The 140,601-nt window shown below is 47.0% G+C and overlaps 5 protein-coding genes and 1 pseudogene across 14 annotated transcripts; 3 read left to right on the top strand and 3 right to left on the bottom strand.

The window, feature by feature from the left end:
• Positions 1 to 6,176: 6,176 nt before the first annotated feature.
• On the bottom strand, positions 6,177 to 15,208 carry VSIG4 (V-set and immunoglobulin domain containing 4). Of its 3 annotated transcripts, none has more exons than XM_072335516.1 (8): positions 15,025 to 15,208; positions 12,929 to 13,285; positions 12,056 to 12,337; positions 11,662 to 11,700; positions 10,928 to 10,996; positions 10,191 to 10,298; positions 9,616 to 9,637; positions 6,177 to 8,951 (listed from the first exon to the last, which is right to left on the bottom strand). In XM_072335516.1, exons 1-8 carry the CDS (start codon positions 15,077 to 15,079, stop codon positions 8,714 to 8,716), a joined length of 1,170 nt encoding a protein of 389 aa, XP_072191617.1. In that variant the 5' UTR covers positions 15,080 to 15,208; the 3' UTR covers positions 6,177 to 8,713. The 3 variants fall into 3 exon arrangements, with proteins under 3 accessions (XP_072191617.1, XP_072191616.1, XP_072191618.1); XM_072335515.1 differs by having other exon boundaries at positions 11,635 to 11,700; positions 15,025 to 15,181; XM_072335517.1 differs by lacking the exon at positions 12,929 to 13,285 and having other exon boundaries at positions 11,635 to 11,700; positions 15,025 to 15,181.
• A 5,577-nt stretch (positions 15,209 to 20,785) lies between these two features.
• Positions 20,786 to 36,088, bottom strand: LOC140250890 (heat shock factor protein 3). Of its 2 annotated transcripts, XM_072333937.1 has the most exons (14): positions 35,908 to 36,085; positions 34,855 to 34,963; positions 33,599 to 33,726; positions 30,223 to 30,347; positions 29,303 to 29,378; positions 28,555 to 28,616; positions 28,003 to 28,084; positions 27,577 to 27,710; positions 26,155 to 26,210; positions 25,965 to 26,070; positions 25,579 to 25,684; positions 25,126 to 25,191; positions 23,791 to 23,857; positions 20,786 to 23,210 (listed from the first exon to the last, which is right to left on the bottom strand). In XM_072333937.1, the coding sequence occupies exons 1-14, from the start codon at positions 36,025 to 36,027 to the stop codon at positions 22,876 to 22,878; spliced, it is 1,572 nt and encodes a 523-aa protein (XP_072190038.1). In that variant the 5' UTR covers positions 36,028 to 36,085; the 3' UTR covers positions 20,786 to 22,875. The 2 variants fall into 2 exon arrangements, with proteins under 2 accessions (XP_072190038.1, XP_072190037.1); XM_072333936.1 differs by having other exon boundaries at positions 25,965 to 26,210; positions 35,908 to 36,088.
• A 181-nt stretch (positions 36,089 to 36,269) lies between these two features.
• On the top strand, positions 36,270 to 67,112 carry HEPH (hephaestin). Of its 3 annotated transcripts, none has more exons than XM_072333934.1 (21): positions 36,270 to 36,367; positions 38,489 to 38,685; positions 40,816 to 41,060; positions 41,722 to 41,934; positions 42,671 to 42,850; positions 43,282 to 43,536; positions 44,117 to 44,285; positions 45,381 to 45,520; positions 53,003 to 53,134; positions 53,705 to 53,916; positions 55,557 to 55,707; positions 56,020 to 56,232; positions 56,999 to 57,209; positions 57,481 to 57,620; positions 58,503 to 58,634; positions 59,541 to 59,647; positions 60,366 to 60,591; positions 61,992 to 62,131; positions 62,503 to 62,665; positions 63,043 to 63,075; positions 64,601 to 67,112. In XM_072333934.1, exons 2-21 carry the CDS (start codon positions 38,489 to 38,491, stop codon positions 64,843 to 64,845), a joined length of 3,504 nt encoding a protein of 1,167 aa, XP_072190035.1. In that variant the 5' UTR covers positions 36,270 to 36,367; the 3' UTR covers positions 64,846 to 67,112. The 3 variants fall into 3 exon arrangements, with proteins under 3 accessions (XP_072190035.1, XP_072190034.1, XP_072190036.1); XM_072333933.1 differs by lacking the exon at positions 36,270 to 36,367 and adding an exon at positions 36,620 to 36,777 and having other exon boundaries at positions 64,601 to 64,996; XM_072333935.1 differs by lacking the exons at positions 36,270 to 36,367; positions 38,489 to 38,685 and having other exon boundaries at positions 40,936 to 41,060; positions 41,751 to 41,934; positions 64,601 to 64,996.
• Positions 67,113 to 85,820: 18,708 nt separating this feature from the next.
• Positions 85,821 to 92,475, top strand: LOC140251583 (G-protein coupled receptor 83-like). The gene is made up of 4 exons (XM_072335536.1): positions 85,821 to 86,724; positions 88,614 to 88,739; positions 90,354 to 90,487; positions 91,010 to 92,475. The coding sequence occupies exons 1-4, from the start codon at positions 86,347 to 86,349 to the stop codon at positions 91,629 to 91,631; spliced, it is 1,260 nt and encodes a 419-aa protein (XP_072191637.1). The 5' UTR covers positions 85,821 to 86,346; the 3' UTR covers positions 91,632 to 92,475.
• A 20,110-nt stretch (positions 92,476 to 112,585) lies between these two features.
• Positions 112,586 to 118,680, top strand: LOC140251761 (G-protein coupled receptor 83-like; annotated as a pseudogene).
• A 6,955-nt stretch (positions 118,681 to 125,635) lies between these two features.
• EDA2R (ectodysplasin A2 receptor) lies at positions 125,636 to 139,379 on the bottom strand. Of its 5 annotated transcripts, none has more exons than XM_072336603.1 (9): positions 139,161 to 139,379; positions 135,138 to 135,246; positions 134,314 to 134,492; positions 133,435 to 133,520; positions 133,021 to 133,185; positions 132,392 to 132,538; positions 131,533 to 132,023; positions 130,963 to 131,011; positions 125,636 to 130,576 (listed from the first exon to the last, which is right to left on the bottom strand). In XM_072336603.1, the coding sequence occupies exons 2-9, from the start codon at positions 135,222 to 135,224 to the stop codon at positions 130,281 to 130,283; spliced, it is 1,500 nt and encodes a 499-aa protein (XP_072192704.1). In that variant the 5' UTR covers positions 135,225 to 135,246; positions 139,161 to 139,379; the 3' UTR covers positions 125,636 to 130,280. The 5 variants fall into 5 exon arrangements, with proteins under 5 accessions (XP_072192704.1, XP_072192703.1, XP_072192702.1 ...); XM_072336602.1 differs by having other exon boundaries at positions 139,076 to 139,233; XM_072336601.1 differs by lacking the exon at positions 139,161 to 139,379 and adding an exon at positions 136,389 to 136,515.
• Between the last annotated feature and the right edge of the window lie 1,222 nt (positions 139,380 to 140,601).

The following is a 140,601-nucleotide window of genomic DNA, read 5'->3' on the forward strand; positions in this document are numbered from 1 at the left end:
TTGGAAGTGGGGCTATGTTTTATGCAGGGAAGAAGTGCTGAATTATGTTTTTCACTTTTGGAATAAGTCCAGAGAGGGAAAGTTAGACTTATAGGACAAGATGGAGGAGCAGAGCCTGTCAGGGGGATGTCCAGCCTGGGCTGCTCTCAGCCTCTCTACAAAAGCAGGAACAAACCCAGCATGTGTGGGGCTGTATGGCTGAGGTAATGGCAGTGTGGCTGGTAGGTGCCTGCAGCCCTCAGAGAGCACTGCAGGCTCTCAGCTAGGTGCTCCCCAATGCTGTGGTGCAACTGCTGAGTCTCAGCTTCTACAAGCTTTCTTTAGGTCACAGCAGTGGCTCAGCAATAACCTGCAGCCCACAGGCTCCTGGCAGCCTGGTGTGAGAGGCAAGGGCCCTTCTAATTGCTGCAGAGCCAGAGGGGTAGAGGCTGCCTTCTGGTCCAGCCAGGCAGGAATGGGCCATCCCTTAAACCACCCTGCACTGCTGCTTCACAGTATTCCTGGGCCCTGATGGGCTCAGCCTGGAGCTACTCTGTATGACAAAGGAGGCAGCTCAGAGCTGCTCTGGCACCTTCCAGCTGAGGAGCAGAAGTTATTAACTGACTGGATGCTGCATTTGGCCTCTTGCTCCATTTTTAAATTGCTAGCTGTTTCATTCAAGCCAGCAGATGTGCTGCAGGGAGCTATAATAGATATACAGCCCAACTTGTCTGCAGTGAAGCAAACCCTTTGGGCTGCAGCTCCAGGCTTCAATGGAGCCTGCCTGATAGATGAGACTGAACTGTGCCAAATATTCCAACATTTTTCAGGCAAAGCTCTCAACAGTGCCAGTTGCAGGGCTGGGAGCATGAGAAGATCCTAAATGGATCAGGACAGCACCTAGGGGAAGTCTGTCAGCAGCAAATGCTTATTTAAGTTTGACTTGGTTCTAACAAAGGCTTCCAGTTCCTGGGGAAGCATGTCCCAAGGTTTACTGAAAGTCACGGTACAGCAGACCCAATTCCCCACACATCTATGGGAATTCTTGCTTTCAGTTCAGGCTGCTATTTCGGTTTCACTGAGCAGAAAGCAGAGATGGCCTGGATTCCAGTACTAATCCCGCATAATAAATTCATGTTCTGAAATGGCTGTAGCCTTCAACTTAGGGTGCTGCCACTCGGTGTGTGAGAAACACACGGTTGCATATTTGTGCACGCTGTTATCAGCCTTAAAGAAAAAAGGTATGCAATAATTTTACTTTTCATTTATTTTTATCACAGGCTGCAGATCTGTCTGGTTGCCATGTTAAATCCCCCCAAGAGTGAGTGACTTAGGGAGGGAACCAAAACTTTTCTAACTTCAATAAGGAACTTAATAGGATATTGCAGGCAGCTCTTTCTGTTTCTCCCCTAGAGTATGAAGTTGATTGCTTGGTCTGTTTTACAGCACTAAGCTTTGAGTTGGAAATATCCTTTTCAGCTGGAAACCAGAAGCTCTGACAATGACAGATCTATTCAGAAGAGATACCATCATTACAGGGTGGGGTAGCAAGTTCCATTCCCATCTGCTGATAGAATTATCTCCACTGTGTGACCCTTCTCTTATCCGTTGCTGACAAAAACGTGTTGTGGCTGTTTCCCCCCCAGCTGCAGTGAGGGGTTAATTTCAGCTGCAGAAGCAGAAACAATGCCATCTTTCTGACTTTTTTTCCTCTCAAGGCCAGATCTTCCAGTTAGCAACCAGTAGTGAAGATGCGTAGGTCTGTGGCAGATTCCTACTCAGTCTCTGTACAACCCCTCCGTTGCACTTTGATATTCAGAGTCAATGAGGGAAGTTTATTTTTTTTTTATGCTGTGCTGTCCTCAGTATGCAGTGTTGAATTCTTACTGACAAAACATTTTCAGGCAGAGGGATCTCATCCTGCCTTTAAGACTGACAGCAGCTATGTAAACCCTCTGGGGTTTATTATTATTTTTCATTTCCTGCAGTACAGCAGAGTGTGATTTGGAAGGAGAGCCATTTGGCCCACCATGTACCTGTTTTAATTGCACTTAAACCAGTACATCTTTTGCTAGAGTGATCTAAAATCAGCTTAGTAGCACTGACACAGGTTGTCTAGTATGAAATGCACGTAATTCTTTTATCCATTGCAACATGGTACTTTTATCTGTGGCTGAAACTCACCCTAAATTAGGAGGCAGAACAAAGAGCTGTTCACTATCTACACCTCCCTGAAGGCCTGATGCAGAGGGCAGGGGAATGTAAGACTTGCAAAACCTTTGTAGTAACCTTGCCTGGAAATTGATTTTATCTTTAAGGCCGTCACTGTTTCTTTGCTGTAAAATCTTTTTTCACTTGACTGGTTTTGGAGTTCATATGAAATACGTAATTTTTTGGCTCATTTTTTAATTTGTACTGTAATTTTTGGAAAAGCACAAAGATGCCCTCTTCAGTTTATTTCTGTTTGTAATACTGATGGATTCCTACGATCATCCTTGTAAAACAGATTCCTAGAGGGATGGAAAAGGTTTCACATTGCTTGCTGCAGGATGCTGTTAACACACATCAGCTGAATTCTACCTTTGTGTCTTTAATGATTGGCCTTCCAAAATATAATTAGAATAATCACTTTAGATTTTCATTTTGATTCAAGATAGCCCGGCTTCTTTCTCCAAAATGTATGCTGCAAGTCATGTGAGATGAAGATGAGGGGGAGCAGCAAGGCAGCAAAAAGCACCATGACTCAAAGCAGGCCACGGCTGAGCATGGCCTGCAGAGCTCTGAGGGGTGCTGGACCTCAATGTTATGAAGAATGAGTACAGCTCAGGAATCATGATGAATTTCTGAGAGAGTTGTGCATGTCAGAATTCTGAACTGTCAACATTCCATCTCAGTAATAGTTAGCAATATCATCTCGTGTCTAGTTTGGTTAATATTCTTCAGGTGCTTTTTGGAATTTAATTCCCATTTTTTGTCAAAGGAACAAGGGAGCTGGCAGCATCTTCTGGCCTTTGTGCAAAGGAATGATGGGAGAAAGAGGGTCATGTCCACTCCTAAAGGAACACGGAGAATGTATGCAGTGGAGAGCTCTGTTTATTGCAGGAGAGATTTTTCTTTGTGCTGGAAATGAAGCAGAAGGGGATTAATTTGGCAGCAGAAGAGAAAGTTTCACTTAATTCCCAGGGAAGTTCACTGTTTCTCTGCAAAGCGGCTCAGCTTTTAACATCACAGTCTTTATAATGAGCAGTGCAGCTTCCTGCTGGCAGGCAGACTTTGGGAGCAGAGTTGTGAGGCAGAGTTGAGCCTTTTTCCAGATAGGCTTGAAGGATTCCCTCTTCAAATCTTTAGGTTTAGGTAGAAAGATCCATTTTAACTATTAGTGTACAACAAGAAGTAAAACATGCATCCTGCTCCTGTCAATAGGAACTTTGGAGTGCATGAAGCCAGGATTTCACCCTGTGTTCCTTGGGATCTGTCAGACTGATTACAGCAAAAACACATATCTAGAATTGGGCACTGGACAGCATGTGACCACTTGATTGCAAAATTAACAGAGAGACGCAGATAAAAGAAATGAAATATGAGAAGCCCCCAAAAACTCATTTCAGTTTAGGAGAACAGAAATGAAAGTGGTGAGAATCTGCTGGAAAATTATGCTCTTATCTCTGCCCTGTGAAGAATTGTTTCTCTGCAATATGTTCTCAAGGTCTTTGTCTAGACATTGTGCATCTAGAGAGATGTTTGTCTTCATGATGTACCCAAACAGCATGTCTGAGCGCTCAGATGGATATTTTGTCAATATTTCAAGCTACCAAAGTTGATCTATAACTAAGGGTGAGTTTAGAACTCAGCATTATTTCCAGTCCCACAGAGCTTCAGTATTTCAACAAATATAGCATTTTCCTCAGCAGAAGGCAATGTCTGTCCCAACCCCCCAACTCCACCCCCTTCCCCCTGATGTGTTAGAATAGGGAAGTATGGGAGGGATGACAGTGGTTTGCTAAATGGAATACACCTCTGGAGTTAACAGCGGCTTCAGCCCTCTTTTCCTTCTCTGTTAGCCCAGGACAGCTACCCAGTGAGGACAGTGACAGCCTGGTGAGAGCTGCAGTGCAGCACTGCGTGTATTTGACAAGCTGAGTTCGACACTCAGTCTGGCAGAGTGTCAGTTTGTCAAATACCCCAAGTGAGGCACTTGCTGAGCAACACAGCCACGCAACGAGGGGATGGACTCCTTCACACCCATATTCTGCTCCTCTCTAAAAGCCTAACAAGGTATGGAACAAACTACCCCACTGTCACTGGATGCCCCACTGATTTCATGCTGTCAGATTTCCTTTCCACTCTGATCTCCGAGGTGCCTGTTGAAGTGATATTCCTAGTGGCAAACTGCTACAGGAGTGTTGGTACAGCTTCTCTGCACTGTGAGAACAGAACTGGGCTGTTCTTAAGAAAGACCATGGAGTCCATTACTTTTCCTTGCAGCTTTGTTGTTTGGCTTTGGCTGGGTCTTCCTAGCCAGCACTTGTAGCAAGGCTGCTTCTTGTTTTTGCTGTATCTCTATTTTGTTAAAATAATCACCTCTAAGTAATCTCACTTGAAGATCTAACAGCCTCTCAGCATTTTTAAGGATGGCCTTGAAGCATATCAGATGCACAGCTTGAGATGGTGTCTGGTGAGTAAGGGGTGGAGCTGACAGAGCACAAGTGCCCAGCCCAGTTTGACAAACCACTTTGCTCAGAAGCTAAGAGAAAAATCCCAACGCTCTACTGACCTTTCTTTTAGGACGGCACCACCAGCACATTTTGCAGTACTTGAGAGTATTGATAAATTTTAATACTAACCTGTTTTTTGGGTGTTTTATTTTTTCCCCCCCCAAATATTTTGAAGGAGTTTGAGTTTGTACAAAGCTGGGACCAATCCTTCCCGCTGTGACTCACACTTCCATGGTCTCCTTCCATCACCTACGCATGACTCACAGACACCACTCTGATCAGTATCACTGAGGTCAGCTTCAAAAGAGAACAAAGTCTATTATTGCAGGGTTTGTTTTGTCCTCTGTGGATCTTTAATGCAGCAGGCAGATATATCAGCCCCAACCCTTGTCTCCCCCACACACCTCCAGGTTGCAACAGGCCTGAAGTGTTGTGCAGTGCAGCACAGCACAGCTAGCCCAGTGCTCATTTTAAGCACTTTGCAGTTGCTTCCTCATGCATTTACAGCTTTTGCTTTCAGAAAAGTTTGCCCCTCTGCCTTTCAGGGGAAGAAAGTTAATGCATTCTTATTCTACAAGAAATACTGGAGTAGAGAGGGACAAACTTTTCCATCAGAGACTTCCACTCTGTTGAGAGCAGCAGGTTCAGGGGGGCTCTGAGAGTGGGTACACATGGCAGTTTAGAAGCCAGCAGGTCTGCACAGCTGTCAAGAAGCAAGGGGAGCTTCAAGTCTCATGACACTGTGTTAGAAATAGTGTACTTTTCTGGAGACCCTATAGTTTCAGAACGGAAGCTGAGGTTTCCCTTTCTGTGCTGGTGTGGAGCTGGGCTCTGTCAGATGAGTCACGTCACTGGGTGAATGACCAGCACAAGGAAAGGAGAAGTTCTCCTGTTTGATGTAGATGCGACACATTGGAGCCCTCTGCGGCTTTCAGAAGGAAAGTTCTGTTCCCAACAGCTTTTACTACCAAGCACTCAAAAAATATAAAAATAACCATGTGGTGCACTGAGGGAACAACAACCTGGGCACTGGAGAAGCTGTGTTTCCACTGATCTTTTCCCGGTGTAGGCCATTTTACTGCCTACACTGGAGGCATTGCCAGCAGCTGGGGTACATAAGATGTGCTCCAGCTGGGGCATTTGCTACCTCTTTATTTGTTCCTGTTGCTTTCTTTCCTCTGCAACCTCTCCTAGAATTCTGGGCTATTGAGGAAACTGTCTGGAGTTCCTCAGAGAAAACTGGTGCTGGAAGGAATCAAAGTTTGGAGATACCAGAGTTACATAGTCAGTAAGGGGACTTGAAGTCATGAGCTTATAATGGAAGTAAATATTACATAGAACATTGGGCTAGCTGTAAGTGAATATGATTGAGACTTGGAACGGAAGAAAAGAGAGCCATGTTCTACATTTTGTCTGCTGTGATGACAGTAGGAAAGCTGAGATTCTTTCAGTTCCTTCACACACAGCTTCTGCTCCATGTGCAAAGGGCTGCAGCTCCCCATTTTCCCCATTTATTTTGTCCTGCTTCACCCAAGATTGCCAGCACCAACACTGCTGTTTCAACCCTGTGCCTTCAAGGGCTTCTATCAGGTGCAGTCTGCAGTGAGTGCATGAGCTACAAAGAAGCACACAGTCCTTTGAGGGTGAATTACCCCAGAGACAAAGAAGAAGAGCCCCTCACACATATTTCTAGCAATCCCAACACTTCTCATCCTCAGCCACCCTCCTCCCCAGCAGGGAAGAGCACAGAGCAGGCAAGGTGGGAGCACGGCACCAGTGCACAAGCGCAGATCAGTGCTCAGCATGGGGCTGAGACTCACACAGCCCCTGGGGACACAGTCCTGCCTGGTGCCACCTTTGGTTTGGGAAGCTCAGCATCCTGCTGCTACACATCCATCCTGTAGCAATTGCAGCTGTGGTTGAAATGTGAGGAGTCTGGTTTGGGATGACTTGATGCCTACCACCTGCCCTCTCTAAAAAGAAAACCCAAGTCAAACTTCCAAGTCACAGAGTCATAGAATTCTTAGAGTTGGAAAGGACCTTTAGAGGCCATCTAGTCAGACTCCCCTGCAATGAACATGGACATCTACAGCTCAATCAGATTGCCCAGGGCCTGATCTAGACTCACCTTGAAAGTCTCCAGGGTTGGGGCATCCACCACATCTCTGGGCAATCTGTTCACCTCCCTCACTGGGAAAGACATTTTCCATATATCTAACCTAAATTTTCCGTCTCTAAACTTGAAGCCATTTCCCCTTGTTCCATCACCACAGACCCCGCTAAAGAGTCCATCCCCTTCTTTCCTGTAGCCTTTAGATACTGACAGGCTGCTATCAGGTCACCATAGAGCCTTCTCTTCTCCAGGCTGAACAGCCCCATCTCTCAGCCTGTCATTGTAGAACAGGTGTTCCATCCCTGGGATCATTTTTTGTGGCCCTCGTTTGGATGCTTTCCATCATGTCTCTCCTGTACTGAGGAGTCCATATCTGTATGCAGCACTCCAGGTGAGGCCTCACCTGCACAGAGCAGAGGTGCAGGATCATCTCCCTCCCCCTGCTGGCCACAATGCTTTTGATGCAGCTCAGGATATGGTTCACCCCCAAGACTTTTTCAGGAGTGCTGCGGTCAACCCTTTCATCCCCCAGTTTGTATTGGTAGTGAGGGTTGTCTCAACCCAGGTGCAAGACCCCAGGTGCATTTGGATTTGCTGAACCTCATGAGGTTCACCTGGGCTTGCTGCTCAAGCCTGTCTAGGTCCCTCTGGATGGCATCCCACCCCTTTGGTGCGTCAGCTACTCCCCACAGCTTGGGGTGATCAGCAAATCTGCTGACGGTGCACTCAGTCCCGCTGTTGATGTAACTAAGTGTCAGTCCCAGCACTGACCCCTGGGGGACACCACACATCACTCCAGACATTAAACAATTGACAAACACTCTCTGGACTCTATTCTGCATCCAGTTCTTTGTCCACTGAACAATCCACCCATCAAATCCATCTTTTCTTGGAGAGAAGGATGTTGTGGGGTACTGAAACACCAAGAAAGCCAGGATGCATATACCACAGATGCTTTTGAAACATTTCATATTTGCCCAGGAAATTAATGACATTGCAATAATCAAGCACTTTTCATGGCATTTTACAAATAAAAGCTCACAGCACCCTCATTAGATGGACAAGCATGAACATCACAGTTGTAACCAGACAGATTTAGTCACATCCCATACAGTGTTCAGTCAATGTCAGTCTGCTGGATTCAGGGAGATCCCTAACTCAGTCACTATTCCAAATGCCTCACATTTCTCTCTGCAGTGCATCTTTTTTATCATGCTTCCAGCTTCCACACTGTAAAATGAAGTGCTAGCAACCCCTTCATTGCCAGCTGTGCCTTGCCAGGAGAAAAACACAGAGTGCCAGTTAAGAGGCACATTACCTACAGGTTTATTCCCACTTGTGATGAACTCCAGTTTGATTGCTAAATGATATTCCTGGATATCAGCCCCCTATGTAGCCTCTTTACTATCCTTTAACAAGATAACTCAAGAACAAACAAGCTGTACAACCGGTATTTGCTGGACTGTAAAAGCCAGAGGCCACCCATGTCCAGAACAATTCTTAGCTTCTCACATTCTTGCATGCCCTAACAGGGGAACTCCTAACAGGAGTACACCTTGCCTGCATTAATGGCTAGCAGTGTTGCACCCAGCTGCACCTTGGCCTGGAGGTAAAGGACCTTTACCTTTCAGATCCTTTCTTTCTCACTTTGCTCCTTCAGGCTGCTCAGAAATCATTTGCTATATAAAATGTATAAACAATCACTTGGCTGAAGGTTTCTACACCAATGGGCAGGAACTCAATTGCCAGGTTATGCAGTTCTCCTGAGTTAAAAAAAAGCAGTAAAACCGGTATATTTATCAGAGGAGAAAGCAGACAGGAAGAATAGTTTCCCTTGGTAAAGTTTACTGCTTAGCATCTGTAGCCCCATCTTCTGAGCAGTTGCTCATGTGGAAATGCTGGTACTCTACTGAAAGTTCTGTATTTCATATTCTGATTCCATCGCATTCACAAGGGTCTCACTCTCAGCATTTTTACTCAGGCATACACTCTCATAGCTGTTGCCTGTCATGCTCGCATAGTTGTTACATGTCATAGTAACATTTTCATAGGATTCTTCAGTCTCAGAATTTATCTTCTCTTTTCTGCACTTAACAGGGACTTCCACATCAGTGTCTGGTCTAATGACATCTGCAGTGCTGTGGCTGAAACAAAGAGACATTCATAAGAATGAGGACTAAGTCCCCCTTAACAGCTGCTACCTCACTCCACCTCCTCAACATAACGGGGAGAATATAAGAGGGACAAGTTCTTGAATTAAGATAGAGTCACTTTAATGACAATAGCAAAGGCCATATGTGGAAGTGATCAAAAAGAAGTAGGGAGATTAATTCCCTACTTCCCATCAGCAGGCAAAGCCCAGCCACTGCGTGGGAATCAGAGCCTCAGTACATGAGGTAGTTGCTTCCAGAGGCAACAGATGTAACCAGAAACACCTCTCCCAACTCCTCCCGCATCTCTCAGCCTTATTGCTGAGCTGGGTGCTACATGGTGTGGAAAATCCTTGTGGTCAGGATAGGTCAGCCATCCTGGCTGTGTCCCACCCTGACCTGCTGGCCCCCATGGGTTGGAAAGAGAGCCTTGGTGCTGCACAAGTGCTCAGCAATAGCCAAATCCCTGGGAGTTACTGACACTGTTTTAGGCACAAATGTAAAGCAATGTTAGGGCTGTTACGAGGAACGTTAACTCTGTCCCACCCAGATAAAAGAAATTTGACTTTTCACTGAGCAAAAAGGCTTTTCTGATACAAATAGCAGTATGATGACCTCAAAAATCTTCTCAACATAATAGGTGAAAAATTGTACTTACAAAGTAACTTCATAGATGTGTTCTGGAAAAAAAGGAAGAATTAAAATGTACTGATGCCTATGTTAATGACTAATGTGCCCCAGGAATAAAAGTAAAAAGAGAAGAAAGCAAGCAAAACCAACAAAGAAACCACAACTGCTCCCAGGTATTCCCATTTTCAGGAATCACTATCTACTCTTTTGCTCCCTGGGGGACACCGGCTAGGGCAGAGCAATGGGACTGTGGGGATAGGAATGGGGCTGGGGAGAGCACAGTGCTGCCCTACCCTGCCTGCCCACCCCTGTTAGAAAGATGCTATTCCAAAAGTCTTTAACAAATAATAATAATAAAGTTTGCATGCTCTTATGTGTTCAAGCATTCAATAAACATATTCTGTGTTTGTTAATTAAAAAGGAAATGCCTTTCTCAGTCTTTCACCACCTATTGTGATTTGTGTGTGCTTTGGTCAAGTATCTTCACAATTCAGCTACCAGGGCTGTCAAACATAGCTGTGAGGACAGTACCAACCCCAGCCCACAAAGCCCTCAGAGCTAAACCAGGGCAGGCATTCAAGCTCCCCACAACAACTTACTTACCATTTTTGGACTTTCTAGCACAAGCAATAGCAAAAATGACAAGGAAAACCACAGCACCACCCAACACAGCAATCAGGATGACCAGGTACCGGTGAGTCCTCCGGGAACCTAGAGCAATATGGCATGAGACTTTCAAACAGAGAATCCCTCCCAGGCTGCAACAGCACTTACGTGGTGCTGACCATGTCCTGTAGGCCCAGCTAGCCCCTGAGCTCTGCATGCAGTTTTGTCCATGTTCCTGCAACTCCCCCTGTAACATCATCTTGCCCTTTTGGCCCCACATGGGTGTGTTTGTGTAAGCCGGAGCCTCCTGCTGAGTGCTGGGGCTGTAGCTGTGAGCTGGGCAGAAGTGTACAGTGCATGTCATGGAAGAAAGGCTGGTGCCCTCACCACTTTTAGTTCAAGTATGCAATCCAATTGATATCTGGAGCATGTTCAAACCTGCCATGGCACTGCAAACCTAGATAAGGTACGGAAAGTCAGCTTGAGTTGCACACAGTCCTTTTTGTTGCTCCAGCCTTGAGACCAGAATGAACTACTGGTCACGAACACCAGAAGAAGCCTGGATGTTCTGGTTATGGAACTTGTTTCTTTTTTTCCTTACAAGTACCTGGTTTATTTTAAGAGTTCCTATAGAACAGCTGGTAATACCACTTATAGCCAACATACAGTACATGAACCTTGGAATGGAAGATACTGAGCAGTCAGTTCCAAGTTACACTGATGTCTCTACTTACTCTGAGTTGTTTCATCTGTTTCTGGGTATCCCACTGCATTCTCAGAAGTCACTGCTGCTTCAGGCAGATCTGCAAAGCAAACAAGAATGAAAAGCATGCAGTGCAATTCCTATCTGCCTTTTCTAGGCCATGAAAATAGATAAGCTCTGGAAACAAGCAACCCCTTCCCTTAACTTCTATCTGCTGAAGCTGATTTACATGACCTGCTATGGTGGGGCACAATCAATTCAGATGAAATGACCTCAGTGTTAAAGTTTCTACAAGAGGATCTACTCTAGCCCAGGTCTGAGTTCCCACAACCCACAAAGATGAACAGGCAACTGCGAGTCCTTCCTCAGAGGAGATAGCAAAAAAAGCAACTGCTTTACAGCGGCTATTGTCTCATTTGTATCTACTGTTTCTGTTCAGTCCTTTCTAAGGGGAGTCTGAGGTGGCTTGCCTAATAGTAGATATCAATATAAGCTTCCCCCTCCACTGGGCTGGTTTTATATGGGCATCATTGAGTTTGTGTTCCCGTGGATGGCTGCCAAGAGATTGCTGTAAGGAACTGAAGTGGCAGTACACAGTCTGCTTGGGCTCTTGGGAAAGATTTCAAGCATTACACCACCTTGTTGTCTTAGTGACTTTTGGACTGACTTAAGCATCCTCCCAAGAGCACTGTTATCACTGTGAAGCACTGGATCAGCTCCCTCCCCCCAGCCCCTCACCCTGGCCACATATTGCTCCCTGCTGACCTGTGACTGGGCAGTGTGCCTCCGTTGTGACAGACGGATCTGCAAGTGAAATAGGGCAGGAAGGCTCAGTGTGTGCCAGCAGGACCACAGCACTCCTTTAGCCACTCCTAGCAGCCTGGCATGCTTCTCCATAGGCACTACAGCATTGGCTTCACTCTGCCAGCATAGCCTGCCAGGCAACACAAGGTGTGCTGAGGGCTGAGCCAGGCTCCCCTCCTGCTCAGCCACGCCATCAGGGGCTGGATGCCATCTCCTGGGCCCTGCCTGACCTGCTGTGCTCTGAAGCAGGCAGGATGTGATCCACATTTGACATTATGCACCCAAACCCTGCATGGAAGGAAATCTTTTACCCCACTGTGGCTGCCTTGAGGAAGGGCTGAGGGCTGGGACTCACCTCTCACTGTCAGCTCAACAGTGTCACTGCGACGCACCAGCCCTGTGTTGACCCTGTTCTGCACCTCGCAGTAGTACATCCCCGCATCGGAGGGCTGCAGGCTGTTCCACACCAGCTCAGCCTCACTGCCGAGGATCTGCCCATTCCTGCCCGGTGCCACCCGGAACCAGCGGTAGCTGATGGGGGGGGAGCCTTGGGCCACACAGGTCAGGCTGGCCTTGGCTCCCGCTGGCACCACCAGCCCCAGCTCTCCAGCCACAATAATGGGCTTGGTCACATCCACTGCAAGACAAAGCAGGTGAGCCCAGGTCACGGTGGCTCTAGTAGGGGAAGGTTTCCCTCGCACTGCAGCAACTTCCATCCTCACAGTCCTTTCCCAGGACATCATCTCCCTGCTGTGTTGTGCTCTGTGCAGCTGTGCCTATGGATAGACCTGCACCAGCTGTGTCACCCCTATTGCCACTGCCGCACCACAACAGTCTGCTCTGCTGAGTCATTGCCTTTCCCAATTCTGCCATAAGGCCCCTCTGAGGAAATAATGGTTTTTTTTAAATACATACTGAGGGTTCCTGGAGAGGGGTGAAGACACATCTGGCCAGCATGACTCCCATGTACTACAAGAGCCAGGGACACTGGGTATCTTCACAGAACCAGTCCTGGGCACTAGATCTGCCACCTGGATCTGTAGCCCACTGGCAGATCCAGACCAGGTGCAGATTCACTTCCTGAATCCATAGAACTGAACACAAAGCTCTTCCCATCTGGGTACCTCAACACCTGGCTTGGATGTGGGCAGGCAGAATAGGGTGAACTGCCTCTTCTCCAAATTGTTCTGCAGTTTATACAACAGCAAGGCTTTATTCCTGGATTTACCTTTGGCAACTTTAACTATAGTGGTCACCTCCTTTGTTATCAAGCTGTAGTTTTCAGACCTCCAGATGACTTGACAGGTGTAGTGTCCGCTGTCAGGAATTTCAAGGTCTGTGATATGGAGTGAAGCATCCCCCGGGCTGCCCTTTGGGACACTAACTCGGTTTCGGAACCGAGACAACAGGATGTGATCACCAGAACTGTCCCTCCGAAAGATGGTGGAGGTGCTGAGGTCTCTCTCCAAGCTCCAGGTAAGTGTCTGCTGTGTGAAACCTTGTGAGGGTGTGTAGGTACATGGTAAAGTAGTGGATCCCATCCATACCCCTTTGACCTGTGTGGTGCCAGACAGATCCAGGAGGGCTGCAAAGAAACAACAATTGAAGGGAAGAAACAATAGCACAGCAGAAGAGGGGAACGTCCCTTAGGACCAAGAGAAACCACTAGAGACAGTGGAAGACAGCATGTGGTAAAATCTTAAATACACTGTAGACCACAGCCAACTAAATCTCGGCCTGTCCCCATCTCACTGAGCATAGGGAAGTGAACAGTTACGTCAGAACTCATGGCTATTCTGGCCAGTTCTCAATTCCTTCTCACTACTGAGAGACACAAATCCTGCTCCTAGTAACTGCATCACAGCTGCAGCCTCCACGAGAACTTCAGGAGCAGCCCTTATTCCTACTCCCTTGCCACAGCCTTCATGCACTACTTCTGCTGCTTGGCTTTCTGCTTATACTCACAGGATGACTCAAACAGCAGTGGCCTCTCCCTCCACTGCTGACACTGCTTGTTCTGACAGCACCACTTGCAGTATTGTCCTGTACCCCCTGAACAAGAGGAAGGGTGAACAAATCACATTTACTGAGTCACTGCAATAAGAGTGTGCGTAAGACTCAGTGTTTGCACTCCTTAGCATCATTAGCTTCTTATGAAACTTCCCTGTTGCTCACAAAGGCAGCAGTATAGGTGGCATGGAAGCACCGTGCAGGCGGGTATCTGCCTCTACTGGTCTGAACTACTGGATTTGGAACAGCAGATCAAACCCAGTCTCCTGCATTAGCCTTCGAGAACTTCAGCTCTGACATAGATTCCTTGGTTGGTATTTGTCTCAGCCAAGTAAATATGTTGCCAGGACCCAAACGGGCACAGGAGGAGGGGGTATGGACTTTGTGATGCCTCATTTATTCTCCCACTCTTTCCAGCTCTCTGTCCAGTGAGGCCATTGATACTCTGGGAAATGTCTCACATCAGCAGCATGTTACCTGAATTTAGCTAGACATGTCTCACCTCTATCTGTGCTCCTTTTTCTCATTCTGCCTTCTCTCTCTTTCCCCAGAAAGACACTGCATTAACCCACAATAAATGTGAAATGTGGAACATAGTTCAGTGTATTTGCATCAGGAACAATTCCATGCTTCTGTAAGTAACTTGTCTGAGCACCTTTCTGTTTCCTGAGACCTTCCTCTGCCAATCTCAGCTGTTCCAAGAGCAGCACTAATGCCTCATGGGCATATGAATTGAAGCCAGGATTCCACTGTCACCTCTCCTAATGCACCTACAGAGTGAGGACATCAGGAGTAACTGAGGGGAATTGTGTGTGCCTGCACGTACCCTCACAGTTACAGCTGTATCTCTTCTTCCCAGGACCACAGTAGCAGAGCAATGGAGATGCATTATTAAATTGGGATCATAGAATTGCTCAGGTTGGAAAAGACCCCAAGATCATCCAGCCCAACCACCCACCTGCCAAATTCTAGAAGAATGTGCACATTCCAGCTTCACAAAGACAGTTTTGGGAGGTAACACCACATCGGACTTGTCCTCTACATGGATCCTGAAAGGTCCTGCTTTGTTCAGCTGTGGCACATGGAACCAACCTGCCTAACTCTGCCCCATCTGCAGCACTCTCAGAAGCAGCTGGGTGTCCCTGATAAGAACCTCCCCAATGAAGACTTGTGACCTCTCAGGCTCTATTTTTTAAGTAGAAACAAATAGCTTTCCACACTGCACAACTTTCAAAAAGCAGGACATAGCTGAAAACAATTCTCCTACCCTCTTAGTTCTGATTTTCTTTCTCATACAAAGAAGCAGTTACTCACCCCTGCAGCCAACGAAAGCCATCACCACCACCACCAGCAGCAGCACTGCTCCCATCTTCCCTGGGCTGGGGCTCCACTCTCTTCCTCCCGAGCTTGGTGAGAGACCTCCACACTTAGACCAGAAGACAAGTCAAGAACACTTCCCTTTCTTCTGTCCTGTGTCATCTGGGATCCAGGCTGATCTGCTGTCCTTTTTCCTTCCTTCTTTTTGAAATATCACGAGTCCACTCACTGAGGTGAAGGATGACCAAAGACTGCAAGGATCTGTCTCTTCCCATTTCAAATTCCCCACCCTCTTCTTTTGCCTTTTTCCAACTAACACTCTGTTTTTATACTTTATTTTTTTCCCTCTCATGGTTTCATATTTATTTATTTTTTCCTTTTAATTTTCTTCCAGTTATTCCATGTTTGCATTCACTCCATAATGAAATTGCTTTGTGATGGCAACATAATCAAGTACTCAGTAACAAGGGAAAGCAAACTGGAAAATGCTTGAAAAGCAAGACTTTCAGCTACCTCTGACTTGAGTGCGATGATATGGCTCAGCGTCTCCTCCCTTCACACTCAAGGGCCCAAAACCAGGCATCCAGAAATGGCAAAACACAGCACCCTTCCCACAGGAGGTGTGAGCGCACCAACTCACCACATATCAGGCAGGAGCACAAGGCACAGATCAACCTGCTGGGGCTCCATTTGTTTCTTTGGTGCCTTCTTTGCTGATGATACTGTGCTCTTCCACCACGCACGTGCAGTACTTCAACAGCACATTACCTGCAGGTCAGTCTGTGGCCCCAGGGAGGAAAAGGAACAGCTATAGTTCCTTTGCCTAACAGAGCCTTCTAGACCAGAAAAACTTTTTTTGTTTGTTTGCTTTTCTTTTTCTCCTGTTTCAACAGAGAAGTGTTTTGTTTGTTTTTTTTTTTTTAAAAAAAAGTACACATCCACATTCTGCTCTTTACTATGAAAGGAATTTCCCTGCAAAAGCTGCATTTTTCTCCACCTGCGCAGAAACCGTGCACTGTTATGATGCAGCTGCAGACGTACTTCCCAAAGCAGCATGAGAAGGCGCACAGCAAAGATCAGCAACCTGGAGTCATCCACACTTAATGCTACAGCAGATTTTAGCACTCAGAGGTGAGCATCACTGCCTGCTGCTCCCATTTTCAGAGCATCACGGGTTACCTTGGCACACTTTTCTGCTGTGGTCATCTGGCTCATGAGCAAAAGCCACTGTGTTTGTCCCACCTTGTGCTATGCAAACACTCTACAGTGTCTTGTGGGGAAATGATTTGTGGCTGCTGGCAGCAGGACTTCAGTCTAGGAGGTGTTCTGGGCACACACTGTGAGGGTACCTTTAACAGTAGATCAAAATGTTACCAGTAGGCATCATGCTCATTATTATCCTGTGTTCAGTGTATCATTAATATTAACAGAAGAAGGAGTTACAGAAAGCAAGAAATGTACATGTGAAAGCAAGCCTACCAAGTGAATTATGTTATAGGCAGTCAATTATTCATTAAAGCTACTGCTTAATATTTTTTTCCAATAGTCATACTTTTAACATCCAGTTAGCATTTAATTTTAACAGCTGCATCATTCAACACAACCCACTGAAGTACTTCCAAGAAATAATTTCCTCTCCACTCCTCATTCTTGTGTCTGTGGTCTATATACTTCTATGCTGCATAGACTTCTCAGCCAGAAAGAAAAGACTGATGGAAGGAAAAAAGCAGCAGAGCGCCTGGAACACTTCTCTCACCAAGATGTCAATCACATCAATATGGAAGGTCTAAAGGCTGCAAGAAATACTGAATGGCATCTCTGAACTGAAGGCAGATGTGTCTGAAATATGGGGACCATTTTCTCTTGGAGCTTGAAGGGCAATTCGTCTCATTTTGCCACAGCCGAGAATGTCAAACCATTCTCTGGAAGCACTGCAGTTGGGTGATGTTGGGCAGCTCTCCCTTTCTGTGAAGGGCAATGAAATCCAGTGACCACCTTCTTCATTTCTCCAAAGTCAGTAATTTGATGGAAACAGTGCAGGTTTCATTTCGCTCTTTGGGCAGAGGCACATCTACAGTAGGATGATTTGAACAACGTGATTTCAGCTGAGCTCTGCTTATTGCTGTCATAGAACATACAACAGTAAAATCCACCGAAAAACTATATTAAGCATGGCCAGCCTGTAGGAAAGAGCTGAGAGCAGCGTGGCTAAAAACCCAAGCTAAAATTGCTGATTTGGCCATTTTTTGAACCGGACATGCAAGACTTCCTGAAGCTGTAATTGTTCAGGATAAAAGTTGACTACATAGCTAAACCAAACATGAAGAACGTAGTTCCTCAAATATGATCAACACTGCATCTTTCTCTCCTTGTGGCAGAGATATAGCAGCCAGTGTTCCTCCTGAGTCATGCAGACAGCCCATGTCTTTCTTACGAGAAGACTTCTTGTGGTTTCACATCTGAACACATGAAGAAAAAGCCTTTCATGTCCTCATGTTTCAGTGCTTCTGCTTTGGATTGAATCCGCTGCTTTCTCCCTTTGCAGTGCCAACTGTGCCCTTCACAGGAACCCTGAGCCTTCCTGCCTTATGCTGGGCACGATGCTCCCCAGCATCATTTCCTCAGCTCAGATGAAGTGACCAAAATTGCTGTTTGTTCTGGAATTTCTGCTCCTACATCTCTGGCTGCTAAGAAGTAGCACAGCAAAAGTCCATGTTTCACAAAAGCCAATCACAGATGGGACCTCCCACCCCACCAGTAGTGCCCACACCTACAGAGCTTGGGGCTTACCCTTGGGTTTTGAAATAGCCTGCCAAGGGCTAGAAAAGTTTGCTGCAATTTTCCTGATGAAGCAAATCATTTCTTAGCCTGCAAAGTGGTGAGAAGCAGCGCTGAGCTTTGTGCAAACCACCAAAGGTAACAGGACAAGACAGAAAGCTCTCAATGTGCTTTAGCATGTGCACCTGGAGCGGGTGGTGGTAGGGAAATAAATAAATAGCAAATTTTTCTGCAAGATGCTCTTATTTGGCATGGCCAAAGCCAACTGCCTAAACAGAGTGGAAATACTTCCTGCATGTCCTACAGAAGCTAACTGCACAAGACTTCACAGCTTTGTCTATCGCATCAGTTTTCCCACACTTAACAGAGAACCATAACAGTCAAGAAAACATGGCCTTTATTCTACTTGACAAAACAGAACTTTAGTGTTCAAGAGCATTCCCTCCAAGGCTGAAGTCATGCAACACAAGAGTGATGTACAAATGATCTTCCTGAAAATTAACTTCCCTTCCCAGAAATTCCCAGGTCATTGACATCGGTTCTGGGTTACCCATGAGCTCAGCCAAACTCTAACAAAGGGTTCCTACCACTAAGAATGAAACTTGTATGTGTGAAACCACCTGTGTTCATTTCCTGCTTTGTGCCACCTAAGGGTTCACAAATGCAGGTATTAAATCCTCCCTGTACCCACAGGTTTCACATTCACTGGTTACCAATGCTTTTGGTAGCCCCATTGCTATTCAGTACTTGCTCCTTCCATGTTCCTGCTTCAGTGACTCCTCAGAGGTTGTCTGAACTCTGATTTCAGAAAACACAAATGCTTCTGTGGGATGATCTGCCTTAACCTCAGCTTGTCTCCCTGCAGGCTCACTGCATGCCATCAGCTGTGCTGCACAAGATGCACAACAGCTGCTCTCTTCTCCAGAGGTATCCCAGACTGGGTTAGGATCCAGTCTTTATTTTGCATTGCCAGCTGCCTCAAATCCCCAAGGAGGGTTTCACCACACAGAGCAAATTCACAGTTTTGCTTCAAAAACAAAGATGAAAGACGGGAAAGCAAATTAACCCCCAAAAGCAAGGGTTATGCTGCAGGTACAGCACAGATGGTCTTTCCCAGCTAGGTTAAGACCAGCAATAGTGGAGGCACAGGCAGGGAGAGAAGAGTGAGCAGCATGGGGTGCATTATTGCTCCTATGTTCATACAGAAGTACCACATCTCAGAGTTTGGTTGGTTTCTGCCCACTACCTCACCTGCAGGAAGGATGAGACCTTTTTCCTTCATTCTCCAACAGCACGAATCATACCCATCTCTTTGCTCAGATGTTTACCTGGCCACCTGACTTTGGAGTACCTCTGCTTCCCAATACCTCCATGTAAAGCTATAATGCAATGGAAAGCCCAGCAGTAATAGCAGGGTGGCAAAGTCCTAAGCTACAGCAAATGAGGATAAGTCCAAATGCAACAACCATAGATGCAGAAACAAGGGGAAAAAGCTGCTTACCTTTGGAAGGCCTCAGGTACACATGAATCGCCAAAAAACATTCTTGCCTTCACTGCCATGAGGAGTGGAAAGAGGTAGATCCTGGCTCCCTTCCTTCCATCACTCAGGTAACACTGCATGCCCTGAGCTCCCCTGGGCTGACTCTGCCTTCCCACCAGGTGCTCCATCACTGCTTCAGGCCATGACTGAGCATTTTCACTACACTCCATATAGCACCACAGCCCCAGAGTCCCACATTCTCACTGCAACAAGTTCTGAGATGGATCTGAGACAGGTGGGCTGCTTTTCAGTAACAAGAATGCTCCCTTCCCAGCTCCTGTCCACCAAACACACACACACACAGTTTAAAATTACCTTTTAAAAAATAAAAACACAACATTACTGCATGGCTCCAAATCTGCAAGTTCACCTGGAGTTAAAACATGAAGAAAACAACCATTTCATAGTATCATAGTATTGTGCGAGTTGGAAGGGACCTTAGAGATCATCGAGTCCAACTCCCGGGATTCGAGCCCTCTGTGTAGCAGAGCGGCACTTCTACCCCCTGCTCCACAGGGGGGATTCGAACCCGGGCCCCCTGGTGTTGCAGACGGGAATTCTACCGCTGCGCCACCGGGGCACACAACATTTCAATGCTGTTGATATATGTTGCTGCTTTAACACACAGTTTAGTCATGATTTTTCTGTTGCCCTCTGTAGAACCCTTTTGGTGACAGTTGCATGTCCTGCAGTATTACTGCAGCAATCTTTCTCTCCTACTCAGCTTCCACACTGGGTATAGAAAGCTAGTAAGACTTCACTGGCATTTTACACTCTCCATAATAAAACTCAATTTTATTCACACGTTCAGTGTCTCATTTCACTAATTCTTATTCTCACATTGGATTAGCAACAATTCTTGCATCTTTGATTCCCCAAAGTGGGGCTGGCAAATATCATTTAACAGAACATCCAAAACAGATTCCAACTCAGAGATTCACCATAATTCCTGTACTTATAGGAGCACTGGGCACACACATTCACACACAATCATCTGTATGGGCAAAACAAAGATAACAATGTACAAAATAAATATAACAAAACAACGCTAACCTTAAGTTTAATGATTTCCATTTGCTTCCCCATATTTGCAATAAGCTGCATGCATTTGTTGGTCATATGCAGCCATGTTAGCATTAAAGCTCAAGAGGCTCTTGAGCTGCTCACTGTTTATAGAGTGAGATCACAGTCATTGGATCATCAATGCTGGAAAAGTCCCATCCAATCATCAACTCTAATAATCAATTGGCAAAGCTGTAATTAGCAGGACAGCATTATCAGTCCTGAGTGAAGCCTTATCGCATCAGCTGTGCAGTGGCATAACGAGACCTAGTGAAATTTAAAGCTCTTCCTTCTGGAAAGTTCAGTGAACTGCTCGGGAAATGTATCAGCACACACAGAGGAACACAGAAAGAACTTAAAAGAATCACAGTTTGGGTTTTGCAATTCCATAGTTTAATTAGTTCAGCATGTATTATTTCTTTTCCTTGATAATCAGCCTTGTATTGCAATCCTTTTTAGGAAAGTAGCAAGTATACCCATTTCCTAGGCCAGAACACACAAACCACAGATTCACAAATTGTTCCTAAGCCTCAGTTTCTTAAATTCTTAAGAGACAGAATGTTTAAAAAAAAACAAAAAACAAAAAAAAAAAAAAAAAACAGTTCTGCAATTCAAATACCTGATGGTGAGACACAGTGAGAGCAGACTCCATCGTGGAAGAATATGACACTGCTCCATTACAGGACTGCACTTCAAGTCTCACCTGCTCAGGAAATGGAGGTTACAGATCAGCCCCTCACAGAACTCTGACCTGCACTGTGCTGCCACAACAGCACTGAGGAAAAGGTTGGTCTTTATGGTCTCACTCTTGGCAAAAATCAAGGTTTTTGGGAGGAAATAATTTAAAAAATATATAGGGGATCACAGACATGAGGAACGGTTATAAGCAGGGGAATAAAATGACACTGTGAAGGTGTTTGAGGTGTACACATACTCAGTAGCAAGATCCTCCTTCACAACAGGGAAGATCTGACAATGAAGCACAAGTCTACCTTAGCGATGTCAGCATAGATAATGTGCATTACCCAGCAGGCTTCAGCGTATCAAAACAACTTGGATTCTGGAACATAAAAAGAACCCAAATCTTACTAGTTTGGAAACTTCAGAGAGAATAAAGCCTGTAAGTGGACTGACTTTCTAAAACTCAGAAATGTTTCCTACCACTGCAGTTACTTGAAAATATCAGGTAGTGTTGTACAGCTGTTCTTCTGCCTTCCCCCGGGGCTCTCCCAGCTCCAGCAGCTGTGTTATGGCTGTGGCAAATTTCAGATTCCTGTGAGCTACAGATAGGCTCTTCCCAGCCTGTGCTGGTGAAGGAGCACCTCTATTGGTAAGGGGGGAATAAGGGTTGATTCCTTCACTCCTTTGAACAGCTGTGAAAGACAACAGTGCAGGAGGGAATTTTGGGGAAAAATTTCCGATGAAGCTGATAGTAGCTTTTGTAATTTGCTGTCAATCCATTCAGTTGATTGAGCTTTAAGATCCAACAGGCAGAATATCCAGGAAAAAGTCCACTGTCTACAGAGGGTCAGATAAACAAGCAGCTATTGCAAGCAGAAGAGAAATCTTATTGTGATGTCCCATCACTGCAAATTACCTGTGACTTTTTTGTGTACTTGTTTTAAGGACAGCTGCTGGACTTTGCTGGACACCTCTTGACTCCATGCTACTCACAGCTCCTGAGGACAGGTGACCTGTGTGCTGGGTGCAGGTCACTCTGGAAAAGCCGCCACACACTGTGCATGAGACCAGCACTACGCACTGTGGCAAAGCACTTCTACCAACACCTCCAACCCGTGGCAATGGATGTGTGTCAGCACGTTAAAAAGTAACACTCCAGAGTTAAAATGTAATTTTCCATAGGAAAAAAAGTTCACTGTACCTAGAAGCAAATCTAGGAATAGGAAAGTAGTTTAAGCTGATGCAAACATCTGTAGCCACAAACTATTACAAAAAAAAAAAACTAAAAAAAAAACTCAAAAAAAAAACCAACCAAACAAAAAAAACCCCCAAAACTCCAAACCAACAGCAACAACAACAAAAATCCGAATTCCAATCAGAAGACACTTCTTGACACATCTCAGAAAGAATAAAACCCATGTGGAAAACATTACACACCATATTACTATATAGCTAATAAAAACAAAAAAACAGCCAAACTTTACAAACAGGATACAAACAGCTCTCCTTTTGCAATAAGGATATCAGATAAAAACAGTTATTAAATACACTGAATACATGTGTACAGGGAGGCTGCCCTTCCCTCCTCCCAGTGCCTTCAATCCTATTAGCTCTTCTTTTGAGGCTTTTTTCAGCATACGCACTCTTTGTTCACAGAAAGAGAACTTTTAGTTGATATAGAGTATGACGCTCAGGAAGCAGGAGAGGAGAGAGGAGATCAAACTTCTTGTTGATCCATTTATCTTTGCTGTCTACTTCACACCACTAGGCCAGTTACAGATGCGGGTTCAGGAAGTTTCTATCTCAGAGGCTTCTTCTATGAAGTTAGCAACAGGACTGAGGAGCAGGAGTGGGAACAGCTTATACTCTCCATTTCCGTCTTCTGAGAGGAGAGGCGGATCACCCACTCCCAGAGTGTCCACTGGGGGCTCAGCCTGGTTTGCTGAAACTGCCAGTGGCAAGACTGTTTCACTACCTGAAGTAGGATGGAGAGCGGGTTTGTCCTCCAGGGGAGCCATGAGGAGGTCTTTTGGATCCTCTGTCTTCCCACCAGCTTCACCAGAAGGCAGTTCTTCAAACAACGAAAGCAGAGGATTGGCCCTGTACTGTATCAGCTGCATATCTGAGAGAAAACAAACATTTTAAACTCCAGGCTCCTACAATAAATAAGTGAAGTCTCTTACTCAAGGCAAGGAAAATTGGAGAGGCTGCTTCAAAACTTGGTTCACTAAAGAAAAGCACACAGCTGAGCTCTGACAGATTACACCAGCAGCTGCAGGAGACTAAGGCCTGCAGCTAAGGCTCCTGTGTCTTTTAAAATCAATGTCTGAAACACACTTCAAGTCCCTACACTCTCTGCATGCACTGGCATCACTGAAGTAGTGAGTTGCACTGCATTTATGTGGGTTGTAGCCCGCATAGGAGATATTTCCACAATGGCATTTGCATTTCTTCTCCTTATTGTGGCACTCTGTCACACATAAGAAAAGAGGAACAGTTAACACCAACATGGGAAACAGAACAGGGTTTGTAAAACTGAGGTACAGCTTCATTAAGATCAAGGAAATCCCAGTTGTCGTAAACATTTTAAGCCCAGGCCAAAGAAGGAAATAAGCCATATTACAGGCTAGAAAAATTCCATTTCAATACACAGTTTTGGAAGAGTATGGAACTGTCACAGCTCTCTGCTCCTTCCAGCCCACCTTTGCTTCCTGCTGTTTCTCTCTCACTTGCTCCCACATCTTCAGTGCTGTCTCCCATGTTTGCAATCTGAAACAAAAAGGACAGAGAATAAGACAGAATGCTTAACCAAAAAATCCAGTTTACTGACTGGTTAGCAACATCAATGGCGAAAGGAGGAGGGAAGAGGAATGAAACAGCTGACCAATGTAAACTGAGCTCACAAACCCATTAATGGAGATAAAGGCTAGCGAAGAAACTGTGAAGTACAGACAAACTTATCTTACCAAAATCAAACAATCTTCTGATTAGCAAATATTTATTTTTCCAAACCAGAAATTTGCCTTGTTGGAATAACACAGTTAAACATGGTTTCATCATGTTTTCATCAAGTTTTGCAAACACAGCTTGAACACAGCAGCATTTTACCTCAGCTGTGGTATAAACACTTATGACAGGGAGTTTTAATTTAAAAACTATTTCTAGGCTACAAAATAAACAACAATGCAAGAGTCCTTCTGTAATATGAAATAATCTTAGGAACAGGGCCCAGAGAAAGAAAATTACATCGAGCTTCTACACATCCTCTCAGGAAGTTCTATACTGCCATGCTCAGAATAAATACAGCATACTGTGTTCTCTTTTTGTTTTTCCATTATATCATCATAGTATCATAGTATCATAGTATCGTGCGAGTTGGAAGGGACCTTAGAGATCATCGAGTCCAACTCCCGGGTTTCGAGCCCCCTGTGTAGCGAAGCGGCACTTCTACCCCTGCGCCACAGGGGGGATTCGAACCCGGGCCCTCCAGTGCCGCAGGCAGCAGCTTAAACCACTGCGCCACTGGGGGCACACTAATATTTTTCTTTAAATATTTTCCTTCAGCCTTCTGACAGATTGCGTTGAACTACAATTGCAGATCTCGTTATTATGTGGCTAAAAGACAGCAAGCCAAGAAACTCACACATACAAGAAAAGGCCAAGATTTTCTAACCTCCTCTTCCTAAACAGAAGTTACAGAAGTGACAGGACTAAAAAAAGTTCCTCAACATAGACAGCTGATTCAGCAAACAGTTTTTCTTCTTCCTTACGGTCTCAGATGCCCTTATTATAAAGTAATGAATACCTTATTTTAAGCCAAATGGCACACCGTAAGAGATGAAATTCTTTTGAGAATCCTCTTAAATTCCTGTATACCAACAGCAGTAACAGAAAGCATTAAATCACCTAGATTAGACAAAATGGTAGTTTCATCCCATGCTGTCAATCCAACCCCTATCCTCACATTATGTCAGTCAAAATTTAACTTCCAACAGCATTTTTGCCCTCCCCGTCATAGAAGCAAATCTTCCTCTTACATTTTCCATACCAGGGGAAGTTTCCATCAAGTTCATATCCAGGGCTGGCAGTTCAGGATTAAACACCTGAAAGCAGAACCAGGTCATACATACATAGGAGAGTATACCACATAATAAAGTTATTAAAGCAAAACTTCAGAGCAATTCCACTCCATTCACCCATGGGATGGTGGCTCACTTGCAGGTCTACTGCAATATACTTTAACCCTGTGGCAGTTAACTGAGCTCACAGGAGCTGTACATGAAGAAAACACTATTTGAACTGAGAATGGCTCTCCATGCTAGTTTGTACTTTGTTACACTCCTTGGATGACTATGCACCACTCTAACCACAACTATTTGCCTTTCAGGATTTTTTTCTCACTTAATCATTACAGCAAGGAATAAATCCGTAAAATCTCATAAGGCAACCTAACCAGTATCAGACACCAGAATAAATGAAAAGACACTTACATCGCTGAAAGCTTCAGAACCAAAGCTATACTGCTTCCCAGATAACATTGTTTGAAGCTCTTCAAGGCTGGCATCGATGCAATTAAGAAAATCCTGAATTTCTTCTCTAAAAAAAAAAAAAAAAGACAAAATTATACAGTACAGTGTAAGAAACAGTCAGCACTCAGGGCCCTTTTTTGCACCACAGGGCAGGAAAAACCTTTTAGAAGTGATAAGTGTAGATTTCTGAGTTATTACAGCTGTTGGGTAAGCAGAGTACCAGACTGTATTATTCATAATCCAGAACAGTTTATTACCAGATGTACAAAACCACAGTCCTGTATCACTTTCAGTGGTCCAACTCTTTACCCAGCAGGTACAGGACACCTGAAGAAGGGAGTTAATACCTGTCCAGTAAAGGATCATTTTGGTTTCCAGAGCTATTCTCGTTCAAGATGGAGTCAATCACTGACACAGGGTCTTCTGGTGCATTAGCTTGTGCAGCGTGCAGTTCTACAGCAACATTTCCCATTTCACTGGATTTGCTGACATCATTTATATGAAGTGGAGGGATAGGTTCTGCACAGTTTAACTCACTGGGCTGTGATACTTGACAAACAGGCAAGCCAGGATCCAGAGCTGTCTGTGTCTCTCTAGAATGTGACCCAAAGAGAAAGAAAACAGGAAAATTCATCTACCATGTTACTGCTCATTGCACATTTAATGTTTTAATGCCTAGTGAGGTCAAATTCACCAAGGGCTCAAATAAGCAACCATTTCATAAATAAAATAAGCTAAAGGGAAATGAAAAATCACTTGTTAAGGTTTATTCAGTCTGCACAGAACACTCTGTTTACACCAATTCATAGAACTGTTTGGGTTGGAAGACATCTTTAAAGACCCCCAGCCCAAACACCCTGCCACTGGCAGGCACACCTTGCACTGCAGCACACTGCACAGCAGCCCTGCCAAGCCTGACCTTAAACTCTTTCCATCACCAATCACCCACAACTTCTCTGGGCAACCTGCTCCATCATTGCACCACCCTAATCACAGAATGAACTCTTCTTTCTATCCAATTTAAATCTACCCTCCTTTAATTCAAAACTATTGCCTCTTATCCTGTCACTAGAGCTCCTGACAAAAATCTCTCTTCTTACCCCCCTTTATATATTAAAAGTCAAGCTTTCTCAGTATCTAGAAATAAGAGCTCCACCTTTAAGCCTTTAATAATTTCTACATAAGATAAACCCAAAGAAAATCTGTGAATTTTTAAAAGGTTCCATTTTCATTGTAATTTTTTTTAATTTAACAGAAAAAATCTAATAGCTTTCTTGTCCAGCATGGTGACCAAATGTCGGCTCTGGAACTCTTTAGATGATTGATAATAAGTTCCTATAAATAGAACACAGGGAATGTTCTTGACTTCAAGATTCTGACAGACCGAAGAAGGCAGAAGACCACATGGACATGTGGTGGTAGGGAAACTTATAACACCTTGTCTCTGGAAATAAAAGATTCCAAACTGGTCTATTTACTACTCTGAAGGTTAATAACTGAGTGAATTTTTCCACAATAATCTGAGATGACAAGAAGAGTGCCTTTCCTCCAGCTGCACTTAATGTAATATTAGCGAGAACAGTACTGAAATCAGAAATAATATTACAAATTTTGCATTACCAGTAAACAATGAACACATTCAGTTCCTTGTTTGGTCCAAAAGTGACATGTTTATTTGTTGAACAGACAAAAGCAAGTTCCCAGAAATAATACCACAGAATCACACCACGGTTTGGTTGGAAGGGACTTTAAAGCCCAACCATACCCACCCTATGCCATAGGCTAGCTACCCCCCAGCTCAGGCTGCCCAGGGCTCACCCATGGCTTCGGAAACCTCCAAGGATCGGGCACCCAAAGCTCTGAACAGCAGTGCCAGGGCCTTCTGTCCTCTGAGTAGAATGTTTAACTTTCACTAACGTAACTACTTAACAAGTTAAGACTTCACATCCTTACACGTACCTGTCTCTGCCACTTGTGTGTGCTACAGCAAGGAGACCATTGGTGGCATTTTCCAGGGTATCAGTGATGTCTCGGATGATGAGACCTGTACGATTCCCATCCTCATCATCTGCATTATGTTCAGAAAAAGCCATCTGTAGGATAGGATATATCAAACAGAAGGAATAAACCAAAAAAGATTCTGCCATTTTTAAAATGTTTACTCTCTTCTCTTCTTGCAGCTTGCATGTCTCACTCAGATTTCATCTACACCAAGCTGTACTGATTTGCATAACTTTACAGACAGGGCAATGATTTAAATTGGTCTATTTCAAAATAGAGTGCATTTAATTATAGCATTAGGACACCAACAGCTGTAAGGAAGACTTCAAGATCACTGTACAGCACCTTGTCTAACTCAGGGTCTTTTTCCCTGCACAGACTTACTGCTTGGCCATTCTCCACAGGTATGCGGACATACTGACGGCTGTACTTGGAAGGTGAAGCACCTGCAGCATCTGTCAGAGACCTGAGACAAAGTACAATGTTAGTGGATCCTGCTGCAGTAAACAGCTGTAGTAATGCTCGATGTGCGCAGGAGCAGTAAGAACTATTACTCATCCACTTCTAAAGCCAGCTTTTTGATATTACTTTTAATAAACACACAGATCAAACTCCAAGTACACCTTTTGTTTTGTAGCATATCAGTAACACTGGCACTCCTTTAAAAAAAAAAAAAAAAAAAGTTACCATTTCCAGCAACTGTTTCCTTCAAAACACAGAACATATACTTTACTGTCTTCTCATCCTATTCAGTTTTGATTATAAAAAAATTCATGCATTTTTCAACTTCTACCACTTTTCTCAAGCATGAATAAAAGAATACAACAGTGGTTGTGGTTCTCTATACAGCCTAAGAAAAAAGCATCTTGCTTCTAGAAGTTGATTCATCTCCATAATGCACATCAGATACTGCTTTCTGACCTATCCAGTAATTACCTTTTCCTTTTGACCCCAACAATATAATTTCCTCGCATCAAACTTAGTATAAACTGAAGAATCTAAAAAGGAAAAACAAAAAGCCAAAAACAAATGATCAGCTTGGAAACATGAATACTACAACATTAACTCAGACTTAGCTTTTATGATTTAAATTAGCAGGTAAATTAAATATCCACTCATGCTCTTATCTTAAAAAGCAAAACGATAGTTACAAAAGGCACTGAAAAACAATCTCATTTGGACAGATTTTATTTATTTATTTATTAAGTGTAATAATATAGCACAGGTCACTGCGGAAGATTCCAGACCAGAAACAGATGAGTGATAAACCAGAGAAAACCTGATCCAGTGCAGAAACTCCTATAGTTTCCACACCAACTTCTTGGCAGGTCTGTCTGGCCCTTCACAGGCTCCATTCTGTGTGCCTGCAGTCTCTCCCTTCAGGTTCCCATTACACTGACTCCAGCCCCACATTTACCCCCAATTAACTTGACTTTCTGCTTTCTCTACAAATAAGATTCACTGAATTGGAATTCTTCTCATCAATATTTTCTTTAGTTTTTGCCTGTGATTCTTTGCTGTGCTGCTTCTTGGACACTCAGGAACTGTGAACATTTTCGTTATGCTGTATCAATTTAGCCTGTTCAGCTCTGTGTCATTTATCATTCTACATAAGCAAAGAATGCCATCAGGTATCACAGAGGCAGGAATAAGGATGGTAGCACTGAAGATGCTGCAATGGTACCTTAGACAGCAGCTTCTGTTGTTGACTGTGCTTCTGCCTTAGAACTGCCACTTCTTTCCACAGGGCCTTATTTTCTCTGCAATGCAGAATAAATCAGAAGACAGAGGATGAACAGAGTTTACTTTATATGATTTAGCTTTCAAACTTTCACAGTACCTTGCAGGACCAATGGCAACATTTTTTCCATGGGTAACTAACAATTGGTTCATCAAATTCACTGCTGTAAGCTCTGGGTTAAACTAACTCCTTATTCCTTCCAGCAGGACCAAAAGCTCACTAACAGCATGTTCTAATCTTCCACTGTTCCATCAATAATACTGATTTGAGGGTACTCCTTCTTTCAAAGCCTCCAAATCTTAGAACAAGGACACGGTGTTTGGAAACAGGCTAAGTGCAATACAGACAACCTCAGAATGGTTTCAAACAATTTATAAAACATAAAACTAAGTGGGAGGTGCAGTGCATGCATCTCCTGAGCTCTGGTTGATACCCACTTGCATGCCAGTGATCTGGGTATATTATCATTGCCCATGCAAAAAGCACACGAGGGAACAGAGACAAGGAAGCACGAACTCCATTTCTGATCAGGAAGAAAACCAAACATTAATTCTAGTTGCATCTAGCCCTGTTTTTAGCCCTGTGTTTAGAAGAGGAAACGCTTTGATACCCCTTAAAAGCTGCTACAGATGATGGCAACCAAAAGCAAATCTGAAGATAGCTAAGAAACTCACACTTGGAATCTCCGGTCTGCTACTGCATTATGGAAACAAACCAGATTCAGATTGCTGTATGGCATGGAATGAGGATTCTTAGGAAAAACAGTTTCACCTGTTTGCAGTTCAACTGAAACACGTCTTTAGCCAAGCTCCATTACATGTAAACTCTACTCAGTGCCTAAGTGCTCCTGCAACAGGTGGTACCTCTTCATGTTAGCCAGTCTGATATCCATGTTGTTCTGCTGCTCTCTCATTTCCTGGACTTCAGAGAGTACTTTGTGTAAGTCCTCTGCGCAGACCTTGAGATCCTCAGTTCTCACTGCAGACACCTAAAATAGGACCAAGTTATACACGCTTCACTAAGAACAGTGCCTCTTACACGCTGTTCTAAGTGAGTAGTGTAGTTAGACTGTGGAAGGGACATAAATTTCATTAAAACATTAGGTAGGATTACTAGCTCTTACACATGACAAAAGACCACAACTGATAACGATGACAGACCTTATGACAATCTCAACTGAAAATAAACAAGATGTGAATGAAAACACCAACACAATTCAAGCTAAAATCCAAAGCACTGACTGAAAATGGCCTTCAGTGAGGGGTTCTCTCTGCCAGCTCTGGTGAACGCTTGCCCCCTAGTGTCAAAAGGTAAGGCAAAACCAAAAGGACTGATGGAGGAGTAAGGAAGGGATGGTCACATTCCCTTTAGGCGTGGGAATACCCACCTGCACAGGAACAGCAAATTGCCATTAAGTTACTAAGGAAAAAATACAGGACTCTAATCACAGGACTGAAAAATTTGTCCCACACCAGGTGAAGTGCAGATTCCTAAAGCACTGCTTCATATTTTATCTCTCAGTGACATATCAAGACTTTGCAGATGTCCTCACAGAGTCAGAGCCCAAGCTGCTTCTCTACCCACAGCAAAACGTATAAATGCCACCGCTTCAATGAAGATCAGCAAAGTTTCTCCTCCCCACAGTTCCATAATTAAAATATTCCAGTTCCTTTGGTAACTCTGTGGTGGTGCCACTGGTGGCTTACATACAGTTCTAGTTTTAAAATAATAGATATAAGTTTTATATACAAGTTATAAAATAACAGGTCTCATCATGTATGAGCCATACGTACAGGCTTTGTAGGTGTAATTTTAAACAATTATTTAGCCAAATACAGACTGCAATGAAATCAAACAAAGTTGTAGCAGGTAACCGCCAGACCTCCCTTCCAACCTAACAGCATGCTGTCACTTTACTTATTTTGTTAAAACCTAACAGATGTGGGAGCATCTGAGACAAACATATTGTTTCCATGCAGGTTGGCTCACAGATCTCCACATTTATTTAATTAAAAGTGGTATTAATTGGTCAAAATAGACCCACAATACTGTAAAGTAACGTTCCATCACTGTGTGACAACACAATGGCATTATGGAATTCTGTGCTAGAACTGCTCCTGCTTCTAACACCTAACTCTTACATTACCTCTCTCATGCCAGTTTGAGGAATAGACTTGCAATTTGATACAGATTTCCCAAAAACTGTCACTGCAGGATCACTGTAGGACAGTCTATCCAATCCAGCTCAACTAGTTAACTGTCACTTCTCATGCTTTTTCCCCAACATTTTGAATTCTGTTTTGGAGTCAAACATCCTTCATCAAGCTAAAAGGCAGCTGAGCAATTGCCAAAGACAGCTCACAGCCCCCTGACGGTGGTTGGCAGACAAGCAGCAAATATTTTCCAAAGCACACAAATCAGCCGGGTATAATATGTGGTCACTGCATCTTGATGTTAGAGCACCCATTTGGTTTTTGATCTTAACTACAACTACAAGGCTCTGGAGAGACCTGGCAGCAGCCTTTCTGTATCTGATGGGGGCTATAAGAATGAAGGGGATAGATTCTTTAGCAGGGTCTGTTGTGACAGAACAAAAAGAAATGGTTTCAAACTGAAAGAGGGGAGATTTAGATTGGGTAAAAGGAAGGAGTTTTTGTTTTTTTTTTACAGTCAGGGTGGTGAGGCACTGGCACAGGCTGCTCAGGGAGGAGTGGGTGCCCCATCCCTGGAGACCCAAGGTCAGGCTGCACAAGGCTCTGAGCGCTGATGGAGCTGTGCCCATCCCTGTGCACTGCAGGGGAGTTGGACAGTTCTTCCTGTCTACAGTTTCAGAAGCTTTTATATTTGTTGTAGATAATACCATATGCTAATATACTTTATGCACCCCAAATTAAATTCCTCTTCAGCACGCCATCCCTTCATGGGAAGGATACCCAAGGGATGCAGACAGTAGGTGCAAGTTTCAAATGCAGTCTGCATACCTCTTGGAAGGAAAGCCAAACTAAAACATTCTGCCAAGTACAAGAAGCAGCTTTCTTCCAAGTTTATGACTATACAATAAAGGTGTCAAGACTGAGGCACACCAACAGAGATCCTAGCCCTAACAATGAAATGGAGTAAAGAAAGGAAGTCCAGCATTCAGACGCATTCTTGTTTGAGACTGAAATACATTTCCATTCCAGACAATAAACAGCAAGAAAAGCTAACATGCTTTATCTGTTGCAAAAATCACATTTCCTGTGCAACAAGGAATAATATGTTTCACCAGAATCTACATGAATGTCTTTGGCACTAAGTAGAGCTTTTGTCTTTTCAACTAGAGCACTCCACCCAGTGCAACACCCATGGGATACACAGTGTCATACATAATGTCAGCTGCTAACTGTCCCTGCATACCAGAAGGGAAGGTGTGCAAGCTAAGACAAGTTAGCAGTTACAGCATCTGCAAAGAGCACAAGTCTGTGTCAGAGAAGCAGCTGCTACTGTACCAACCTTCTTGATCAACCGTCATTCTGAGCAAAAAGCTCAGCAAAGAATCAATCAAAACACAATTATGACTCTAGCTAATCCTCAAGCCTACTCTCTGCTTTTATTAACTTGGACAATGCAACCATCACATTATGACACTCTAAAGAAAGAACTCCAAAGTTCAAATGTCAACAAGATGTATCATGATAGTGTCTTTCTCTGGCGACCACCACATTATGGCTGTAATGTGCAAACAGAGAAAATGTATATTTGCAGATATAGTTAAGACAAGGCCCAAATACACAAAAGAAAACTATACAGTGCTTACAAAAAAACACAGCTTATTAGCAAAACCGGTATAGGAGGAGAAACAATTTATATGAGCTGATTACTGCTGCCTGTGCTGTACCCACACCACCTTTATCATTAATGAAACTGCTGAACACAGCTGGACCCAATATTGACCCTTGAGGTACAACACTTGTTACGGACCTCCAGCTAAAGACTCTGTGCCACTGATAAAAGCTGTAGACCTTCTTCTGTGTGTTGCTAGAGAACAACAGGGTGCATTTTGTTTAAGAGCTGACAGGAGGAGGCCAAGCCAAGCACTAGTGTGGCATTCAGGAGGGAGCGCTGCTAAGGCTTGCCAATGCACAGCCTTGGTTCTCCAAGAATTTGTTGGCTGTAAAATGTTTGAAACACTCAGAATTGCTCTAGATAAGCCTCTTTTCATAACAAAAACAGTGAAGTAAATAAATGCTTAGACTGTACCTTGCGTTTGATGTTTTCCAATAAATGTGCATTTCCTTGCTTGAAGAAAGGGTGCTGGAACTCAATGACTGAGTTTTTCTCTGCTGTAATCATACCATTCTCCAAAGCAACCACCTTCCTGAAACCATCTGTGGAGAGGGATTGAAATAAAGTCATTTCTTTTAACTTAAGCTTACTGTTACAAAACAGAGGTAAAGAAAACCGCAAAGCTACTGAAATACCTACAAGCTACCTACAGCTATTGGAAGCAGGAGCTTCCCCTTCAGTGCTCAACCATTTCACTGCTCTGATCACCCCAGACATGGAACACACCTACCACACTGACAAATGATCTTGCAGGCTCTACAAACAGCATGCATGGCACTGGCCTGCTAGTCCTGGAAGGAAAGACAGTCCAAATAATAATAGAAGCAAGTCAGCAGAGATTTCTTAAGACACCTCACATAAAATATCATCCCAAAGAAACAGACAGTATGTCCCACCTTCCCTTTCATCCCCATAAACTCAGGTGACTGCGTACCAAAACAAATGCTGTTGTATCCCACCAGAGTCTATAGAATAATAAAAGGAAGAGAAATTAGTCCTCAGACTATGGCAACACAGGCACATACAGCACTTCTTCTATCCCAGACCGCCTGCATGAAATAACGCACTGCCAGCTCTATTTTCACTACTGCTTTAAATACCAAAGGGAAGATGCAAATTAGTTGCCAGACCAATGTGTATTCAAGTTTTTAACACAGCTGATACATTCCAGCCTCACTGCACCCACGTGAGGAAACTGTCATCCTTTATGGCATCCTTTATAGGAATATTTGTATTTTATCATTTAACACTGTTGTGACACAATTGACAATTTTTTCTTCACACAACAGGCAAACAGAGCATCCATCATATCCTCTCCTTTCCTGGGAAGAATTCACTTAATCACTTAACCCCCTTGCTCAAAGGCAAACTCTAAACAAGGCAGCCAATTTCTGTTCAGTCTGTACCTTCACATAGCCCCAAATGGACCAACTCCCAATCAGCTCTTTCTTCTCTGCACACTGTACTGACTTGGGTTTGCCATCTCGTTCTGACTTCACTGCCTGCACACACTGTATGTGTTACAGAACAGGCAATATGTGATGCTCATGAGTAGAGCACAAAAAACATGAACAGGAGACTCAGTCCAGCTCGAGCCGTTGGTGCGATTAACGCTGCTTCAACAGAGAAAGCAACACGTATACATGCATGCACAGCAGCTGATTGCTTACACATGTTAAGCTGTCGGATGAAGCTGGAGATGTTGTTGTGTTTGAAGTACTTGGGGAGCAGCTCCTTGGCAAACCGCTGCTCATCCAGGATGCAGAAGTTCTCACCATTCTGGGAAACAAGAGACAGTAACAGTAAGAACAGAGTTTCTGAGGCACTGCTCTGATGTCAGGAGCATTGCTATGGCACCATGGGCAAAATACAGAAAAGGGCATCGCCTGAGTGAGCTTACTGAGTTTTCAAGACCGTAGCAAATAAAGCTTGGGGGAAAAAAAAAAAAAAGCCTTACACGGAACTGGGGTTTGGTTGTGGCTTTGAGGTTTTTGTTGTTGTTTTTAACTAAAGTCTGAAGTTTTGGCCTCGAGCCAAAGAAAAACCGTTCTAAAAACACTCCCGGCACACGAAGGGCAAACGGCTCTCAAGCCGTGCGCTGCACCGCCCGGGGCTGCCGCTGTGCGCGGTGTCAGCGCTAAAAATACCCTGGGGGCAGCGCGGGGCGGCGGAGGTACGGGGCGAACGGAGCGCCCAGGAAGCACCGCGCGGAGCCGGATGGAGCGCGTGCGTCCGTATGAGCGAGAGGAGGACCGAACGGATCACTCTTCACCTTCGCCTTTTGAAGGCTGACACCGGGAGAAACGGACGGAAAAACACGCGTTAGAAAAGGACACGGAACGAAAGTCAGCGCCGCCGGCGTTTGTATCTGAGTGAGGCTGCGGTGTCCCCGCCTGGAGGCCGTCGGCGCCATGAGAGGAAAACAATTAAAGTTAACGGATCCTCGGAACGCCGTCGGGGTCTGTCGCTCAGATGCAGCGCCCGCGGCATGCCGTTCCGCTCCGATCGCCGCGCGGCGCGGCCGGGACGCGGCACAGAACCTCTCCGGGCTCGGCTCGTGCCACGCGCCAGCGCTCCCGGCCCGACGCGCCCTCCCTCCCCCCCCCGCAGCCCCCACGCGGCCCCGCGCCTCCTCCTCCGCCGCCGCCGCCTCCCCCGGGCCTCGCTCCCCGCGGGGCCTCCTGGACCGCCGCCGCCTTCCGCCGCCCCGAGGCCGCCCTCACCCGGCTCCAGCAAATGACGTCATCGCTCTGCGGATCCTCCACCAGGGCCCACAGCTTGGCCAGGAAACCGGGCACCGTGGCGGCGCCGGGGGCGCCGGGCAGCGCCGACCCTTCCCTCATTCTCAGGTCGGGCCGAGCTCTCGCGCAGCGGCCGCGCGGGCGGATCCCCACCGGAGACCGTGACGCCACGCGGGGCGGGACCCGCGAGCCAGAGCGGCTCGCTCATTGGCGGGCGGGGTCTGCGGCCCGTTGCGGCCCGCTCATTGGTGCAAGCAGCCAGACCCCGCCCCGCGCGCCTCGCCCCAGCCCCTGCCGGCGCGTGCCTCTTGTTTTGCTCTCCGGGGAGCGCGGCGCGCAGCCCCGTGACTTCACCGCGTGCCTTTAAAGGGACCGCGCGGCGGCAGCGGCGAACTCAGCGCGTCCCGCGGGAGGGAAGCGGCGGGCGGAGCCGCATCCTCGGGTACGTTCCGCCGCGCTCCGGCTCTACCTGCTGGGGGCGGGTATGGGCCCGGGGGCGGATACGGGTGGGAATGCGCTGGGGCAGGTGCGGACGACACGGTGCGCTGGCCGCGAGTCGAACTGCCTCCGCTGGGCTGTCGCTGTGCCGCGGGTGGCTTCACTCCTCCTGGAGAACGTATGAGCGCCTGCACGTAGAGTCGGTGTCAGAAGGCGACGTTGGGAGGGCTCGCTCCCGTCGGGCGGTGCGGGGGGATCCCGGGGCCCCGCCCCCACCTGCACACGAAGGGCGGCGCCCCCCTCCCGGGCAGACTTTGCCCCTGTGGTGCGGGGATCGCTGCTTGCTGTGCCGCTCCCTTAGCGCTGCTGTCACGGACGGAGATGTTCCTTTGCTGGCGGCCGACCCTCCTCACAGTAAGGGACGAAGCGGCTCTGCTCCGCGCGTGCTCCCCCTCCCTTTCCCGTTGGGCGCTGTTTTATACCTACTGAAAAGTCTTGGGAGAGCCCTCGTTCCGTCGGGTTAATTCGTCTGATATGCGGCAGTTAATTAGCGAGCCGATTAACTTGAATTATTCGTTTACAATTCCTGATTTATTAATTAAGAATATTAAGACTCGGGAGTAGAAAGAATTCTGCTATCGAGGTTCAGGGATGACCCACGCAAAAAAACAAAACAAACAAAAAAAAAAAGCTTGCGTTTTTTTTTTTTCTTGCTCGAGTCTTTTTTTCAACAAAGGAGGAACTCTGGGAAGCGCAGTTCGATGGCCGCAGGCAGCGCGGTTGGGGGCTGAGCGGGGCCGGGGACTGCGTGTTGTGTTGGTGCTCCCAGTGGAGGGTGGCTGAACGATAGCAGCCATCCCTGTATCGCATACAAAACCAGTCTGTGTTTGCGTGGCATTTTGCCACCATCCCCCTCTTGAAGTTTAAGAAAACCGATGGCGTTGCCCCTTTGTTGCATTTTTCTTTACTTGTGTCTTCTGTTTTTCTCTTCGAACTTGTTCAAAGTTATCTTTGTGTTTCAAGAGCTGCATGAGTCTTTTGGCCGCCAATTTCTTTATAGGCTGCACTTAACCTTGTTACATTTCTGCATGAGATCTTGAACGTTATTCACGTGAGTTTGTGTTTAGTTTCTCATCCACTTTATTCCTTTTCTTTTTTTCCTTATTCCTTTTTTTTTTTTTTCTTTTATATCCTTTGTGTAATTCTGCACTCCTACTCCATCAGTTTCTCCTTTGGACAGGTGATTCTTCAGCAAGATAGAATACTGGAAGTGCTTTCATTTAATTCCTGCAGCTCTCCTTGAGTCCCCCAGAGTGTTCCTGGTTCCTCACAGTGAACTTGATGCTGAGTGCAGTGTTTTATGAGCAAGCACCTTGCTTCATGATATAGATCATGGAAAGCATTACTGGAACCAGTAGAAGAGAACAGTTTTATGTTGAAAATCCAGGCATACCCCTGGGTGGCAGGGAACCATTCTTTAAGGGCATCCTTGAAAGCAGTTGGAATTTGAAATGCTTCATGATGTTGTATTTCTCAGGGGCTTAGTAGAGCAGAGAGGGATTGTGGTAGCAGCTAACAGTAGTTACTTGTTCAGGACTGTTTTCCATTGCCATTTATGTGGTCCTTCATGATGATTTGGGACCTTGGTCCCAAATGTCTCTTGACATTTTTCTGGTGCCTGTGGTAGGTTCAGCTCGTGGCCCATCTGCTTTATGTCACACAGCTATAAGCATTGTGGGTGCCTCTGCTGCAAACAGTTCTATTCACTTCATCCCCTCTGGGTGAAGGATTACCAATTATAGCAGCATTTTGTCAGCACTATTAAGCAAAATATTTGGAATTGCTGCTGACAAAGCAGTGAGTTAAACTGTGATGAGAGAAGCATGGTGTGGAGTTGCATACTGATTATCAAGGCAAATTTGCCCTCCCTGTGCATTATGAGGATGATTTTCTTTATTTTTCACCCCGATGGGTGTTCAGGTAATGATTCCCCACAGGACTTCTATCTGATTTCTAACTCTCAAAAGCTGTCAGCTTGATGTGTGGTACCATCAAACCAACTTATTTAGGATAAAATTTCATGGCCAGATTCTGCTTCCTTTTCCTTTGTTTTTCTTCCCTGCAGATGTATCCTCCAGAAGAACATTCTGCTCACACCACGATGTGGATGTTCTGGCTATTGCTGCTTTGCATCCATTGCCCATCACCCATGTTTGCTGGAGGCATCACCCGAGTCTATTACCTGGGGATCTGTGAGGTGGACTGGAATTATGCTCCAACAGGAATGAATGTGTTCAGCAACCAAAGCATTGCACGTAGCCTGTATGTTTAGTTCCATAAGAACTGAGTCTTGTGCTGCCTGAACATTTTCTGAGCAATTCTGTGCAAGCATTCTGGGTCATCTAAGCAAGCAGGAGGCAGGATCAGCTGTGTGGTCTTTATGAGCTTAATGGTTAACTTGTCTTATCATAAGAATATAGAAACTGTACCAGCGGGGAAGCAAATGGTCAATTTAATGGAGCATCCAGTGACCAATGCCAGTTATGCTAGAGGGAAGTGAAAGCACTATAATAGAGCAGATTGTGCAGTGCTCTGCCCTGAGGGTTGGCATTTCCTACTTTCAGCTGATGCTGTAGGTATCCTGAAGTATGACGACTTTTCACCTCCATGTAAATGACTCCATGGGGCTGACTTGTTTTTGTATAATTGAGATTTCAAGCCGTGGAGGCGATGGAACTTGCTTAGTGAAACCTTAAGGTTGTTTGGAAAATGTTCTGTTTTTGTGGTGGAAGTATATCTGGAAAGTGAAGCAATCCTTTGAGTCACTATAAAAACAGTTTGTTCTCAGTTTTCAGAATAACAAGCTTTTTTTTTGTAGCTTTCCACAAATTTCTAAAAGCATTTGTTTTAGCCTTCTCACTATGACAAGCTATTTGCTGGCCTGCCCAGTCATTCAGCTCTATGTGCCATAATAAATAGTGCCCAGGGGTTTCTACATCTTTCAGAAACACAGCAGGAATAGGAGGAGGAAAAATGAGGGCTGTCAGTTCAGCGTGAGTCCCTTCTCTCTGGAGATGCCAGATGGGCTCAGTTTGTTTGCAGGAAAAGCAGCTCCTCAGGGTCAGGCTGAATCAAGGTGATGCATGTGTTTTCATTGGTACCTGCAGTGATAACAAATACAGTATTTATAACTTACTTTCTCTTGGAGTACATGAAAAGAAGAAATTAAATGAGAAGCTGTTAAACTCTTTTAAAGCTGTCACTACAGTTAGCTAATAGCACTCCTATGTGCAATGATTGCAGAAGTGAAACTGCTAGCAATAAGAGAATTGGTAGGAGAATGGTAGAAGAATAGTTTGAAAGGGATAGGCTATGTGGAGAAAGATTGTAGAAAAGTATGAATTACCCATATGCCTTGATACTAGCAAAAAGGATGACTTCACTAACATGAGCTTTAGACTGTATAGCTAAAGCCCAGTCCTTCACAGTTCTCAGTGTGAAAGGCAGTGTTTATTCTTTTGGCCTCTGTTGTCTGTCTTCTGGAGATGAGCACTGGCTTAGCCCATTTTGAAACAGTGAGCACTGCTACAGTCCTAAGGGGGTGGGGGAAGAAACCTGAGCTCTCATCTCCGCCTGTCTCGTTCATATCTGGGCTGTGACTCATCTCTTTATCTACTAAGAAATAGTCATAAAGAGCAAATATACTCATGTCTTGAACTTTAGCACCTCTGGAAGCTGTAATGTGCTGGGTGTATACCTGCCATACTTGCCTGTCATCCTGCAAGTAGATGACAATCTAAGTAGAAAAGCGCCTTTCAGGCTGCTGGTCTTGGCTAGAGAGCTGTGACATTATTATTATTATTATTATTATTATTGTTGTTGTTGTTGTTGTTATTATTGTTATTATTATTATTTTAACCTTGTGAGCCAGCAACAAAGCCTACAAAGGCATTGAGATGTGTTTCCAAAACACAATGAAGGGTGAAGCAGGGGAGGGAAGGGCTTTGTCCTTTCCTGTATCCCTTGCATGTGACTGCTGGAGAAGCGCCATCCTTCCCACCCCATGGTTTGTATATCTCAGGGATGCATACTGTGTCCTTCCATAATGAGGCGATGGCTGTGTGTCAGCAGGAGACTGCACCTCTGTGTACCTGTGGCTGTTTCCAGCTGTTAGCTGCCCAGCATCCTCTGCTGAATTGTGTAGCAGACAAAGCTGTTGGCTGTGCTGCCCATTTTGTTTATGGGCTGTGTTCCCCTTACAGCATTCAGAGTTGGAAAGCAGAGGTTTGCTGATGGGTGTGGATGTTAGGGTAGAGCATGGGAGGTTTCTGTGATGCTGAAAGCTTTGGGGCTTACCTGCGAAGAGCAATGACACACAGCTTTCTCCAGTATTACATTCTGATTTGTGTAATGTGTGATTCACTGTGCCGCCTTTTCTTCTGAATTTAACAGAAAGGCCTCAGTGTTCCTCCAGCCTGGCAAGGACAGGATAGGAGGTACATACAAGAAATCTGTCTACAAGCAGTACACAGACTCCACCTATACCTCTGAGATTCCCAAACCAGCGTGGCTGGGGTTCCTTGGGCCCATCATCCGAGCAGAAGTGGGAGATACCATTAAAGTACACTTGAAAAACTTTGCTAGTCGGCCGTATACAATCCATCCTCACGGTGTCTTCTATGAGAAGGACTCTGAAGGTAAATGAACCACTGCCATCAAGGAGATGGGTTTTTCTGGCTGGGAACTGAGGAATATGCACTGAGAAGTGTCTGTAAGACAGGGACTTGGTTAGGCTAGAGCTGTGTTACTGGAAAGCAGCTGCACTTTGGTCTGTACTAATCCAGCATTATGACTTGACTTAGCTTCATGGATCTGGAAGCAGTCTTCTGACCTGGACATTGCAGTACATGGTCCAGATTTCTTGATTTGCATAGAACCTCTAAAATTTGCTGGTGGGGAAAATGGCGCAGGAGAAGAGTTACAGTAATTATTTGAAGTGATTCTAAGAATGAAGTATGAGGCCAAAGAGCTGCTATTTTAAGCAACCCCAGAGGCTTATAGGGAGGCTGGCTGGCACATGGCATTGTTGAAGGCAAAGCAGTGGTAGGCAGAATGAGAATAACCTTTCTGACTCTGCTAACCTGTTGGGCAAGTTGCCTTACAGTGGTTCTTTGCCTTGGTTTATTTTTGAGAGGGTGATATTTAATTCCTGTTTCAACATTGGGATGCTGAGTCTTGCTTTAAAAGATGCTACCCAACAACTTGTGTGCAGCTATCTAAGTGTGAGAGGCTCATTATAAGGCTAGGTGTATGAATATTTCTGCTCTCGAATGGATATTGATTGCTCAATTTTTCTAGGATCCCTGTATCCCGATATGTCCCCCCAGGATCAGAAGAAGGATGATGCTGTCTTCCCAGGAGGGAGTTACACCTACATTTGGACTGTCCCTGAAGATCACAGCCCAACAGCTGATGATCCGAACTGCTTGACATGGATTTATCACTCTCACATTGATGCGCCAAAGGACATTGCATCTGGGTTAATTGGGCCATTGGTAACATGCAAAGAAGGTATGAAGGGAAAGCAGCTGAGAGTTGCGGTTTCTGGTGGTGAAGATTTTGTGGTGACTTGAACAGGGGCAGAATCAAAGACTGCTCCCAACTCTGTAGGGAGAATGTGATGTGTCTGGAGATGACAACACCTGTGTTCTGGTTGGGTTCCAGTCATTAAGTTGCCTTGATCCTGTTGTGGCCAGATAGATGAGCTCGTAGGTTTACTGATTGAGGGAGCTATCTGAATCCATTTTAAGAGAAGGAATTTTGTATGAGACTTAGCTTGTATATTTTAAAAATAGAGGTACTGATTGATTTCAGCACTCAGAACACTGAAAGTGTTCTAGGTCAGCCATGCAGAGCTAGAGCTGTATGGGACTGAGCTAGGAGGATTATATCAGAAGAGAATGAGATTGTTGGAACTCTTCAGTGTGCCAGAATGGTGGAGTAAGCATCCATCTCTAATTTGTGTGGTAAGCTGTTATTCTTCTGTTGCTGCTTTAAGCCTTTAAAATCAATTACGTGTGCCTCCGGTGGCGCAGCGGTAGAATTCCCGTCTGCAACACCAGGGGGCCCGGGTTCGAATCCCCCCCTGTGGAGCAGGGGGTAGAAGTGCCGCTCTGCTACACAGAGGGCTCGAATCCCGGGAGTTGGACTCGATGATCTCTAAGGTCCCTTCCAACTCGCACAATACTATGATACTATGATACTATGATGTCTGCACAAATGGGTGTTCATTCTTCTTTCACTCTAGGAATACTGACAGGAACTTCTCAAAGGCGCCAGGATATGGATGTTGATTTCTTCCTGATGTTCAGTGTAGTGGATGAGAACCTAAGCTGGTACTTGGATGAGAACATTGCATCATTCTGCACAGATCCAGGATCTGTAGACAAAGATGATGAGGAATTCCAAGAGAGCAACAAAATGCATGGTCAGTGTCAATTCTGTGAAGCCACTGCCTTTGCCCAGATGCTCTGGATGTGTCAGCCCTCTGATATCTTGAAATGCACTTTCTGGTACTGTATGCCAGGCTGTTGGTAGAGAGGAAAAGATATAGAAAGCTCTGAGATCATGTGCTAAGCAAACCATCACAGAAACTGTGCAGCAGCTTGGGGGGTGGGGGGGGGGGGGAGTGAGTTGGAAGTATTTTGTTTTATTCTTTGGCTTGAGAGAGTCTGTTGTTTGGAGATTCTGAAAAATGGTTTGTTATGAAATGAGTTGTAGAGCCAAGCTCCCCTGAACAAGAAGAGGAAGGTTGGTTCTGGCTAGGTTCCTCCTTCAAACATGTCTGTGCTGTGACCTGCAGGCAGAAGCTCTGGCCCTTTTTGTAACCTCTGATTTTTATCTTGCTTGCATTTTCAGCTATCAATGGTTATGTGTTTGGGAATCTCCCTGCCCTGACAATGTGTGCTGGGGATCACGTAGCATGGCACCTCTTTGGTATGGGCAATGAAATTGACATTCATACAGCCTACTTCCATGGAGAAACACTCAGCATTCGAGGTCATAGGACAGATGTGGCCAGCCTCTTCCCAGCCACTTTTGTTACAGCAGACATGATCCCTAGAAACCCTGGGAGATGGCTACTGAGCTGTCAGCTCAATGATCACATACAAGGTAAGACAGAGGCTGGAATCTGTTCTGTACTTTGCAGCTTCCCTTTTTTCTCCCAGTGTCCATCATGGTCCCCATCACAGGTCTTGTGATGCCCAGTTTGACTGGGGGGGCAGCTGTGCCTTGGGCAGCATTCCCACTAGAAATGTCCATAGTTAAATAGGTGATTCCTTGTCATGCATAAAGTAGGGTCAGTTGGCTACTAATACGTAGGTCAAACTTACTGGGGGTGGTGTGATGTTCTACGTGTGTTGCTGGTGAGTGATAAATTTGACACAGCTGAAAGTGAAGATGAGACAGTGCCCTAAAAATACTAGTTCCTTCAAGAATCCCAGGTGTGATACATTGGAAGGCTGCTCTGCTCTTTGTCCATACTTATGAAGCATCCAGAATTTAAGTGTAAGGAGCTCTGCTCACTAGCAGAAAGAAGATTCTTTCTGTGGGAACAACCTAATCACCTCCCAGCCATGTACCTTATGGGACAGCAGGGGAGGAATGTCTGGTTTCTGGTAGGAAGGTTCTTTGTTCAGTGACTGAGAAGTGTAACGTTAAGCCCATGTGTCCTCCACCCTGTCGTGGGCAGCTGGGATGGCTGCCATCTATGAAGTCCGGCCATGTTCTCTGCAAGCTCCAGAGCCCACCCTGCAGGGCAGAACTCGGAAGTACTACATAGCTGCAAAGGAGGTGCAATGGGACTATGGACCGTCAGGACATGACCGCAGCAGTGGGAAACAGCTGAGTGAGGAGGGCAGGTAAGCTGATGGTCTTGCAGCTGTGGTTGGGGGATCTTTAGTCTGCCAGGGGAAGGCTGGTAAAGATAATGTGGGGTTTATTTCTTAGCACGCTATGTGCCTGCAGTTTACATGGAGTGGCCCATCTAGAAATGACATCTGCTTTAGCTGGGCTGTACCAGTCTCAGGGGACTTCATGTGAAAATGTGCTGTTGTGTTTCATAGCCTTACTTACAAACTCCAAGAGTTCCAATTTGTGTAGAATGTGAGCTGCTGCTTTTGTCTCTGGGCTTCATTGCCGCTTTTTGTGTCTGACCTAGGAAGAAATGTGGAGATCTGATGAGCTGTTAAGCAAACAAGTCTTGCAGCAGACACAGGGTGGCAGAGCTAGCCTGCAGAATATACTTCAGTGTAGCCCTGCTACAGCAAGCAATTTCTCAGAAATCAAATGTAGCAATCTCAGTGACATCCTTCCATCCCGTATGTCAGATTGTTTTGATAGTGGTTGGTTGAGTGGTTTCCCTTTCAGACTTTAGCAAACTGAAATAAAGGCATGCCCCTCACTCCATTCCCTTCCCTAGGAAGCTGCTGGAGAGAGAAGTGCAGAGAGGTCAATGATTTACCTGAAGACCTGTAGTGACTCTTGCAGACCTTAAAACTGAAAGCTGTGACTGGTCCCTACAGGTTACATCTGCGTGTTACTGAGGATGGTGACAAGAGAGAGAAGTCTTTGCAGCTGTTATATATTTTTGGTTATGATTGCAGCTGTCCCCTGTACTGTGTCCTGTCTTCCCATTTACTGTGCTGCCCGCATTTGAGTATTTTGTAGGAAACTGTTGTGCCTTTGAACCTGGCAGTCTCACTGGGAGAGGGCCCTGAATGGGCATAACTGGTAGATGAGTACAGAGGGTGGAAATGCTTCACAGAGATGTTGCTAAACCTGGAGATACCACTGGCTTTGCAAAAGGCGTGTGTTGGAGGCAGGGGGTGTCTGCTTAGGGTCCTGGTGGGAAGGAAGTAGAAGGAAAAGTTGATGTTGTTGTTTGTTTGTTTTTAATTTTATATATATACATATATTTCATAAAAATGACCTGTTATCATTTTGTGTGTGTTTAGCCCTGCTGAGCAGTTTTTCAAGCGTAGCCTCTACCGAATTGGGGGAGTCTATTGGAAGGTGAAGTATGTGGAGTATACTGATGAGAGCTTCCGTGAGGAAAAGCAGCAGTCTGAAGAAGAGAGACACCTTGGGATACTTGGTAAGAATCATCCAGCAATGCAAACTCTCTTTTGGTGCCAGTAAGAGTGATAGACAGATGTAAGGAGTGCCCTTGTTTCTTAGTATGGTGAGGTGTTTTAATGTGGTTTTACTTAAGAGTGAGGCAGATGGGCCAAAGATATCTGATGGTAGAGCATAAGGAATTGCCTTTCTGCCAGAGAATACTTCAGAGATCAGCAGTAAGGACTGGAGAAGCACATTATAGTTTTTATGACAGTATAGTGTTTGTGACTGGAGTGAGCCTACAGTTCTGGTGAGTATCACCAGGGTGTGGTACAGATTCCCTGCTCACACAAAGCTTCCACTTCAGTGCTCTCTGTGGTAGCCCCAGGTATCAGTGGCAAAGCAAAATAAGGATATAGGGAGCCTGCAAGGGCAAATGAGTCATGTGAAGGCTGTGACGTATGCAGCAGGAGCATGTATATGTGTGGTCCAATTTCCTGCATCAGTGGAGAGTAATGACAGCAGAAATTAGTGATAGCAATACTGGGAGAGGCCATGGGAGGAAAGAGCACAAGGAATAAAACATAAATCGGTGGGAAGAGAAAAAAGGTTGTAATTACCAGCAATAGCCACTGGGAGACAAGTGACTGAGGGTAATCTCCTGTATGACTTCTTAGAAATTGTGGATATTTGCTGCTGAAATAAACAGGAAAGAAACAAAGAAAATTAAGGTCAGATGAGCAGCATCCACTGAGGGACCTGCACAGGCTCATTCAAACTCATCCCCCATCCACCTCTGTTCCTAATCTGTTCTTATCTGCCTTAGATAAAAGGTGGACCTGCCTTGCTTGGTTCACCTGCTTGTGTAATCGGGTTATCTAGATTTACCTGTGATAGAGGCTGCTGCCCCTGGAAGGAGGGGAATGAACAAAAACAGTGGCAGCAATCTAAGGAGAAAACTTATTTTACTAAATACAAATAATATTGGAATACAAGATGACACAATATGATACAATATAATTGCAACTACTAAATCAAACAAGACAGAGAGAGAGAGAGTCCCCGAGAACTGGGGGGCCTACTGTGATCTCTAGGCGACAGGCTGGAACGTTGCTGATAGAGGGAGACGGCAGGGATGGAGCACTCCAAAGCGATGGATAGAGCGAAAAGAAGAACGTTCCAGCCTGGGAGCGAGATTATACATGTGTCCTCCTCCGGTGATTTGTCTCTGGCCGCATCGTCCCCTGGGATATGTAGTTTTCCTCCAAGAGCTGAATACTCGGGATGCTGCCATTCCACAGAACTGGAGCATGAACCTTCCACACTTCCGCGTACCCTCTGGTTACACTTCCGCATGCCATTAACAACTACACTTTCTTATACCTCCAAAACAGTTTGCCACTATTTGTACCGTCAGTTAATGATTCATACTGCACATGATGTCATGATGTAGAATATTGATAGCAACAGCACAAAACCATGACATTTACCCCTTATTCTACATTATTACATCATGGTTACACGGATACATAGAATTACTAACTGCACTCCCCAGCATTAATTTACCTTGTGGCACACATTGAACATCCCCATCCTTCTGCATCATCCACCAAGTGCACCCAGGTCCATGGGCAAAAACAGTTCCACGGACAGGTTTGCCATTTCCAGAGGCTGGAAGGACCCAAACAGCTTTTCCCAACATGCTCTTCACATGCACAACAGGGACTTTATCTCCTTCTATAGTGTGTAGGGGACTAGATTGGCTTGGACTGTTGTGATTGACAGATCCTCTAGTATTGACCAACCAAGTGGCTTCTGCCAGGTGCTTCTCCCAGTGCTTAAATGTTCCACCACCCATTGCTTTCAACATCATTTTTAATAACCCATTATATCGTTCAATTTTACCAGAGGCTGGTGCATAGTAGGGAATATGATAAATCCATTCAATGCCATGATCTTTGGCCCAAGTATTTATAAGGGAATTTTTGAAATGAGTCCCATTATCTGTTTCTATTCTTTCTGGAGTGCCATGCCACCACAGGACTTGTTTCTCAAGACCCAATATGGTGTTTTGAGCGGTGGCTTGGGGTACTGGATATGTTTCAAGCCACCCAGTTGTTGCCTCTACCATAGTAAGTACATAGCATTTACCACTGTGAGATCGTGGCAAGGTGATATAATCAACCTGCCATGCCTCCCCATATTTATACTTTTGCCATCGCCCTTCTTCCCAGAGAGGTTTCATCCTCTTGGCTTGTTTAATTATGGCACATGTTTCACAATCATGAATAATTTGCGCAATAGCATCCATAGTTAAGTCCACCCCTCGGTCTCTGGCCCACTTATATGTTGCGTCTCTTCCTTGATGGCCCGAGGTCTCATGGGCCCATTGAGCTAGAAATAGTTCACCCTTATTCTGCCAGTCCAAGTCAATTTGAGCCACCTCAATTCTGGCAGCTTGATCTACTTGGTGGTTATTTTGTTGTTCCTCTGTTGCTCGACTCTTGGGCACGTGGGCATCTACATGACGCACCTTTGGGGCCATATTCTTTGTTCGGGCAGCGATGTCCTTCCATAGTTCAGCGGCCCAAACAGGTTTACCCTTCCGCTGCCAGTTGTTTTGTTCCCATTGCTGCAGCCATCCCCATAAGGCATTGGCCACCATCCATGAGTCAGTATAGGGGTAAAGCACTGGCCATCTCTCCCACTCAGCAATGTCTAGGGCCAGCTGGACAGCCTTTACCTCTGCAAATTGGCTCGATTCTCCTCTTCCTTCCGTGGCCTCTGCAACTTGTCATGTGGGGCTCCACACAGCAGCCTTCCATCTGCGATGTTTCCCAACAATGTGGCATGATCCATCAGTGAACAGGGCAAAATTCTTTTCGTTTCCCAGAAGTTCATTGTATGGTGGGGCCTCTTTGGCGCGTGTCACCTCTTCTGCTGGTGATGTTCCAAACCTTTTACCTTCAGGCCAGTCCATGATCACCTCTAAAATTCCTGGATGATTGAGGTTCCCCATTCTCGCTCGATGTGTAATCAAGGTAATCCACTTGCTCCAGGTGACATCGGTAGCATGATGGGTGGAGGGAACCTCCCCTTTGAACATCCAGTTCAGCACTGGCAGTCATGCCAGGAGGAGTTGTGTTTCAGTTCCAACTACCTCGGAAGCAGCCCTAACCCCCTCATATGCGGCTAAGATCTCCTTCTCAGTTGGAGTGTAGCACTCTTCAGACCCCTTATACGCTCGACTCCAAAATCCCAGGGGTCGGCCTCGGGTCTCTCCTGAGGCTCTTTGCCACAAACTCCAAGTAGGACCTTTCTCTCCAGCAGCAGTGTAGAGGATGTTCTTTACATCCTGTCCCGTCCGTACTGGCCCTAAGGCCACGGCACGGGCTATCTCTTGTTTTATCTGCACAAAAGCCTGCTGCTATTCAGGGCCCCATGTGAAATTGTTCTTTTTCCGTGTTATGTGATAAAGGGGGCTTACAATGAGGCTGTAGTTTGGAACGTGCATCCTCCAAAAGCCCACTACACCCAGGAAAGACTGTGTCTCTTTCTTGTTAGATGGTGGAGACATGGCAGTGATTTTGTCGATCACATCTGCTGGGATGTGACGACGTCCATTGAATTTCCTGGGCAGGCTCTTTTACTTTGCTTCGCTTAATAGCAAAGCCGGCTTGTAGAAGAATGTGGATTATCTGCTTTCCTTTTGTGAAAACTTCCTCTGCTGTATTGCCCCACACAATAATGTCATCAATGTACTGCAGGTGTTTGGGAGCACCACCTTGTTCCAGTACAGTTTGGACCAGTCCATGGCAAATGGTAGGACTGTGTTTCCACCCCTGGGGCAAACAGTTCCAAGTATACTGAATACCCCTCCAGGTGAAGGCAAACTGTGGCCTACATTCTGCGGCCAAAGGAATGGAGAAGAAGGCATTAGCAGTGTCAGTGGTGGCATACCATTTGGCTGCTTTTGACTCCAGCTCGTATTGGAGTTCCAACATGTCTGGCACAGCAGCACTCAGTGGGGGTGTTACCTCATTCAGGCCACGGTAGTCTACAGTTAGCCTCCATTCTCCACTGGCTTTACGCACTGGCCATATGGGGCTGTTAAAAGGGGAATGAGTTTTACTGATCACTCCCTGATTCTCCAGCTGACGAATCAAATCATGAATGGGGAGCAAGGAATCCCTGTTAGTGCGGTACTGCCGTCTGTGTACTGTCTTTGTAGCAATTGGTACCTGCTGTTCTTTCACTCGTAGCAGCCCCACAACAGACGGGTCCTCTGACAGGCCAAGCAAAACAGACAGCTGCTTAATATTGTCTGTATCTACAGTAGCTATTCCAAAGGCCCATCGATAGCCCTTAGGATCCTTGAAATGCCCCCTTTTGAGGTAATCAATACCCAGTATGCATGGAGCCCCTGGACCAGTCACAATAGGATGTTTTTGCCAGTCTTTACCTGTGAGGCTTATTTTGGCCTCTAATACAGTCAACTCTTGAGAGCCCCCAGTCACTCCAGAAATATGGATTGATTCTGTCCCTTCATGACTGGAGGGCATTAGAGTGCACTGTGCGCCAGTATCCACCAGTGTCTTATATTCCTGTGGTTCTGATGTGCCAGGCCATCAAATCCACACAGTCCAATAAACTCTATTATCCCTGTCCCTCCCCTGACTGAGGGTAGGGCCCCGCTATTGGTTACCTGTGATAACTGGAGCAGCTCTACTGGTGGTTGGTCTGTTCTGCAGTTCTCTCACCCGTGCTCGCAGTACAGAAGTAGGCTGGTTATGCCACTTCCTCATGTCTTCTCCACAGTCATGTAGGTAGTGCCACATGGAAACACGCGGTGTGATTATACTGTTATTCCTTGCTCGAGCTGGGAAGCCGAGACTTCTGATCTTACAGGTGGGGAGTAGTGTTCATCACCTTTAATTAGTTTGATCAGTTCCTTTAGTAGACTTCCTTGATCGTTCTGATCTTCATTGGACACTGCTGATACCTGTATGGGTTTGTCACGATTGGTCAATGGAAACAGTTTCTCATGCATTTCATCCAGCCGGTCTTTACTTGTGAGATGGCAGAAATTGTGGCGGTGTACAGTGGGGAGAACTGATGTTCGAAGTATTGAAGTATCTTAATCAGTTCACTAACTTCAGGCCTTCTGTTGTGGTCCACATATTCTTTACACGTTGTTGCCAGTGACGATGTGTATTTCTCTGGTGCTGTACTTGTAAGTTTCTGCCATATGTCAGGATCGGTCTTCACCTTCTCAGGATCACGTTCGTTTGAATTCACAGGGTTGTACAACAGTTCCACCATGGCCATTTCCCTCAGGTACTGGATACCATTTTGGATTGTATCCCATTTAATAATGTTAAGCTTCAAAGCTGCCTTGTAGGGGTGCCTTACTTTCACAGCTGCTAACAGTCGCTCCCAGAGGGTGGCATCTCCATCCGAACATCTGCTAATCTCTCTGTCGTTAGCTGTGTCTCCGGAAATGTTTCCTAGCTGGCGTGCCTCGTTACCATCTAGAGACAGGCTGTGGGCCCCGTTGTCCCAGCAGCGAAGCAACCAGGCAAGGACACCTTCGTTTTGACACCGTATGAACTCCTTTCTTGAGCCTTGGATTTCAGTCAGCTTTAGAGATCGACGATAAGTAATTTCCTCCTCCTCATCAGTCTCTTCTTCACACCTCTTAGTTTTTCTTTTTGCCTTTCTCGGTGCCAATCCAGACAAGGTGCCTGGATCTTCTGCTTCCTCCTCTTCTGCTCCTCCTTCTCTTCGTTCTAGACGCGTGGACACCCGTCTCCATTTCTTGCCTTCCACAGGGGCAACTGATATTGCTACTGATGCCTCCCGTGACTGATCAGAATCGACCTGGATATTATCTTTGTTGGCCTGAATCTCAGATCGGAAACTCTCACTCTCCAGAATAGTATTATACAGAGCACGGTATGCATAAGCCAAGCCCCAAATAAGGTGTACTTCCTTGGGTCTCTGACTCAAATGCTCACTTAATTTCTCAGGGTCCCTCAGGTGTTCAAGAGTGAAATCCCACGACACTGCGGGTCCCCATGCTTCTAAGATTTTCCCTAAACCTTTCCATATTCCCTGCCAGTCAGCATTCTCTGGTTTTGGAGGAGACTTCTGCATAGAACGAATGTATTGGAATACATATACATTCACTGATATTGATAACATGAACATGAGTATGAGACCAAGAATTAATATTACCTCGGCTGTTGAAAAGCGTACGATAATCTGAGAGTACAGCCTGTACACTGGATTGAACATCGTGGTGTCTGTTAAATTAGCTATTCCATCTGGAATGTAAGTGCCGACAATTAAATTATACCACATTGCATATAAGTATCAGGCGGGTGTCTCCATCACTGTCCTTATTAGGTTATATAGATACAGAATTACACAAAAAGAAAGCACGTATGGATAATATGTTGAAAAGATCATGATTGCTTTCAATCCCCTAAACAGAGCAACTAGAATGAAGAGTGGGTTCATAGCTGGTAGTAGCTAGCAGGCCCTGTGAAAGTCAGAGCTAACTAGCTGTGCTCTGAGAGAGCAAGAAATCCCTTTGTTTTCTTTACAAAAGCAAGATAGTAATGCTCAGAGTGAACAGCTAGCTCAGACTGTTGACAGTTCATCTGGAATTTCAAGGTCACGCTCTCAGTGAGCAGCTATGAACAGATAACACTCCTGTAACAAAGCTTTTTAGAGAGCAAAAAGAGAGTTGTTCTGAAAGCTAAAAAAGCAGCAGATCTAATCTAATCACTATGCCCGCATTCTCCACCAAGATAATGTAATTGGGTTATCTAGATTTACCTGTGATAGAGGCTGCTGCCCCTGGAAGGAGGGAAATGAACAAAAACAGTGGCAGCAATCTAAGGAGAAAACTTATTTTACTAAATACAAATAATATTGGAATACAAGATGACACAATATGATACAATATAATTGCAACTACTAAATCAAACAAGACAGAGAGAGAGAGGGAGAGAGTCCCCGAGAACTGGGGGGCCTACTGTGATCTCTAGGTGACAGGCTGGAACATTGCTGATAGAGGGAGACGGCAGGGATGGAGCGCTCCAAAGCAATGGATAGAGCGAAAAGAAGAACGTTCCAGCCTGGGAGCGAGATTATACATGTGTCCTCCTCCGGTGATTCGTCTCTGGCCGCATCGTCCCCTGGGATATGTAGTTCTCCTCCAAGAGCTGAGTACTCAGGATGCTGCTCCACAGAACTGGAGCATGAACCTTCCACACTTCCGCATACCCTCTGGTTACACTTCCACATACCCTCTGTTATACTTCTGTATGCCATTAACAACTACACTTTCTTATACCACCAAAACAGTTTGCCACTATTTGTACCGTCAGTTAATGATTCATACTGCACATGATGTCATGATGTAGAATATTGACAGCAACAGCACAAAACCATGACAGCTTGTCCTGGGATTTGCTCCTTTGTTCATGTGTTTTCTCTGTTCTTCATGTAGGTCCTGTAATAAAAGCTGAAGTTGGTGACACCATCATGGTGACATTTGCTAACAAAGCCTCCTGGCCATTCAGCATCCAACCTCATGGAGTGTCCTATGGGAAGACATGGGAAGGGATGCGGTATCATGATGGTTTGTGGCTCATTTATTCTATTAGTTCAGTGTTCTTCATGGTGGTAGAGCTCCATATCCCATGCCTCTTCTGTGTTGGAAGTTCCTGCAGCCAGGAAGAACTGGATGTGCTCAGAAGCTGGGTGGAACTCTGCCCAGTCCTCTGGGTCTGTCTGAGGAAGAAGTGAAGGAGTCTTTCTGTGGAGCTTATGCCCAGGGAGGGTGCCTGAGGTAGTGTGGTTCCAGAGGTACCATTTTCACTTGAGAAATGGTAAAACTAAACTTCAGACTATTTCTAACTATTTGAGACCTACTGAGCAGAGGAATGTGCCCAATGCTTTCAAGCTTAAGTAGCCTATGTACTTCCAACATGTGTCCTAGATGCAGTGATATCAGCTTACTTGCTGTCAGCGTGTCCATCTCTGCCTTGATACCAGGAAGGGGATTGCGAGAGCAGCTGTGTGTGCTTTCTGAACACTTTACATCGTACCGCAGTTGTCTAGTGACATGCATGAAACTGTAACTGGTGAGAAGATGCAACTGGGTATGTACAGAGACCTTGAGAATAACCTTGCCCATCTGTTTTTGAAGGTGTGTCTCAAAATGGGGTGTCTGTTCCACCTCTGCACAACTTTACATACATTTGGACTGTACCGAAGCAAGCTGGGCCAACATCCAGTGACCCTCCCTGCCTGACCTGGATGTACAGCTCTGCTGTGGACCCTGTCAGAGACACCAGCTCAGGCTTGGTAGGCCCTCTGATCATCTGCAAGCCGGGCACTTTGGATGACACCAACAAACAGGTAAAAAGGATTTTTCCTGCCATGCTCTTAGCAGATTCTTTGTATCCTTGAAGAGAAAGGAAACAGCCTCAAAACACTGAAAATAAAACACATGATGGTATGAGTCCAGGAGAGTCTAATCCAAGTCAGAAGGCAGGTTAGCATCAATGCACTTGAGTGCTGCAGGTTTGGTGGGAAAGACCAGCATTCAGAACATCCAAGGACTGTCCTTGAAATAGTTTCTGGGCTTTGTTTTAAAATTCAAATGTGAATGTACCTTGAGGGTGACTTCATAGGTAACTTTGGTCCTTGAGAGTTGTAGTGGACTTCATGAAAATACTCTTTTCAGAGCAAGAAGAATATTCATTGCAGACTTAGGAACACTGAGGAGCCATCTTGACACGCAGGAGGAAATCTGCCTCATGTGCTCAAATGATTGTGATGCTTTGAGGTTTGGGGGAGCTTCACTTGTTCTGCAATTTCAGCTCATTTTCAATCAGAGCTTACTACAACTATTGAAAGTCTGTGTCAGTCTTTGGTTGTGATGAAAGAAGTGAAATCTGGAAGATGACCAGAACTTGCTATTGGAATTTCACTCAGGGGTAACTCTACGCAATGCAGTAAGTTTGGGGGAGTCAGTAAACCAACCTGGGGAAGTGCAAGACATTAACAAACTTGTGTTGTGAGAGATGGTAGGCAGCAGAAAAGCAGCTAGTGTCATTCTGCCTATCAGGCAGTTTAGATCAGGGAGTGGCTGAAAGATCTGAACGCAGCTGCTGCTAAGCCTCCCTGGGGGAGTCTGCTTTCACTGGTGACGTGGTGTAGCTAAACTGAGAGTTCTGAATAGGTTGGAAGATTCACATTTCTGCACTAGTGAGCTAGCTGAGCAGAGGATGTGAGGGTATGAGTTCACTATGCGAAGGAGTTGTGGTAATGATAAAACCTTTTTCAGTATTGTGAGGGAATAAACAGAACAGGTGGACTTATCTGGAAGTGTATGATGGAAAAAACCATCTGGGGCAGAAATTCTAGCCCCATGATATTGGGCAATCCTTTAATGGTTAATTGGGAAAGATACAAAGCCATTCCTCACACACCTATGTGCCACAGACTGCAAAATGCTTAGCCCTGTCTACAGGGTTTTTCTGGGTACAGCTAAGGAAAAGGATACCAAAATGAACATCTGGATGGTACTGGCAATGTTCTCTTAGTGGGGAAACACCATCCTGTGCTATGCCTCTCTTAGGAGAGTTAACATTTTTAAGGCTTTGGGAATTTTGTATTGCCCTAAACTAAGGCCTGTGGTAGGAGAAGGGAGGAATGGGTTGTGATTATAAGCCTGCCCCATTGGCTGGGTTCTCAGGTCTGATGAAACCTACATGTAAATGTAAGCATGGTGGGGAAGGAGGTGATGTTGTCGTGCTCCTCACCTGATTTTTGATCTCTTCACTCATTTGGCATACCAGGGCAAGCCTGAGAGGCACCAGAGAGTAGAGCAGAACTGAAATACTCAAAATGAGCGAAGGACAGAGCCCTGCCCTCAGTGAGCCAAGTTGCAAGAGAAGGGGGAAAATAAGAGCCAAACAAAACAGTCTGATCTTTAAGGGTAGTTAATGGGTACACTTTAAAAATTAACAGCCATCATTGTGATTGTATCTTAGAAAGGTATCGACAAAGAATTTTACCTTCTCTTCAGTGTGTTTGATGAGAACCTCAGCTGGTATTTAAGTGCAAACATAAAGTACTATTTGAGGATGGAAGAGACTTCTCTGAAAAAGGATGATGGCTTTGAGGAATCTAACAGGATGCATGGTATGGCCTGATGCTGTTCTGTGGGCAGCAGGAATGAACCTGCCAAACATGGCTCAGTTCTCACCTGAAGTCTGAGCTGGGAAGCTGGAGTGGCTGTGTGTTGTGCTGGGCTGAAATTAAGCAAGGCCAGACAGTGGGTGGGGTATGGGACGAGAAGCACTGCTGTCTCGAAAAGTCTGTCCTGACTCTGTTCAGGGCTGAAATATGAGGAAGATGCTTTTCCAGTGGTATAATCACTTTATCCAGGTAGATGCACAGAATAAACATTCTGGCAGATATATACCAGAGAGTCAATTGTTTTCTCCTTTGCAGCCATCAATGGATTTATGTTTGGTAACTTGCCTGGGCTGGATATATGTGAAGGAGACAACGTGTCCTGGCACCTTCTGGGATTGGGTAGTGAAGCAGACGTACATGGAGCTGTGTTTCAGGGAAATACTATACAGATGAATGGTATGCGGAAGGATTCAGCCAACCTATTTCCCCACACATTTGCTACTGCCTTTATGCAACCTGACAACAAGGGTAAGAGTCTGCACATTTAACTCAGCATCAGGAAAGGTCTCTGGTTGTAATAGTTGTTACTGTGGCTGGTTCATCAGCACAGTGTGAATTCATGCGTATTACAGACTGAGCTGTGCATTACATCTTGTTTGGCCCGATTTACAAGCCCAAAGCTCTTGTCTTTGCATCTGATTCTGGAGAAGAACGGGAGGAATGCAGGATCTTGTTCCATTATCCCAGATTGATACTCTAAGCTTCTGCTTCCTAATTAGTATTTGTCATTATAGTTCTGATGGATGCTGCTGCCTGTGATCCATAGAAACATGCAGCTAAACAATTCAGAAGGAAATAGTGGAGTTGTCATGACGTGTAGAGGTTCACAATGACAGGCCCATGTCTTCCCAGTCTGGGAGTTGAGCACACAGTGCTACCTCTCCATCACACTGTGATGGCCTCAGCTGCTGCTTGTCTCCTCCCCTTCAGCTTTTAAGGGCTAGATCTCTTGCTTAACCAGCATGGTAGCATATTTGTCATCTCCTTGTTTTTTTCACATCTAATAAGCTGCTTGTTGCAAGATGGCCTCCTGGGATAACTTTTATGTGGAACTTTGTGTCATTCCTTATTGGTTTCTCTGTCAACCCCTTTTAATCTCAGCCTATGGCAACCCTAAACACTCAGATAAGCACAACACACATACCACTGTCAGCTATGTCACACACTGTGCAGAAAGCACTGCTTCCTGGGGTCCTTGAAGTAACTGATGTCCTGTTCATGCTGCCTCCTGCAGGGACTTTTGAGATCTACTGCCAGACGAGCAATCATTACCAAGACGGAATGAGGGAGCAGTACTCAGTTTCCAATTGCAACAGTAGGGCTCTATCTCCTGCTCTTCCATACAGAGCAGTGCGCACATACTATGTAGTGGCAGAGGAGGTGGAATGGGACTACGCACCGGACCGGAGCTGGGAGAGGGAGCGGCACAACCACTCTGCAGTGAGGTACAGCCCTGAGCTGGGGAACCCTGGGCAAGGTTTTTCAATAGACCTCAGTCAGATCTGTTAGTGTCTTGGCCACATGTGATATTGTGCTATGCTATGGCATGTACCCAGTGCTGCAGGGGCTGGTGGCATAGCCCAGGTGTCACTGCCAGCCTTTGCAGATGAAGCAGATCTCTGGGAAACCTGTTAGCTGTTGAGCCCTGTACCACAGGCTCACTGCCTGTGCCTTGTGAGCATTTGAGTAACAAAGCGCTTGTTTTGCACTTCTCAGCTACGCCAATATATTTTTGAGCAATAAAGATGGACTGATTGGCTCCAGGTATAAGAAAGCTGTTTACAGAGAATACACAGATGGGACTTTCCAGACCCCTAAGGCCAGGATAAATGGTGACGAACACTTGGGTATACTAGGTAAGGAAATGTGCGGAGGGTCTTCCATTCACACAGATGGTGCTTGGCTAAGGGCTGTAACATGAAGGCCTCTTGTATGCTCAGGTGTCTGCTGTGTGTGGCAGCAAAGAGAAATCCAGAGCATCTCTGTCCAGGTCTGCCATGTTTGGAGAAAGCAATAAAGAGGGTCCTGAGAACAGCTTGTAGTAGAGGGCTGGGTTCTTGTGCCTGCGTTTGCTGCCAGTTTTCTTCCATGCATTTTTCACATCTGCATTTCTCTATGGAACAACTTATTTTCTGTGGACCAGTCAGAGAAGATGTAGGTGAAAATCTGTAGGTATGAAAGGTTTCTGAATGAGGGATAAAAGCATACAGGACTTGGGAAATGGAGAAACACACTTCAGTGTTGATAGATGTCTGTGGAGACATTTCTTTTATGAACCCAGGACTGCAGGTGGTGGCAGGGAAGAAAAGCTGAGGTAGTGTGTGCCATTTGAAATAGACTGCAGATCTGATCTGTGATGCTGTCAGGTCATATTGAGGATTACCTGTTTATTGTTTTTTCTTTTTCTTTTTGAAACCAAAGCATCGGATGATAAAAATGTTGTGAAATTTAGTATAGCAGTAGTCAGAAATTAGGACCTATTTGGATGGGGTACAGCTAAAACATGTAACTGCCTTCATTTCCCTCGCTGTGAAACTCACTTTTTGTTGAATTGGGACTTTCCTCCAGTTCTCTCTTCCGGTGGTAGAGCTGTGGTAGTGAGGAGTGATAGAGTGAAAGAGCATCATATGCATTATAAGGGAATATTTCTGGGGAGAAGACAATGAGAAAAGCGGAGAATAATCTTAGCATGAACTATCATACCTCCTGGTCTTAGAGTGCATTACTACAATTTTCAGGTCCTTTTCTGTGGGCAGAAGTGGGAGAGATTCTCAATGTTGTATTCAAGAATAATGCTTCACGACCCTATTCCATTCATGCCCATGGGGTGCTGGAAAGGCAAACAGGACAGCCACAAGTAGCACGTCCTGGTAAGTCACAGTGTTCTCCAGCCTTATTCCTGGACAAAGTTAGGAAGCAATTTTAGCCTACAGCTAGATTGTTTCTTTAATAGGCTTAGATGTTCTTGTTTTCTTCTCGTAGAGGACTGGAACAGAGCAATGACTGATCTTTCAGGTTCACAGTGTTTTTTGTGACTGTCACTTATGTGGGCAGCCCGGGGGAGTTTTTGTGTTTCTGCTCAGACTTTGGGATAAATGCAGCATACATTTTCTGTATGGCCTTGTCCCCAACACTGAGCATGATCTGTCTGCAAGAAGGTGGCTGATCACGATTCTCAGCTCAGTTGCTGACCTGGCAGCCCCAGTCTGATGGCCTGTGATGGGGGGAGGCCTGCCCTTCTTCATGATCTGTCTTTGTTGTAATGTGCACAGCTGCTTTCCAGGATGCGTCTGAGATTTGGTTCATGGTCCAGGTGTCCATTTATGTAATTTTTTGTCCCCTTCAAGTAGAATGTTCATCAGAGAAGGTTGTCTCTGCAACAAACAGGCTTCCAAGTTGGGCCCCATCTTTCTGAGATACACTACTAGTAAGCAAAATGTTAACCTTAAAAAGGTATGTGAGTATCATAAACAAACTTCAAAGAGGTGAAAGATTATTTCAAACGTCACTGGTACTGAAGAAGGACAGAGTCTTAAACATGGCAGATAAGTCTGAGTTGTGCCAATTCTAGTTAGTGTGTACCTTGTCACCCCTCTGCTTCCTTTTTAAGGGAGCTTCCATCCTTCCTTTCAGCACCTGTGAGTGATGCAACATCCAACAGAATGGGTTGTAATTCTGACACAAAGTGGTCTTTTGTTCTTGTTCTGCTGTGCTGCTATTCACAAAGTTGATGACTGCATTTATCACAGTGGTGCTAATGCTGCTTCTGTCTTCAGGTGACATAGTGACATACCAATGGGAAATTCCTGAGAGGTCTGGTCCAGGGCCAGATGATTCAGCCTGTGTCCCTTGGATCTACTACTCTGCAGTAGACCCAGTGAAGGTAAAATGCAAGAAGCTAGAACTAGAAAAGCATGGTTAGACCAGTTTTTGTCCCATCTAGGAAACAATGCAGTTTGAGTACATTTTAGGAATTGGCCAGGTAAAGGACAGAAAAACCATCTAGTTGGCATATCTATCATTCTCTTGGGAGACAGGATCCTCTAAATCTACCCCGCTATTTGAGACTGTTTTCCTAATGCAAACCTACATAAAAGAAATTTGTGTCATGCTGAAATTAACCTTCCACTGGTTATTTGCAGGATGTGAAAACATCTCCCAGTGAGTTCTCTCTTCTGTTGGTGAGAAGCTTAAATCAGAAAGGCAGAAATTGTCCACATTTAGGCTGGGTGGATAAGATAAGGAAATTTTGAGCTTTGATGAGATCTGCTGTTGTAGCACTGATTTCAGGGGAAACAACCTGAGTGATACTGCAGTATGGCATTGTATTCAAGCTAGAGATAATAGGTTTTTCCTTTCAAGTTATGGATGTCTTTGCAGCCTTAGAATAAGGATTATTTTGATACCATTCACATTTGACTTTTTGATTTGCACTCATAAGAGTATGTGTAGTCTCTGTTGTTGTGCTCAGCTAGTTGATTGTTACCAATGAGAGCACATACACAGCAGCCCAGTGTAAGTGGGGTATGATGCAGGGAGCAGTTGCTGAAGGGTGAAGAGCTCAGATTTTTTTTTTTTTTTTTTCCCTTCCTTTGGATTAGGATATGTACAGCGGTCTGATTGGACCCCTGAAGGTCTGCAGGAAAGGGGCACTGCAAGCTGGTGGGATCAGGAAGGATGTAAAGAGAGAGTTTGCTCTCCTGTTCCTGGTTTTTGATGAAAATCAGTCCTGGTACTTAGAAGAGAACGTGCAACGTTACAGCAGTGGAAGTCACAAGGATATTGACCTGCTGGATGAGAAGTTTGTGGAAAGCAACAAAATGCATGGTAATGCTGGCGGCGCTCCTAGGCACCCAGCTGTCACTGTCTGTGTGGGGTTGGTATTGACTCTCTGACCTCTATAAGCAGTCAGGCCCAGGAAAATAGCCTGACTTCTGGTGAATTCCCTCACCCTTTTTGTGGTGGCACAAATGATGTAAAACTGTTGTTCCCAGTATTGTAGGACATATGCCACAGATCTGATCTCCAATGAAGTCTCATCATTATGGCTGTCATTCTCAGGAGAAATAGCAAGATATTAGCCAGAGAGGCTAATAGCTAATGTGTCTTGGTGACTCTGGAGAGGTAACATTAAATGTTAAATGAATGTGTCAGGTCGATTTCATTCAATTCATCCTGGGACCATTAGAATATGTCAAATGAATTGGCCAGGCTGTGTGACTGCAATCACAGATTGGTTCTCTTAGCTGATTATGAAAAGCTATCCCTACTATAGCAGAAATAACAGATTTCCTCTAAAACTGTGTTACCTATGATTCCCTACTGTATCTGTTTCTCCACCTAAAGTATTCTCAGTAAAACCAGCCCCTAGACAATTGCAGAGATGAGAACAGCAGAGTTGTGTTGTGTGCTATTATTACTACTTATTTTATATAGGCAATATAAAGCATCTCCATATAGTAGTGTCTGTTAGGTTACAATTGTCAGCCCAATACTGTAGCTAGTAAAGCAACACACTGAAGCTGAATGCTTGCTTTGGGCTGCAGAAAGTGCCCATGGCAGATCTGGGAGTAAATCATGGGAGGTTCTGTTTTCAGATCAGATCTCTTCCAGTGTTTTTCCCTCCACTGTCATATGAGCATGGCAGTTGCCCTACGTCCCTCATTCAGCTCACTTGCTGTTTGGTTTCTTTCCTGCATTTGCAGTTAACACATGATTCCTTCTTGCTATGCCAATTATGAAATTAGATCCCACCAAGTAGTGATTTATTTTTTTTTTCTCCAGATGATTAGTACATATTGTGTGCAGGCAGTAGAACACATACAGAATAACAGGGTCCCTGCTGGCAGAAATTACCTGTTGTCATTCAGCAAGTAAATGTTTCTGAGTTGTATTTGTGTGTGTGTGTCCCTTGTTTTGAGCCAAGCTCTGGGTTTTCAGCAAGTAATTTTTTATAGATTTATTTGGGATGGATTACAGTATGGCTTTAGATGCAGGCTGTATCTTCTGTATCTGTTAACAGAATGAATATGTCGTTTGTCTGTGGAGAGACTGCCAAACTTTTTGGACAGTGTTGTATGGAAGATGTGAAATGCTGATACTCTGGTTCCTAGATTAGCTTTGAAGCATCTCACCTGTCCTGCATTTTCTTCCTCTGAGGTGGTTCGCTGTCTTTACCATTCCGATAATAAGTCTTTTCTGCTTTCCATGTGTTGTTCACTGCCCAGCAATCAATGGGAGACTCTATGCAAACCTGCCTGGGCTAACTATGTTTGAAGGAGAGTGGGTGAATTGGTACCTGTTGGGAATGGGGCAGGAGATTGATGTCCACACAGTCCATTTTCATGCTGAGACCTTCATATACAGGGTAAGAAGATCCTGCTGATAATAAAATGACCACTGATATGCTGCATTTGCATAACTGACTTGAACTTCTTGAATGGTTCACAGGAACTGTGCACAACTAGGAGAGGAATGTGGTGTTACATGCCTAGACTTGACAGGCTGAGCCTCTGTTTTTTAGCTGACATGTCTAACTACTGCTTCTTTGGCTTAGGCATTACTGTATTGTATTTACTTTCTCAGCTACAGCCCTGGAGCTGTTCTTTGGAATGTTCTGTAGAGCTTTAATAAAGTGTAGTAGTACTGAAGTGGTCTCTAGTGAAGCTGACAGAATTCTAGAGATGTTTTCCCAGAGGTGCATGGAGTTGCATGCTTAGACTCCTTTCTCTTTCACAGAATGGCAAAAGCTACAGAGCAGATGTTGTGGATCTCTTTCCTGGGACCTTTGAAATGGTGGAGATGCTGGCTGGGAACCCTGGGACGTGGCTGCTTCACTGCCATGTGTCTGATCATATTCATGCTGGCATGGAGATACTCTTCCAAGTTTTGCCCAGACAAGGTAAGAAATAATCACTACTTAATACCATCAAACATGTAACAGCATTTTCTATTAATGGTGCTAAATTCTGTTTGAATCACATTTAGCAGCTCTTTTGTACCACAAGCAGCTAGTTAATTGAGCAGATAAATGTCATTAAGACATTCCCTTTGAATATGGTAATACATGCAGCTGGAGGTAATAACAAATTGGTTTTTGGAGTTTACTTTGCAGAGAGTATTATAAGATTTATTTTAGCTTGAGTTTGGGAAGCAGGGTTCAGCCATCAGCTAGCCATTGTTCTTGATAAGAATACTACTAGTCAGAAGTCAGACCTGCCTTCTGGACTCATTTTGTTCAGCCCAATGCTTTGTCACCCACTTTTTGTTTCCTTTCAGAGCCAGTGCCTGCAGTTCTGAACTATGATGAAGGTAATGTGTGGGTTGCACTGCCAAGTAGTGTCTGTGTGTGAGGCAAAGGATTAGAGATCTCTTGTCAGTATGGAGACCTAGATCTGTGCTAGCATGAGGGGAGAAGGGGGGAGCACAAACACCATATCAGCCAGACTGGGCAGCGTTAGCCTAACATTTGGCTACTTATGACTAATAGGGACATTCCAGGTAAGTTAATTTAACTGTTTCTTAAGTATCTGTGCTCTGATGATAAAAATAAAGTGCTTGGGCTTGTTTGACCATGTTAGGTCAAAAACTCAGTGGCCTCATACCCTGCTTTGCTTCCACATGAATTTATCATACAAGCAGAGATTCAAAGGAATTGTAAGAGATGATGCTGTGAAGGAGGTGATTTTTCTTATTCCTTTCAATTGAAACTCATGGTGATCTTTTCCTTTCTTGGACTGTCAGTGGCTGTATGGTTGAGGGAGTGTTCACATGAAATCTCTCCAACTAGTCACAATGGGTGCACCAACAGACTCAACTTCCTTCTTTTCTGTTTTACTCCCAAGGAAAGAGTTTAAGCACATGCTGTCAGTCTTTAAGGTGTTTTAAAAAGTGTATGGTTGAGCAGAATGAGGGAAAAGGAAAGTAGTAGACAACTCTTCCCCTCCGCCTCCCAATTTTCTGGAGGTAACATTTGGAAGAGTTCATGGTGGTGTTTTTGGTTTTTTTTCTTTTTTTCCCCATCTCTTTACAACTACTCCTGTATTTCTCAGCTGCTTTTAATAAATCCAGTTCACATGGTTTCAGGGACAGCTTCAATTGGCTGAAAATACAACCATCTATCTACAAAGCTTCAGTCTGTGTACTGATAATTCTGCTTTCTCAACAATGTTTTCCTCAGTCAGAATGGGTGTAAAGAAGAGAAGTAGGAAATGCAGTTTTGACAGCAGTAGTGTAATGATATTTAAGTAACTTGTTTTTGTTTTTATTTGAGCATCAGCTTATGTATGCTCATGAAATGAGAACCTTGCCTGAGGGTTGCTGTCTGTGCCAATAGCTGCCTTTCTCAAGGGGTTTCTGCTGTTTCACCATAGAAGCATAAGAGCTCAGGATGCGAAGTGATTCACTGCTGGCATGGCTGAGAAGTGGGCAGTTGCGCAGCAGCAGAAGCCACTTGCAGGGGCAGCCTGGAGCAGAGTGGGGGACCTCGCAGGAGCCCCAGTCCAGATGTGTGTTCTCATCTCAGTTCTTTTCCTAGCTCAGTCACTGCTGTTTTGCACAACTTCTGACTGCCTTCCTCATGAGTGGCTTAGCAGTGATTAGCTGATAGGGCTGGAAGAGCAGTGAGACATGCTGGCATGGAGTGGATTAGGAAAGGAACCATTTTTTCTCAAATTTCTGACCTGAGTGATGTAGGTCTGTTGGGTTGATGGTGACTGGGTCTGCTTTAGCTTGCTTTGTGTTGGGTCATACTTTTGTTCTTTTTCCATATTTCTCAGAACCTTTCAGTGCCAAAGAGAGTGGGAAATAATATGGCTTCTTTTTTTTCCCTTCTCAGGGGCACAACCTGAGGATGAGGATGACTCCCAGAAGGTCAGGCTTTTTGGATCTAAGTTGCCTCTTGGGCAAGTAGAAGCTGCAGTCATTATTCTAGCCATTGCAGGATTGGTCCTCCTCCTAATTGCTGCCATCCTCCTGGGGTTCATCATCTACCTCCAGAGGCAAAGGAAGCTGAGACGCAACCGCAGGTCTATTCTGGATGATGGGTTCAAACTCATGCCGAAAAAGAACTCAGGGCTATAACAGCTCTGTGAACTCTGTGAACTCTGTGAACTCTGGCTGTGTCTACATTGTGAGCATTGTCTGCAGCAAAGACTTCAGGGCATCACTTCCATTGCACAATGGGCTTCTAGGAGCCAAGAAGGGGGACCTTTTCAACTGAATGAAGGCAAACAATGGGAGTAAAAGGTCCTTTTAAAATACTTCTCTTCCATAAGAAAGAATTTCCCTATTCTGTCTGGAACAGATTTGGTCTTCAGCTGAAGCTCTCGGACCACACTCAGTCTTACTCCATTGCCAGAGCTGAGTTGGGCATTGTCTCATAACCAAACTGTGAGCCTTTATTTCCTCCTCCTCCTCCCCCTGCCCCCAGGTTAACTTAAAACCACAGATTAAGTGTGGATTTTTTTTTCCTGATGAATCAAGTAAGAATGCAGTAGACAAAATGTTAATCTAGAGTTGGATTGCTGTCTTTTGATGAATAATTGGACAGATGTAAATTCAGGGCAAAGCATGTCACAGTGTCTGAGAGCTGCATCAGTGAGCATGACAACAGCTGTGCCTCACAATCAGCCTTGCTGATGCATCCTTGTGCAGCATCCTGTGCAGTGTGTTCTGAGCATAGGTGTCTTGTTCTGGGAAGTAAAGCTTCCCTGTGCTGCGCAGCATCTGGTGATTCCCCTGTGCCACAGTTCTGCTGGTGAAGTGCTGCACCCCAGCATCTGTACAGCTTCTCTGCAGCTGGATCGAGGCTGCTGTGGTGTTCTGTGTTGTGGTTTGCTCTCATACATTTCCCTGAAGTTCTCTCAGCTCAGCTGCTGCCACAAGCTGAGCCAGGGGCTCAGTTCAGTGTGACCTGAGGTTTGTGCCTGGGACAGAAGTGTGGGAGTGCTCTCACCCACAGAGAGTCAGCAGCATGCTGCTGTGACAGCTCTGGGAGGGGCTGCGGCTTCAGTGCCTGCACTCACCCAAGGTGATGCGTGCCATGGGACTGCCAGGAGCAAACACTCCTGGCATGTGGGTTGGCACAGCCCTGGCAGTCCCCAGGCCCTGTGTCTGCCATCAGGCAATTCCTGTCCTCCCATGGTCACGCTGCCCTGTGTGGCACTGAGCTGCTCTGTGTGCATGCCTGTCTGCCTGCTCTGCTGAGTGCCCGTGTGCGTCTGTACTTACGTAATTCTGTCCCTGGTCTTAAATTGGAAAAGGGAGAAAAATCCTTTCTGGGTATCTTTCAGTGGCAATTAAAGCAGAAATAGCTGAGTAGCTCTAATGACAAGGAACTGCTATGGGCTGTTTAGGTGTATCAGTCTTTTATTTAGAGTGGTGGTTATGATGTTCTTAATCATGCTCAATTCATATTTGGTCCAGCTGCTCTTTCTTTTGGTAAATGTGGAGAAAGTTCATTAATTTCCTTTCATTATAGTTCATTAAGCCTGGTTAGGAGCTGGAGGGCTGTTGAGTGCTCTGAACATGAGCACTCTGCTCATTGTCAGCCCCAGTTCAGCTGCTGCTGCTACAGGCTTCCCACTCCTGTGCAAATTTTAGCTCTGTCATCAGGAGTGAGAATTGGGCAGGAAACTTTCATTTTCACCCCCACTTCGTTGGAAAAAGATAATATTATCCCCTTGCACTGAGAGAAAAAGTTGTTTTAAATGTATTCATCTAAAAACAGAAAGGAAGAAGTCACCTTCAGTTCTTCATCTAGGTTTCAGTGCTGGCTGTGAAGCAGGGGAATATGGAGGCTGGAGCAGCATGTTCACATCCTGTGTGTTCCATATCCAGCAGGCTGCCAGGGTTTCTCCAGTGTGATGCTGGGTTTGGGTTGATGGGATGCTGCTGGAGGTCTCCTCTCCAGCTCTGTCCTCAGCCCAGGCTGTGGGGGGAGCCTCACTGAGCGGCACTTCTGGCAAAGCTTTGGAGGGGGACAGCTGTGACAAACAGTTTATCAGTGACTTCACTACTGCCTCATATCAGGAGTTGGTCCTGCCAGCTGGTGTGAGTATGTGGAGGAAGAGATGTTTTGCTGTTCTGGTGTCTGTGAGCTACCTGCAGCCTGTGAACAAATGTTTGCATTGGCAGCATGACTTCTTATGAGCACCCAACAGCATCTTTCTGCTCATCCCTGATGCACAGATGGCCACCAAGGAGTCACCTCAGCTTGAAGAGAGCATGAGAGGCAGCACTGCTGCTCTGGGGCACACAGCGGGATGGGGATGGCACTCCTCTTTTCATTTTACTTCCAGTTTAGCAAAGTGTAACACTTAATGGTTTCTGAACTCTAAAAATATCTGAAAAGTGTCCTGTGTTTGTCTCTTTCTTTCTGTGATTGTCAGAGGAAGGTGTGGGTGACCCTTGTGCTTCGACCTGAAGCAGGATCTGGTGTGATGTGCATCTGTGACACCTCTGAAAGCAAGGACAGCTGTGAAGTGCAATTGCTCTGTGCTGAGCTGAGGCAATAAACCTAGGGGTGTGGGCATTCATGTGTTCAGGTAGCTTAATGCTAAAGGAAACTTTACCAAAACATCCTGCTTCACTCTGTAGTGCCATTGTAAGTACAGAACATTTTTATCTTTATAGAAGAGCTCATTTTTGATGGGTTTCTCTTGTGGGATGTGCATAAGGAGCTGCTAATACTTCCTATTGCATTTGCTTACAGCAGTACTTTGTCTGCAGCTCTTCCTGGGCTCCAGTCAGGTTTGGTAACCTTTTCAGATATTCATCTACAGGCCCACTCACCTATATAGTCACCAACTCCCTCCCAGGCTGTCATGGGTGACTGCAAAGCTGAGTTACTCATTTACATGGCAGCAGGTGGATGTTTGCAGCAAGGCTGAAATGAAAAGCCCTCTATTAGTGCTGCCATCATGCTCAGTAATGGGCATAATCAACCTGCAGCACTTAGTGGGAGCACCATTGCTGCTGTGTTCTACCCCACTTCCCTTTATGCTCCAACTCGTGCTGTAAATATGAGATGATATACACAAGTCAAAAAGCCTTCAGGATTTGCACATGGAAGCATAAGAGGTTGTCTTGTTTCTTGTTTTGTTTCCTCAAAACATAATGGTTAAAGTCAAATTAACCCAAGGCACACCGTAGAAATAGAATAACACTGGTAATTGCCTGAATCTTTCATGTGTAGCATAGTCTTGGGTCCTGAATTACATAATGCATGGTTTAATGTGCAATAGCTTTGTAATAGGTAACCACCGTATGCACTGTTTGCTGTGGATATAATTTTGTTGGCCCAGCAGATCACAGGAACAGTGTAAGCCCAGAGCTGTGTGCACATCCACTGTCTGGGGAAAGGAACTGAAGCACAAAGGCTGCCAAGTGATCTGCAGGAGCCTAGTTGGAGATGGATCTGAATGAGGGAAAAGGCTGGCATTCCTCTTATTCTTACCCTCTACTATCAGTAGGGTCATTTACTAAATCCTCCCAAATCTCCGTTTCTACAATGTTGTCATGTTGTTACCAGTTCTTACAGCTGTCCTGCCTGTCAGCTGCTCTCACTGGTAGGTACTTGTCCATGGAAATCGACAGGAGGAGGAGTTTAGAATGACAGTGCATTAGGATAAAAGGGGCATCACCAAGAAAAGTTGAGCTTGAAAAAGGGAAGAAAAATGCCAAGGGAGGATGGCAGCAAGGATTTTTGTTAAACAGTGGAAATAGGAGAAAGAAGTGTCCGAGATCTTTGCTCCCTCTTGCAATGTGTTGGAATCACCAGGATAATGATGGCAACCTCTTTGAGCTGTTGCTTCTGGAGATGTTGCTGGGCTGTCAGCACATGCAGAGCCCAGAGGATGCCTGGTGAGCAGTACCAGCTTAGTTCTAGGCTCAGCCCTGTAGCCTCCTGGGCAGCTCCCCTACCAGTAGCCCTCCCGCACCCATCTGCATCTCTGGAGAACAGTTCCACCCATTGCAGAGGTGCTCAGTGCCTGATGTGTGGATGTGGCTGGCAGAGTGCAGGCAGCAGTGCCTGGCACTGTGTGTCACTGAGTGCTGCCTTGCACAGCTTTTGTTCTGAGATGAGTCTGTGACTCTTGGTGTAGAGATGAACCATGATGCTGAAGTGAACATGAGTTTATGCAGCTTTTCAGACAGACAAAAGTAACTTTATACCATGTAAATAAAGCAAACCTGAACTCCTTGTTTGTTTGTTTGTTTCTTGTCATTTTTGGATTGCATACTGACTTCTTTTTCATCAGGGTCTGATTTCCTGCTGCTCCAGTGTCGCTCTGTCTGCTTTTGTGCCTGGTTTAGTGCAAATGAAGGCCCTATTATCACCAGGCTGGTTTGGGTACTCTATATGCTCTTCCTACAAGGAAAGCTTTTTTCTTGGGTATCAGCAGCAGGTAATGCACAGATTCCTCAAGCTGCCACCAGACTGCAGATGGAGATGTGTTTCTTACAGCTTTGATTTAAAGGAATTTCTTGCAGTCCCCCTCTGTGATCCAAGCTGTTGTTTGCAGAATGAAGCCTCCTGGGATCAGCAGCTGCAGAATGAGTGCAGAACTCTGTGGTGAAGCAGGGAGCTGCTTTGCCATCAAAACACATGCTGGGCTCCAGGGTCATTCTGCAGCGCTAATGGAGAAACTGCCTCTCTCTGAAGGGAAGAAAGGCAGCAGCGTGGGGATGGGCTGTGCAGAGCAGCCCAATGTCCTCAGTGAGCAAAAGTGTGCCTGAACTGTTTTCTTGTTAAATAAAGCTGTAGAGGGAAGAAAGGGAGAGAAGCTATGTGTGTAACCAAGGTACCACATTTGCTGAAATGCTGGTCTCAGAAACTGCTGTTGAAATTGGTTGCAGGCTATTCTGGCAATGGGAGAAAAGCAGGACTGGGTATGTGACTGATGGACAGCTTTTACAGGAAATTAGAATGTATGGTGTTAAAATTCAACTACCGCCTGTCTCCGAAATCAATTTGTTTGTTAATTTGTTCCTACTTGGGGGGAAAGTAAATCTGTTACTCAGTAGGCATTGCTCAAATCCTCTGGTGTTCTTGAAAGGCTTTTATTCTGCATTCTTAAACCTTGGGAAGGAGAGTTCCATTTCTTTTTTCTTTAATCTGCAGTTTGTCCTAAACATTGGTATAGTGTATATATATGTATGTACAGATGTTTGTGGACACACACCTAGCAGCAGCCAATTGATGTATGCACAGTGTATGTCATTGAAGTAGTGGTGTAACCATGGAGAGGGTCCTCTTTGCCCCCAGGTTCCTACAAGCATCCCACCCCATCAGAAGGATTTCATCTGCAAAGTTCCCAACTTCTGCCTTGCTGTGTTGTTACACAGCATCTGTGTACTGAGCAGAGAGGGGGTGGGGGTGTTCTGTGTCTTGGGGTACCCCACCATTTTCAAGATGTAACTTCTTCCCAACCCCCCTGAAAAAAGCCAACCTGAATTTCTGGACTGAAAGTTCTTGCTTTGATGCCTCAGTAGAACTGAAACATGCATTTCAGTTCTGATTTCTGAAAAAAACTGAGACAGTTTAATGTTAGAACTATGGCATCTCTTCCAAGAGCTGTTCACAGCGGGAAATGGAACCTGTATTTTAAGTCTCCAAAGATGTTCTGGTGCTACTGGAATGTTTCATTTCTTTTTACGAGTTACAACTGAACCTGATATAGCCATCAGTAAAATCTTCTGCAAGTTCTTCCCACCATTTCTTACTCCTATACATTCAGGAGACTTACCCAATTCCTCATCATCTGTAACTTACATTACTTCATATTTATTATAAAATGCTAGTGACTACAATAAGGCACAAGGCAGGAGAAGAGCAGCTGTCTGTCCTCTTAACCAAAGATTACCCGTGGAAGAAGGCCTGACTGACCTGTTGCAGCTCAAGGAGCAGTTACCTGGGCTGGGATTGCCACCACATGGCCAGGCTTGGAGCTGGTCCCTTCTCTTGCAGCTTAATCAAGGCACTTTCCAAAAAGTGCCACGGAGTGCTTGAAAGCAAAACTCTGCTTCAGCACAGCAGCTTCCACTTCTTCCTGAGCTCAAACCCCTCTGACTGTTCTGACTCCTTCTGTCTTTCTACACTCTGCACAAGTATTTGGCTGCAAGCTTTGTTTCATGGAACAGCTCATAGCTCTTGGCTCTCTCTGCAGTTGGTAGAGGGCCTCATCTTGCAGTCTGGCAGACCCAGCCAGGGCCCCTTGTGCTCATGGCCAACCTGCACAGCCACCTCTTGATGCTGCAATCACGACTCTCCTGCTTTCAGTGATGCTGTAGGTATGTGGCTCTGAAATGGCTTCCTCATGGGCACTCTTCTTTTCCAAGAACAAAAATGTTCCACAAGCTGAAGAGTTCTGTGTGAAATCTCAAATTGTAGATCTAATAAATATCAGGTTTAACTGTTGTTTTATAAGCAGCCCTCTGAGAACTCTGGTGCTGTCATGGCTGAGTTATGTGATTTCCTGAGGGTGAGGCTGTACAAAGGTTTGATAAAACCGATGGCCATATTTCATTAGCCAGTACATTCCCAGGAGGCCCTCATCCATCATAGCATCTAATCACTGTCAGCAAGGATTCTGGCTGCAGTCCGGGCACATAATGCACCTATTTGGGAAACTCGGATAAATCTCTGAAGGGAAGACATCATGCTGAGCTGTGTTAAAGCATCGAGGCAGGCTGGAATGCTCACAATAAAATAAGATGGGCTGTGAGGAAAGGAGTCTTGGATTATTCTGCTCAGCCAAGGTAATACAATGAGTGGAAACACCCCAAAGCACCAGCTGAGTTAAAATAATGGTTAGTTACTGCATGCTATAACCTAAGGGTCTGTAATGAAGCAAATTTTGAGTGATTACAACAAGGTTAGCTTTTTGATTTTCTAAGAATATAAATAAAAATAGGCAATGTTGCCTTTTCTTGACAGCACCTTTGCTCTTCATCCCAACATTTTCAAAATTCCAGTTTGCATACATAGAATCAGATCAAACTTTTTCTCATCTTTTGCACATCAATAATAATTACATTCCCAAATGCTCTGTGCAGCCCCTTTGGTTGGTCTGTGGCTTCTGTCCTCTCTCCAGCTCTGCAGGCACAGTGCAATACTGTCTGCCTTCCAGTGCTGCTGTGAAGACCGTTTCCCTCCAGGAATACTTTTGAGTACTCTGCCTCACTCTCAGATTTGGCCAACAGCAGCGCATGTGTTTACACACTCACGTGAGACCCACATTGCCAGGAATATCATCAGCCCCCCTGTGTTTCTGCAGAGCACTGTGGTAGCATTTGTGATAATCACTTGAAAACATTTAATTAAGTCATTTCTACCTGAAGATCTGCCAGTGCCCTACTGACGTTCCTTGGTTCCTGCACACCCAGGCAGGCTGTGCTTTGCTCTGAGCGGTGCCATCCCACTCTGCAGCAGAACTCTTCTACTGTAAGCGGGCATCAAGTTCCATTGTGGGTGTGGACAAAGAGGTGTGGAACAAAAGACCTTCACTGTAGGTGCTGAGAGCCTTTCATACCTGCACAAGAGTTTTCCTCCGCAACCAAGATTGGTTACACATAAGAGCCAGGCACCTTGTGGGTGTTTACATCTGGCTCAAGTCGTTGTTGAGCTTTACCACTCATTGGCGATACAATAACCTTTACCCCACATTCTACCAGCTGCCCAATGATTGCTGTTACAGATTCTCGTTCCCCTATCTGCGAAGCAGGCAGTTTGTTATCTCTTCATGGATAAGCACTGAGTCCATACCTAGCTACTAGCTGTCACTTAAATGGAATGTTTTAAACCTAGATTGAATTGCTGAAGCTGCAGGTTTATTCACTCACCCACTTTCATCTCTCTCCCACATTACAGTGTAGATAATTAGTCATTTTCCCCACATTTCTCACTGCCTTGCAGGCCTTGTGAGCCTTTACCAGCTCACCTGGAAGCCATACATATGTATTCTGGTGGTTGCTTTTACATCACTTTCCCTCCATGCAGAAACCACCATCATTTATAAATGCTCAGCAAAGCCTGGGAGCCTGCAGCTTGTTCTCAGTCCTTTCAGCCTAAGAGTGACACTGTAAAGAAGCACATCAAAAATAAATCATATTGCTAAGAGCTATGCAACAAGAGATGAGCTTTCTTTGCTGTTAAGAAGTCTTTTAGAAGTTCAGAAGGCTTCTGCCACCTGCTCAGCCCATGGCATCTCCAGGTACTGTGGCTGCGTAATTGGGCTGTGATTGCAAGGCACATCCTCTGACGAGCACTGAACAGTCTGATAGCAGCTGAGATTTCACGCTGCTTGTCTGTAAAACCAGAAGTATACAAAATGCTTGCCATAAAAAGGTAACCATGGAGTTGGAATTCTCTGTTCCATTGCATTAAAAATGATCATAATGCTAAACTCTATCTGGATGCATCTAACTTGCACAAAACAGCCTCTATGGACCCCCTGTGAGACCAGCTGTGGATATAAGTGCTCTACTCAAAATAAGTTAGTTGAAACAACACTCAGGAGATTATGTTTTAAAATACCATTCAAGGAAGGAAATAAGGCATTTTAAAGTCTGATGAAAGCCCGAGGGTTTGCATATGTTTGTTTGCACCTCTCTGAGGTCTTTCCTTAGACCACAAGATGAAGGTAATTACCTGGCTTTCTGCAGGCTAAAGATAAATTATTTAACTGGATGGGGATGGGAGGGATTTCATCATATCAGCAGTGATGGAGATCCTCCCTGTTAATTCTCTACTGAAGCATTACAGTACTGCTCAGTTGGTCACCACTAAACGTGGTTAGCTACGTTTGCAGAGCAGATTTTAGAAAGGCAGCAGAAAACACCTGAATGAAAGCCTAAAGGGCCCTGACAGGCAGGGAGGATCCACAGACACAGACCTGAATTGCAGTTCATCTGAGTTAACAATTAGGTATCTCTTAGGTAGTGATTTTAATTTATCTCACCCAAGACAAACCATGCATGCACAGAGTCAAGGATTCCCCCATCAAAACTACTGTAAGGCTCCTTGAAAGTGGTCAGACAGCAGTGAATGGATTGGGAAAGTCAAATTCCTCACCTACCATCATGGTTCAGTATTCAACCTGAGGAGTCCTACAGACCTGGCAAGTGGGGAGCATTCATTACGCTTATTAAGTGTAAACTACTTCTACTTAAGTGAGATTGTGCTTCGGGAAAGATGATCTTACAGATTCTTGCAGCTAGTCAAAACATGCCATTATGTGTATAATTCCCAGTTATCAAGGAAAAGGATAACATTTAGCATTGTATTAACTGGAATACTGAGGAATGTGCACTAGAGAAAAACTGCTTTATCCTATTTCTGAGCTCCAGGCAAACATGTCAGAGCAGAGATAATGGAGTCTACTGTATTCCCTGACTTGCTCTTCCTGTGGAACCAAGTGAAACTCAAGCACTGATCCCCCACATCACATTGAGTGGAATCATCTTGATAAAAAGAAGCAAAAAGTCTGATAAGCTGCAAAACTTATGTATTCTGTGATATCACAGATGGCCGTTTTATCCCCTTCCTTCATGTATTTTCTGTCTTCTTTAATATTTAAAAGAAAATCAAGTCTGGCAGAGAAAAGAGGTCTCATTCTCCCTCTCCACCAGCGTGGCCCTCTCACCATGCCTCTGGTGAGGTGCTGTTCTGAGTGCCTCATGTTTATAGCTACAGGCTGACATGATGAGCACTGAGCTGTGTATGCAGTGACATAGAAAAGCCTACAAGGCTGATAATGTCAGAGCTGGGATAGCACAAAGGAAATACTCTTTTTCATCTGAGCATCATCTAAAATCACTGATCAGGTATGTTCTTTCAGTATAACTTTTGTTTCATAAGTAAATAAATATTAAATACATTATTTTTCTTAAGCAGCCAGCACACACACACACACACACAAAAGCAAATTGCAGTTCACCCCACACACTCAAACAGATTGCATAATATTCACAAGTAGTTATTGACGCTCCAAATAACACTTAGGGAAAGTCATCCAATGGCATCTGTCACAGATGATTCTGGTTCATGCTGTGACTGCCAAGCAGAATCCATCCTGGACAGGAGGAGCCACCTCTTCTCTGTCCACCTGTCATCCACAAAATCCCTTCAGTCACATCTGCACCCAGCCTCCAAGCCAATGTCTGCTGCCCTGGAAGTGTCAACCTCCTCTCCTGATGTAGAAGTTTGTGGCAGATCACCTCAGCCTGGTGCTTCAGATCCAACCACTGCAATAACCCTGGATGACCTCCATCCAGCCCTTCCCAAAACACTATCAAAACATCTGGCTTTGCACCAGCACTCCTCACAAACACTCCAATGCATGTATTTCTTTAATGTCAAAATGTTCAGAACAGACATCTGCATTCTGTGTCCTATGTTTCAGCTCTGAGAAGTTGGTTCTGTAAAAAACAGAGGGAAAAAAAAAATCACTATTCCCTAAGCTGCTAATTAGTAACAGACTGGCCAAGCTGGAGCCTGGAAATTCAAGGCTGGTTTTGAAGCCACTTGGCCTGCTTACTCACTATAACAGAAATGGCACAAAAAACAAATAATTTTCCTAAGCCAAATGTTTGTGCAGAATTACTGCCCTTTATTATCTTTTTTCCATGCACTCAGGAAACTTCCAATCCTGAAACCGTGGCCAGCTGCTCAGGGTACCATTATTGCTGTTCTATCTCCCAGCAGCTGCAGTCAGCATTTGCTTTAGAGGTGCACCCTCCAACATATATCAGGGCACAACAAAAGGTCATGGGATGAAAAAGACATCCTTTGTTTGCAGGCTCCTGAGCCTTGTTGTTTTCTTTCAGGTTGACTCACAGCAAATGTTCTGAAGTGACTCAGAAAGAGCCGATATTTAATTACAGAAACATTCTGTGCAAGCATCTGAGGTTCAGCAGTTTAAGATGGTGCTGCTGATAACAACAACTGCATTTGTAGCCACTCTCATTCAAGAATCTCAGGGTAGTTTCAGCATTACTCTGTTCAGCTGTCTGAAGGGGCATCAGAAAAAAAGTATCAGAAGCAGAAACATCTGCCCAGCTTGGGAGACGTTTGGATGTGATCCAGGGCTACTTTGCTTCAGATTAAAAATTCCTAATACCTCCTGAAGGCAAGATTTATGTGCAACAGAGCAGCTCTGGCAGCGAGCTACATAATACCTTATTTGGCAGCATTAAGATTGCTGTTGTTTTGAACGTACAAAATGAGACATCCTGTTCCCAACAAAATTTTTATTGTTGATCTTTCATATTGCTAAACTCTGAGAAACTCCTGGAGTACACAGACAGGACGACTGCCATTCACTTCAAAGAGATCAGAAGTAGAACTAAAGACAGGAATAACCTTTTTCAGCTCAAGTTTCTTTTGAGAAATTAGGTGTATTTTCCTAAATTTCAGCTTAGTCTCTTCTCAGCATCTTCTGAGCTCCTGGGATACCACATAAGCTCTGCCTGTGCTTCCAACAAAGCCTTCATCTCAGCTGAGCTGAAGAAACGTGACATAGAACAGCACGTACATCAACCATGTACCTCCAGCAGATTGTTCCTCTTCCATTCACCATCTCCTTGGCGCCAGCATAGAGAATCAGCACAGCCTGCATTTTATTCCAATTTTGTTTTGTTATTTATTTATTTTCTTAGGGCTGCCTCTTGTGTTGTTGTCAGTATAATCATAGCTGTTCTTGTTCTGAAACATTCAACAAAGTCCCAGGTGCTTGTTATATGGAGATGATAATAAAGGTAATGTTTTGTGAAAGCAGTCTTGCTTTAAGATGGTGGCTCCTTGTGCATTTGGGCTGCAGTGGAGGCTGTCACAGTAAGTCATAGGGCTGCTCTTTGAAAGCAAACTCCTTTATTTCAGCAGCCTGAGGAACTCTAGAGGTGGTGCAAGGTGGGAGGAGTGCTTTGTGCAGTCAGTTCTGCTTTTTGGGAGGTTAGTGGCTGCTGCTGGTTCTGCTCTGCTTCTCCTTTTGAGTTTTCTCCTCCTTCTCTGGAGAGAAGAATCTCAAACTTTTCGGTTATCTTTGGCTCCTGGAAACTCTTCTTTTTCAGTGTGGGTTTCAGGACTCTTGCCAGGGCTGTGTGATCTGTTGATGAACAAAGAAACTGCAGGCTATCAAAAGAGAGCCTTGCATTTGTTTAATTATTGAGTCCTCCCAATCTGAAGAGAAGTTCCATAGTCCAAATAACCCATGGCAATACAGAGCAGAAGAGAGAAAATGTAGGAAGCTGTCATCTGTGTTGGAAACCTTCTATCCAGGAGCTTTCACAATGATCTTTTATCTCTACAAATTCTGAGAGCTGGGGAAGTGTAATGTAATATCAGGCTTAATTTCTTTCTCCTATCCTGCAGTTCCTTACTTTCAAGCTTCTCTTCCAAGCTGAGAGCATTCTAAATTTCTAGACACAATTGTAGCTCTTGTAGGAAATAACTTATCATGATGATTGCTGTCCTAGCAGCATCATTCCCATTTGAAATTCACCAATTTTAAAGAGATGAATTACACTATAATAACTCCATTCTCTTTCTAAAGGCACATGAGTTCTTGACAAGCTGCATTGTAAAGCTAAACCTTCAGGACAGTTTGACTCAGTAATTTCTTTCCTTAATATGTGCCTCCCTGCGCCAGTGGTCCCTGTTGTCTGGAATTCAAGCCTTAGTTTTTCAAACAGCCCAACCAAAAGAAAATCTGCATCTAATTTTTAGGAGCACTTTTATCTTTATTATCTTAGGTACTTCCAGGGCAACGTGCAATTCAGAGCTCAGAATGGCTCTTGCTGAGTGGTCTCCCTACTGATTCACAGCAGATTTTACATTAAGAAGTTCCTCAAGTCTCTCACTTTGGTTGAAGGAGGTATGGGACACTTTGCACTCCCACTTGTAAGTCATGCTGGAGGGTTATTTCTTCACGCTCTCACAAGCCACTGATCTCAAATACTGGCGTGCTGGGCAGAAAAACAAAGCTAAAATGTTTCTGCTTTGTTAATCAGCAGTAATTGACAGTACTGTTAAGAATGACCAAATAAATGTTACTAGGAATTTACAGAGAACTTCCAGAGAGGTTTTAGGGAGCAAAGTGACATCCTGGGGAAGGCTTGAACTGCAGGGAGGCGGAGGACAACAAGCACAAACTAGATGTGGTGGTTGATGGGTCCTTGCTACTCAACCCAATGACACTGGATCTGGAGGATTGCTCCCTATCAGTCCCAAGGCAAGTGTAAGATGTGTAACTTGTTTTTGTGAAGGTGTTGGGTAGTATAAAGCTATTGGCAATGCACCAGCTGAGTAGTGAGGAGAAAATCCATCCATGTAATGCCTTAGAAAAAGGGCAGTTTCCCAAGTGGGCTTGGAGGAAGGTGTGAAGCCAAGAGAAAGCTTCCATGGTTGTACAGCTGGCACAGTAGGATCTCATTTAAGCTGTCTGGCTTCCTTCTCCCCAGAAAGCAAAGGAGAAAGAAGCAGCAGGATCCCTGAAAGCAATAGGAAGTTTGGATGTTGGACAGAGGAGGCAGCAGCTGTGTAATAATGCATAACAAAGCAATTTTAGGAGGTTTTTGCTCATTCTTGTATAGTAGCACATCTTTTTGTGCTGCTGCAGCTATAATTTGGATGTACACTGAAATGGATCAGCAGGAGGTGGGAGTCATTAAAAAATCCTTAAACGGGCACAGCAGTGGCATTCACCCAGACCCCTCCATAAGGAGATGTATAGGTCCAGGCTGAGAGGTCAACAGCCTCCTGCAGCCACCTCCAATCACCAGCAGCCAGGTGTGCATGCACTTCTGCAGGGAGAGGTGTGAGGTGCAGGCATGCTGCTGGGCTGCTTCCAGCCAACAGACCCTTGCTGGTGCCTGGTTTCAGAGCACCAAAATGAATGATGCTGCTTGCCAGTTGTCATTTAGAGCACAGACAGCTATTTTGGGGTAGGACTCAGCCTGCTAATGTTGCCATTATCAACATTTTATACTTTTGCATTACAGAGCACGTAGTGTCTCTATCCCTGCTTTTGGAGATAAGGGCCTTATAGATCATTCAGGAACACAATTTGAGCATCTGAAACTGCAAGGAAGCGGTAGCGTGGGTTTTGTTCTTGAAATCTTGGAATGTTAGTGAGCACAATGGATGTGACAATGAAGTTGAGGAGAGAAAACAGTGCAATGGAAAATTCTGGGTTTATTGTGATTATTGTAGGAGAAATGAATGGAATGCAGATGAAAATGAGAAGACTTTGAAGGCAATGCTTTTTTTTTTTTTTTCTGTATTATGAATGCAAATGAATATCAGTGGGAACAGTCACTGATGTTTCAAAAACTAAAACCCAGAAAAACTAATATTTCAAGAAAGAAAGAAAATAAAAAATCTCAGAGTAAAAGCCAATGAAAGAGGCTGGGAATATTAGAAGGACTAAAGGATGCCAGTGGGAGATATTTAGGCTAGAAGAAATGTAGGATGATCTGTAAAATAGGTGAGCCCTAGTTGGATGAGGCTGAGCTGCCTCCCCGGAGCCCTCAGAAATGTCTCAGAGCTTCTCACTTCACACTTCCTTTCAATTTCTGCCTTGTGCATTGCTTAGTAAAAGAATTTGGAGGTTTTTGTTTTGTTTTGTTTTGTTTTCCCTTTTGAATATTTATAGCTGTTAGTAATATCAAGCAGGATTTCTGTCATTTCAGAAACTTCAAAGCAGTTTTAGTCTACTGTAGCTTCAGATCTACAGCAGGGCAGCAAACTGATGTATGTGGACTTGCAGTATGGATGAGGGGTCTCTGTCATATCCTTGGTCCTCAGGGCTGGTGACCACATTTCTCTGCACATCATAACAGGGTATGACCCTGGAGATGAACAAGAAAAATGTGCACTGAAAAATTCACTGAGCAGCCAGCTGGGACCTATGAGATGTATTTGGTGATTACAGCCCAGTGCCAGGGAGGTGGCAGTCAGCTGAACAGTGAGATGTTAGCAGTAACATTAGCAATCATGTAATTTTACTCCTACTCATCCACAGCAGTACCACCAAAGGACCTGAGGAATATCAAAATACTTTGTACAAGCAGTGGAAAAAAGCTTAAGTTGTGATAATTTGATATCAGTGGTGGGTTGTGATATTTAACATATTAAATATTTCTGGAGATTTATTTTTCTGGAAACAGTGCTGGCACATCTAGTGTGTCGACAGCCTTGTGAACAGGAGAGTAATTGGAGTGGATGAAAAGTCCCAGATCTCTCAGTCTGTCCCTGTAGGGGAGGTGCTCCAGCCCTCTGACCACCTCTGTGGCACTGCTCTGGATGCTCACCTGTCTGTGTGCCTTCACCAGGGCAGGGCTGATTCAACACAGCAAAATAAGTTGCACTTGTCTCCTTATGCATATGTGCAAGATAATGGCATCCATCCAGTCATCCCTTCTGCTCCCTCCACAAACTCACTCCTTCCTAGGATAGCTGTGAGAACAGAAGCTCAAACGTTACTTTGAGGAGATAGGCAGTCTTAGCATTTTCCTTTCCCATTGCTCCTCACAGAGAGGATTTTATTTTCTCTGTGAACAAAGACATCAAAACTGTGCAGCACCCATCCACCTCCAGGCAAGTTGTTCCTCTGAAAGGAAAGTAGAGCTTGAGGAGGAGGGCCTGAAACTGGTTAGTGATGTTTTCTTTGGAGCAACTGCTTGAACAAGCTGTACACCTCCCGCTCCATTTGCAGCCCAGCACATTTCCATTATACAATTCACTTCTCCCTTTGTTTGCTGATGCCATTTCTTCAGAGAAGTAAGCAGATAGAAATTACTGCATTCTCTACGGGTGTATGAGTTTGTAGGCACCTCTGTCCACAGTCCTGCCTCCTGTACCCTGGTGCAGCATCACCTGGGGCAAGGGCAGCCCCAGCCCACCCCAAATGCAGAGTAAGCTGCATTCTGTGCTCCCAGCAAGGCTCAGCTTTGGATGGAAAGAGAACAATGATCTCAGTAGCAGGGTTTTCTTTTTTTTTTTTTTTTTTTTTCCCTTCTGAATTTGGCCCTGGGGCACAATTATCAGCTCTGGAGGCATCAAGCATTGTAATTCTCAGCAATGTGAGGTAAAAGCAGGTGGGAGAACAGATGCAAAAGACCTGTTCTGATTGGTCATGATGAGCAGCTAGGTGTGAGGAGACCTGTGTCTGGCTCAGCTTTGCTTGTTGCTGTCAGAAGCAGAACTCTGCTTCAATTCAAAGTAATTTTCTGGAATACAGCTGTGCTTATCCTTCAGAGGTTGGTTCTTATGGTTGTTTTTCCTAATAATATACCTTTCCCCACTAAAATCATAGACAAACCTGGCAATAAGGGGAACTAGCAATTCCACATACATTTAAAAGCAGCACAAAGAAATGCCTCCATCTCCTCAGCTCTTTAAGCAGGGATGGAAGCGGACATGTGGTGACTGTGTGAGGAGCTGGGGCAGAGATGCTCTGAAGAGTCCCCATTGTGGAGGGTCATTTTTCTGAGCATTCTGCTGGGTGCCCCAGGAGGAGTGAAGTGGGTGTAAGGGCTTCAGGAAGGTGTTCAGAGCACCAGCAGGCAGAGCTGGAATTTGAATTCCCTGGACTGGAACAAGAATAGGAAGAATAGGCTATTGGGGGAGAGGGGCTTTGTTTCCTACTGTCTCCCTCAGAAGTGACAGCCCAAAGTACACAGTTGTTTTAAATAATTTTCCTTGGTTTTGCAGGCATCCAGACTTGGGGTAGTGAGCCAGCATTCAGACTGTCCCTTTATGTCAACTGCTTGGGCTGTGCTGGGATCTCACAGAACCCAGCAGTCACCCTGAGTGTGGGAGCATGAAAAGAGGGAGAACAGAACTGCACTTGATTTCATTGAAGTTTGGAGCTGACAGAAGCTGAAACAAAGCAGAAATAATGCAATCCATTGTCTGTGAAGTGCATGGAAAGCTGTTCTCCTTTACAGCAGACCTTAGTTCTGAGCTCAAAGCCATTCATAGTGTGACAGCTGAATCCTGGCAGGTCAGTGATAGCACTGGGTATGACACTGTGCTGGGTAATGGTATGTTACCACAGGCAACAGCAGCCACAGGAGCTCATGGCCTCTGTGTCTGATTTCTTTCCTTTCTGCAAAGCCCCCCTCTGCTGAGATCTGTGACTGTCCCCCACCTCTCCCTTCCGAGGGATGGGGCTCAGCTCCAGACTGACCTCAGTCCTGAAAGCCAAAGGCATCACCATCAGCTTCCTCAGCTGATGCTGAATGGCTGAAGAGCTTCAGTTTTGTGTCTTCATCATTGAAGGTGGCATTAATTGGATGCTGAGCTGAGTCAGCAGGCATTGGGGAAAGAATCATTTGTGGTCTCAGCAGTGGGGTCCTGTCTGGGTCGGAGATGAATCACTTTGACAAGGGTACAGAGTGCTGCATATGGAAGGGGCACACGTTTGGGTGCTGCACTGAGTCATGGCAGAGTTCGCAGTGCTGAGATCAGACTGCAGAATTATTGCTTCCTAAATAAGCACTGTCCACACTGAACACATCGATGTTATTACCATCAGCAGAAATAGAAGAAATTAGTTGTCAGGGAGTGTTTCCAATTTAAATGTTAGCAGCTGTTATTATTTCAGTGTGGCAAGTTTTGTGATTTTGCCTACAAGTCTGCTCTCAGTAAATTAGAAATAATTATGTAACAGCCAGACTGTGTCTGCAATGGATCTCAGTAGTTATCAGGAGAGGAACACAAGAGGAAGACTGCCAGATGTCAGTGGGGGTGAAGGGATATGCAGACCAGAACTGATGAGCCCAAGGTGCCTCCTGTAGTGCACAAAGCTTTGGTGCTGACCACCTCACATGGAATGGCTGTGCACTGCATGGCTGTGCACCGTGTGGCTTATGGCACTGCAGGCATTGTGTGAAGCTGTTCTGCACCTCTACATAAAAATAGTGGACGTTTTGTATTGTCAGCGTGTCTGAAATTAAGAGTTGTATTCTTTAACTCACAGTCACTCCATTATCACCAGTCCTGGGGGGGCTAAGAAATCCTTTATCACGTCTTTGTAGTGTCCTGCACAATATCTGTGCCTGCTAATCTTGCATTTCTCACCCACAGGAGCAGTACTGCTCACTGCAAATGAAGAGGAATACAACATCCTCAGGGCATTAAAACAAATATACAAGGTAAGAATCCTAGATCAGAGCTTTCAAAGACTGTTCAAACTTTTATTCATAGCACACCTGCTGTGTAAAGGGAAAAAAAGAAATGGGGGACTGGTATACAGATCTGGTTGCTTCAGCTCCTTCACCAAACCGTGTATTTAAAATGAAAGTACAAACTGCTGGCTTCTCTGGAGAACTTCAGTCTTCCAGTGCACTGTCTGATGCAATTGGCACATTGATGGGAAATTTTGTCATTTAGACTTAAGAAATGTAATGGCTGAATTTTCTCCCTCTTGTCCACACTAAAGCAATGAAACACTGCATCTTCCCTGGCTGCTTTCAGCTCCAAACTGCAGAGCTCAGACGTATACCCTTTCAAACCAGAAGTCCTCAATTGGCTTTTGTAGCCATGTGGGCTCACACCCAGCACTGCTGTGCCCTTAGGATGCTGTCCACTCCCCGTGGTTCTCTGCTGCTCTCCATTGTACAACCTGAGGTAGGGGAAAATGGTTCAGACTGTGGATGTGTGAGCAGCCTTACCTGGAGCAGCTCTCATGACCTCTCATGGGCTGCAGGAGGCCCATACCCAGCACATACAACTGTGCTTGTAGAGAAACATGTGGGTGCACTGCCAGGAAGCAGAGGAATGTACCTCTTAAGCATGGTAGGTACTTTGGAACTAGCAAACTGTCTAATGCAGTGGCCTTGTATATTTAGTATCACTCTCATATTGTCTTATAAAATATGTACGTACCTCATAAATATGGAATAAAGTAACTTGTAGGAACCTGTAGGGACAATCTTATTCAGCTTTTCAAGCTCATTATGCAGGTAATGAAAGCATTTTCCCTCTGCTAAGCTTGTTACATAATGGAGCTTTTGTCACTGAATTCTGACTTTGTCAGCCAAGCATGATCTAGACAGCTGATGCAAAAATCATAAATGGATTATGTATATTAAAATATTTCTCATGATATTGAGGAATAGATATATTGCTGTCTGGGACTTTGATTGCTCTGAACAATTCAGCTGCAGACCCCACATCTATGTAAATGATGTGACTACTCCCACTGGCATCATCCAAGCATAAAAGAATCCTCCTAGCTGAAGCACAAGATATTACAATCAATTCATTTCACTTTGGGCCCCCAGAACTGCTGACATCCTCGGCTGTGGTTCTGGTAGTGCTCTGCCAATGGAATGTACCTGCAGTACCATTAAGGAAGGGCAGTGTGATGGATCTGCCAGGTGATGTCCTGGCTATTTTTGGGCTTTCTTTAGACAAGTCTCAAAAATAGCTTTATAAGTTGTCTCTTGAACTGTCTACTCCTCTTTTTTAAACAGGCAGGGCTAATCACAAGGTGAAGCCCAGAATTATCTTCTAGAAGATGGATCGTTGTTAATGAAATCCATTGATAATGAAACTAATGATGTCCAGCACTCAGGGCCATCCATGATGATGGATAGTGCTGGTTTGTGAGTGCACAAAGTGAATGGCCTCTCCTCTCCCCAGCAGTTATTTGTGATCACTTTAATTTCACACAAGCACAACAGGGTAACGAAGTGAACTCTTTCACACTTCTGTTTACACCAGAATTACACCTAATTTACTCCTTTCTGAATTCAAGTATCTACATCCTTCTACTGAAAAAGATTTAGGGAAATGAAGGCGTCTTAATGTTTTTTTCCCTTTAAATATTCACAAGAGCAGACAGGAACAAGCACTTAAAAATGCACACTGCTAAGGCTGTGATAACAGGACCTAGGGAGAAAGGCTTCATAGCTATCAGTTTTTGGCATGTACTTCTGCAATGTCTGGTAATGAAGATGAATCATGTCTTTTGAAACCCTTTCTTTAAAATTAACTTAAATGAAGGTGCGGCAGTGATTGTTCTTGACCCTGGGCACTTCTAAAGAACGTACAGTGAAGGTGATTGCTGAATTATATGGCTTATGTTTGTGAGACAGGAAAAAGTGCCAACAGGCACATGGAAGGTATCCTGGGGCTAAGGCAGGCAGTGACAGCTGACCCCATCCTGGCTGGGTGGATTCTGTGCAAAAGCATAGAGGAAAAAGCTGCAGCAGCATTCTATGTGCTCGTGCCTTGAACTGGTTGTGTGCTGGGCTCAGTCCAAGTGATGGGACTTATGGCAAAAGGCATTCTGAATGCCCAAAGGTGTTATGAATTGCCAAGCCAGTGCTGGGATGCTGAGTCTGCCAGAAAGGTGAAGCTGCCTTCATCTCCAACACATCACGGAACCTGACTGTTGGTGCTTCAACAGTCCACCTGCTGGCCATAGGGCTCTGAGCTTGGGGATGGTGCTGCACTGCAGGTGGCTTTGTCTGGAGAGGGAGAGAAGAAGATAAGGGATTTCTGCCCTTGCTGTTTCTTCCTTTCTGCTCCTGCTCTCCCACCCTGCTTCAGTGTCCAGCTGGCCAAGCTGTGATCTAGTCACTGTGGACACCCAGCAGCATCCTGAACTTCTGCTCTCATTTCCATATAGCATTTCACCTTTTATGATATGCTCTGCATCACAGGGGGATTGCAAAGGGGGGCAGTGCCAGGTGGGGGAGCTCACTGGAGGCAGAACTCTTCAGATAGTCTCTGTCTGCAGAAACTCTAGAAGGCAGCAGAAGAAAGATGCTGACATTTAGTAAAGCAGCTGCACCCCACCAAGCTTTTGAGTGTACACAGAAAGGAGGGGGAGAAGACAGGAAAGAGGGAAGATAAGGGCACATCCATCTCTCTGTATTTTGCTGCTCTGCTAGAATCCGTGGATGACAGATACTCCAATCACTTGTCTGTGGGGCTGCAATCCATCTCAGGGTGAGCCAGGAGGAGATACACTATTGGCTATTACATATGCAGTGTGTCATCTCGCAGGCTGTATATATAGTAAGGAAATCAGGGACCATTCAGACTCTGAGCATAGCCTGCTTCCAGTGAATATCTCTGAGCTACTCTGAGGATGGAAAGAAACGGGAAAGGCTTCCTCTGCTTTTTTTGGTTCTGATAAGCTCTGAAAACTGTTGGGAAATGCAGTGCTGATTGGTGGAATAGCAATAAAGCACTTTTCCAAGGAGAAGTTGCAGGAGAAAAGAACAGTACCTGAAAGGAAATATTTTCTAGGATTTCTTCCTTCATACAGAGAGGAAGTGTTTGGGGATATTTCAGGATCTGAATCAGCTCCTGTGTACAGGACATATGGGACTGAAAAAGAAGAGCAGCACCTGGAGAGTCCTGGAGCACAGCCGATGCATGATCAGCACAGGAAGAAGGATCTGTTTATCAACTCCTTTATCTGGTTTGCAACTGCAGGGCATATTGTTATAATGCAAGCATGAATGTTTCTTCCTGCAACCACTGAATGTAGCACCTGAGCTCCCAGAAAGGAGGAGAGCAGGGAAAAGTGCTGCTGGCCCCGGAGCGGTGCTTCCTGAGCCATGAGCAGGCACACGTGGTTCCCTCTGCAGTACATCACCAAGCCTTTCTGGAGAGCAGAGAATCACACCAGAACCAGCTTTCTCTCCACACAGTACAGCTTCTCAAATCAGTCCTTATTCCATGGTGATTTGGACCTGGAGGACTTGGGAGACTTTGACAGTGGGACCAAATATGAGGGTGAATCTCAGAGCAGGACGGTGCAGGCGCTGCTGATCGTAGCTTACTCAGTGATCATCTGCATCTCTCTGTTTGGAAACACACTGGTGTGCCACGTGGTGATCAAGAACAAGAGAATGCACTCTGCCACCAGCCTCTTCATCGTCAACCTGGCTGTGGCAGATGTGATGATCACCATCCTCAACACCCCCTTCACACTGGTAAGATCTGGGCAAGACTCGGCGGGGTGGGGGACGTGGAGCAGAGGTGTGTGCATGCATACATACATCAGCACCTTGCTCATACACAGAACTTCGTATTGGCTCTTTCCCCCTGCTCTTATCTCCTGGTCAAGCTGTGTGCTGTGCCCCGCATTCCCCAGCTCCCCCCGTGCAGATATGGGCTTGGTGCAGAGCTGGGGCTGGGTGCCCCTGTGTCTCAGAGCCTGCCAGGAGGGCCCCCCTCCTGGTACTGTCCCCTCTTCAGGATGGGGATGATACTCGGGTGTCCTGCTTGTGCATTAGTGGAGAAGGGAGCTGGAATATGTTTAGCACTTGAAGGCACAATTAGCTGTGGAAACGATGCTATGGAAACGATGCAAACAGATACACTGCTTGTGAAGAGCGCTGCAGGGGAGCTGTGAGGTCTGCGCTGGGCTGTGCAGCTCGGTGTGCCTCTGACCAGAGCTGGGAGTTCTTTGTTTGCTCCCAGACACTAAATAATGGTTGCTATAAAGAGAAAAATAGAGTGAGGTGGGAAGAATAGGCTGCTGCATTGCCTACAAGCGATGCAGTGCAGGACTGTCTGTGTATCATAGTATCATAGTATCGTGCGAGTTGGAAGGGACCTTAGAGATCATCGAGTCCAACTCCCGGGTTTCGAGCCCTCTGTGTAGCGAAGTGGCACTTCTACTCCTGCGCCACAGGGGGGATTCGAACCCGGGCCCTCCAGTGCCGCAGGCAGCAGCTTAAACCACTGCGCCACTGGGGGCACAGTAGCTGAGTTTGTCAAAGTACTCTGGTTCTGAAGCATCCCAAGCGCTCCTTACTGTGTTCCCTGGCCGTAGCTGCCTACAGCTCTCTTCCACCTTCCAGAAGCACTCCCTGCATTGCTCACTTGAATTCCCCTTTTCTTCAACCAATCCTATTTCTTTGGTGGGGTTTCTCTGCTTTGCTCTGTTGGGATTGTTCAGAGAGAGGACAGTGTGAGTGTTGGCACAGTGGTTACATATTGGGCATAGATAATTAACTAAGTGCAATCCTTCTTAGAAAAGAGCTTTTCATCAACTTTAGAGAAAGAGAAAATTGCTGCAGTTTCATTGTCAGAGTAACTGAGTTGTCTCTATGGGAATATAATTAGTATTAAAATGGTAGATTAATTAAAGTTATTAGCTAGTCTTCACTAATTTTCTGTGTGGATGTATGTGCTGCAGAAAATGTGCCTTATTTCAAACTAGCATAATCTGCCTCCAGAATGAGTTATTTTAAACACTGTGCAGTAAGGAACAGCAAGGTGTGCTCAGGGAGCAAAACAACAGCAGGTACTTGGAATAATTGCTTCTGTAGGAAAGTCACAATGATCAGTGCCTTCCAGGAATCCATAAGGAATGGCACTGAGCCTTTTTGCTGAACTCTCAGGCTTCAGACTCCTCTCGCCCTCCCAAGCAGCAGTGGGATTTCATGCCTGGTGGAGATAACATGGGCACCAGAGGTCAGATTGACGAGGAGGGCTCATTTCCTAGTAAAGTGTTAGTTGCTTTCTCAACTGGAGGGGATAGTTTTCCTCCATTTGTCTAAGCTAGCTGTCACCTTTGAAATTGCTGTTGATGTATTTCAAACAATGTGATAAGAGGGAGCCAGCCTCAGAGATCAGTGTGGAGGGTAGCGCTGCCATCCCCACACACGCCTGAGCGGCTGTGAGCTGCTGGGGATGCTCCCAATGCAGAGCACCAGCTCCATCCCAACCCATCCACAGATTCTTCTTCCACAAATTTATCTCTGAGTTTTGAACCTGTGGGGACTTCATCGTGGCATTTCTTCCTTACAGTGCTCCTGGGAAGCCTATTTGCAACCCTTCAGACAATTCTAATCCCTTGTTGCCTGCTCTTCAGGTGCGGTTTGTAAGCAGTACTTGGGTCTTTGGAAAGCTGATGTGTCACGTCAGCCGGTTTGTGCAGTACTGTTCCGTCCATGTGTCTGTACTGACCCTCGCTGCCATCGCTCTGGATCGTCACCAGGTACATGGCACACCTAACAGCTGTGTTTGCTAGAAGGTAGGGAGCTACATGTGTAGCTTTCAAGTTCCAGTTCCTGAAAACCTGAGTTGTCTTGGGAATAAAGGAATTGGGCTCAGGGATTCTGGCTTTCATGTTGCTGGACAGAAACCTGCTTCTTCATGGTGATGGTAGTCAAACTAGAGAGGTTGTGGAGTTCCTACCCTTGGAGATATCCCTAACCCAACTGGAGGCAGCCCAGGGCAGCTTGCAAGTTCTGCTTTCTTGCAATGCTGGAGCCTGCAGTAATGGCTGTTACTGATAAGCACAACAAATGGCACAGAGAAATTAAGTTTAAACAGTAACTGATTCCACTCCAATTGCCTGGGTTGTGCTCCATCTGGTGTTGGAGCATAGATCATCCATTCCCATCCCAAATTGTCGAGCAGTCTGCTCATCCTACAGACACTGCAGCTCCTGAAAGAAAATTCTGGTAATGATGCATTTGAATTAGATTCTTTGTTGATGGCCAAGCATGGCTATACATTAAGAAGTGTTTGTTTAGCTACAAGCAAACACAAAGTGTGCTGTTAAATTCAGAGCAGTAAGTTCCTCAGAACTGGAGTTAGCCAGCAGGGGCCAAGGAGATATAAATAGAAGTAAGAAAACATTGCCAAGCAAAGAGAAAGCAGCACTTGCCTCTAGAGTTACTGCTAGTCCTGAGAGGTGGCAGAGCAGACGTGCTCCAGGGGAATTAGAGAGGCCTGGTTAAGCATGTATTTATAACAAGATTAAAAAAAGCATGCAAAAAATACCAAGGACTTTATCAGCCAAGACATTAAAGGGATGACATGACAGATCTGCTCTCAATTGTTATTTAATTGCATAATATAATCATTTGTAGTCCACCAGAGCTCAGTGCTCATTTGGCTTGTATGACTTCTCAAGTCAAACTGCTAGTAGTGCTGAGTGTGTTTCTCTGCTCAGGGCCCTGGGATGACAGCAGCAGGTCACACTTGCATTGCTCTTTGTGTATTCTGGCCTTTATCATCTCAGAAGTGCAATAAAACCAGATCCTTCTGTCCACCTTGTAACTCTGAGGGGGCAGAGCTGGCACAGCATTTCAAACTGCAGTGTGGGGCTGCTGAAAGAGTGACCAAAACATTGGAAAATGCCCCTCCTCAGCAGCAAACACTGCACTCCACTGCTCCGTACCCAGTACTGTGGGGACAAGCTGAACATGGAGACCAGGTTTCAAGCTTATTACTGCTGTGTTAGCCCAAGGTTACATTGAGCTGTAAAGTTCTCAAGCACCATGTCATATGGTTGCGCAAGTCCACCAAATGCCAAACGTGAATACCACAGCTGCCATCTGTATTTGAGGTCTGTAGTAAATGAGAGACATTTTGTGCTCCCCATGGTACAAACTAGAACAGACTCTTGGCTTTCAACTTCTACCATGCTTAATGTCCATGCTGAGCGTGCCTTCCTGTCGTGGAAAGCATGCATGCTGTCCAATATCAAATGATGTCAGTTGGATGCAGATAAAATAAAGGTTCATTTTCTTTTCTAAAATTTGAAGCTCATTTTTATCAGTTGAGGACACTTTAAATCCACTGGACTGGTTGTTCTTTGCAGGTTATCATGCATCCCCTCAAGCCACGTATGTCCATGGTAAAAGGAGGGATTTGCATCATTATCATCTGGGTTATGGCCAGCTGCTTCTCACTGCCTCATGCCATCTATCAGACCTTGGCAAGGTTTTATATTGGGTAAGACATTTACATAGTGCTTTTTTCTATGACACACCCAGTTTAGTCAAGGTCACACAGATTCAAATGCACGTTTCCCTGTCTGAGTTAGTGAAATAGGAGGTATGGGGAAGCAGAGAGGTTTCCCTTGGCTTTGAATGGGCGGTGACTTTCTCTAGGATGGATAATGAAAATCAGTGAAGTTGCTTTCAGGCTCATTGTTGGTTAATGTTGGCTCAGGGATACAGCACAGTTATCTGAGTCAGGCACAGACAGGAGATACTCTTCAGCATTAGAGGGCACAATTGCCAATATGGATAAATATTTCATTTATTTATTTATTTATTTATTCTGAGGATATGTTTAAAATATCTGTATTGAGGCCAAAGCTCAGGCTTAATGTAGAATTCTCCATCGAAAGAAGCCCTCGCCCATATAACTGAATGAGTTCCCTGCTTGCACCTTTACTGAGATGTCTAAGTGTGTCCTCCATGTGTTGTGTGTTGTGTGGTGGAACTGACAGCTCTTTTTCTTTGATCCCAGGAACAGAACAATACGAACAGTTTGCCTCCCCAGCTTCCCTCCTCCTGCTGATCTTTTCTGGAAGTATTTGGACCTGACTACATTTGTTCTCTTGTATGTTTTGCCCTTGCTTGTCATCTCCATTACCTATGCCATGGTGGCTAAGAAGCTCTGGCTGAGAAATGCCATTGGGGATGTCACCATGGAGCAGTACTATGCCCATCAGAGGAAGAAGAAGATGACACTGAAGATGCTGATGGTTGTGGTGATTGTGTTTGCAGTGTGCTGGTTCCCTCTGAACTGCTATGTGGTGCTGATCTCCTGCAGGGCCATCCACAGCAGCAATGCTCTGTACTTTGCTTTCCACTGGTTTGCCATGAGCAGCACTTGCTACAATCCCTTCATTTACTGTTGGCTGAATGAGAACTTCAGGTCTGAGCTGAAGTCCCTGCTGTGTGCATGTCGGCGGAGGAGTGCAGCCCAGAGCCATGCCCTGCAGTCCATCTCCCCTCCATTCAGGCCTGCCTGGTTTGAGAGCTGCCGGTACAAGAGAGGTAGCACCTGCCAGAAAACAGCACCATCCCAAAGGAATTCTACCAAGACAGACATATCCAGCGTTCAGCCAATTGTGGCAGAACAGTAACCCCCAGTAACCCCTCACAAACAGGAGCCTCACCAACCTCAGGCAGGGCTGTGTGGCTCCATGCCTGACCCTGAGAGCAGAGGTGCCCTCACCTCCAGGTGCTGGCTGAGCCACAAAGCAGAGTTATCCCATTGGGAGCTGCCAGATCTGGCCTGTTTATTTGCTTCATTTACAGTGCCGACACAGAGCCTGCATCCCAACATGGACCCCAGGCATTTATTTTAAGGAACAGAGGGATGCACAGAGAGGCATATGTAAGCATGAGGGGTGGGGAGAGGTGTTCACCCCTGCAGGGTGATTCTCACTTTAACTGTGACAAAAAGAGATCTGTAGGTTCACTGCAGAGGCTGTCAGCTTCTCCTGCATGCTGCTGTGAACCTGTTGGGCTGGTAACCTGATTGTAGACTCGGCTTTGGATGGCTGCAATTGTCAAGCGATCTAATGCTAATTGTGCAGGAGAGGAGTTTGCAAGTGGAGTAATGATTAGCTGGCCTGGTAACTGCTAAAATTAATGGTGTGACCTTCTTTCACTGTCAATTTTGTTCATTTTTTGAATTTTTGGTCACTGACTCAGACCTAAGAATTGCTCCCTGATCTTATCCTATTTTCTGTACAAAGAAAGCCGATCTGTCACAAAGCCATTATGTGCACAGATGTCAGTAAGGTAAGGTGAGAGTGAACCCAATGCTTTATGTGACAAAATGAGAACCCATTATTATTTTTTCCTGAGAAAAAGATTATTTGGCTTTATGGGATGGAAAATTGCCTTCCACAGCGTCTTTGCTGACTCTTAAACTTTCCCTTTTTCTCTTTCATTTTTAATATTTTCGTGTTGAAAAAGTGGTCCAGTGGTCAATGGGTTTTCTATGGACATCCACATCACAGAAATCTGGTGTAAAGCTGCCCCGTGGATGGCCTAAAATCTCCCAGATTGTGCACCGACAGCCTGGTGTGCAACCACAAAAGGGGATGGAAAAGGGTCTCCTCAGAGATGGAGACCAAATGAGCAGGGGTGGGATTGGGGGACCAGAATGCTTGGAGGCTCTGCAGGCCTGGAGGGTGGCACCCAGGGTGTGCTATGGCATGTCATCTCACACCCACTCTGAAATGTTTGCAAAATTGGAACCTATTTTTCAGCTGGAATGTTTCACACAGATGTCTCGGCATCACCAAATTCTTTGTAAGATCAGCACTGCCAGCAATGCTCACTTATCTGACTCACATTCCACTCACTCAGCTCACACCCCCCTTTCCATTTGCTAAAATGCTGAAACCTCTGTGGTTTCCTTTGATTTATCCCAGCATATTTTGATGAGGTATAGAGCAGACGTTTCAAGTGAGGAAAAACTGTTTCCCCAGTGTGGGTAGCTGCCAATTCAAACGTTACAGAATGGTCTGTGGCTTCAAGGAATGTCTGCATGTTTTGCTAATTCAGATCTCACTTTGCACCTTATTCCCCAAGGGAAGTACTACATTAAATAAGGATGAAAATTAAGCAGGTCTCATCCACACTAAAGTTTCCATAAAACCCAGAGCTGAGATACTAAGAATTAACGAGTGGTTCTGAATCAGCTACTGAGAAGCACAACAGCCAGTATCATTAAGCAGCACAACAAGACTCAAAGTGTTCCCAGAGACACTCATGTGCATTTACTGGAAGAACCTTGACACAAAGGAAATCACCTAATATCAGGTCAACATCTTTGTAAGTGTTTAAACAGGTCTGCAGTGATCGGAAGGACTTTTGTCTCCCATTCTAAAAGCATCTCAAGAAGAAATTTTCTCACCCTTCCGTTGAAGTAGAGTAGAGTGAGAATGGAGCTCTCCTCCTTTTTACAGTGCTTTTGTTTCATGCCAGCTTCCCCACCCCGGCTTTGATGGGCTGGCAGGAAATGACCCGGGTGGGGTCAGGAAGGCTCTTCTGTGTCTTCTGAATGAGGAACCCAGGAAGGATGAGCTGGGCTCAGCTCTCTGTGTAACTTGTCCTACCGAACTCACCTCAGTGCACGTTGGAACTACTTCCTCCACTATTATCCCATAATGCAAAATCCAAAAATGTGTGTGGTCCTGAGAACCAAAACCCAATTAGAGAGCAAACTGACAGTCAAACCCTTCACGCAGCACTGTGATAGTGACCTAAATGCTGTTTCCAGTTACCACTGGATGCTGTTAGCACAGCAATAGCTGCAAGCCCCGCAGACCAGAAAGCACTTCTGCAGGTGCTCTGCAGCACTCCCAGGCCTGGCAGTGACCAAAGCCTTTCCTTCAGGTCAGTGCCTCCTGTAAAGACTGTTTTCCCCCATCAGCATTTCAAATACCTCTTAATGAGTGCAAAAACTGTGGCTTAAGGCAGCAGCCAGGGCTTTACCCTGCATTATCCTTTCAGGTGATGAGGACAGGTGGTTGCTGCCTCCTGATGGGCTCTGAGCAGCCCAAGCACCCATCCTGGCCTGTGATCTGTCCAGCAGGTTATCAAAAGTCATGTAGACTTGAAAGCAGGGTGCCTGGCAGCAGGTGGAAGTAATGTGGTTTATCCCATTTCACACCTCTAAAAGAAGGTGCTGGTCTAGGCTATGTCATTTCCTGCCTTAGCCAGTACAGATAGCAAAGTGGGATCCCCATCAGCACCTGCTTTCTTGCTCTTTGATGTGAGACAATGGCTCACATTATGCAAGGTTGGATATTAGGAAACATTTCCTCTCTGAAAGAGTGGTGATGCATAGGATCAGACTGCCCAGGGAGTGGTGCAGTCAGTCCCCGGAGGTGATCCAGAATCATAGAGATGTGGCAACTGGGGACATGGTTAGTGGGCATGGTGGGGATTGCTTGGGCTTGGCTTTTCCAACCTTGATGTTTCTGTGATTCCACGATTCTTCTACCCTTTCTCAGCCAGCACAGGAAGGCTGAGCTGCCTTGGAGCTGGCAGAGCTCAGTATTGCTCTGCTGTGAGGACTGCTGCTTAAATTTGAACTCATCTGGTCAGTCCCAATGCCCTGCTTTGTGAGCAACGTTGTTGAAAGAGTTGTACACAAAATCAACGTATTTTTCTCGTATCAGGAAGAGATATCGGTTGTCAGACCTCTTGTTTTTCACGGGAGGAAAAGGGCAGGAGCACAGCAAAGAAAATAAACCGTGGAAATCCACGCCCGTCGGGCTCAGTGAGGAACGGCGGAACGGCGCCGCGCGTGGCCGCCAGGGAGCGCCACCACACCGCACTGCCGCGCAAGGCCGCTAGAGGGCGCTGTGACACAGTGGTCTCGGCTTGGCCCGCCCAGCGCCGCTGCTGTGAACAGGAAGGGCTGATGCTGTGGTCCGCTCGGGCATCTCTTTAAGTGCTTCTTTTTCTGTAGCTCTGTGATAGGATGAGTGAAGGACTGTTCTGAGAATATTTTTAAATCACGTCAGGATGTATTTAGACTTCAGAAATACGCTATGAGCTCGGAAGTCGTTTCGGAGCCCCAGGCAGCGGCAGCCGTGCCCGTGTCCTTGCCTGTGATCGGCTCCCATCTCTCCTTAACTCCGGAGCTGAGGCTCTGCAGCTCTGCAGCGCTGCCCTGGCTCTGATCCGCGGGGCCTCAGACGTACTGAGTGTGTGAGAATTTCTGTATCGAAGTTAAAAGGACGCATTAAAATAAATGAGATAAGGTATCCTGGCTGCGAGCTCCTAATGCAGCCCAGCCAGATAACTACAATGGGACCCGAGTTCTCAGCAGTGATAGGGCAGGTCAGCAAAGGAAGCGAAGCAATTACGTTCCAGACACACTTTGCCGATGGATCTCAGAGAGCTGGGCTGGTAGGCAGACTTTGGCAGAGCCTTTTGTGCTCCCGACCATAGAAAACAATCAATAGAAAAGCTTAACTTCCTGGACCTGCACTGAATGCTAAGTTAGCAAAAGAGTACCTCATTATTATACTACTTTTTTACAAGGAAACAGTGGGCAGAGGAAATGTGACTCAGTGCAAACACTCGGATAAAAAGGTACTGTGCAAATGAACAAACAAACCACTTGCAAGCAAGCTCCGCTGAGCGCCACTGTCGCATTCTTGTTGAGTCTCAGGGCCTTTTAGGACCTGCTCCAAAAGGGTTCTTGTAATTCATACAGCTAAAAATAGAGCTGACGTCTCAATCACAGTGCTCAGCCAAAGCTCAGAGCCAAAGAACACTGATTCATTGAATCCAAACCTTTGGGCTCTTCCAGAAAACCACAAGGTAAGGTGACAAAAGTTCCAGTGAAGTTGATCCAAACATTGACAACGTCGGCCTTTGTCCTCTGACAGCGCCTCTCCTTTCCAGATTATGACTATTAGCTAGTAAGAATATTGTAACTAAATATACACAAAAGCCAGAGATTGCAAAACAGTCGCCCCGGGGATGTTAAAACAAACAGAAATCCCACATGTATTTTTCCTCTTTCAATGTCTGCCAAAGTCCAATTGCTGCTCTGAAGGCTGCTTTGTGCCATCTTTTATTTTTTTCCTCCATTCCTTCTCATGAATGGGCTTTTGTCCACTCTCCTTCTACGTCCTCCACATTAGGCTTAATGTTGTAAGACCCCATATGTTTCATATGGAAAGCCCAATGTATACAAGGTTTGCTTCTCTCAGTTCACTGTCAGAGGAAAGGATGAGAACAGATACAGTCTCTGTCTGCTGGGAACCACTGGGAAAAAAAGGGGGTAACTGAAGAAACTTCTAGGGAGAAATGAAAAGTAGAGCAATGACTCTCGTCATAGGAAGGGATGGGTGATGCTGCAGGTTGCAGGCTGAGCTGCCTCAGGAGGAGCAGAAAGAAGGGCACAAACCCTCACCCTTACCCTGCTTCCCTTACTACATCCATCAAAGCCCCTTTTCCCACTGTTTTAGCAGCTGTCAGCTGAAGATGTAAACTTAGTCTCTTTTGAATTAATGCTGTGGTAAAACTCCTCTGAAGGAGCACTGCAGAAATCACACCCACACCTCACTAACACCTACACACCCTCAATACTCAGAGCAACTGCCTCATGTTTGCAAAAGTTCTGGGAGCGTTTGAAGTGCTGAATGCTGCTGTTCTGTGATATTTGCCCTTCCTTCTCCTCCCACAAGAGTGTTGTCTGTCTCAGTGTGATGCTGTACTGACAGGCAGGGAGGAGCAGTGCAGTGCACAGCAGCACTGGCAGCACAGCTGCTCTGCATTCGCAGCTTCAGGTTGGATCTCACCCTTCACCTGTTGGGCTCCTTTGTTACATCAGCAGAATCACAGAATCACAGAATTATAGGGGTTGGAAGGGACCTCTAGAGATCATCGAGTCCAACCCCCCTGCCAAAGCAGGCTCCCTACACCATGTCGCACAGGTAGGCGTCCAGGCAGGTCTTGAATATCTCCAGAGAAGGAGACTCCACCACCTCCCTGGGCAGCCTGTTCCAGTGCTCCGTCACCCTCACTGTAAAGAAGTTCTTGCGCACATTCGTGCGGAACTTCCTGTGCTGAAGTTTCAGCCCATTGCCCCTAGTCCTGTCCCCACGCACTACTGAAAAGAGACCAGCCTCGCCACTATAGCTCCCACACCTCAGGTATTTATAAACCTGGATCAAGTCCCCTCTCAGCCTTCTTTTCTCAAGGCTAAACAGACCCAGTTCCCTAAGTCTCTCCTCATAGGGGAGATGCTCCAGGCCCTTCACCATCTTTGTGGCCCTCCGCTGGACTCTTTCCAAGAGATCCCTGTCTTTTTTGTACTGGGGAGCCCAGAACTGGACACAGTTTTCCAGATGAGGCCTCACCAGGGCAGAGTAGAGGGGGAGGATCACCTCCCTTGACCTGCTGGCTACGCTCTTTTTAATGCACCCCAGTATGCCATTGGCCTTTTTGGCTACAAGGGCACACTGCTGGCTCATGGCCAACCTGTCGTCCACCAGGACGCCCAGGTCCCTCTCAGCAGAGCTCCTCTCCAGCAGGTCTTCCCCCAACCTGTACTGGTGTATGCAATTATTTCTACCTAGATGCAAGACTCTACACTTGCTTATGTTAAACCTCATCCGGTTTCTTACTGCCCAGCTCTCCAGCCTGTCCAGGTCTCTCTGAATGGCTGCACAGCCTTCAGGCGTGTCAGCCAATCCTCCCAGCTTCGTATCATCAGCAAACTTGCTGAGGGTGGCCACTATCCCCTCATCAAGGTCGTTGATGAAGATGTTGAACAAGACTGGACCCAGCACAGACCCCTGGGGGACACCGCTAGTCACAGGCCTCCAGCCAGACACCGCACCGCCAACGACAACCCTCTGCACAGGCCTCCAGCCAGACACCGCACCGCCAACGACAACCCTCTGCACTCTGCCAGTCAGCCAATTCTCGATCCACTTCACCGTCCACTCATCTATCCCACACTTCCTCAGCTTTGTTATAAGGATGTCATGGGGGACCGTATCAAAAGCTTTACTGAAATCAAGGTAGACTACATCTACCGCTCTCCCCCTGTCCACCCAGCCAGTGACATCTTCATAAAAGGCCACCAGGTTGGTCAAGCACGACCTCTCCTTGGTGAACCCATGCTGAGTACTCCTGATAACCTCCTTTTCTCCCAGTTGTCTGGAGATGGCATCCAGCACAAGCTGTTCTATCACCTTCCCTGGGACAGAGGTGAGGCTGACTGGCCTATAATTACCCGGGTCATCCTTCTTGCCCTTTTTGAAGACTGGGGTGACATTGGCCATCCTCCAGTCTTCAGGCACCTCCCCAGTTCTCCAAGACCTTTGAAAAATTACAGAGAGCGGCTTAGCAATAACCTCCGCCAGCTCTCTCAGCACCCGTGGGTGCACCCCATCAGGTCCCATGGATTTATGGACATTAATGTTTCCTAAGCACTCACGGACCACCTCTTCCCTGACTAAAGGGAAATCTCCCATTCCCCAGATTCTCTCATCAACCACCGGGGACTGGGATTCCTGGGGGAGAGCCCTTTCACTAAAGACAGAGGCAAAGAAGGCGTTCAGTATTTCCGCCTTCTCAGCATCCCCCGTTACCAGAACACCCCCCTCACTTAGTATGGGGCCCACATTCTCCCTAGCCTTCCTTTTGCTGTTAACGTACTTAAAAAACCCTTTTTTATTATCCTTTATCTCCTTAGCTAGATTCAGCTCCAGGTGGGCTTTAGCCTTCCTGGTCGCATCTCGGCAGTCCCTGACTACATTCTTATATTGTTCCCAAGTGGCCAGACCCTTTTTCCACATATCGTGTACTTTCTTCTTTCTGCGGAGCTTGCACATGAGTTCCTTACTCATCCACGCAGGTCTCCTGGCACCTTTTCCTGACTTCTTAGTTACAGGGACGCACCGATCCTGAGCCTGGAAGAGGAGCCATTTGAATGCTAACCAGCTCTCACAGGCCCCCTTGCCTTCTAGCACCCTGGCCCACGGGATGGGAAAGTAAAAAGAAAGAAAAAAAGAAAAGAAAAAGAAAAGAAAGAAGAAAGTTTCAGCATTTCCTAGGGCATGAAAGACTTCCCAGCTTTTGGCCGAGATGTAAGAACAAAGCTCACAATTCTCATTATGTATTTCATCTTTATTTTCCCCTCCTTTGTCATTTCTATCTGAAAGGGAAAAAAAAGTCATGGGGTGTTATTAAAAATACTTAGAGCTTGCCATCATCTCGAGTTGAAACAACACTCCTTACAACTGCTTTAATGCACACTGCCAGCTTCTGTCACATAACCCACAGTGTCAGTACTCAGTCAGTAATGGGGAGAAAGTCATCAAAAAGTTGAAATCTGATAAATTCTGCCTAACAAGATTGCTCCGAGCCACTCAGCCTGGCTGCTCTGCTTGTGCAGAGTGGTGCTTCAGGGCACAGATGCTGAAGGCAGAGCTTTATGGGAAGGAGCAGCTCTGCCCACATTCCCAAAGCAAGACCCAGGGGGGAGGTGCTGGCCATGCCCAGGGCTGGCTGTTCTGTTCTCCTCTGGTGCTCAAAACTGTACAAAGTTTGGGGGGTGTGGATGCCACCTTTCCCCCTTTCCCTTGCATTGCTGAGGATGTGGGGAACCAAAGCTGAAGCAGGAGGGATGTGGATGCTGCTCCAGGAGGGGAAGGCTGCCACTGGGGCAGCAGCTGCTCATGGCCAGAGGGGACACCCACCTGTTTCTGTTGGAGCAGATGTCACACCTTTAAAAAATGAGGGCTTCTATTGTCTCAAACTCAAAATGTGCATCAAGGTCAGAACATGCTGGCAGCAAACTGAGGCTGTGGATGCTGCTAAATGAAGTGAGGAAAGGAATCAAAGCCTGTTGATGATCAGATGTGTCTTTGCTAACCTAAACCACTCTATGACTCTGATGGCTGCCAGCTGGGATGGTGGCAGTCTCCTCCTGGTGCAGCTGCATGCACCCCAGCAAGCTGTATGGTGTTACCACTCAATCACCCAGAGCTCATTTCCCTGAGCCCCCACCTCCTGTGGCTTCTGTGGCTCCTGTTCCCAGGCACCTGCTCTGCTCTCAGCAGGTGGCAGAGCTGCTGTGCCCTGGTGGCAGGGATGCTTCTGGGGCATTTCCTTCTGACTCATTCTTCTGTGTCTCTCTTCTGATGTCCTCAGTTTGTTCTCCCGCCCTGCAGGAGGACCAATAATGGTGAGCTTGCTTTAGGAAGCTCCAAAGAGTGGATGTTAAACCAAGTTCCTTGGGGTTCTGTTGTGAGAGGCACCAAGAGGAATTTGGAGGAAGCATCCTGCATTTAGGGAGAGCCAGGATCTGTGTGCTGTAAGCACATCTGTCCAGCTGGCAGCAGAAGTTCGAGGCTCTTTGCCGTGCCCTGTGCCTCCAGCAGCAGCTTCAGGGAACCCCTTCTTGTGGCTGGAGCTGAGTTCTGCTTTGCTCACTGTCCCGAGGGGAGATGGCTCCTGCCTGCACAGCTCATGGCTAAGACTGAAAACTGAAGGGGTATTTTTGCTTCAGCTGTGGTTCCTCTTTTAACAGAAAGGAAACAAATCTCAGCTTTGCCTTCAGGATATCTGTTTGTTCCTGGAAGGATTTTAATCTGTTTTACACTTAGCAGTTTTGCAGTCTGACTGTTTACAAGATCACTACTGTGACTAAGTATGATTTTTCCTTTCCTTAATTTCCTGAAACTCTTTAGGCTTTAACAGCAGCTCCTGAAGCAAAGTACCCAGCAACATGCACTGCTCTAGGAAACTCACACTGTGATGTACTCAGCTCTGCAGTAATTACTGTGTGTGTGTATAAATGCCAGTTCCACTTTCTTTGTGGCCCCAAATTTCTTAAATTAACGGAATCTTCTTCTTCCTTCCTGGTCCATTAAAACATTTCTCCCTCCTTGTTATTATAACTTCTTTGTGGCTACCTGAGGAGATAGCCCCAGTATCTCTCCAGCTAAGGCAACGCAGAGTGAGGTTTTCACTTTCCATGGTGAGCCCCACTATTTTTATATTAGGGCATCCTGACCCCAGGTTTACTTTCCCCTTCTTAATGTATTTTGCTTATTTACAAATGTAGTGGCAATGCTGAGTCATGGCCTGAAGCAGTGATGGAGCACCTGGTGGGAAGGCAAAGCCAGCCCAGAGGAGCTTAAGTGCATGTGATGTACCTGATTGATGGAAGAGATGGAGCCAGGACGCACCCCTTCCCAGCCCTCATTTAAGGGCTGGTAGTGCATGTGAGGGCATCTCTTGCTGGAGATCCCTGCCTACCTGAGCCCTTCCAAAGGTAAGCAGATCTTTTTTCTTTGTTTCTACATCTTCAGCATTTGGGCTTGTTCTCATTTGCTGCATCCAAAGTCTTTGCCACTGTGCTGTTATTGCTGTACTTTCCATCACATTATAGAGTTACAATAAGTCTTTACGTTTCAGTAAGAATAAGGGAATGGTTTGAAGCAACAATAAGCAGTGTTGTCAATGGGGCCCTCAGTCTTCTGGGTAAATGGGAAAGTCTAAAAGCTGAGTGCTGACTGTGAATTTTAAAAGCCACTCTGGAAACTCAATGCCCACTTTTCTGATGAAGTGTAGTGTAGAAAAGTGTCTCATAGAGCTTTTGGAGAGCCTCCTGAGAAAGCAGAAAAAAAGGATCTCCAGGAAGAAGGAATAAAGGGTTTATAAGAAGCAGAGTTGTTCCAAATAAGCTCACTTGTTCGTGTGAGCTGAGACAATATTAAGGTGGCAAGAAGCCCATGAGGAATAAATAGAAGTGATGCTGTGAGTCACCAGCGTTCCTTTACTGCTCACATCACAGTGGGAGCAGAACATCTGGGCAGTGTCGTTCAGTGGGTGGCTGAGCAGCTGCCAGGCTGGGCTGAAAGGCACTCCTGAATGCTTCCAGTTTGGGCATGGGTTCCTCCCAGTCCACCATAGAGCAGCACTGGTCTCTTCAGTTCCACAAAACAGCACAGTTTTGGAGAGTGTAACTGACCCTTCTGCGCCCTTGAAAATGGGGGTGTGCCTGTATATGTGTTTGTATGTGTATAAGTGTGTAAGCCTCATTTGAAATACAATACCCTCATAGATAGTGAGTATGAGAGGCAGACCTTCCCTAGGTTTGCAAGGACCAGCAGAGTTACATCACAAACAAATTTGGTTGAAGATCTTATAAGGGATTGGATCACATTTTGGCAGCTGCTGCAGTTCCCACCCTTCCATGATGCCTTGCAAGTGAGAATAAATAATCAGCTGTGTGTGTGGGACATTATTCTGCTCAGAGTCAGACCCAGAGGCTCTCCAATGGCATCACCAAATTAAATCACCCCTCTCCAAAATGGATGATCACAGATTTTTCTCAGTTTTCCAAAACAAGTGAAATCCAAACCAGGTGCAAGGAGCTTCTCTGTTCCTCAGCAGCTTTGTGCTGCCGTGGCCTGTTTAACTGCCACCCTCCCTCAGTATATCTCTGCTGATAGCACTGCAGAAATGGAGTTGTGGCCAAACTGTGGAGCTCAGTTAATGGTGGAGGGATGAATTACAGGTAAGACAACAAAAGTCAGTGGAAGCGTTCGTATGGAAACAGAACTTGTGTGACAGTCAGTAAGCTGGACAAATGTGACCCAAATTTGGAACCGCTTTTGGCACAGATCCTGTCCCACTCCCTCTTCCAAAATCAGGCAAGTTCAAAGGCAGGTGGAGGTTTGGCCATCTCCTCAGGGTTGTAGGTCTGGATGCTTTGCAAGCACTTATGTGCTACATCCCATTACTTGGTGCGACCTCCCTGTGATGTCCTCTGCCTCTCCACATGGCTGTTGGCACCTCAGCACTTTTGGTCTCTTTTCCCCTGCCCCTCTCTTTGCTCTGGGTGAGGCTGTCAGTAGTCCCAGGCATAAAGCTATGGGGAGGAGGGTGCAGTGTTCCTTTACCATGATTAATGGGCAGTGTTCTTGGAGCTAATAAGAGTGTTGTCTTTAAAACAACATTCATCAAAGGAAAGAGCTTGTTGGTTTCTGATTTATGAGGGAGAGTGACTACCCTCCCTCTGTAGGCTGCTAATCCCTGACTGACTCACTGACTAAAATTGTTTAAGCCATGATATTAAGCCATGATATTCCTGAAGTGTTACATTTCAGGTCAAGGCTTAAAGGGTGAGGAGTGTAACTGCCTGATGCCCTTCTGCACGTGCTTCCATCCATCTTGAGGGAGTACTGGGGCAGCAGTCACACATCCCAAGAGCTCTGGTGATCAAAGACACCTTTCTGGCTTCTCCTAATAATGCTAGTTTCTCCCATGTTTTCCCCTTTGCTTTGCAAAGAGGCAGTATGCTTAGCAAGTTGGTAATTTGGATGAGGATAAGGAGAGGTTCTTCCACCAGATTATGCTCCAAGGCTCAGTCAGGTGAGCTCCCACAGGGCACGTGGACATCTGCAGGCAGAGCTGGAGCCGTCCTTGTCCCTCTGCATGTCCCAAGAGCGTGCCATTAAATCCTTTGCCTGGGTGGGGGATTGGAGGAGGTGCTGCTCTCTGCGGGATGGTCTTCTGACCCTGGGGGGCTTTATGCTGTGTGCTTCACTGCCCTGGAAAGGGCTCTTCAGCATCTACCCACGTAAGGAGACCGTGTTTGAGACACCGACGCTCCAGAGGAAAGCTCTACTGCTTCGTGGGAACTGAAAATCATCCCAAAATACTTCAGGCGCTCCGCGGGCTGGTCGAGCACCGCCAGCTCCCTTCCAGTCCTCCGGTCGGTGTCACCTTCCCCTCATGACCGCCAGGTGGCACTGCGGGCCGTGCCCGCCACACGGTGCGCACGGCGTGGTGAGGAGGTCGCGGTGGGGATGCTGCCGAACTGACCCTGCTTTCCCTCTGCCTTTGTGGGCTGAAGGTGCCGGCGCTCCCGAGGCAGAACCTAAAGCGGCTCAGGGCCTTCAGTTAGCTATAAGAAAGCTGAAGTTCGTAGCTACATGGGTATGTGTGGGACCCAGAAAAGCACTCTGATATTTTCTGGGCCTCGCTGTTGCAGGCCTGGGTCAGGAACACAACTGCAGCCCAGCCTGTCCCTCACCAATGAAGTATCAGAGAAGCCTCAAGAATTCTGCTCAGCCTTCGATCAGTTGATGAAATGAAGTCATACCTCGTGCTGCAAGGAAGCTCCATTTCTTATAATAACAAATGCATACCAAAATGATGGCAGAAAATGCATCAGGGAAATAACACCCAGACTCAGGTGAGAAACAGGGAAGGAAAGAAGTGACTTCGTTGTGAAATGCGACAGCTTTCTTCAAGTCTGAATTAATACTGATGTAACGTTAATACCAGAGAAGTATGTGCCCTGAGCTGCTGCATGCACTCTGCTTTGTCTTCTGGTTGCATTTGAAGACTAACAGCATCCTATGGGTATGACACATCAAAGTGCCATATGAACAGCTTTCCAGGGCTATTGTGCTTTGCTGACTGAGTTTATCCAGATCTCCAGAAATCCCTTCACTGACACCTCCTCAGTCTGAGTTCTGCCTTCTGGCAATCCAGGCTTCCACGAGCTGATATGAGTTTCCAGTATATGCAGCATACAGCACAGATACGCACTGGCTGCAGAGAGGCAGCACTTGTTTTTTTGCAGCGTCAAGCACTGTCGGCATGTTCTGTGCGACTCGGCCCTGTGACAGCTGGGGCACAGAGAACTGCTCCTATTTGTCCAACACGTCACTCAGCAAAAATAAAAACAGCTGAGAAAACTCTACTTCTGGGAAGCCGGCAGATACAGCCTCTGCATGTCAGAGCTGTGGTGGTGTTGGGGAATGTCGTTATCAGGCACACAAAGCACTGATGAGGGTGGAGCTGTGCGGGTACCGAGTGGTCCCACACTGGATATGTGGGAGGTGGAGCCCCACAACACGGCTGAACAGAGAATGGCATCTTCAAGCTGATGGAAGGCTGCTCTAGCTTCAGGCTTTACTGTGGGTCTGCCTGGCAGAAGAGGGAGGGAAGGAAGATTGTCTTGCTGTTATAACACTGAAACAGACCCAGAATTTGTTTTAAAAGGCGTGTGGAATATAGGAGAGGTGTTGTGAACACAGTGCAGCATGGAATGCTATCAGCTGTCCAGAGAAAGACTGGGTGTGGGAGGATGGACCTGGAGCTTGTCATCCCTTGTTGTCTGGTTTTACCTCTGTACTCAGCAAACCATTGAGTTTCCCAGCTCTCCCCTTTCCATAAGCTGAAGCTAATAGTAGAAATTGCTCTGCTTGACAAGAGTGCTGGGTATGAATTAACAAATGCCGAATAAAGGAAACATGGGAGGCATGATGTTGGGATGAGATCAAATTGCTGCAGAGGAAATGCATTTTTTAAATTGCTGCGATCTCAGGAGTGACATAGCTGGGCATGATGGGTCTAGACTGAGGAATATGAATTAGATGTCAGAGACATCTGGGAGTTCATGTGATCTGGACTGGAATGCCTATAGCTGAAGCAGTAAGAGCACGGGGTTGTGCTCAGGGTACAGAAAAGTGTTCATTCTTCCACTGCAAATGTACAGGGGATCCTCACGTTAATGATCCTGGTTATGAGTGTGGGGTTTTTTTTTTGTTTGTTTGTTTTTGATTTTTTTTTTCCCTTTCTTTTTGAGTTGGCAAATTCAATATTAAACCCCATGACTTTAAGCTAAAAATTCATAGCAGACAAATGTGAGCTCTCGTGCTTTCTGCCCTCCAGCCACAGAGTGGGATGCCTGGTCCAATATTTATTCCATCGTCTGGATACACACAACATCAGAGTGAGGATGATAAATGAGCAATTCATGCTGTTGGACCGGGTTTGGAGTTTGCCAATAATTCCAAAATAGTTCCTGAATTAGTCTGTAGCTAATCACCCTCTTTCACCATAACTGGGAGGCCAAGAAGTTCTCGCAGGCAGCGCATGAGACATACAGGGGAAAACGAATAAAACAAAGCCAAAAATACCACCGCATTGGAGTCATGAGTCAGATGCCGACCTTTCACGTAAACGGCGCGGAGAGGCTGAGATCGGACGGCACGGCGGGGCTCCCTGTGGGAGGGCCGGACAGGCATCTCCGCGGAGAGCTCTTCGCAGGAGGGGACGGGGGCGGTGACAGCGGCACGGGATTTGGGGGGGGGGGGTGTGTCGGAACGGGCTGCTCCCCGCAGGTCCGCAGCTTTCTGCGGTGCTGGCACGCAGCAGCACTGTGAAAACTTTAAGCTTCCATCGGTCGGGCTGTTACGGCCTCGCCTCATACGGAATCCGCAGTTCTCCGCGAAAGTGCGTGTGACAGAATTTCAAAAAGAATCACGCACTGTGAGGCTCCCTGCGAACCTTCGTGCTGGCGCCAGGGCGGCAGAAGTAACAAAAAGCTTCTCACGTCCTCTTGGGCTTTTCTCCCAGTTTCGGCTCTGGATGCAAAGTCAGAACAAACTCCACTGGTTTACGGTTCGAGCCGCAGGCAGCGCAGCACCGCCTGCTCGGCGGGATGGAGATAACACTGACCAATCCTACACGGCTCGGCCTGGCCTCTCCTTTGTGCCCCCCGTGTGCCACGCCAGTGGCCGCCACCCGAGCTTGCGGCCAGAACCGTGCCATGCTGCGCCGTGCAGGGACTTTGCCCGGAGCCCCGCCGCTACAGAGCGCTGCTCCCGAGGCAGACGGGGGAGGAGATTCCAGTGGCGTTAATCAGCCGAGTGACGACCTTACCCCTTCTGCTGTAGGAAAACATTTCCTTTCTCTCCCTTTTAAAGATAACACACGGTTCCGTCCTTCAGTCTCTGCCAGATTCTCCTCAGGGGCAGAGAAGAAAGGCCCCGCCCCACCCCGAGCACGGAGCAGCTCTAGAGCCGAGCCGTGCCAGCTGTCCCCGCACACCGCTGCCCGACGCTGTCACACATCCTTCGCCCTGCTGATCCCAGGCACCGGCAGATCGCCGGAGCCCTCGGTGCGCAGAGCCTTCAGAGCCGAGCAGGCACAGCAGCAGCGACCCTTTGCAAGAAATGGGCTGTGCCCACGGTCACCGTGCAGCAGCAGCACGAAGGGCAGCAGTGCGATCAGGTGGCAATGCGGTACCGGCGGCACCCGGGGCGCTGCTGCCCTGTGGCTGCAGGGATGCTCTGTGCAGCTCAGCAGTCAGCAACGTCTAAACGAGAGCTGGGAGGTGGAAAGTTAGAGAATGGTCTTGATATCTGGTGTCCAAGTCCAGAGTCACTCATTGGGGTCTGCTGGTGTTTGGCCATGGATGTTTCACGGGATCACAATTTTCTCCCTCCCAGGCAGAAATTACTCAGCCAGATAAAACAAGCAAAAGATACCAATTGTGCTGATTCACAAGGAAACAATTTCCCTTCTATTTTAGCAGCATACCAGCAGGAAACTGCAGGGCAGTTTGCCATGGCCAAAGAAAATGGTGCATGTTGCACACTATCCAAGACTTCCTGGGTGCCCAGTAAGTCCTTCATGGCCTGACATGGTCTGTAAGTCAGTCTACACTGCACAGTGTGAAGTAGAGTTGTCCTATTCTTTAAGGAGCTTCAACACCAGGAGGAGCTTAAAGAGAGCAGCCCGGACCCCAGTGGAGTCTGATCTACACCACTGGAAATGGGTTCACATCTATACCACACAGTGGCTGTTTTTCACAGTGATGCAGCTGTAAGTTTTAATCCCCACATCTTGAAGTGCTCTGGAGTTTCAGTAGGAGTTTAACATTCAATTTGCACCTGAAGGCCAGACCTACACCTGAAGCTCCCCATGTAAGGACAATAGCTTACACTCATCTGCTTTCTGAAACCATGAAGTGGTTTCTCCCTCCTATGAATCTTTCCATGCTGTCTCACCCCTCTGCTGGTGATGAGGCCATCCCATAGTTCTGACTCCTCTGAGCACAGCAGCTGTTCTGTGCTGTGGGGCTCTGCTGCAGAGCAGTCTTTTGCTTCTCTGCTGCCCTCAGCAGTTATAGCAGTAAATGCATTGCTCAGAAAGAAAATGCTGTGTGGTGATGCTTGAAAGCACTGTTTTACTCTCAGCTGCACTCTCAAGGAGAGAGCTCCACATTCCCTGGGGCCCTCTTCTGTATCCAGAACTGTGTCTGGAGATGCTGCTGCCTTGGAACTCCCTGCAGCCTTGGCACATCTTTCTGACAATGAGCTGCTCCTTGCACATGGGGAGGTTGTCAGTTTGTAATCACTTTAAATACAGGCAAAGCAGCATATTGGCCTCTCTTTTTTTTTTTTTTTTTTTTTTTTTTTTTTTTTTTTTTTTTTTTTTTTTTGCAGTCCCATGTAACTGTAACAGACTCCTCTGCACCATTTTCTCTTTTGGGATAATTAAATGAGGTTTTTCTGTGCTTTTGTTTGAGGTCTCCCATGTTGACAAGAGATGACTTTTCATAACAGAAGGATTTTGGTGTTCAGTTCCTTAGCTCAGAATAGGTCAGTGTTGGGTGCTCCTCCTCCTCAGCTCCAGCACTGACCACAGCAACTGGGCCAGGCTGTCAGCTTTTCACTTAGATTATACACTGTTCATTAACAAAGCTAAACTGAATAGGATGAGGAAAATTGCTCACCAGGCCCAGCATTTGGCAATACTTTTTCTATATGAAATGGAAAGATCTCTTCGGTTTTAATTGTTCATACTCTTAAGCTAACAAAGAGAAAAAAGTAAAGAGAGGTTCATGGCATTCCTCCTCTGAGGCCATTCATTTGCCTGTGGGAAAGATTCATCTTCTGTGCTTGCCAAGCTAATCAGTGCAACAGAAAACACAGAACATTAACATGCATTCCAGGCTCAGCATAGTCATAAAGAAGAAAATCTTTTTGAAGGATGAATCCACCTGATGCCAGGCCACTTGATAGTAAATGCATCAGATAAGAGAAAGAAAAGCAGAGGGGACAGTTGTGTTTCCTAACTGAGGTATCAGCCAGGGCAGGGATGAAAACTGGGAGAATGGGTAGGACCTGAGCCTTGGGATGAGTATCCATTCCATTTAAAATGTGTGCTAATGGCAGACTTTAACATGAAACAGTGAATATGAAAGCTGTGCTCCCATTTACATGGACAGCTGATGGTGGATTGCACTCTGATCCTGTGGAAACTGAGCTTGACTGTCACTGATGTTCAGACTGCAGTTCTGCTGCCTGAGGTAGGGCTGGAATTCAGACAGCAAAGGGATTCAGTTTAGTTAAAGGTTCTGTTTCAGATCTGAGCCATCTGCTGCTCAGCATTCCTTATCTTTACCCCAGGTTGGCACAGCCCCGCTCAGCTCCATGGAGGGAGGCTCATAGTCATGGCCTGAGAGCTTAGCTCTGAGGGGACAGGGGCTGATGGGAGCATCCTGGTGCAGTTCAGTTATGAATTCAGTTCCTGGTTGCCCTGTGTACACCCGGGCTGACTTTACATGTGTCACATGAGGGAACAGTGAGCAGCTGCACACACTGAATAGTGCCATGCATGGTAAATGATATTGCAGGGCATCAGCTTCACCTTCTGTACCTCAAACCACAATGATGGTAATAAACACCAGTATCTGAGAGCAAAGGAGCATTCCTGTGGCTCTGAAGTCACAGTGCCTCTGGTTTCACATCTGTGCATTATCAGTTCATTTCTCTAGAGAGCTTCCAACCCTTCAGGAGACAAAATCATAGTATCGTGCGAGTTGGAAGGAACCTTAGAGATCATCAAGTCCAACCCCCAGGATTCGAGCCCTCTGTGTAGCAGCGTGGCAGTTCTACCACTTGCACCACAGGGTGGATTCGAACCCGGGCCCCCGGAGTTGCAAGCGGCAGTTCTTCCACCGTGCGCCACAGGGGGCACACAAAAATAACCCTCTGGCATTTAACAGTAAGACACCCAAAGGAAAAACGTCGAAAGCCTTTAACATCTTCAGCCGCAAACCTCCCCAGACAGGTGGGCAACTTGCATTTTGCTGAAGGAAAACAGCACAGAAAACTCTGAACAATTTTCTTCCAACAGCTCAGGTGCTTCTCCCCCAGCATACCGTGACAGCTGAGGGATGGATGTGGGGGAACTGCTGTGCAGACACAGCTGGCAGCACCCAGATCTGCTGCACCATCTGCTGGGTGGGAGCCTGGAAGCCAAGGCACAGCACCTGTCATTGGTGTGAGTTATGATAAAACAACCTGATCTCAGCTAAATGCTCCAGGCTGTGCCTTCAGGAACACAGCAGGCTGCCTCTCATCTCTGCTCACCCACCTGTGTGCAGGAACCAAGCACAGCTGAGGGTCAGTGGGGATTATTGTGAAAGGAAGATAGGATGCAGGGATGGGACTGTGCTGAGTTTCATTCTGAGAGTTTCAAGAGGCTCTAATGCATACCTGTAAATAAATCCTTTGCATCTGAAGAAAGATAACATCTGAGATCCTGATGAGGATCTGATTAAACCCATCACTCTCATTTCTGAATGGCAGTAAAAATGGCATTTCTGAATGGCAGTAAAAAGCCAGCAACAACATGTCAGGCAAGACATGAAGCACACACACGAAACACGTGCGCACCGACGGCACAGCGATAGATGAGAGCAATGCCTGAGCTGAGGCGCTGTTCTTTCATTAACCTCACTCACATCGGGCTCCGACAGCCCTGCACAGACAGCGCCGTCGGGCTCTGCCACCAGGCGCCCATCTCCGCTAAAGCCAAAGGAGCGCAGCGGGGCGCGGAGCTCCGCTTGGCACCGCCCCCGAGCTGTGCAGGTCCGGCGGAGCTCTGAGCCCGGGGGGGTCTGAACCGGAGCTGCCGGCGGTAGCACAGCCGTTAAGTGATGGGGAGGTTTTTTCTCTCCGTTATTTGGCGGTTGTTGGGAGCCCGCAGTTAACTCGTGCTTGCGAGCTGTGTTGCTCTTCTCTAAAGGTTTGTTTGGTTCGGTGAGTGAAGCGTTGGTTTGTGTTCAGCGTTCAGATCATCCGACGGGAGGTTGTCGGAGAAGTGCTATTAAATTCTTTGTAATGAAAAGTGAATGACTCTGCAACAGGAAGAGATGAGTTGGAGCCCTGGGTGATGCGGGTCAGAAGGGTGGGGAAAGGTTGAGCTGGATGGCATTTCCCTCTCTGATCCTTCAGGTTATGTGGAGTTATAAAGCTCAAAGCTGAACTCTTATTACATTAAACCGTGGTGCAGAGTACATGCTCCTTCCCAAGAAAATGGGATGCTGTCCCTGCTGCATCTGTGCTCTGCCTGAGGCTGCAAACAGTGCTGAGCTCCAACAACCACTTCAACAATGTTTGACTGATACAGAAATATCCAAGGAGAAATTCCACACTGGAAAATCAGGTCACAGCTCCATCATCTCCTTAAGCTCTCCCATTCCCCTCATCCATTTGTTCCTGAGCCTCCCTTGGGAGAAATAAGCCACGAGGTGGGCCAGGCCAGCAGCTGAGCCAGGTGAGAATGCCACTTATTTGATTTTCAGCTCGATCAGCTTCTTAATGTGATAGCACAGAAACCTCAGCGTGGGTCCTTCAGTGCCTTGGTGGGCATTCACCCAGGTGGGTGCAGTTCTGGATGCTTGCATTGTTGGGTGAGCACTGGGGCCTCCTGACATCTCAGGGAGTTCCTACAGCTCCAAGAGTGCTGCTTCTTAATCCTGCCCTCCATATGAGGTCTACTGATTTGTACACGCAGCCATGGGGCATGTACAAAACACAGCATCTCCTTGCTAAAATCCTGATGCTTTCCAAACAACTTTCTCCTCTTGTGTGCAGCGTAGCCAGAAGGAATGGTGTGAGTGCTTCTGAATTTCCACCTAACAACAATAGATCAATCTGAAATCACCAGAAATATCTATAAACAGGAAAAGGAGGTCTAGAGGTAAGTAGTGATTTTTATTCCTGCTGAGTTTTCTGATGCTCTGTGCTGGTTTGTATATGTTGTGAGGGCATTTTCTGACCCTGTGTGCTTCCTTACTGCTGAGCGTTGCCTTTGCTGGACAGATCGCTTTCTCACTGGAAACAAAGATAAACAGAATGTCACTGTTTTTTGGAAGAGAAAAATATGAAATATATTGAAATCAACTTCTGATGTAATTTTCAAGGTCCGAACAGCTATAGAATAATTGCTGGGGTTAGATGTATACAACAGCTACCTGTACTTGCAAAAGTAATACTCTAAATGGATTTGTTTCAACTTTCAGCAGAAAAGAAACCACTGTTTTGAAGTATGGGATAAGAGCAGCACCAGAACATCCTTCCCTGAAAGCTGGAGAAGTGTACTCATCTGAGAACGAATTAAAACAAACAAATAGCCATCTGAGCTTTTCCTACGTACGTTCAATGTAATACCAAGTTAATCACTCCAGCCCACCTGTGGAGCTACTGCAGCTCCTGATACGTGAGGAAGCTGAGAGTGCAGTCCCAAACCAGCTCTATTCTGAAGTCTCTGCTGTAAATGCTCCCTGGTATTGCTCCTGGGGAGCCTTTTGCACCTTAGAGGCTGTGCACCTATAGGCACTGCCCGCAGTGCCAGTTGCATCTTCACCAGCTGCTTAGAGAGCTACGTAGCTGGTGGATCACTGCTGGGTCAGCAGCCCCATGCCTTGCTGGGTTTACCCACCATGCCTCATGTGCTGCTTCCGTCCCACCAGGCACAGATAGCAGCTTTTCTTGAAGAGTTTGATTGCTATTCCTTGACCAAACTCATGTCCAACTACCAAGCAACCAACAGGACCACCTTCAACTGGACAAACAGCTGCATTGTGGAGTGGGAGAAGTTTGCAGAGCTGGCTTGGTATGAGCTGGAATCCCAGAAACCAACTGTGAAGGCTCTCCTGGTCATGGCATACTCGGTGATTATGATCATGGAAAGCTCCATGGCTGGAAAGCTATCAGACAGAAAGGGACCTTGGTGTGCTGATGGACAGTCGGCTGAATATGAGCCAGCAGTGTGCCCAGGTGGCCAAGAAGGCCAATGGCATCCTGGCTTGTATCAGGAATGGTGTGGTAAGCAGGACTAAGGAAGTCATCCTGCCCCTGTACTCAGCATTGGTGAGGCCTCACCTCGAGTACTGTGTCCAGTTTTGAGCACCTCAGCACAAGAAGGACATGGAGGTACTGGAGCAGGTCCAGAGAAGGGCAACGAGGCTCGTTAAGGGCTTGGAGAATCAGCCCTATGAGGAGAGACTAAGGAAGCTGGGGCTGTTTAGTATGAGGAAGAGGAGGCTGAGGGGAGACCTTATTGCTGTCTTCCAGTACCTGAAAGGTTCTTACAGTGAGAGTGGGGCAGGTCTCTTCTCACTACTGACTTGTGACAGGACGAGGGGAAATGGCCTCAAGTTGCACCAGGGCAAGTTTAGGTTGGATATTAGAAAGAACTTCTTTACAGAAAGGGTGGTTAGGTACTGGAATGGGCTCCCCAAGGAGGTGGTTGAATCGCCATCCCTGGATGTGTTTAAGAGCCATTTGGATGTGGTACTCAGGGATATGATTTAGCAGAGGTTTGTTGTTGTGGTATTGTTTTGTGGTTGTTTTTTTTTTTTTTTAAGAGATAGGCTACTGGTTAGGCTGCGGTTGGACTTGATGATCTTCAAGGTCTTTTCCAACCTGAGTAATTCTATGATTCTATGATTCATGTCTCTCTTTGGGAACGTGCTGGTGTGCCATGTGGTCCTGAAGAACAAGAGGATGCACTCAGCCACCAGCCTGTTCATTGTCAGCCTGGCCGTGTCTGACATCATGATCACGCTGCTCAACACACCCTTTACTCTGGTAAGTGGTACACAGGGCAGCCCTGTTGGCCGGGGGCACTTGCCCCAGGAATGCACAGCACAGTGATTTCTGTGCTAGATCTGAGGTGTGGACCCAACACACTTGAGCCCAACACAACTGGGTGGTTCTGCTAGACAGGTAAAGGACCGTCCAGCAAACTGCAGGCTCCCTTGGCTCTGCTAAGACTCTGTATTTCCTAAGGGACTCTGAATTCTCTCTAGGTGTGCTGGCAAATTGCCACAGATCAGGAGAACTTCTTGGGGATTGCAGAGTAGGTGTCTGGGTGTGTCAGTGCCATTGACATGCATGCAGCAGGACTGTAAAGTCAAACTTAAATCCCAGGGTTTGAAGCAACATGGCTGCTAGTCGTAGCTGGGGGAGAGCATCCAAATCCTTCACAGCTAGCAGCTGGGTGAAGACTTCAGTGAAAGCCCTCCAGATGTACAGGAGCAAGGCATGGACCACTTTGTCCAAATGCAATTATCAGTATAATCAAAAAGTGATTACTGCTGTTTGTAAATGTTGTTTATATGGTTAAGCTCTGATGGCTGGAACAGGACCACTCATTTCAACTCAGTATTTTAACCTTATAAGCTTCTATGCGAAGGTGTTTTAACATCCTGCACTGCTGGTTTGGGGATTTTGGATGGGGCTGCACAGCAGCCAAAGGACAGCAGCAAGCTCAGGTGCAGCCCAAGGCATTCCCCATGGGTTTGCTTGCTGATGGCTTCTGTTTTCCCCTGAGGTTCGGTTTGTAAACAGCACGTGGATCTTTGGGAAGTCAATGTGTCATGTCAGCTGCTTTGTACAGTACTGCTCGCTGCACATCTCCACCCTCACCCTGACAGCCATTGCCCTGGATAGGCACCAGGCGAGACCCTGCTATCCTACATCTTACTGCAGAGCTCCTCCCAAACCCCTTTGATGCCAGTTGAGCCATATGTTTGTGGTGGTTAAAGCAGACTCAGCCTGGCTCTAAGGTATGGCACAGCTGATAGGTGTGAGTGGTTTTGTTTGCAGTGGGGGCCTTGAAAGGCAGCAGAGCCACTGCCAAATGCAAAACAGTGGTTCAGCTATGCAGGGGATGTTTTCAAGTTTTTCAGCTTTTTAACTCAAATCTGTAAAACACATCTAATATCTTGACCTTAAACTCTGACCTGGTTGCCTGTTTCTTCCATTCTTCTCTTCTTCTCAAACAGCACTGGCTGTTTGCTGTACCACTGAGCTGCAGGGTGCTTTGAGGTAGGAGCAGTTTTCAGCTTGCCGCATCAGTAAAAAGCAATCCCAGTCAGTGAAATGTAACTGCAGGACTGATGCTGGAGCAGCATGAAGGGAAGCAGCAGGCTGAGGGGCTGCTGTGGGAATACTGGAGGACATGCTGGACGGAGCTGAAGGAAAGGACGTACCCAGAATTGAAGAAGTTTGTGTAGGATCTTGTTTTCTTTTCCCCACTTAATGCTACACAGTTTAAAAAAAAAGGATTCTCACAAAAAATAAAATAAAATAAAGTAAAATAAAATAAAAAAATAAAAATAGAGAAAACCTTTATCTGAGAGCACCTCTGAGAAGATTGAGAAGTTCACTGTTTCCCATTTTCTAGGCCACTTTGATAAGCAGGACTTTCCCCTAATCATGGCTGTTATTTTCTAAATAGCATTAAATCATGTAAAAAATAAACAAAAAAACCAACCAAACAAACCATGCTGTGTGTACTGGTGGAGGGACTTTCCTTTCCTGTGAGACAAGAGCCTTGGTGTGTTCTGTGTTGTAGGTCATTCTGAACCTACTCAGGCAAAGGATGTCTCTGACAAAAGGAGCGCTGAGCATCACTGTGATTTGGCTGCTGGCTGCCTGCTTCTCCCTGCCCCATGCCATCTATCAGAAGCTCTTCCAGTACAACTACAGGTGAGCTCCTCCTGGCTTTGAGCCCTTCTGCTCTTAGCAGGGAGTGGTGGAGTCCCAGCTGTGGGAAGATATTGTGGCACTCAGAGTCATCAGCGGTAATCTGTGTGTGTCAATGAAATCTCATTTCCTATGGCAGAAGCTTGGCAAGAGCCTCTTGGTGCACAGGAATGTGGGACCTCGTTTTGTTTCCATCCTTTCCCAGGAGGAGATCTGTGCAAGGGGGCACAGCCACACTGTAGGGCAGCAAGGCACTCCCTGGTTCCCTGTGCCTGGTGGGTTTGTGCCAGGGAGGCTGGCTTCCCCCAGGACTGTTCCTTATCCCTTCTAGCATGCAGTCATCTCTGTAGTCCCAGAAAGACCATGTCTGTGTGGCCCCATGCCCAGGCGGGGAGGAAACAGAGAGCAGGTGCTGTGGTTTGGAAGAGAAAGAAAATAAACCTCATCATGTAAACATCTGCACTACATCTGTACTTGTACAGTGCAGGAAAGACAGGGAGGGGTAGGACTGCATCTAATTCAGCCAGGCCACGAACCCCAACTTCATGTGCTGATTCATACATTTGGCTCCTTAGAGTTTATCTCTTCGGATTTGTGCAATAGGATAACCTTCTTCAAAGCAGGGGGCTGCTCTGCAAGGTGTTACGTAAACTGGAGAAGCAGAAGAGATACGCTACTTGCAGCAAAGGACTGATGAGCGGAGCAGTACTGCAGTAGGGATGGGAGGTCTGGGTGTGCTGCTGCGCATGCCTGACAGCACAGGGAGATCCTTGCTGGGCTGAACACAACAAAAGTTTCTTGAGTGGATGGGAAATAGAACTTCACGCCCACCTGAAATCTTCTGAAGTACAGAAAGAAAGTAAAGATTCTGCTCTGAAACAAAAAACAGTCATCTTTCCCCTCTGTGTGCTGTCTGGTGAGGGCACTCATGGCTTGGAATGCCTTCCTGCAGAACAGCACCCAGCACTGCAGGGACCCACTCACCTCCTTGCATTGCTTTTTATAGTGTTTGTGGATTGGTTGCACAAACAGGAGTGCAGTGTGGGCATCCACAGCTCCTCCTTGCTTATTCTGTGATTTATGTGCCCAATAGGTGTCCCACAGGGGATATCTTCAGCTCTCAGACTTTGTAACCAGAGTGCTGGGTTACTCCAGTGCCCACACCGCTCTGCAGCTGTGCTCAGGCCATTACCCAACAAATTGCTTATGAATGAACAAATACCACTATCTCTTTCGCTGCACCTGTCAGTGCTTGTCCTTCAGTGTGCCTAGAGGAAACCCAGCCTCGAGCTGGCATGGGGCAGTCAGCAATATAAGGACTTCCAGGACGTGTTATTTTCATTGCCATTTTCCATTCAATAAAAATGCTGGTGGTAATGTCACCCGCAATAGATCGCAGGGCTGGTAGCTGACAGCAGCAGGAGCTGCTTCCCCCGGACAAGAGCCAGGCTGCAGCCATGCTCAGAACTGTGCCCAGAGCCATGGTAGGCATGTGGCCTCCCTGTGCTGCCCATAGGAGCGTGGCGGCATGTCCCACTAAGTGTACATGGGTCCTCCACATCCTCATGTTCTTGGGTTTGCTGTGCCCTGCTTTGCCCTCTGTCATCTCCTGTGGCACACGTGTTCACTTCTGCCCATTTCCAGGCAATCTTCTATTTGTGGTACAAAAGGCAACATCAAGGGCTGAGAACAGGATATTACAGGTATTAATCAATACCGCAGCTTGGTGGAGGCTGACAAGTGGACAGAGGACAAGGTTTGAAAAGGGTGAAGAGGAACAAGAGAAAAGAGGCATAAACAACAAGGAAAGAAGAGGAGAAAACATGGTCAGGAAATAGATCTGCGAGTGTCCTTTTCTCTTAATGCATTTTTGTTTCCAGGAACACTCAGTTCTCTGTGGTGTGGAGGTGCAGTGAGGAGTGCCAAGGGAGCATGGATCTGTTGTTCTGAATTGGATGGATGAATTGTGTTTAATCTGTCAGATATGAACTTACCTGTTTTGGCTTAGCCACCAGAAGTTAAACCACTGAGTTTAAGTTGAAAAAGGGTCCTCAGGAGCAACGTTTTGCTGTGTGACAAAAAGGGATGTGAGGGTCTCATTGAATTAAAATCTGCTGCAGCTTCCAAGAGGGGACTATGCACTATCATTCTCAGATTCTCTTTTTTGGACAGCAGAATAACTTAGGGCAGAAGGCAGTTAACAGTGCTCAGTAATGAGCATAAGCCTCAAGGTGATGGGCACAAGGAGAGGGTTTTCAGGGAAACAGTTCTGACTGACCTTTATCAGTTGAGGTGAACAATATCTGCCCCTCTCCTGTTGGCACCAGATCTGAGGCTGTGTCTACGGGGCTGCAAAAACCTCACCATATCTTGCTGAATCAGCAGCACTCATATGCACAGCAGTGGCTATGTACTACCCATTGCACCTCTTTGTTTTCAAGGGAAGCCACTGTGCGGAGTCTGTGCCTCCCAGATTTCCCTGAGCCTGCAGAGCTGGTCTGGAAGTACCTGGACCTGTCCACCTTCCTGCTCCTGTACCTGCTGCCACTGCTTGTCATCACTGCCACCTACGTGCACCTGGCCAAGAAACTGGCTGCACAATGCCATCGGTGATGTCACCACACAGCAATACATTGCCCACCACAGGAACAAGAAGAAGAGCATGAAGATGCTGGTACTGGTTGTGGTGGTCTTCGCTGTCTGCTGGTTTCCACTCAATTGCTACATAGTGCTCCTCTCCAGCCTGGGCATCAAGACCAAGAACTCGCTCTATTTTCCTCTGCACTGATTTGCCATGAGTAGCACCTGCTATAACCCTTTCATTTACTGCTGGCTGAATGAGAGCTTCCGTGTGGAGCTCAGAGCCCTACTGTGCATGTGCCAGCACACACCTCGGCCCTGGGGCACTGCACAGCTGCCCATGGCCACATCCTGCCATGAGGCCTGGGGGAAGCAAGCGGGGTGTATGAAGGGGCCCTCATCAAACAGCATTTGCTCCACTGTGCTTGTCCCAACACTGACCTGTGAGCAAGGACAACAATAAATAGTTTGATACACATCTGAGGAAAGAACCTTCCATCCAGGTGAACCTCATCCATAGGGATTCCAACAGATAACTTATACTAAAGCCCCCCAGCAGAGCGCAGGCATAGCAGAAATGCTAAATCAGGGTTTGATACAGTGCTGGAGCACCGGGTGTGAAAGCAGGGCAAACCCAGGGGAGTCCAGGTACACACAATGTACCTGAGTACTGGGAGGGATGGATCCACCCCTACCCAGACCTCATTTAAGGGTTGGCAGTGGAGGTGAGGGTATCTCTCTGGAGATCCCTGTGTACCTGAGGCCTTCCAAAGGTAAGCAGCTTTTTTTCCCCCTTTGATTTTGCACCTGAGGCTGCTGTATTTGGGCTTATCCTTGCTTGCTGCAGCCAGAGTCTTTGCTGCTCTGCTATTATTGTATTATAGCATTACATCAGGGTAAGGGAAGTCAGTAGTGGGTATCACACTGAGTCTTGCTGCTCCTCCTGCCCTGGTCCCAGCCCAGGCAGTGTGTTGGTAAAATGGAGCAGAGCACTGCTCTGGGACTGGAGCTGTACCTCTATATCATTTGGTTCACTAAGAATTTATTTTGATTTCTGTTATAAATGTATGAATTCATCAAATAAACCTACACAGGCACTGAATTAAAGCCACAAAATAATTTGTCAGGGCTGTAGCATTCATCAACTGGAGAATTAAATAATTTGAGGTAATTACTAATTGTTGTGAAAGAAATTCATTGAAGCAACTGAATTGAATTGCAATTAAAGGGGAGGTTTTCTACAGTTCTGAGAAAAACAGTTTAATTTAGCTGTACTTGGGAGTCAAATGGAGAAAAGAAGACAATAAAGGAAAAAGAGGAAAGAAACAAAGAAAAAAATACTGAGACACAAGGACAGAGGATATCAAGTCAGACAGAAACCAGATTGGCTGTTTGATTTTGCTTGCAGTATGGAACAGATGGGCACTGAGAAGCAGTGCTCCTGCCTGGCAGTGATGGCCCTTCCTGTCACACTGCTCCTTGGAAGCTGCATAGTGACTTCAGGGGCCATTCCTGTCTGTACCTTTCTGTGTTATGCTTGAATGAGGGGTTGCTCCACCTGTAGAAGGCTGCTGCCATGCTTCTCCAGTACATTGTTGCAGGAGCCCGCAAAAAAAGAAGGTTTAAGCTCGCTATCTGCCAACAGGTAATGGGTTTCAGACCAGGTGACAAGTGAAATAAAGTTCTGTTCTAGTGCTGTAGTGGTGCTAAGTGAACCATGAGAACAGCCTGCATTGGGTAGTGAACAGGCAAGAGCTCAGTTAGCAACCCACAGTGGTGTTTGCTGCTCTTGGCTATTCAGCTGATTCTGATACTTATTGGCATCACCTACAGATTACAGTTTAGCATTCACCTGGACTTTCAGCCTGGAGGAGCATGTCCCTTATGGGCATGTTATATTGTCCCGGACAAAACTTTTAAATAGTAAGTGTTTCCCAAAGAAATGGAAGGCTACATCCTGTCCCTGAAAGTGTTCTCTAGCAGCACAGGAGCTGGAATGGCACCCTGGCATTGGCTCATGCATGGCTCCCAGCACAGCCTGTAGCCATTATAAAATAGCACTGGTGCTGCCAGCTTGGTGCTGGGCCAGTGTGCAGCAAAACAGGCTGCCTTTGGTTCAGGTCTCAGTGAGCTTAAAAAGCATGACTGTGTGGTGGGGGAGACTCAGACACCTGCAGAGCACTGTAAGAGCATAAGGCTGCTCCAACCCTGTGTTCCTCAAGGCAGGAATTTTAGACATACACCCACAGACTGCTGCTCCTGACAGGTTGATGTTTGTTACACAGGGGACTGCTTCACCACAGTCTGGGAGGTCAAAGAAATCCCACAAAAGCATGCTGCTCCAAGGCAGAGGCCCCCTAAACCAAACCTAAATGCCCATCTTGGTCTCAGTGTCCTTCCATTGTGTGCTGCATGAAGCACTGTGTGCACAGACCCTATGGTGAAAGATAAGCTCTGTCTTTTCACATTTTCTTTTGGTGTTTAAGTTATTGCTCAGGCTTTGATAAAATAACCATGACAACAATAGGAACTCTGATACATTTCATGAGAAGCATTAAGCTATGGCTTGCTGTAATTCTGAAATGAAATCTGCCGTGCTGCAGGCTAATTCTGGAGTATGAGCTGACCCTGGGAATGGATACCACCCTGAGGCTGTTTTGCAGTGCAGGATGGATAGGCAGAGGTTTCCAGTATTGGGTATTCAGCACTGAGGCTGCAGTCCCTCAGACAGAGCTCAGCAACAGCAGGCAGCCCCCAGAGCTCTGCCTGGTGGTGGCACTGCTGGCAGGCATCAGAAGTCTCTTAGAAAGATTTGAAGCTTGTCCTGAGTCCATCTGTGAGATTTATGAGTGTTCTCTTTTGTCTTTTCTTTCTTTAAATGGCTTTGTGATCTTTCTCTGGAGGAATTGAAGATCTCAGTCCAAGCAGCAGGTCTCAGCTCATGCCTTGGTCTCCTGCCAGTCCCCTGCCATGTACATGGCTGTCTTTTGCTGTGAGGAGCAACTGAGCCTTTTTCCCTAGATCTGTAAATCGTAACACGTCTGTATTGCTGAGCTTTTCTCCCCTAAATGGCCACAATGTAGGAGCTGACTGTACTGCAGCTCTGTAAGGACTTTGCTATCTGGGTTGGTGACTATCAATGCCTGATTGAAACTCAGAGCCTCGCAGCCCATTGCCCAGAGGCTCCACGTTGCCTGAGGATTCCCCAACATGACAGCACTCAGTCAGCAGCTGTCAGGCAGAGGATGGGACGCATGGCAGCCTGATCTAGTGGTTGGCGACCCTGCATGTAGCAGGGGTGTTGAAACTAGATGGTCACTGTGGTCCTTTTCAACCCAGACCATTCTATGACATGAAGAAGGAGGCTGAAGAGCACTGTGACCACAGGGCTTGAGGTCACATCTGCTGTGCTGCAGGCACAGGGCTTGTGGCAACAATTGGAGGGCTTTCCTGGCTGAGGCCTGCGACAATGTCAGAACTCATGCAGTGGCTAAAACCAGTCAAGGTCAGAGCCAGAGCAGCAGGTGCTGATGTGCTGCAGTCATTGCTTTGCCTTCAGATGCTGTGTGTGGGTGGGAACCACCTTATAGAATTCTGCTGGACAGAAACTGCCTGAGCACAGACAGTGTGCAAAGATCCAGCAGCAATGTCAGTGATTCACAGCCCCACGTTGCTCGTTTAGCTCATGCCAGATGCATCCAACTGCCTACAGCAGAGCTGCTGATGGAGGCGATAACAGCACAGCATGGTAGATACCTGAATTCCAGAGACGAATCCCTTACATGGCCCCACTGCATAATGAACAAAGAAACCACCAAATGCCAAGCAGATTAGTAAAACAAGGCAGAAAGAAATGCACAGTGAGTCATAAGATTAGCTCAGAAAGGAGAAGCAGAGCAGTTAGCTCTCCAGGTAGAAAACAGCACCTTGGGTCTGTTTGAAGGGGTACGTAGGAACATTCTCAGGTGCAGATCAAGCCCTGGCAGGTGGGAACACAGCTGGGGCAGTACCAGAGCTGTCTGTTTGCTTGCACTGCTAAGAAACCAGCAGCTTTGTCCATTCTCAGTATGAGAAAGGAGAGGGAGGAGAACCCCCGTGCCTCAATGGAGTAGTTTGGGTGCAGAGTGCACACCCAGAAGCTGGGAAATGGCAAACATAGCTCAGGGGGGTGCAGCAGAGGACGGCTCTCTCCTCCTGCAGGGTACAGCTCTGCCCTCTCACAGACAAAAACCAATGCCCATCTCCCTCCAGCTATTGCCTCCTGCACTGTGGTTGGGAGAGCAATGCCTCTGATCTGCCCAGTTTTGGGTGAGGCCCAGGCAGGAGTACCGGAGGGATGAGGGCTGGGTTTTATGCCAAGCATAACACTGCAGCCAACTCTGGGTTTGATTCAGGATTTCAGAGCCCCACCAGTGCTCAGCAGTAACTCCAGATCTATGCATGTCCCTGTGCTGCCCTGATGCCCATTTCCTAGTGCTCCCAAGGCCCTCACTGTTCCCTGCCAGCCCCACAGCTCAGTGCACACAGGTGTGCCAGAGCCTGTTCTGTTCCACTGTGCTGAGCTGAAGGATGGGGCAGGCAGGAGCTGCTCCTAGCCATTGCAGTGCATGGGAGTCTGTGAGCAGCATGGAAAGACACCTTAGGACTATGAGGTTTCCCTACAGACCAAGCAGCTGCACTTCATGTCCCACCACCCCACTCCCTGGCAGTGATTTCTCCTTTGCTGCCTGCAGTTGGGGATAACACTTCAGCCCATATAATGCAGGTGTGTGCCCCTGAGCCAGGCATGGCTCATGTTGCCTGCTAGGCCAGGAGCCTGCAGTGTCCCAGAGCCCACAGTGAGCTGTGAAGGGTGGCGGTCACCTACCAGAGTGATAGGGAGAAGTGAAAAAGTGAAAACTCGACAGGCTGTCCCATAGGAACCAAGGGGCTGGTCCTACTTCACCTCAGACAGGTGTCTGCCACTCAAAGCGACTTCTTTTGTTCCTGTCACAGTCCACATACAAAAATCTCCTTGGCAGATAAGAACAGATGAATTGCCTTATAAAACTAGATTGATGGACTGTCTAGCTTGTCTGCTGGAGAGAAAAACAATTGCTTTATGGGAAACCATAAGGAACAATTAGAGAGAGCGTCCACATAAATGGAATTCCTGCTCATTGGCTTGCAGTTAATGTTGCTGTACTGTCTGTAAGTGCCTTCTCCTCCCATCTCTCTGACATACTGCAGGTCTCCCTGTGCACACAGCAGTGCACACCGCTTCCACCCACCCTCAGGTGTTCTTGGAGGGAGGGTTTCATGCAGGCAGGAGCTCAGCTGGGTGCTTGGGGCTGAAAGAAGTGCAGTGATTTTCAAGACATGATTGCTGACAGCTCGGACAAAGTTCTGTGGCTTGTGTTTCTAATTGGTTGGAAAGAGAGGTGCTGAGGTACTGCCAGCTGCTGCTGCTCTACCTCACCTTGGAGGATGCCTGTCCATGTGTAGATTGCTGCTGAAGGCTGCAGATTACTCCTCTTCTGAAGCTCAAGGGTAAATTTTAACAAACCTAGAGCTAAAATCAATTTGAAAATAAGGTTGTCTTTTGTTATATTAAAAAGCATTGTATTGAATGGCATTGTCTTTTACATACTGAAATGCAATATTATGCTGTCTTTCACAGCTTGCAGGGCATAATGTGGGAATATTATGTTCATCCTTAGGTTGAATGGTGCTGGCTAACATAGCTGGTAAAGACCATGAATATAGATTGGTTGTTCAGAAATCTCTGCTATAGATGGGAATGGGTTGCTAATGAGCACTGAGCCTTTTGGTTCCCAGCAGCCAAGCCCTTCAGACACCATCACATTCCTTCTCCTGGCACTCTGAGGTGGGCAGCACTCATTGCACACCTGCTGCTCACATGCAGTATTTCAAATAAAACTTTTGCTCTCTACACTGCAGGTTACCTTTTGGGGATTCACTTCTAACTCACGGGCAGTTTATTCATTTATGATGTGATTCATGATCCAGATGGGGAAATGGACAAAGGAAAATAAGGGGAGACACTGAGCGCTGGTGATAAATGCAGTCATCCCAGCCCTTCCAGCAGCCATTGTTGTGCTCACTGCCACAGTCTGTCCATGTCTCCCAGTCAACTTCTACCTCCTGTCAACAGTCAGTAATTCAATAATAAACTGTAAGATGTGTTTTCACTCACATATAGTTGCCTTTATGTCCTGCAGGGAAGAAGTAATGCGAGAACCGCACACACAGGGGAAAACTGGAAAATGGAAAAAATGAGTGAACGAGCAATAAAAAATCATCCATGTGGAAAGAGAGAAAGGGAGGCATCTTGGGCCTGGAAATTCAGCTTTTATGCATTTAAGTCTTCATTTTCAGCAACCAAAATTTAACTGATTGTTCTCTCAGCTCAGTGGAGATGGGAAGGGCTGGCAGACACCACTGTGACGGTCCTTCAAAAACACAGATTTGATGACCAGCTTTCTGTTCAGCTTCTCTCCCACGAGCGCCCCTCTCCCCCAACCTTGTGCCCCCACCCTGGTGGATGAACCTGGGCTGTGTCTGATTTGTTGGGTGCTGCAAAGTCTGCACAGCTACCTCCAGGAGCCATGGGGATGTGCAGGGCTGCTCCCAGCCTGACTTAATGCTCACAGGTGGCATTGCCCTGAACAGAGCCCACATGGCACAGGAGGGCATTGGACAATGGGAATCAATCAGACACACCGATGGCAGAAGTAGAGGGGCTTGGGAAATGCACTCTGATCACTTATGAGCAGTTGTTACAACTGTCACATAATTGCATGTAATCAAGCATTATTGTGTGCTAATGAGCAGCTGTGCCACATTAATCCTTGGCAGAGCTCCTGCTCTGTGCACTATGGGTGGCTTTGCTGCCTTGCTGGACACCTGCTTTGGCAGGCCCCAGGTTGCTCCTTGCCTACTTCTGCCACATGGCACATAGACCAGCAAGACAACTGCAGGCTGTCCTCCTCCATGTGCCCGTGTTTGTTCCTGGTACCTCCTGCACTGCTTTGCTGGTGCAGATGCAGTCAGTGAGGCAAGCCTCACTGATGGGTGTCCCTTATGCCACAAGCAAGCTACTTTTATACAAGAATCTATGAAGCATGAGAGAGTTTGGGCAAGTATAATAGCTTTAATTAAAACAGAAAACCATATCCTTCATTCTAATAATTATTTTAAAGAGCAGACCAAGTGCAGGGGCATGAACAGACTTCACAAGGGCTGTAATTATGAAGCTGGAAAAACAACCACTCCTTGGCAAAGCTGCAGAGTGCAGCTCCCTGGGCAGCATTTGGGGGTCATCTGCTGCCCTCCCATCCCCACACCTGGGGACTCACGAGGCCCACACAGCACTGCACCCAGCCCTGAACAGCCCCAATGAAAACTCACCAAGCACCTCCACCTCTGGGATTTATTTAACTACATGTACACAGCATCCAACAGCACCACGTCTGGGTGGAATGTGGGGAACAAACACCCCATATGTAACAAAAAAACTGAAGAGCTTCAGCTACTGTTTCATTTGAATACAGACAACATCCCCCCCCACAAAAAAAAAAACAACAAACCCAATGGAAGCAACTAAACTTCAGAATTATAATGCTAATGATGTCGGATTTACAAAAATATAAATAACCCATTCACAACCTTGAAGAAATAACATCCACCATAAAAATGACCAAGTATTCCTAGAGGTAAACCATGGCTACAGAACGCTATTTATTTTCAGAAAAGCACCAGAATCTGCAATGTTAAGTCATCTGAACAGACTGTAGTGCATCTCTCTTTAGCACTTGCAGACTTCTGAAAGTGTGCCCATACTGATCAAACAGCTTTCCGCAGTATTGCCTGCTCACGGGACAGCACAGTGAAGGTACAATTCTTAAACACACCCTGTTCAGGAATAGCACCCAAGGATGTACTGATTACTTGTTCACTTTAATAGGATTTATGTACATGCCTACTGTTAAGTGTGTGCTTACAAGCTTTCAGAACAGCACTGGACTGAAACCCATCATGTAAATTCTTCTGTAGATCAGACTTCCAGACAAGATTGGTGTCACAACAATTGTTTGTTGCAGAAATCCCGCTGCCCAAGAGTGTTTCCATTGTTCAGTTCCAACTACAGTTCATACAGATGCTGAATTATTTTATTTCTTTCTACTTTCTTTGAGCCGTGCCATCTTGGCACCAGCAGCTTCCTGAAGTTGAAATGCAAGAATCCAGCACTATGGGAACTTCCTTCCCTTACATTCCAATTGTTGTGCTGAAAATACTATTAAGGAGAAAAATCAGAAGTCAAGTATCAAGGCTATCGGTTCCCAGCTAAAGAAATCCACGTTCGCCTACCTGCCCAGCAATGGCTGCCAGCTGCCCGTGTCCAAGCTGCAGTTTCAGAGCCCCATCTTTGGGCTCCTGTGGTCCCCCTCTTCTGAGGACTTCAGCCAGGCAGTGAGAAGCAGCCCTGCAGGCTCCGGCAACGTGGCCTGCATGACTGCAGCTGATGTGAGCCTGCTGCCAGCGCAGGTTGGTGGCAGCCATATGCAGCCCTATTGCAGAGCACTGCAGCAGACAGGGAGCACCGCCTGCAGCGGCTCACAGTGACACTGTAGCAGCTCTGAGTGGGCCCCAGATGGCCCAGGGACAGTGAACACAGTGAAAGTTAAAACAGCTAAAATGCAGCGACCGGCCCTGCGTGCTGCCTCCTCAGCACCATGGCAGAGGTAGGTTCTGAACATGAGCAATATTGCTCAGGCATCAAACAGCTAAAATATCAAAGTTCCCCTTAAAAACTGTTATGAGAATGGGGCAATTTATTTGAAGAAGGAATAAAACAAATATTTTTCTGTTCAGAGCCCATCTACATCAACAGAAGTGCCCAATGAGGGCACGAGGGACAGAAGCCACCACCCCTGTGATGCTCTGCAGCACACACTGTGGTGCTCTTATTACCTGCTCCATTCCTAATTCACTACAGTGCTGTGGGGGTAGCAGCCACAGCCTGGTCCCCACCAAGGGGCAGAGAAAGGAGCTCCTGAGGCACAGTGTGAGGCACCAGCCCAGCTTCACCTCCAGAGCCACAGCTGATAGTTCAGCTGCATGATCGCTCCTGCTCAGTCAGGTGAACTCATCTTTGTGAAGTATGTCCATGAAGATAAAATAGTTGATTTTCTTAAGTAATTAATCTAATACTATCTCCTTGCTGCAGATGAATCTCAGATGAAAAAAAAAAAAAAGTTTAGCCCTGGGTCTCCAGGCTGTGTTTGCACCAGAAACGCTTTCCCTGATGGCTCTGTAACAGAACAAGCACATCCCCAGAGCCTGGTTAGCCCCAGCCAAAAAGGGTGCAAGGTCTGACTGATATCTCTGGTTCTCACAAAGCAAGGAACATCGAAACAGCTGCAGCTCTGGAAGATATAAACAGCAGGAGAGAAAACAGTACATCCAGAGAAGCTGTCCACGCCTTTTGTTATCTGACCACATCCTGAGCACGTTCAAGTCCTAACAGCATATAACACGAGAAAAGGAGGAAAAAACCAAACCAGAACATCTATTAATACTGCTGTTGGACAGATCTGAGGGAGGGCTGTGTTCCCAGAAAGTCGTGCACTTTTTCCAAGCACTGTGGTCAGATAAGAGGCAGAGCCCGGGGATGCCCCGGCAGGGGAACAGTGCCACTTGCTGGCAGCCACCGCACCGCTGGAGCAGCCAGAGACAACACAGCCAGCCCCGAGGAGGAAGACGCAGCACTCAGAGCCAGCTGGAGTCTTCAGCAAGGGACATAACACACAGCAAGCGTGTCCCACAGGTCCTGGGGCACAGGCATTCAGTACCAACAGCCATCTGGCTGTGAGCAGCACTGCAAGGGGACAACAGCACCAGAAAGGACAGAAATGGCCCAAGACATCCACCAGGCCCCATGGGTAAAAGCAGCAAGATCGGGGGAAAGGAATAAAGTCAGGGAAATGGGGTCAGGAGGCACAAAATGGTGCAGAAAGAGAGAAACAAGACAGGCTCATTCTCCTTGGTATATCACTGGAAAAGCCAAACTTAGGTCCCTGACTCACAGGCACTTCAGACTCTGATCTCCAGTAGGACTGGGTGCTGTCCGGGCTCAGTGAGCACCAGCATGAGGCCTCCCATCAGCGCCTCAAGGTCACCTTGCTGCCCAAATCCCTGGGTTTATCAACTCACAGCATTGTTTGGTCAGAGCACTGAGATGCTCAAGATCTGAGCTGATGAGGTGCAGGCACCAAGAAACACGTATGCACCCTTGGGCAGAGGCAAACAGCTCAGCACCGCATTGTCCAGGTGCAATTGGCAGGGAGCTGTGGGCCGACACCTCCTGCTCACCCTGCAGCAACTAGCTCCCAGTCTGGCCTCATAGCACCTGCTGGAGCTGAGCATGGCACAAAGACCTCAGCTCAGAGAAGCTTCGTGATGGCTCAGACAGCACTGCCAAAGAGGTGAGCTCCTACCAGCACAGCTCAGCTGCTGTGCCATGACCTCAGCAGTGCAGGCATCCCTGCTGGGACAGGCATCCCCGCCACGGCGGGGCCTGGTGCGTGCCGGCATCTCCCCCAGCTGACGGGGCCCTACATTCCTCCCACCCCCGCAGGGCCACTCCCTGCCTGCTGTGCTGGGATTTGCCCTGGACAAAAATCCTGGAGTGAGGGGCTTGTGTGGGCACTGCTGCCTAAGGCAGGGCACGACGTCCTGCTGCAAGTCACTCCACTGTGGGATACAAACTCCACTTGACAGAAGGCCCCCTGGAAGCCCTAGGACACAGGGAGATCCTGATGCCAGTGGAACAGAGCAGGGAGGCAGCCACCGGCCCCACAGCTCTGCGCCCAAACACAGACTGAACGGCTGCAAGCCCTGACAAATCCATCAGGAGCAAACTAAATGTGGAAGGGTGTTCCCTCTCTAACAGCTACTTCCAGAAATGAGAAAATTAACTCGTTTTTAGGCAGAAACAACAACAACAAAAAAAAAGACCAACTTTAAACAAGCCTGCCCTGCTGTGATTGGCACAGGGACTCCAGCACTCCCCACAGCACAGACAGTCATGAGCTTCAGTCTACAGACGGGCACCAACTGCACCCTGAAGCAATGTCAGAGCCACACTGAGCGGGCAGCACGTGGATTCACTGTGCAGCACAAGTGGTCACCAGCAGACTCAGGAGCAAACACACTGCCCTGGGCAGGGAGCAGCACAGTGCTGCATCCAACACAAACCCATACCAAAGTACTCTGGTACGTTAAAAAGACTGTGCTCATTTAAGAAAACCATACCTTTTCAAGTAAAAGAAATTAATTTAAACATGCCAAATGCTGCAGTGGCACTGAGAATGACTGCGTGACTCCCAGTCATGCAGGTCCTCCTCCAGAGACTGTGTCTCCAGTGCACAGAGAGCAGAGAACAGAGATTCAACTCAAAGTAGGAGCAGGAATCCAGAAAAACAAAGTATGGGTCAAAGGAAAAGTTCTGAGAAGCTGGAATGGGAGAGAAGTGATTGTTGGCCCTGTCTGTGAGCAGTACACAACTGAGGAGAAGCCAGCAAACATCAGCTGTTGGTGTGGAAGATACCCTGAGGCCTCCAGAGACCCTCATGGCTTGTGGCACCTGTAGAGGAAGGAGCTGGGAAGGAGAAGTGCCATGACCAAGGATCTCACAGAACTGATCCCAATGCTAACAGCTCACAAAGGACTAGGCTTACTACACACTGACAGGCACAGCAAACTGTGACATTGCTGTGCTGTTTGACATGGCTGTAAGTACAGCTGAAGAAAAAAGAACTGCGCAAGCTGAGCACAGGAGTAAGAGCTGTGAGAATGCACAGTACTGTCACCTCCCCAGCTCCTCTGCTCTTCCCCAAGGAAGGATGCTCCTCCTTGCTTCTATTCCACAATGCAAAGACCATCTCCATTTACTTCCAACATGCATGTTAGAGAGATGATGTGACCACAGGGCTACCAGATCCTCTCCCGTACCAGTACACACAGTGTTTGCAGTTTCCTCTGTCCCTCCCCTGCCCTCTCCTAGCACTGGCGGCCCTGGATCTGGCTGAGAGCAAAGTGGTCACAAAGCAGGAGCAGGGCATCAAAGCGCTGCAGTCGTTGCAGAGCCTGAGCCAGCCGAGGGATGGTGACGGTGTCTCCAGAGTAGGTGAGGTGGGCAACAAGCTGCTCAAATCCAGAAATCCGGCCCAGCAACTGAGGCATGACTCCCAGCTCCAGAGCCACATGGCTGAAGTTCTTCACACCATTCAAGGAAGGGTCTAACAAGAAAGCGAGTGACTGTACCAAGGAATGGGGCAGCTCTGCAACAGGGAGACCTGCGGATGGTAATACAGCAAAGTGGGGTTAGAAAGCATGTCCAGCTTGGGTGAAAAATCAACAGTAGCTGGATTCAAATCCCATCCCTACTGAACAGGTAAGACATCTACCTGCCATAGCAGGTTTCTCCTCAAACATTGCTTTCAGAGCCCAACGGCACAGAACCGAGTCAGTCCTGGAGAGGCTGGTAACAGTGACAACCCACCCTCAAGCCACTTCAGGACACTACAGAAAATCTGCCCTGGAAACTAGACTGAAGGCTATGAAAGGTAGCCAAACTTCTGTGGTGAGTGGCACCTCCATGCAGCCAAGAGGGGATCCTTTCCAAAAATCTGTCTGCTACCTCAATACATAGTGAACAAAGACAAGGCTGGAAGCCACTTACCCTTCATTGTACTGCTGATCTGAGACACAAGGCTCTGGGCATCATTCACCTGGCAAGATAAAGATTCTAAGGTTAGGAACAGTAACAGCAGCAGCAATGCCCATCAGTGTTCCCAGGCCCATCACAGAGGTTCAAAGGAATGGCACTTGTCACTACTGCCCTATGAGCTAACAGCCTCCAAAGGATGCTCCCCCAGCAGCAAACTGCTTCCACAAACACAGATGAGGAACTAAGCTAGTAAATGGCCAGTAAATGCTTTGTTATTATTATTATTATTTTAAACCAGGCATTTTCTGAACTTCAATTATGTTAATGATGGGGTTCATCACAAGCTAACCCATGCAAGTTAACAGGCTAATCAGCTGCTCCAGGGCTCCTGCCTGGTCCACTGACAGCCATCCTCACCCACTCCCACACATGCCATGAAACACCTGGCAAATTGGTTGCAGTGGTTGCCAAAGTCACTCCAGATGCAGTGATCCCAGCTCCCATGAACCTGAGCTCCCTGAGCACCAACCTCCCATGCCTGAGGCACAGGCTGTGTGAGGACACTTCACAGTGCTGGCTTACCTGCCGCTCCCTGCTCCCAGTGGCAGGGCTTTGCATGGCAGTGGATATGCCCCTCGTGGGGCCCATGCTGAGCCCGCTGCCAGCCTCAAGTGCCGTCCTGCTGCTCTCCTTTGGGACTGCCCGGATCCCCACTTCCTCTGACCTCTCACTGCCCACAAACTCCATCTGGGAGGAGAATTTCTGCAAGTCAAGCTCGGTGCACTCCACAGGGGTGTGTGGCCACTTGTGCTGCATCTCAGAGGCACAGGAAGAGAGCGGGGCCAGGGCTTCTGCTGTGCCCGACCTGAGGCCAGAGGGGGTCACGGTGGTGGCCCGGCTCTCGGCACAGCCCCGCATCAGCGGCTGGCTCTCCAGGCTGCTCTTGGCCAGCTGGCCCTTGGGCACAGGGCTGCCCGCCACGGCCGGTGGCAGCTCCAGCTCAGGCTGGGCAGGTGGCAGCTGGAGACCAATGGCTTCTCCCTCTGAAATGAACTGAACCACTTCCACTGGGCCTGGAATTAGAAAAGGCAGTTCAGTACAACCCAGCCCTGCCCTGCCCTGCCCCATCCCACCTCCCAGCCACACCCTCAGTTCTCAGCCTGGAACAGAGGCTCAAGAGACCCTCTGCAAAGCTCTGTCCCATCCGTGCCATGCCTATGACATATATATGTCATATAGGCTATATATGGCTAGGCAGAGGCTGGGAGCAGCTGGAACCCAGTGTGAGCATGCCTGGTATAAAAATTGTATGTAGATTTTAAGAGAAGCTCCAAACTATCTAGCTCTTTCCCTCTTCACAAAGTCTCAGCACTTCTAAAGACAGTGCAACTGGGAGCCCAGCACATTCCCCCTTCCTGCAGAGCACAGAGAGCTGTGGTACCTTCTGTCTGCCTGTAGCAGGGACTGAGGTTCTTCATGCCCAGGCAGCAGGGGCCAGACATCTGCTCCTCACATAGAAACCTGCCAGGCACTGTCGAGGTGGGGAACATCACCCGTTGGCCTGAGAAGTTCTGCGTCCGCAGGAAAACTTGGACATAGAGAAGAACCAGTGTGAGCAAGAGCTTGTGGACCCAGCATGCCCTCAGCTACAGGAAATGCCAGCCGATGAGAAGCTCCAACACCTGACTGCTCTGACATCCCTGGCCAGGGCCATGCAGCACTCCCTCCCATCTCAGCACCTCCCAGCCCTCATCCTGCAAAGACCACTTGGTATCCACCTGTCCTTGAGACACCCCAGTAAGAGAGAATGCCGACACTGAAATTACATTCTACTGCTTCTTATGGCACAGAGGGCAGGAAGGCTCCTCGGTATCTTTGTGCAGACACAAGAAAGCAAAAGAGAAACCTCGCAGATGTAAGGAGCAGGATGAGGTAGTTATTCTCTGTGAACAGAGGAATGTTTGGTTGATTTTCAAGGCTCGAGGCAATGCTCTCCCCAGCAAGGAAGGGGCCTGGAATGTGTGCAAACAGCAAAGGCAGAAGAAAGACGTGTGGCATGCACAGACTCACCTCGCTGGCACTGGCTCTTCCAGAACCGCTTGCAATAAATGATGGAGAGGGCCAGAAGCACCAGCACAATGATGACCAAGGCACTGCTGGTCAGGGCGAGCAGGGCTGTGTCCTGTGGAGGCACGGTGGGGACTGCCACTTTCACCAAGTTTGTTCTGGACCGACCTGCACACGGCAGTCTGAGCTTTATAGCCTGCAACACTTCAGGTCACCCTCCCTGCCCCATCCCCTTTCACATGTTATGAACACACTTCTTCCAACACATCCATGTGGGACAGGGGCTTGATGCTGTAGAGAGCAAATAGCATCCCTACAATGGTGCAGGAGCACACCTGAGCAGCTCTGACATGCTCATGCCAGCTCTGTGTGGCTTCCCTGCCCCGTCCTCCCACCTCCCACGGCCACGCCACCTACACTGGGGCTCGGAGGAAGGTGTCTGCTTGGTGCAGGGGATGCACTCCCAGTCCAGTTGCCCACTGAGTCGTGCCTTGCGGTAAAACCTGTGAGAGAGCAGAGCAGGTTGTCAGCAGGGCCAGAACCTGTCTGCAGTGTGTCTGCAGAGACAGCCGAGTGTTCCTTGGTGCTGCAGCATGCCAGGATGGTTCCAGGCACCATGACTCCCTCAGACGCCAGCTAAGCAGTGCTCAGAGCTACTCTTCACTTCTGTAGCTGTTTTGCCAAGGAGTGACATCATCTGGAGACAGCCTCCCTCCCCCTCCCTGGGTCTTGCTAACAGAGGAGGTGGTGATTAATGGCTCCACGAAACCACAAAAAAAACATCAGCCAGCAACTCCATCTGGGAAGAAACTCAAAATCCTGAGCTCTGACATTCCTCTGTTACAAACCACACAGCTCACAAGCAAACCTTCTGCAGCTCTTTGGTCCTTCATGGGCTGTCTGTACAGAGCAGTCCTGGCTTCAGAAACTCCTTTAAAAAAACCAGCTGAGGTCAACAGCCACAGAAACCACAATGTCCTCCGTAAGGCTGTGCTCATAGTGTGGTTCCCACCCTCCTCTTTGGAGGCCATTAATTGCAGTGGTCTGCAGCCACTCATCCCCTGGGGCCTGGCCACCCTGGTGCCCACAGCTCAGACTGAAGCCTTCCACTGCTCTGCTCTTCTGGCAGCTCTGATTGCTGTGTCCTCAAAGAGATGACGCTTGGGACCACCAGGGCTCATCCTGAGCACCCTGAGAGAAATGCCTTCCAATAAAGCCCTCTCCCCCCAGCCAACCCTTGCCTGCATGCTCCCCTTGATGCCACCAGCACTGCCCGCCCGGCCAAGCCCCACTCACCCTGGCAGGCATTCCCCGCACACCGCATTGGCTGTCGCTGTGCAGTTTGACTTCTGGATGCGGTTGATGAGGGTGCAGGACAGGCAGGGCTTGCAGCCATGATGGCCCCAGCTGTCCTTAAACTTCCTGGGAGGGCAAGCAATGCACTGCGCATCCCCCCCCACACCATCACCACAGTCCTGCAAGACATGAGATTTGGTTTACAGCAGTGAGGAGATAATTCAGGACCCAAAGCGATACTGAGAGCACAGCACCTCTTCTTTGGAAACAGCTAAGAGCTAGCAGCCTCACACCTGATCTAGTGGGAAGGCTGTGCTTTGCCTGTCAGCAGCTCACAGGCAGCCTCGGTCCCTGCAGCATGTACCAGAGGGCAGGATGCCCCATTAGGGCTGACACAGAGGGATTGCTGGAGTCAGGACACAGCCTGGTGCCACGGCCAGGCCCATGCAGCAGTGGCTCACCATGCCCACCAGCCTGCAGCCTGGCTTGTGCTGAGAGCTCAGGAAAAAGAGAGCAGCTTTCCGAGAAGGGCAGCAGAAAGGCAGTTGTACCTGGGGCCACTGACTAGAAGGAAACAGATTTTCTTTGGCAAAATGGAACAAGGACAACTAGAATGGCAGCATGGAATCCTCCCCAATTTTTGCTTCCATCTTCTCACCCTTCTATCCAATGTGAGTGAAACTATTCACCTTCTCCTCCTACTGACTCTTCCCAACATACGGAAATCCAAGATCATCCCTCTTAACAAGGATTAGCAGAGAATGCACCCTGCACTGTGAAAACTTTGGTGGTGGGTGATTCCTAGTTCTTCAAAGGCTATTTACCTTGGAAAGCTCCTGCCCAGGCATGCAGCTCCTGCACAGCACACACTTCCCGTGCTCATCCAGGTACTCGGTCTCCTGGCAGCCCATCGTGTCTGGGAGGTGCTGGTACCTGAAGGAAGGAAGGGAAAGCAGAGTTCACACAAGTCCCAACACTCTAGTGGGAGTACTGTGCCCTTTTCTGGGCAAAAGCTTCCACACCGGCTAGCAGACAGCCTGTACTTCTTATACACCAAGAATGTCACTTTGGCAGCAGTGAGGCCGCCTGATCTCACCCACGCAGCAGTCTGCACTGAGAGCTCAGGAAGCAGAGAAAAGGGTTTCTGAGAAAGGCTGCAGATGAGCTGGGCTTTTGCTGCCACACTGTGTTACTCAGAGTGGAAGAAAAAGTGTCATCTCCAATCTGAAGCTGGACACAGTGACCACTGAAGCTAGTTTGGCAGTCAGTCAGTAGATTCTGCTACACCAGCTGTATTTTGGGACATCCCAGACTGTCAAACAGAGAGGAGACCCAGCTCAGGGAGATGGTGGCTGAGCTCTGACCAGGGACAACAGGGGATGCCCTGCGTGCTGCTCCTCTCCTGCACTGCAGAAGTTTCATTGTGGTATGGACTCACTCACAGAAGCCTTGGAGGGCTAGCAAAACTGCACCTGTCTCCTGGTAAAATACAGCCAGAGCCTTTCTGAGGGGAAACTATTGGCAGAGCTGCCCCAGCCTCAGAAGAGCCAGGATTTCTGTCTCCAGTGAGTAGGGCTTGTGGGAGTACTTGGGACTGGAGTGCCACTCAGAACAAGCAACAAAACCTGAAGCTATGAAACAGAGCAACTCATTCACAGCTTCAGGACTGCCTGTGCTCTTCTGTATATTCTAGGTAGGTTCTCAACAAGACAGAAACAGAATAAAATCCACCCCACTGCACTCTTCATTCAGCTTTTCTCCAAAGCTGGTGCAGCAGCCACAAGAGGAGCAGTGCTCTGCCTGAGAGCCCGACGTGCTTGTGTCCCAGCACCCACCAGGAGCAGGAAGTGCTGGGAATGCTCTTTTGAAGAGCACCTGGGAAGCCTGGCACTGCCTCAGAGCCCTAGGGCAGTACTCAGCTCAGATGGTCCCAGCAAAGCTCCCAGGAAAGGGACAGCTCGGCTACGGCAATCCCATGCATCCCCTCCCACCCCCCTGCACTGCTGGCAGCCACCAACACCGGATCTGCAGCACGCGGCTCCGGGCGCAACCCCCTCTGCTGCCTCTGAACGCACAGCTGGCCGGGCTCCGGGTGGGAACGATCGGGATTCATTAGGGATGAAGTCTCCCCCGGACAAGCTTAGAAGGTGAGTCACCGCTCACTGCTGCTCACGCGCACGACAGCGTCTCGTTTGCTGCAAGGAGAGGCAGCGAGAGCCAGCGAGGATTGGATGTGAAGACATGGGGCGATGAGGAGCTAAGGGAGCTAAATTTATCTGGCAAGTATCTCGGGAGGGGCACGATCACAGCCTATTAATAGCATAAAGGTTACTGACGTTATAGAATAAATAAAGGAAATTCGTCATCATCTCAGAAAGTGGCAAAGAGGAACCTCTGTGCCAATGTCAGGGGACAAGCACTCAGGTTCCGAGTTATGACCTGCCATGTGCTGCATGCAGGAGGACAAGGAGCAGGCGCCCGGCTCAGTGCTGCGTGTGTCCCGCAGGGGTTCCGGTACCCACAGCCAACCCACAGAGAGGGAGTCGGGACTGCCTGCCGCCAACTGTCTGAGGCATCGTGGTAGTACAAGGAAGGAATATGCATAAAAAAGGGATCTTTTCTGGAGAAACTCTCTGGCAACTACAGCTTGTGCTGGCACAGTTTCTTTCTTTCGTATATTTACATATGCTTCTCTACTTGGGAAGGGTTTGCAGATAGAGATGCACTCCTTGCAGCTTATCTCCCACAGAAAGACAGCCTAGAACAATTTCACCAACAGAGAAACTTACAAAGGCAGAAGGAATCCCACGGCAGTGTGGGAATGTGTGCCTTGGGACATCACAGCACACTGTGGGCACTCCAGGACAGCACTGCCCACAGCTATCACACAACCATCAGCACAGACTGGGCTGCTGCTACTATGTTAACATATTGGTGAGTGGGATGGAAACTTTCGTCAATACCTGGCATCAAATTCAGAGCTGTGGAATCTATTCTATTTTAACAATATCAGAATCAAGACATTGAATTTGTAAATGAAGCATATATCCAATACCCCACAGCGCTACTCCTACAGTCCAATCAACAACTGGTCCCCGTTAGTAAGTCAATAGAACAAACAAGAAAACCCTCCTGCCTCCCTGAAAGCCACATGGGCCCTCCAGGTAACTGCCAGAGGAACATCAGCAGAAATGGTATTGCTGCCCACCAGCTGACAGGAAGCAGAACATACTGCCAACCTGTTAAGGTGTGCAAAGCCTTCCAACTTCGCCACTGTGCTGCTGCTCAGACAGCAAAATCATGAATGGCAGTGAATGAGTTTCACTGTGTGGGATACAAAGCGCTGCAGCGAAGTGAGTGCATGCAGCTGCCCAATTACTTCTGCAACAGTTCTGATCTGCCTTTCCTTGTGAAAATATAGTTTTGAAGACAACTAAACTATTTGGGAACTGTATTTAGACATTTATTTTGTGTCTGACAAATGGATTCTGGTAGAGGACAAAAAGGAGGAGGAAATGAATGAACTGGTACCAAAATGTCCTCAAAGCAACCATTGGTGGCCCAGGCCAGGCACCGAGCAGAGTTAGGGAGGAGCAGCAGCTGTGGGCTGCCACCAACACAGCCTCAGATGGGACACAGGAACAGACTGAAAAGTAGAAACGGAGAGAGCAAAAATCCTAAATAACAACTGCAAGTGAAAAGGAAGGGAAAAGAGAAATGTTATAAAAAAAATATGAATGCATGCGTGCCCAGCCCCTGCCTCCTCCCCTGCTGCTCTCTGCCCCTACTGCAATCCCTCTGGATGTGTACCTGAGCCCCCAGCAGCAGCGCTGCCCCGTGGGGCACCGGGGGCTGCGGGACCATTTGAGGAACGAAACGAGAAAGATGGGCTCAGTCAGAATCACTCACATGAATACCAGGAAGGAATAACTATCATGCAATTAGATGCATTTATGAACAAGTTGATTTGCCATCAGTGCTTACTCAGCTTCACTGAGCCCTTAGGGATGCTCAGCGCCCATTCATGGCACCGGCACGGGGTGATGTGGCACCTCGCGCCCAACCAGCAAACTCTGCTCTTGTGCCCCACCGCAGCGAACCTCGCGCGGGGGTGAGGCGAGAATGAACGCTAATGGCGTCCCGGGACCGGGACGGCGAAGTTAGGGCTCAAACCACCCAGCGGGGCCAGAACGGGAAGCGTCGCCTGCAGCGACGCGGATCGCGTCACACCGTCACACCCACGCGCGGCGCTGCCCCACCCTCCCACCCCAAGCTGCCCTCCCACCCCAAGCTGCGGTTCGGCCGAGTCTCGGCGCGCCCCAACCCACGCGCAACACCGCCCGACCCCCGCCTGGCCGCGGCACAAAGCTCGGCCCCCGCCGGCGCCCCCCGCCGAAGGAAGGCGGCAGCGCGTCGGGATATGCCCGGGCACGTCTTGGCGAGGGGCTCCGGGCCCGCAGCGACACCGCCGCCCCGCAGCGTCACCCGCATCCTCGGCTCCGACCCCCCGACACCCGCTCTCCTGCACGGCCGCCCCGCGCCGCGCTTTCGGAAGTTAACGGAGCCGGATGCGGCCCACGCGCGGAGTCACTGCTCACACTCTCGCTCCCTCTCACGCAGCGATGCGATCCTCCCGCAGCCCCCGCCGTTCGTCTCGTGTCCGCAACGGCCCCCGCGCGGCGCTGAACCGGCGGCAGCAGCACGAGGGGACACCGAGAACCGCCGAGGGTGGGAGGGAGAGTGCGTGGACCCCGCGCGTCACCTGTGTCCGGTGCGGGCAGAGCCGGGCAGGGCGCGCGGCGCGGTGCTGTGCGGTCTCTGCTAGCAATGCTGCGGGCGGGACGCACCAGGCAGGACGCGACGAACTCCGCGCGCTCCGCGGGCAGAATTCTCCGAGCCGCGTGGAGCAAAGCGAAGAACGCCCCGGGCACCGCAGAGCGCCCGCCCCGCCCCACCGCCTCCCATTGGCGGCCGCTGCGGGAATGCGGCGGTGCTATGTAAATCCGCAGCTCGTGCACAGCCCCGCCCGCAGCACCGCACCGCCCCCGTACCGCCCGGGCAGGGCAAGCGGCGCAACGGGACTGGAGGGGTGGCTGGTCCGCTTGCGTCCGCCGTGCGGGCCCCGCTGTCCGCTGATGCGGGACCCGGCAGGACTCAGCTCGTCCGTGCGGAGCTTTGCGGGACTGGCGGGGCTCCGAAGTCTGTGACTGCTCTGCCGGGGCCGCATCTCGTGGAGCCCCCGCCGGCCGCCAGCGGGCGGAGAGTGATTCGCGGTCGGACTGCCCGGGGCGGTCCGGGGCCGCTGTCTGTAAGCACCGCAGGGGTGTGCGACGTTCTCTCTCCATCACAGGGTCTCCCCGTGGAGCCGCGGGCCCCGCCGTCTATTGCGGGGGCAGTTTATTCTCCAGGCAACACTGACATAGGCGCTGTGTGTTCTGTGCCCTCTGCCTCCAACGTCCCCAGTGAAGCTCTGATCTGCCGAACCTGCTGCAGAAGGTGATCATCGTCCCTAGATTTAGACTGCCGAGGGCAGATTGCATTGCTGCTGCTCAAGGAGCAATGGGCAGCAGCTGGGCAGCAGCTCTCAGCAATGGTCCTGCACACGGGTTTGTTTGAACACTATTGGGTTTAAACCTAATATTTTGGAGGCATTTTTTCAATTTCTGGCTCTTTTCTAAAGTTCAGGCTTTCCCCCTCCAGCAAATGCTTAGGGTAGGTCCCAGAAATTCCCCACTGCCACTGTGTGGTGGAAGAGGCAGAAGGTCAGGTTGGGATAACCGGACAGATTTAGTATGAGATCAACTGGGCTGCCCTGCTGCCCACCCTCTGAGTTGGACTGCTCATAGCTTGGTGCTGCTCAGTGATGCAATCTAAGTGGGGAAAAGCAGTTTACCCAGACTGTTCTGCAGGGGTTGGGGGTGACATCAGCCTCTTCGTGAGGTGCTACACCTGATGCAACTGGTGATGCTGCTCCTCGTTCCACAAGCAGTACCGCAGCTTTTGGGTAGGCAGACTGTCCATCACATTAACGTTGGCTCCAGCATCTTGTGAAGCTGATAGCAGAAGTCATCTGTGTGATTCTTTTCTGCCAAAAAGCACACTGACTCAAGGATCTACAGATAATCCAGCACAGAGTAGTGGTAGGTGATGGGAACAAACCACCTCTGGCAGTCAGTGTCCCCACACACCGTGGGGTTTGTGGTGGTGCTGCTGCTGGGTGGGTGTGGTGCTGGGTGAAGGCTGTGCAGCATTTCAAGGGCTGGGCTGAGCCCACTGCAGCCAGGCTGA

This window comes from Excalfactoria chinensis, chromosome 4 (genome assembly GCF_039878825.1).
Source record: "Excalfactoria chinensis isolate bCotChi1 chromosome 4, bCotChi1.hap2, whole genome shotgun sequence".
Taxonomy (NCBI): domain Eukaryota; kingdom Metazoa; phylum Chordata; class Aves; order Galliformes; family Phasianidae; genus Excalfactoria; species Excalfactoria chinensis.

What these genes read in the sequence shown, in the direction of transcription:
- HEPH (XM_072333933.1), top strand. Translation starts at nt 36,745, where the DNA reads ATGTTCCTTTGCTGGCGGCCGACCCTCCTCACA. An exon ending in CCAAGTTTTGCCCAGACAAG is followed by an intron (nt 62,666 to 63,042) that starts GTAAGAAATAAT and finishes GTTTCCTTTCAG; the next exon opens with AGCCAGTGCCTGCAGTTCTG. An exon ending in AGTTCTGAACTATGATGAAG is followed by an intron (nt 63,076 to 64,600) that starts GTAATGTGTGGG and finishes TTCCCTTCTCAG; the next exon opens with GGGCACAACCTGAGGATGAG.
- VSIG4 (XM_072335515.1), bottom strand. Translation starts at nt 15,079, where the DNA reads ATGGGAGCAGTGCTGCTGCTGGTGGTGGTGGTGATGGCTTTCGTTGGC. An exon ending in GGGAGCAATATGTGGCCAGG is followed by an intron (nt 10,997 to 11,634) that starts GTGAGGGGCTGG and finishes TTTGCTTTGCAG; the next exon opens with ATCTGCCTGAAGCAGCAGTG. An exon ending in AACAGATGAAACAACTCAGA is followed by an intron (nt 10,299 to 10,927) that starts GTAAGTAGAGAC and finishes ATATTGCTCTAG; the next exon opens with GTTCCCGGAGGACTCACCGG.
- LOC140250890 (XM_072333936.1), bottom strand. Translation starts at nt 36,027, where the DNA reads ATGAGGGAAGGGTCGGCGCTGCCCGGCGCCCCCGGCGCCGCCACGGTG. An exon ending in AACAGAAGCTGCTGTCTAAG is followed by an intron (nt 28,617 to 29,302) that starts GTACCATTGCAG and finishes TTTCCTTTTTAG; the next exon opens with ATTCTTCAGTTTATACTAAG. An exon ending in GTTGGGGTCAAAAGGAAAAG is followed by an intron (nt 28,085 to 28,554) that starts GTAATTACTGGA and finishes ACTTTGTCTCAG; the next exon opens with GTCTCTGACAGATGCTGCAG.
- LOC140251583 (XM_072335536.1), top strand. Translation starts at nt 86,347, where the DNA reads ATGAGCAGGCACACGTGGTTCCCTCTGCAGTACATCACCAAGCCTTTC. An exon ending in TCAACACCCCCTTCACACTG is followed by an intron (nt 86,725 to 88,613) that starts GTAAGATCTGGG and finishes CCTGCTCTTCAG; the next exon opens with GTGCGGTTTGTAAGCAGTAC. An exon ending in TCGCTCTGGATCGTCACCAG is followed by an intron (nt 88,740 to 90,353) that starts GTACATGGCACA and finishes TGTTCTTTGCAG; the next exon opens with GTTATCATGCATCCCCTCAA.
- EDA2R (XM_072336601.1), bottom strand. Translation starts at nt 136,426, where the DNA reads ATGAATCCCGATCGTTCCCACCCGGAGCCCGGCCAGCT. An exon ending in CACCCGGAGCCCGGCCAGCT is followed by an intron (nt 135,247 to 136,388) that starts GTGCGTTCAGAG and finishes TCCTTCCTTCAG; the next exon opens with GTACCAGCACCTCCCAGACA. An exon ending in CTGCTACAGGCAGACAGAAG is followed by an intron (nt 132,024 to 132,391) that starts GTACCACAGCTC and finishes TTCTAATTCCAG; the next exon opens with GCCCAGTGGAAGTGGTTCAG.